Source organism: Urocitellus parryii, chromosome 6 (genome assembly GCF_045843805.1).
Source record: "Urocitellus parryii isolate mUroPar1 chromosome 6, mUroPar1.hap1, whole genome shotgun sequence".
Lineage (NCBI taxonomy): Eukaryota > Metazoa > Chordata > Mammalia > Rodentia > Sciuridae > Urocitellus > Urocitellus parryii.
Window position 1 is genome coordinate 186,784,878 of NC_135536.1, and position 138,961 is coordinate 186,923,838.

General features: G+C 57.9%; 3 protein-coding genes across 3 annotated transcripts in view; 2 read left to right on the forward strand and 1 right to left on the reverse strand.

Annotated features, from left to right (window-relative positions):
• Positions 1-23,825: 23,825 nt before the first annotated feature.
• Positions 23,826-71,982, forward strand: Pmepa1 (prostate transmembrane protein, androgen induced 1). Its single transcript, XM_026406797.1, has 4 exons — positions 23,826-23,962; positions 64,661-64,812; positions 70,999-71,052; positions 71,309-71,982. The coding sequence occupies exons 1-4, from the start codon at positions 23,854-23,856 to the stop codon at positions 71,834-71,836; spliced, it is 843 nt and encodes a 280-aa protein (XP_026262582.1). The 5' UTR covers positions 23,826-23,853; the 3' UTR covers positions 71,837-71,982.
• A 24,193-nt stretch (positions 71,983-96,175) lies between these two features.
• Zbp1 (Z-DNA binding protein 1) lies at positions 96,176-105,770 on the forward strand. Its single transcript, XM_026406790.2, has 8 exons — positions 96,176-96,325; positions 98,733-98,957; positions 99,404-99,469; positions 99,845-100,018; positions 101,088-101,255; positions 102,210-102,413; positions 103,174-103,416; positions 105,169-105,770. The coding sequence occupies exons 1-8, from the start codon at positions 96,292-96,294 to the stop codon at positions 105,351-105,353; spliced, it is 1,299 nt and encodes a 432-aa protein (XP_026262575.2). The 5' UTR covers positions 96,176-96,291; the 3' UTR covers positions 105,354-105,770.
• Positions 105,771-137,884: 32,114 nt separating this feature from the next.
• Pck1 (phosphoenolpyruvate carboxykinase 1) overlaps positions 137,885-138,961 on the reverse strand; it is a 5,028-nt gene continuing 3,951 nt past the window's right edge. Inside the window, exon 10 of the mRNA XM_026406798.2 lies at positions 137,885-138,939. Within this exon, the coding sequence (XP_026262583.2) occupies positions 138,485-138,939 (455 nt within the window). The 3' untranslated portion in view covers positions 137,885-138,484. The remainder of the gene's footprint in view (positions 138,940-138,961) is intronic.

The window sequence follows — 138,961 nt, forward strand, 5'->3', positions numbered from 1 at the left end:
CAGACTGTGCCTAGCTCCCCCTCTGCTCTAGAAGGTTCCAGGAGGCTCAGGAAAGCTCCATCTGACCTTCCAGAGGATTCCTCACTGCTTCCTGGGACAGAGAACAGGGAAGAAACTTAATGGGGAGCCTCTGTGATAGGCGGGAATGTTCCTGAGGCACTTCAGGGTGATTAGCACCTTTTATGAACCTCATTGTTGAAAAGCCTTAATTATCTCAGCACCATTAAGTCAGCATTAACAACAACCCTGCAACTGCGCTTGGGAATGTCACCATTTGATAACACTCAGGAGCTGCGATGTCTTGGAAGATCTGGGTGGAAGAGGTGAGCTTTCTGCTCCCCGAGAAGGTGCGACCATGAACCCCTCTGGAAAATCACACAGGAGCCCCACACGTCAGAGCGACTCCAAGGAGGCGGGAGGTGGGAGGCGGGAGCACCCTGAGCGTGTGCTCTCTGGGAATCATCCTGTTTTTCTCTGTCCCGCGCCTGTCAGGCTTGCAGACGTCTGTACAGCAAAGCAAGTTTCTCTCTCCCCCTCCATCTACAAAGAGGCCTGGTTTCTAATCCCAGCTCTGCTACTTGAAAGCTGTGTGACTTAGGTAAGTGAATTTCCCTCTCTGTGCCTTCCTTTTCTCATCTGTGAAAAGGGCTCTGTCTTGTAGCATGTAGTGAGAGGATCTGTGTCTGGCCCAGGGTCCAGCACCTACTTAGTGTACAGTAAAGGATGTGGCCTCTGAAGAGTCGAGTGTGTCCTTTCAAATGCTCAGGCGCCTATCAAAGTACGTCCACGCCCACTCCACACTCCCGTGGTAAGCTGAGACCACCTTCCCCTCTCCTCCTGAGAGCTCCCAGGTGGCAGCAGGTCACCGGGAGGCTTCCATCCACCTTGGTATTTATTGATGTCACCAAGGGGTCAGCAACATTTTTCTGAAAAGTATCGAAAAGCAAATGTTTTATCCTTTGGAACCACGTGATTGTCGCAAGTCCTCCTCGTTGGTGGGCACCTGGAAGCAGCCACAAACCCCCGTGAACAGAGGCCAGGCGCAAAAGCAAGGGGTGGACCAGGCGAAGCCTGAGGGCCATTTCTGAGCCCTGCTCTAGTCTGGCCTTGGGGACTGTCCCTGGGTGCCCACTGTGACTCGTCCTGTTGCCTCTCGGTCCCTTGTGGGCGGACATTCGGGCAGTCTCCTGCAGTGAGTTTTCAGACAGTGCTGCCAGATCCATGCCGCTGGGCCCCCCCCCCCGATCACCACACTAGGGTGACACAGCCCACTGGGGTTCCTGGGTGGGGGACGGTGCCCCTGAACATGACCGCGTCCAGGTCTCGCTGCCGGACACACACTGGGCAGGAGAAGGCCGGGAGGGGCAGCCAGAGACCGACGGCTCCACTCTGTCCGTTTCCAGACACAGTGGGGTCCTTCTAGACATGTGCCTTTTTCAGGGCCACCGCAGGAGGTGGTGGGGACAGAGGAGACAGGAACCAAACTTGGGGTGGAAACGCCTCGGGCTGAAAGGCAGGCCCCGCCTCCTGGCCTCTCCCTACCTGCAGCCGACCTACACCCCCACAGGCTGGATGAGGAGACAGAGGTGCAGAGTGCCCTCGGGACACACCGGGTCACTCCCCTGCTGCCTTGGTCCCACAAACAGGGTCACATCTCCACATGAATCATTTTATTTTTAAACTGTCAAAATTTAAATACTAGGGCTTTCCACATAAAAATCAGGATTTGGGCCTCTCTTGAACATCCAGAAGGCTGGGGAGCATGGCTCCCGGCCCTCACTAAAGACGCAGACTCAGCCATCCAGGCCCCTACCCTGGCAGCCCTGCTCCATGTTCACCAGCACCAGGAACCTGGAAAGCTGCTTCTCTCTGTGTGCCTCAGTTTCCCTCCAGTACACGGGATGGCACGAGTGCATACTTCCTCCTCTCTCTGGCTGTGCCTGAGTGGCCCTCCTTCCAGTTTCCCAGACTCACCAAAGTCTCACCCGCCTCAGGGCCTTTGCACCTGCCAGGACACTTGCTGCACCCTGGCTGCCTTCATAGGGTGGTTTCTTCTCTTTTCTTTGTGGTCGCAGCTCAGCGGTCTCATCCCCCCAGACCTGCAAATCCAAAGCACGACCCCTCCCCTCTTATTATGTCCTCTGAGACTTCTAGGTCTAGCCCAACAGCATCACAACCTGCAATTAGCCGACAGGATTGCTCCTTGGCTGCCACCTCCCCCACCCCTGCAGATCACTCTCTCAGCCACTCAACAGCTCACCCCCACCAAGAGGCAGAGCCAGGATTTGAACCTGGGTCCCCAGGGATTCTTTCGCTCCATTCTACTCCCTGGCGTGGTGCTGGAGATGAGGCGATGAAGTCCGAGTCCTGGCTCCTCACCTCCAAGCCTTGACATGAACAACTCAGTGCTTCACCTTTATTGGGAAAGGGGGCCATGGTGCCTACCTCATGGGCTCCTGTAAGGATGGGATGGATCTGGGAAGGGCTCAGGGCCATGCCTGATGCAGGGCTAAGACATGATCAGCTTCCCAGGGCCCCACAGCTCCTTCCCAATCTGCACCCCTGGGTCCATGAGGGCCCGGCTGTCCCTGGGAGCCTCGGGTACTTTCCCCAGCTCAGAGTCCTCCCTCGAGGGGCCCTTCAGCGGATCATCCCTCTGCAGAGTTGAGGAGATGGAGGCCCAACCTGCCTGTGGGACAGCCCCATGGCACGCCCCACACGGAACAGTGGGTGAGAGACCTTGACTCAGAGCCCACCCTCAGCGCAGCCACGCAGACACTGCACCTCCCTTGACACCGCCATGTCACCTGCAGGAATTCGCTGCTGGGCGGAGTCAGGCACCCGCAGCAAGAGCAGCGCACGGGTGTGTCCCCTGGGACCTGTGTGGGCAGTGGCGACAAATCAGAAACAACCCAAAGTCCACCGCAGGGGAACCGCCTCACGAATGTCTGTGGCCAAGCGTGAGTGCCTTGTCACCATGCAAGAGGACGAAAAACCATCGTCATCAGCAAGGAGAGCTGCGGTAGTTAAGTGGAAAAAAAGCCATCCAGCAAGCACATTCGCAGTGGTTCTATTTTTGCTTCAATATATATTAAAACACACACACACACACACACACACACACACACGCCCATGTGTGCAAATATGCATAGAAATGAGACTGGAAGAGAACGCGTCAAAATGTTAAAAGTAGCGTTGCCGGGCAGTGAGCGGCTGGATCCCTTCCACTTTCTTTCTCCTTGTAATTTTCTGTTTTCTCTATTTTTTGCCATGAGCATGTACTGCTTTTATAATTGGGGGCGGGTGAAAACGAAAAATTAAAAAAAAAAAAAACCAATTTAGCTATTTTCATTTTCAAAAATGTGCAACTTGCTTTCTGTCCTGCGGGACAAATCACGGCCCCCTCCAGATCGGAGGGGGAGCTGGCCTGGTTCTGTTATTGCCACGCGACGTCTTAAAGCTCAGAGGTGCCCTCATCTTTTTAGCCGTCCCCTGGTGATAGGCAGCCGAGTTGGGGGGCAAGAACTTTGGGGACAGCTCCCATAGCTAGGCAAGGGGGTGGCATGGGACCACTGGGGGGGGGTGCGGCAGGAGAGAGCAGATGCGTGTGGGAGGCGAGGGCTGGCCGTGGGGCCCAAGTGTGCCAGGCAGGACCCACTGCAGGCAGACCAGGTCTCCTGGGTGCCACCTGCAGCCGCCACAGCCCCAGGGGTGTTTTCCCCACCCCACAGGCAATTCTCAGGCCCCTCAGGGTTGAGCACCGGGGGCTTCAGTGAATGCATGATCCCTGTCCACATTTCGTGGATCAGAGGGGGATCAGAGGACCTCGAGATCTGTTTCTAATCAGACTGTTGGAGAATCCTAATAAAAAACAGCACCCCCCTTGACTCTAAGCCCCCAGGGACCAGAGCCTCAGCAGCACCAGGTCCGAGATGCAGACCAAAGCCTCAGCAGCACCAGGTCCGAGATGCAGACTCTCGGGCCCACGCTGACCTGCTGAGTCAGGGTCCGCAGCTGCCCACGGTGCCGGGGGAGAACATGCGCCCGAGGGAGTTTGGAAAGGTGACTCCAGGCCAAGGCAGGGGATCTCCAGGGTGGCCCCAGACATCAGCCTTGCAAGAAGTCCACAGGAGAATCCCCGCCATCAGCCCGGCGAGACCTCGAGCCCTGCAAATCCTGGATTCACGGTGGTGTCCCATGCGAGGGAGTGCCTAGCACGTAGGAAGACCTTGGCAAGGGCCGACTTTCCCTGCCCACCATCCCTGGTACCAAAAATAAATCCAATTTGAAAAAAATGTTTATATGTGCAGTTAAGAAAATGCACCCAGCACGTGCCTGGGCATGGCTGCCACCTCTCAGCAAGTGACTGCTTCGGTGTGTGTGTGGGGGGGGAATGCTGCTGGGGTCCAGTGATGGCCCTGACCTTGGGGTGTTCCCTCAGTAGCGCCTGGCGCAGGGCTCAGGGCTCCTTGTTCACGGCACCCTCTGCCCGAGATGAGCGCACGGCCTCGGCAGTCTCAGGGACCCACAAGCCATCGTGACAGAGGGGTCCTGCCGTCCTCTCCACTTCACCATGGGGAATCTGAGCCGCAGCTCAGTTAGGCAGCTGCTGAGGGGAGGGGAGAGACACGGCTCGGCAGCCCAACCTGCCTGGGCGCCGTGGGGACCGGGAGATGACCTCTGGGGCCTGCTCAGTAAGAAAGGGCGGTGCTGCTGCCGCCAGGATAACCACGTGGGCACCGGGAAGAGGCAGGAAGGAGAACTCTGCACAGGACAGGGGTCCCTGCTGCCCGCAGTCCTGACCCTGTCCCTGGAGGGCGGTGGCCTGGGACCCACTGCTCAGGAGCCTGGAAGCTGATGGCTCCCAGCCCCACATCTTGATGTCACCTGAGCCCACAGCCCCAGTGCATCTGTGAATCGCACCTGAAGGGCCCCTGAGCTAGAGCGCTCAGCCAGGCCAGGCTGGACTCCCGACCACGGGGCCAGGGAGATGGCGAAGGCTGTTTGAGCTGCGAAGTTCATGGTGGCTTCTAACTGGGCACTAGACCCTGAGTACCAGCCGGTTCCTTCACTCCTTCGACACAGCCCCACTGGACAGGGCAGCCAGGTGCACAGGCAGGTTTGGGTTTCAGTTAAACAATGATTAATTTTTCAGAATAAATATGTCTCCTGCAATATTTGGCTCATGTTTATACTAATACATCACTCATTGTTTATCTGAAAGTGAAATTGAACTCGCCCTGTGTTTCATCTGGCAACCTACTGCCAGACCTCACCGAGAAGATGCCCCAGGAGGTCAGAGCCGGGCATGGGAGCTCCAGCCTGGGAGCACACCAGGGTCCGGGGAGCAATCCTCCTGAGGGCCAGCACACACCTCCTGAAGTTCTCTTCTGTGCCCTGAGCTCAGCGCCACACCACTGCCCCTGCGTGGAAGCCACCCTGCATTTTGGGTCTCCTGGATCAAAACTGTCCTGTTCCAAAGCCTGCAGAGGAGGGTGGGAGCCCCTTCCCGCCTGGTGATCTCCTGGTGACCAAGCCCACCCTGCCTGACAGCCTGGTCCCGCTGTCCCGCCGCTGCTCTTGGCAACATGTTACCAAGGTAGGACACAGTCCTACTCCTCAAGGGCATTATGTCCAGCAGAGGAAAAGGAAGAAAGAAAGCAAAATAAGGCAGAAAAGACAGAGAGGCGGAAGGGAACCGGCAGACCCCGCAGTCTGCTCAGCACCGAGGAAGCGTGGGCACTGGGGGCAGGACATAGGTCCAGCCTGGCAGACGGACAGAAGGCTCCTGGAGGATGGGGTGGGTAGTGTGAGGCCTGCAGAGGGAGGACTCGGCCAGGTTAGTCGTGAGGCGGTTTCCCAGCAGGGGGCACGTGTGTGTGTAAAAGCCCAGGGTAAGAACTTGAAGAGGCCCCAGGTGCCCACAGAGCCTGTCACACACGGCTGAGTTCTGCCCCAGTGGGTCCGTGGGGCAGGGGCCTTTCAGCAAGATCCAACCTGCGCAGGTGCTGGGGCCCCAGCCCACAGCTGCAGGGGGCCTGTGGGTGGGAGCTGCTGGGAGGGCCCCAGGAGGATACTTTGTCACAGGCTTTGGGTGCAGGGGTGACCTGATCTGTGATTCAGAAAGGTGAAGGTGAGATGAAATGACCAGGACCAAACAACTGAAAGAAGCCCTGGGAGGAGGGGAGAGAGGGTCAGCGCCCACCGGCTCCCGCTGCAGCTGAGGAGGACACAGGGCTAGGCGGTCTGCGGGGGAGGAGGCTGAATTTAGAAGCTCTCCCAGGACCATCCAACAGACTTGGCCAGGAGGGAGTGGGGTGGAGGTTTGCGGGCTCCAGAGCTGGTGTGGGCTGGAGAAGTTTGGGGGAGTCACCAATGCGGACAAGCCAAGGTCACAGGGCTCTTTTGCCATTCCGGTAAGAGTCACTGAACGTTCTGGGGGACCCCAGCCCACCACCATCAGCATTCCCAGTCCCTGTGTTAGGGTGGGTGTGGCCAATCACAGTGCTCCATCTCCATAATCGCAGGGATTGGCTCAGAGATGGGCATGTGACACGAGACAGACCAATGAGCACCTACCCTGGAACTTCTGCTCTAACTTCTAGAAAGATGTTTTCTATTGCACTGGGGTGAGAGAGAGCAGGGCGGGAGAGAGAGAGAGAGAGAGAGAGAGAGAGAGAGAGAGAGAGAGAGAGAGATTTGCTTATTGCAGGAAGATAAGCCCCCAGGTGGCCCTAGTGTCAGCCTGCTGCCATGCCCTGTCCTCTGCAGTTCCCAGAATAACTGTAAAGGAGGCCGAGAATGTAAAGACCTGAGATCTGGAAGAACTGACCAAACAGCCCAGGCTGTGTGCTCGTCCCCCCTAGATCAGGGTGGCCTGCAAAACTTGGGTTCAGCAAGCCAGGTGGTGCCCAGGGGCCCCTGAACTGTGTGACAGGCACAGTGAGACTGCATTCGTCCTGAGCCAAGCTCCTGAGCTATGGGGAAGGGCTGCCACGGTCCCAGCTTCTGCTTTCTCGGGCTGCCTGTCCATGAGCTGTATGTGTGGCCTCATCAGACACTCTCCAGTGGCAAGGAAATGTTGCGCTGTCCCAAACTGCCAGGCCTTTGGTTGCTGGTCTCCTGCTCCGTCTCCCGCTGGGAACGCAGAGCTAGCAGGGAGGGAGCTCCCCGTTGCTGACCATGGGAACAAATGTCCAGAGTGTCTCTGAAGTGGGGGTCTCGACTGGGATTCTGTCCCCCAGCCACGAGATCTTGGTGACCAGGTCACCGTGGCTGCGGCTCAGTGCTCACATCTGCACTGTGGGCAGTACAGGGCCACCAGGACTATTCGGGGACAGAGCCGGCTAACACAGGAGCCTGCTGGGAAGAGGAGGAGACCTGGAGCCCCAGAGTCGGGGGGAGTTCAGCCCGTGGGCGAGGGGTCCTCGCAGAACAGGCTCCCTGACCTGGGCCCAGCTTCCCTCCCACAGCACGGCCCGGGAGCAGCACCTGACACGGCAGAGATGCAAGGACGGAAACAGAGGCCACCACAGAGAGAAGACGCTGCCCCTGGGGGTGGAGACAGAGACGGGGCCAGGAAGCCAGCTGCCTCCAGAGAGAAGGGCCAGGGAACCATCCTCCCCCGAGCTCTGGGGGACGCAGCCCCACTCGCCACTAGCCTCCTGAGCTTCAGATGGAAGCTCTCTGCAAGCCACTGTGTGCTGTTCACTACGGGCAGCCTGGCCCAGGAGCCCCGGGCCTGTGGCTTCATCTGGGGGCCTGGATTGAAGCCAGTGTGGAGAGAGGTGACGGAGCAGGGGAGTAATGTAATCCCACATGCCCCCGGGCTTCCGTGCGGAGAAGGCATGGGACAGAGGGGCAGGCAAGGACCCTCTAAAGGCAGTTGAAGGCACCAGATTCTAATGACAGCACCTTGGGCTGGGGTGGTGGTGGGGAGATGGCGAGTGGGTGGGTTCAATTTGAAGGAATTTAAGAAGAATACCTTCTAACGTGTGCAGAGGATAGGGCCGGCAGCCCACTCCTGCCCAGCAGAAATGGCACGCAGCGGCAGCTTTCACGTCCACCAGGATGCTATTCATGATGGCCACACACCGGGCACAGCCTTACCCATGCTGCATTCACCCCCTGGGCTACTACTCAGCACCCAAAAGCAACCAACTCCCTACATACACAACCCTAAGGAGGCCACTCACAGCCAAATTTGAGCAAAGGCAGCTAGATGCAAAAATAAATGAAAGTGTCATGTGATCTATTCATGGAAAGTTCCAGAACCCTCAGCTGGGTCCATGTTAGGGAACAGGGCCAGGGCTACCCTAAAACGGGGGCGAGACAGGATGGGGGTGCTCTGGGGTGCAGTCATGCTGCCTCCTTCCTCCTCTAGGTGCTGGTCAGACCGGGGGGTCCCCTTGGTGGGAAGCCACTCGTCTGGTCACGTGGCTTCATGCACTTTTGTGCTCCATGCACTTTTCTGCATGCGGGTTGTGCCTGGTGAGTAACTGCACTGTAAGAAGAGGGGGCTTATCAACAGGTGCCTGGCGAGCAGGCCAGGTCCACCCGCACAACAGAGCACCGCCACGAGCCATCGACACAGACACAACGGGAGCAAGCCTCAAAATAGTTGTTGTGGAAAGAAGCCAGACCCAGAAAAGTCCACACTGGAGGGTTCCAGCTACAGAAGCCTCCAGGAAACCCAGCCACCTCAAATGACAAGCAGAGCAGCAGCTGCTTGGGGGACAGGAGGCAAGAGAGAGGGACCACTGGGTCATGAGCCTCTGGGGGTGACAGGGACTTGACAGTGATGGTGGCTCATGGGTGTGCACATGAATCAGAGCTTGCCAGATCTTGAACATAGCAGCTTATTATAATCCAGCGATGCCTCAGCAAAGCCACTTAAGAAAGAGAAGCAGAACCAGGACTCACTGGTGGAGGGGGCGGAGTGGGCGAGGGGGGAGGGAGGTCCAAAGGACTCAGATTCGCAGACCCAGGAGCAAGGGGAGGCGAGCCTTCATCACAGGCCTCATTTATTGCTTCTCTGTGGTTACTTAGAATGTCTGTCTCTTTAATTATCAGAGGTTCAAACGTAACTGGAGTTTGTCTTTCATCAAGTAACACAAGCCCAGTGACCCTGTGACCATGTCTGAGGACAGTTTTGGTTGTCATAACTGAGGGTGGGACTTGGGCAAGGTAGGGACAGGGATGCCACTACACATCAGGACAGCCCCCAGGACTGTTACCTGGCCCCAAGTACCAAGAGCACCAGCATGAAGACCACCCAGGGCCAGAGCAGGCGGGGGAGAGGCTGAGAGTGAGGCTGGGGTCTGACGGGGCTGCACTGCCAAGTCACCAGGGCCACCAAGGCAGAACCCACACCCACACCCACACCCCACACTGACACACAACACAGGCATGCACACAGCACACAGCACCGCACACATGCACACAGACAACACACACACCTACGTGCAACACTTGTACACACAGATACCACACACACACACACACACACACACACACTACACCCAACACAGGTACAGCTACCACATGCACAAGCATACACAACACACAAAAAACACACACACAACACACGTACCTGTACAATACACACCACAGACACACAACACATGTGGTATGCACAACTAACAGAAACAAACACATGCACACAAAACATACAAAGCACATATACTTGCACCACAGCATCCATATTCGACACATGACACATAGATACAACACATGTACATAAGTGAGCACACACTCAACGCATGGACACAGAGGCATATATAACACATTCACTTCAACATAAATACATATACACACAACACATACACACAACTACACACACAACACAGCATTCAAAAGGCACACACAGCACATACACACGTGTACAACACATATAAAAAACACAATAGTACATACCAGTCATGTACAAATATACACAACACATACATACCACACAAAATGCACAGAACACACACCCCACAGAAACACAGCACATACACACACCATGCAGATGTGCAACACATCGCACAAAAACATACAGCACATACACATAAACACAACGCTACACACACACACACACACACACACACACACACATCACATACGGCACATATGTGCAGAGATAGACACACACGGCATGTACAGAAGCCTCCAGACCGCATGCCGCAACACGCAAATGCCGTGCGGGAACAGGCACAGGCACAGGCTCGACGGCCCGTGCACGCCCATCTGGGCCGCACTTGTTAGGAGAGTGTAAAATGGTGCACAGGGGTCTAAAATAATTAAATAAATAGCAGGGAGGCAGGGTGGGCCGCCTGGTGGTTTCCGCCTGCAAATTTGGTGGCGCTTGCTCTGAGCATCCGGGTTTCCGTGGATACGCTGGCCACACATTAGCTGTCTCAGGCCAAAAATAAAAGATCTGTGAGAGAGAAGCACAGGACATGCCGCTGCCACTGCTCTGAAGCCTGTCATTTTGGGGACCAGACACACCAGGCTGCCGAGGACATGTCTGGTTCTCTCTCTCTGCTGCAGGACAGCACGGAGCCCAACATGGTGGCCCTGCGCCTGAGAGGCCTGGAGGTGGCCCCCGCCTGCCCTGGCAGACTTTGGTGAGCTCAATACCCAGCCTCCTGGGGCAGAAGGGCACGCAGGGCGGGTGCTCAGCACGTGGGGGCCACACCAGGGACACACAGAGCTGCTGCAGGCCCACCAGGAGTCGCACCCCTGCCCCTGCCTCCTCCCAGGCACCCTGGCTGGGCCGAGGGAGACAGATGACCACGACACAGGCCAGCCCAACTCACCTGCTGCTGTGCCCTCCTTGCCCCGCAAGTCTGAGGGTCTGTGGGGCTGGGCCTGGGGCTCTCTGGGGAGCTCTGATGCCTGGGCATACTTGGGTGGCACTCATGGCAAAAAGGGGGAGTCCCACAGCCAGACAGCACCTACAGTAGCTTTCTCAGCCCTGCTGCCCATCAGAATCTTCTGGGAGCCCTAATGTCCCCAAATTCCAGGTGAGACAGGGACGAACACTGAGTCGCTGCTCTGGGACTGGTGCTGCCCCGAGGTCTCTATCCTATGAAATCACTCATGGCTTTACCCATTTTACAGAAGACTTCACTAAGCCCAGGGAGGTGAAGTGACTTGTCCCAGGGTCCCAGTCTTGAGGACACCATCCCCACTCAGGAGCTGAGCCAATCTGGTTTCAAAGCAAGTGAAACTGCTATGGGACCTAGGGTCCCTCCCAGCAGCCACCACACACTTGGGGCTGGGTTTACCCTTTGGGTCTTTGAAAACCATGGGCTCACTTTGCCTGGCGGGGAGCCACCCCCGAGCCAACCTCAGTGCCCCTGCTAGTCCCCCTGCTCTCAGCACAGGACATTGCTGGCAGGTGGCACAGGCACATCAGCCTCTCCCAGGTCTCCAGTGGCCGCCTCTGAAGCACTGGCTCTCGGCCCCGTCTTCCATCCCGAGGGCCCTCTCGCTGCACAACACCCTGGCTCACCCCCACCTTCAGGGCTCTCCTCTGGGTGGGTCTGTGATGTTTCTGAACCTCCCCCAGAGGCTGGGAGCCTGGGGGTGCACTGCTGAGCCGCATTACCCTGTGCCAGGAAGTGGCATCAAAACCCCTCACGCATCCCAGCTGTTCAGCAAGCGGCTGAGGCCCTTCCTGCAGCAGCCAGGCTCCTGAGGAGTGTGCAGCACTGGTGGGGGGCAGGGCTGACCAGAGCATCTGGACCTGGGTGGTGTGACCTTAGAATTGGCTCCTCTGTGTCCAGGACTCGCCAGAATGTGTGACTAACGCCAACCCCACACCCGTGTTTGCAGAGGGAAGAATAAAGCAAAGTACACAATAACTCTGGACCCAGGGTAGAGACAGGCTCTGAGAGGTAGCCAGGCCCGGGTTAGCATGGGGGGTGGTGGTGGATCTTCTGATTCCGAATCTGAGTTCTTGCATTCACTGGTTGGACCTGTGGTTTTCATTTTTATTCTGTTTTCTGGTTTTCTGCAGGGCAGGGGATAGAACTCAGGGTCTTACACATGCTAGGCAAGCTCTCTAACCATTGAGTAACCCGGCAACCCCCACCCCCCAGCATCCATTTTAAAATCAGCTTGGATTCCAATCCTGACTCCACCCTTGGGCAAGAGATTCACTCTTTCTGGGCATCAGATTCCTAGTCTACAAAATGAGAATGTTGAGAGACACCGCAGAGGGTTCTTCAAAGAACTGTGTGAAATCCTACAGCCAAAGACCTGAGAGCAGTGCTCGGCGCACAGTAGGAACTCAAGCTGAAGTCACGATTGTCACTTCTGCTGCCACTGCTGCTGTTATAACCTGGCTGTCTGATGGCAGGTCCGGGCTGTGTCCATCATGTGGCACAATCTCCATGGATGCCATCTGTCCTTCCCTCTCCCTCCTGTCCAAGTCTATGTGACCAAATGACTTCAGGACCCCCAGTCCAGAGCCACAGGCAGACCTTGGCCATGAGCACAGAGGTGCTGACCGGCCTCATAGGCTGACGTGGTGTTGCTTCAACACACCCCAAAAGGAGCCAGACCCTCCAGGACATAAAGAAACTCTGTCACCTGCCCTAGCAGTGACAAAACAGGCACCCAAAGACAAACCAAGAAAGTACCTGGCTGCCAGCCAGGCCCAGGTCATCGAAGCCTCCCTCTGACAGGAGTGGCCCTTCCCCCCAGAGCCCTTCCAACCCTGTAGGCTGTTTCCCACTTCCCCACACAGACTTCCTGGCCACTTTGCACCCTAGGATGTCACCAAAAGGGACCAAAGGAAATGGTGCTATAAACTTGGGCCTTCGTGCCCCGCCCCGTGGGAGAAAACTGCACATGGGGACAGCCTCCTCAGAGGCCAGTTCCTTCTTTGTGAAGGGAGGTTTGTCCACTGAGCCTTCTCTGTGGCAGGCTGGGAGCTGGGGTGACAAACAAGCAGACAGGTCCCTGTCTTCGCAGGGGTTCAGCTGAGCCAGGCAAAAAACACCAACAGTAAACAAACCCAACTGTTTGTTAGTTAAGTGCAGGCTCCTGCTAGTGACCCAAGGGAAAAAATGGGAGCAGGGGACAATAACGGGAGGTGGTAGAGGCTTCCAAGGCAGGTGACATCTGAGCTGAGCCTGGAATGAGGAGACCATTTCAGGCAGCAGCACCAGCCAGGGCAAAGGCCCTGGGACACATTCAAGGCCATGCAGCAAGGGGCACTGAGCAAGAGGGAAGCAGGGAGACGTAGGCTGGCTGAATAGCTGGTGGGGTCAAGGCCACCCTGAGCCATGGGTAAAGGGTGTGGACAGAGGCAGAATGTAGGGGCTGCAGCTGCTCCTCTTCACCTGGTCACCTGCAGGTGCTTCACTGAAAGGAGGCCTTGTCTGTCACCCAGACGCAGCCAAAGTCAAGCCGGATTCGTTTCTTAGTGGGAAAAGGTGACCTTCTTGTCCGGCGGTCAGCAGGTTCTGGAATCCCAAATTGCTCTGTTAAGCTTTGGGTGAGAAGAAGGGATGAGACGGTTCACTCCAGAGTGGGCATGTGGGGTTTTGTCTGTCTTCCTGACAACTAACTTCCACTTTCAAGGGACAAGGAGAGCATCAGGGGACTCAGAAGACCCTTCTATTCACTGGACCACGTGCTCCAGGAGCAGGAAGAGGTCTGTGCTGCTCATAACCTGGCTGCCAGGGGCCTGAACTCCAAGGAACATTCCTGGCATCCCGTCTGGTGGCGCCAGCGGCTGGGAAATGGAGAGACGTGAGACATTCCCAAGAGGAAAGCTGCACAGCCTGGACAGAGATGAGCCACGACCCACAACAGCCCTGCCCAGGCTGGACAGGAGGGAAAGAGGGAGACCCCAAAGGACACGTGCCACGTGACTCCATCTTTACGAAGCTCACGAGCAGGTGAAACAGATCTACAGCGAAAGAAGTCAAATCGTGCTTACTTGTGCAGCCGTGTCAGAGAGCTAGTAACTGAACTTTCTAGAACATTCTCTATTTTGATCTGGCTGGTGGTTACATAGGTGGTTCAGCATAAAAACCCACGGGTCTTTTGGATTTTTGCACTTTATCCATGTCGTATCAAACAGTAAAATCAATGGAGGAGAGCTGTGTGGAGGTGATGGGACAGGTTCTGTGAACTAGGCTTTCCTCAGGTGGCCTTTCCTGAACCAGCTAAAAACTGTCCTTGCTCTGTCAGGCTGTGGGCAGCTCCAACCCAGTCCCATGTTGATCTGGAAGACCTTGCCAGGCTGTGGACCTCTAGCAGGGCCCGGGAGGTTCATGGGCTGTGAGATGGGGCTCTGATCCAAGAGGGGATGAGCTCTGCTACTCTCATCTTGAAATTCTTAATTTCAAGATTTTGAACAAGCAGCCTGAGGTTTTAGTTTGCACTAGACCCCACAGCAGAGCACACTGTCCGGTAGGAGAGCTCCCAGTACAGTTGGAGGGCATAGGTTGGTACCTCTTGCATAGGAAGCTGTGGTGTTCAGCTTGGTCCTAAATTTCTGGACTGTTCTATGACAGAGAAGCACATGTATGCTACCGGGAGCAAGAAGGTGTGGAAGTTATAAAGCAGACAGACCTCAGCTCCAGCTAAGGGAGAAATTCCTGCCAACAGCCCTAAATGAACAGCTTCCCAAGAAACATAAATGACCCACAAGGGGCACCTATCCCTTGCCAAGTGCTGCTCCTATGTGCCCTTGCTCCTCAGAGCAACCCAGCCAGAAGGGAACCATTGTTAGCCCCATTCTGCAGAAAAGAACTGAGGCTCCGCAGGTTTTGTTACCTCCTCCAGTGACTAACTCAGAGCGGGCACCCACCACTGGGGTTTTCAGATGTGCAAACTGAAGGTCACAAAACCTCGGGGCAGGGGGGCAGTGGAAGATCCCCAGCTGCGGAGGCACAGAGCTCCAGAGCTCCAGAGCTCCTCCAGGTGGAGCAGAAACAGCTGCCAGGTGCAGTCACCTCCTATGTGCCAAGCACTGCGCTAAGAATTGGGTCTTTGAAAGAATCATTCAACAAGTACCGTGGGCAGACCTCCACAAGGTACAGGGTACCTCCCTGCAGTCACGCCCCGGCCCTCATCCCGCAGCTCACGTCCTTACAGAAAAGACAAAGTAGGCGTTCTGATGGGGCTGCCCAGTGGAGAAAGAGGGGGAGGTCACGTTACGCCCTTGCCGGTCACTGCAGAGACAGCAAGAGTGGGATTCACACGCATCTCTGGCGTGCGACCTTTCCTGGCAGGCCCTGCGTGCGTCAGCAGATGCTCCCAGGACGGTGCTCAGTGGATGCAGCCAGGCTCAGCAAGGCTGAGTCACCTGGTCAAGAGGTGCGGAGGAACCGCCCCGCGCCTTGCCCAGCAGCTCTGGGGGCAGCCGCAGCCCCGCCGCACCCGGGTCTTTCAGCGCTGCGCAGCGCAGGACCCCTGGCCACCACGTGGATTTAAAACCCACCGGGCCGCCGGGGTTCTGCCCTCTCCTGCAATTGGCCAAGGGCTCCAGCACTTGTGTCCAATGGAACTGGCGTCTCCCGGAATCCGAACTTGTGATTGGTCAGTCTGCTGTGTCATTTCGGGCTGCCTGTGACGTCAGCGGTGTCTGGCACCCCGCCTCTTAGGTATCTTGACTCCTGTTAAAGGGGCCGCAGGGCTAGAACAGGCTTCTGTTGCTTGGGGGTGTGTTTCAGGTAAGCTTTTGAAGCAATTTAAAATTAAAGTGTATTGTAGAAAATGTAGCAGATGAGGGGCTGGGGTTGTGGCTCAGGGGTAGAGCACTTGCCTTGCATGAGGCACTAGGTTTGATCCTTAGCACCACATAAAAATAAATAAATAAAGATATTGTGTCCATCTACAAATAAAAATATACTTAAAAAAAGAAATATAGCAGATGATATAATAGAACTATACCGCATTTAGTACATTACAGAAAGCTAACCGATAATATTTTGACATAGTTTCTATTTGTACAAAATTGGGTTCTGCGCCTAGTTTTTTATTTTACTTTAAGAGGACTTCTCTGAATCTTCAAATAATCTTTGAAATCCTGATTCTGAACAGTTGTGTTGTCTTTGACCTTCTTTATTTAACCATTGCTTTTTCTTTTCTTCCTTATTTCATTGCATTTTTATTTTTTACAAATAAAGATCAACATTCTTTTTTTTTTTCCAACATTTATTTTTTAGTTATCGGCGAACACAACATCTTTGTTTTGTATGTGGGGTGAGGATCGAACCCGGGCCGCACACATGCCAGGAGAGCACGCTACTGCTTGAGCCACATCCCCAGCCCAAGATCAACATTCTTAACACTTTGTTCAGTTCACTGATGGTTATTTCTTAAGGATGTCCTGGACATGAGATCACTGGGTGAGGATGGACGTATTTTTAAAAAATATTCTATTAGTTTTGATGGATCTTTATTTATTTATATGTGGTGCTGAGAATCAAACCCAGTGCCTCACACATGCTAGGCAAGTGCTCTACCACTGAGCCACAACCTCAGCCCCAGGATAGAAATATTTTAAGGGCCTGATCAACATTGCAAAATGGGTCTCCTTTCATCCATCCAGAGCTATTTATCGAGCATTTACACACACCAGTGAGTGCAGGGAGCTGTGAATGCAGTCAGAGAGGATGTGTGGGCTGTGCCTTCTTCACAAATGCAATGCAAAGCTTCTTTGTCTTTGAAGTTGGTGCTTGGACACTTTCTCCCAAGCCCCACAGCAGAGCACACTGTCCCGCAGGAGAGCTCCCAGTACAGTTGGAGGGCACAGGTTGGTACCTCTGACCTGGCAGGGGGCTGCAGAGGAAAGGGACAGAATGTCTTCCTGTGCCATACACTAGTGGGCACTGTTGGGACCTTGTGGTACCCATTCCTCTGGCTTCTGACAGTGCTCGCATCATTCTGGAGGGAGTTGAGCATCTATTCCTAGGACCAGAAGCCAGGAACACACAGGACAGTTTGGCTAGGGCAAAACACTGAACAAAGCAACTCACAAATTCACTGAAAAAACTGCGATTTGAGATAAAGGGACAACATGGAATCTAGGGTTCATTTGGGACAGGGAGCCTCCAGAGCATACAGTAATGATGATTATCATCGTCTTTCAAGAGTCTTTTCCAAGCCGAGCCCTGTGCTAACTGACCTATGTGAGTCTCCATTTAATCCGTCCAATTATAACAAATACTCTTGAGAGTAGGTGTCTTTCAGATCTTCACTTTAGAAAATGAGGAAACCGAGGCCCAGAGTAGTTACTTTCCCAAACAAGGTCACACAGAAGTGGTGAAGTATCCTTGTGTGCCTCGCAGTGCTGAGGACACAGAATCAGAGTTTGGGGAATGGACCAATGAATGAGAGACTCCCAGAGGACAGGACAGAGCCTGGTGTGCCCTGGTCACTGTGTCCCCAAGGCCTGTGGTAGCACCTGCACATGGTAGGGAACAGTCTCTGTACCTGGCAAGTACCCTGCGGCACCAACGGCACCAACAGGCAGACACCATCCTGGTTTGTCCTCCGTGGCCGGCTCAGTCTTTGTCATCCACTCAGCCTCGCCTCCTGCCTCTCGTGGCAGAGCACCAGGGCCCAGCCTCGCCCAGTGTCCTCCCTGCCATTGAGAATCACAGTTTTACATTGTCAAGGACTCATGATAGCAGTGTGTGTGGTTCATGTGGCCAGAGATGCAGAACATATCTGTTCCAGTATTTCTGGGCCATGAAATGAGCTTGAATAACCAATAGTTATTTTAGGAAGTGCTTTAGGGACAAGTGGAGCATCTGGAATCTTTCTGGCCCTTCCCGGGCTCAGTCTGTGATGGAAAGGTCCCTAAGTGATGTCATTTCAAGTAACTGAAAGCTCTGCAGGACCTGGGCTAGGAGTCAGGAGCTGGGTTTGCCCCCGGCTCCGCCTTTCACGAGCAGGTTCTTACCCACACCCGCCCCTTCTGGGCATCTCCCAGGAGACCTGATTGGATTTACTGCTCCTTTCTGTTCCTCCCAGCTACCTGCCTCCTTCTTCTTGGAAAGCATCTCAGCTGGAAAGGATGCCCTGGGGCAGGGCACGTGTGTCCTGTCCAGCTGAGCTCAGCCCTGGGACATTTGTCCAGCAACTAAGTTCCTGTGTCTGCCTCTAAACACACATGACAGAACCAAGAAGATGCAAAACACACACACACACACACACACACACACACACACCATACAGCATGAATATGCAGATATACACCCACGAACTCACAACACAGATACACACACACATACACACACACACACACACACACACACACACACACGCCACGCATCTTTAGGGTTCAGACTTCTGGTCTGGTTTTGGTTCCAGGCAAGAACTTAAGAACTTGCTGCCCTTGCCTTGGGAGGTGATGGCCCTGGTTTCTGGCTTCCAGATGTTGGTTGGCAGCAGATTCTGGAGGTGGAGGAGGTGACAAGAAGGGAAAGAGGCTGTTAGCTGCCCAAAAAGTGATTTGTATGTTTGTGTGCATAGGTGCCCCTCAGGTGCCCGCTCCACAGAGGTGGATGAGCCCCTCTGCTCACCTGACTGAGACACCAGGACCCAGTGGGGAACAGGCCACAAGGAGGGGGAGGGGCCTGCTCTCCAGGGGCTGCCAGCCCAGGGGAGGGGATAGTGAAGTCACAAGCACACGTGTTTTGATGCCCTGAGCTCTGTTGAGATTGGCCTGTCCACCTCCACTCAGGTGCAGGGGACACAGTCTAGCAAGGCAAAGACCTGCCCAGGTCACCCACATGGGTGCTGGGGCATGTGGCCGGAGGTGCCTCTCACCTCCCAGCGGCCCAGCCTCACACCTCAGCAGGCGACAGTCGCTCCGTGTCTTAGGAGTGAGCTTCGTGAAGGAGAACCACCAAAGACAAGTAGAGGGTCCAGGGGCACGAGGGACTGGTGTGCCTGGTCCCGCAGGGCTGAGCAGGGCTGAGAAGACACAGTAGTTGCTGAGACCAGTGCCGGGGCTTTGGGACACAAATGTCTGCATCCATATCCCAGAGCCACCTTACTCCCGAGCCTGGGTCTCCCTCTCTGTCAAATGGGAACAGTGTTAGCTTGGACCTGCAGGGCTGTGTGGGAACACAACCTGCCAACCCCTGGCCACGGTGGGGTCCTGAGCTGGGCCTGTTGGCCAATCAGGCAGAAGACTATGAAGAGGGAGATCTGGGCAGGGCCACAGCCGCTCCAGTAAACACCAGCTCCTGTTGGTGTTTGAAAGGAAAAGGAAAAACAAAAACAAAACAAAGCCGACCAGGAAGAGTTGGGAGCTGAAGGACTTGGGATGAGAAGTTGGAGACGAGGTCAAGGGTCGTCAAGCTGCCCAGACTGCCCACATCTGCGCTCTGTCCCAGGTCCTAGGACGCCTGCCTGCCTCCTGTCCTCCGCAGGGGACCTTCCACAGTGCCCAGACACCCCTAGCCAGGGGGCACCATCAGGACATTGCCAGCCACCTTGGCCGTGGCCAAAACCCACATTGGCTCCCGCTGAGCCCAGCTGGCAGCCGCTTGGGCCTGGCATCCGAGCTGGACTGCCTACAGAATTTTTGGAGCCCTTTATTAAAAAACTATTAATTATGACAACTTTCAGAACCTCATTAGACCCCAGGGCATTGAACTGGGCCCGGGGCCCTCCTAGTGACGGCCATGTGAGTGCAGGGGTCATAGCCATGGGTGAGGCCAGCAGCACCCACCCACCCACCTGTGCGCTGGAGCAAAAACCCCTCCCCGGCTCACACAGACCTTTCCTCTCTAAATATCCAGCCCACGTCCAGGGCAGGCGGCCACGCATGCTGTCTGGAGTCCCTGAAAGGCCTGTCTCGACAGTCACCCAGGGACACAAACCCATTTCACAATCCAGTGACCGTAGCTGGGTTGGGAAATACGTTCCCAAAGCCACACTTTCTGGGACTTAGCTCCCCTGCCGCCAAGATCTTTGGCCTTGACCGCCTGTTGTCCCTGGCCTGGGACTCCTTCCCCACTATTGCTGTCCCTCATTTCATCAAATATCCGGCTCCCACCTCCCCACAGAGGCCACCCTGACTTCTTGGGCTCAGGTCACTGCTCTTCCTGGTTCTTGTCCTTCTCTGAAGTTGTCCGCCAGATTTCCATGTCTGCACATGGCCACATGGTCCATCTCACCTGGGACAGCATGAGCCCCAGGGGGCGGGAGCTGGCACAGGACCCTCGGTGGTGCTCAGTCACACGGGTAGAAGGAGATGCCATCTCCTCAGAGAAGACCTCCCTGACTTTGCCCCGACCCTGGCCTCTAGCACACAGTCATCATATCTGAAATGACGTGTGCATCTGTGATCCCTTTGGCCCTCCATGATGTCACAGGAGGAGGGAGTCCTGTTTTGTTTTTGTTCTCAGCCCTGTGCCCAGCAGATTGGCACTTAATAGAAGCACAGTAGCTGTAGAATGTTGTAGAATGAACAGACAATTCCTTCCCTGATTTGTGGCCTCTCTCCCAGGAATCTGACTACCCAGTGGTGACCATTCTCTCTCTCTCTCTCTCTCTCTCTCTCTCTCTCTCTCTCTCTCTCTCTCTCTCTCTCACACACACACACACACACACACACACACACTTCCAGAGACTGAGATCTTGCTTGGCCTCAGACAGATGCCCCCAACCCTGGCCCCCTGCAGAATCACAAGGAGTGAGCTCTGCTGCCTGTGCTGGGCCTGACAGCAGCTATGCTCCCTCATGGCTGAATTCCTAACTCCAAAATGCCTGGCATACACAGGGTTATCAGATTTAGCAAATAAAAATGCAAGACATGCGGTTACAATTGAATTTCAGTTAAGTAACATGTACATTTTTAGTATAAGTATATACCAAATATTGCATGGGATATACTTATACTAAACCTTTAGGTTTATCTGAAATTCAAATCTCACGAAGTCTCCTGAGGTTTACAAGACAGCCTTAGGCACCCACATAACCTCCAGAGAGTGCAGACGGTGTAGTCTGGGTTCCTTCCAAAGAAATTTTGTCCTTTCCTAAGACCCAACTCAGCCAGGGCCTCTGCCAGTGGGCAAATCATCAGTGGATCACCCTGCAAAATGGAAAGTGAAGTGACAGCATGTCCCCCCACCCTCAGGGTTGCTGTGAAAGTTGAATTTGGCCTTCTGCCCCTCCTTCCTCACAGTCATGCCATGTGAAGGTGCTGTCAGTGGCCACAATTTGCAGAGGAAGACACTCAGCCAAGGTCACATAGCTGTGCACCACTCATCTTTAGGGACCCAGTTCTTCCTCCCATGCTGGACACCTAGCATTAAGCCCTCCAGGTGGAATCTGTGGAACCAGGGCAGAAGACGGTAAGCCACTCCCACACAACACCTGAGTCAGGAAGTGGGACTGCACTGTAGCACTCTGAAAAGTGACCACTGCTCTTGTCCCAGACAGATCGATGGAGGTCAAGTGCTGTGAGTGGGTTTGTTTTTGTCAATTCAATGAATTAACTGGTTATTTTGCCTTTGGTGTTCTGCTCCATTGTGTAAAAGCTGCCTCATTTCCAAGACAATCAAAGTTTGATTTCTTGCAGCCAGAGGAGCCAGATCACCCAGAGACTTCCTGGAGGGTAGGGGCTCTGTCTGACATTGCTGAATTCTGTGCAGGGCTGCAGTTTGTTGATTGAATGAAGGAAAGGATGACTGGTGGGAGGTGTGCCTAGAAGATGAGTGGAACTGGGGTCATGCCAAGGCCCAACCAAGACTTTCAATGCCCTCCAAGGATGTTTGGGACTCCCCAGCCTGCATTCAAGTTACAGGGGCCATGGTGCAGCAAGACCTTCCCTAGTGAAAGTCCCTCTGGAGAAAAACCTCTTCCCCAAGGCAGAGGCACTGCCTTACTCTTGGGGGCTTGGGTCCTGTCCTAGGGCTGGGTAGTGGCTTTACAACAGTTTCCCTTCTCAAACAGATGGCCTTCGGCAACTGTGAACATCTCTTTAGACTGGACACTTGGGGGCTTCCCCACAAAGCTCTGACCAGCCATCCACTGGTGGCTTGAACCCTTTGGGCTGGTTGCCCAGCCTTCCCAGGAGGGCTGGACAGCATCAGCCTGGGCTTCCCAGCAGGAGCAGCGGAAACCCAGCTGACTTTCTACGAGGGTTGCAGGATGAACTGTTCAGGCCCCCATCATTCTCTCTGCACCACCACCTCCCAAATCGCCCTTCTCCTTCTCTATCCAGTCTATTAAAAATAAAATGACTTGTAAAAGCTTTTTCCCCTCTGAATACAAAAGGAGCTCTTGCTCATTAATAAAACTCCAGGATTTATAGAATACTGCACGTGGATATTTAAAGAACTAGAAATGTGTGGAGGGGCAGATACCCAGGGACCCTGGTAGGAACTCCACCTCTACCACTGTGTGACCACAGGGAACAGCTTTGCCGACCAGCTTTCTGATTCGCAAAATAGAAACAATAATATTTTGCTTCTCCTAGTTGATACGGGGTTCATTTACTATTTGGACCCCTTCTGGCACACAGTAGACGCTCCATAAGTGCTTGTTAAATAAGTGGCGATTTAGGGAAGAGTCTACCAGGCGCCACACCACATTTTTGAGAGGTTAGAGTTGTGCTAGGGAGGGGAGGCCTCTTATGTAATATTTTAATATCTCTTTAAACCAGGAGAATGTGTTCTTGTAGCACTCTTGTAATTAAAACTTAATGAAATAAAAGTACACCCCCACAGACCCCCCCCTTTGAACTTCGGAGCCACGCCCCCCACTCCGGGGGGCCCCTCGGGCAGCAGACAATGGGTGTGGATTCGTCCGAGGCCCAGCCGGCTGGGGCAGCGACAATACACCAGTCCGGGACACGTATTTACATGACAAGGGCCCCCGGGCGTTTCTCAGAGCTGTCCCGGGCGTGTCTACCCGAGTTCCCGTCTTTCCAAATCGACTGCCTCGGGTCGGGTTAAAGTGCTTGGGGGGCCTAGTGGGCTAGGATCCTCTAGGGGCTGCAGAACTGGAGGCGGAGTCCCCTGCGATATCCCGCAATGGGTGACTGATCTGGGGGCTCCTCCCGCTTTCTCTGACTTCTGAGCCCTAAACCCCAGGGACATCATGCTCTCTAGAACCAGCCTACCCCCAAAAGCCTGGGTCAGGGACCTCAGGGGTGAGAGTGGGGGGGAGGGCGCGAGCAACTCCCGCGAGTCTCGCTCGTGGGGACGCCCTCTGTGCGGGACCGGAGATCCGAGCTGACTCCAGTTGGGAGGGCGCACAGTGCCCCTCCTTCACCGCGCGGGTCCCGGGTCTACACCGGCCGCCAAGCTCTGGCCCTTTAAGAGCCCGCCCCGTTTCCCGTCACCCCGCCCCCCGGGCCGGGGAGGGGGTGCGGGGGAACCTCGGCGGGGATTGGCGCAGCGCGCGCCCCCTCCCCGGCCCCCGCGCGGTGGGAACCGGCAGCCCCGTCTAGCGCTGACGTCAGACCGTCTGCCTGCCTCCGACCGCGGTCTCGGAGCGAAACCCGATCTCCTTGGACTTGAATGAGGAGGAGGCGGCGGCGGCGGCGGAGGCGCTCGGCTGGGGGAAGCCAGCGGCAGAGGCTCAGCCCCGGCGGCACCGCGCGCCCCGGCTGCCAGCCCATTTTCCGGACGCCACCCGCGGACACTGCCGACGCCCCCGGGGCTGCCGAGCCGCGGCCGCAGGGCGCGGAGGAGCGCGGCCCGGCGCACTGAGCCCCGAGGCGCCCCGGGAACTTGGCGGCGACCCGAGCCAGGCGAGCCGGGGCGCGCCTCCCCCGCCGCGCGCCTCCTGCATGCGGGGCCCGAGCATCGGGCGCAGGCCGGAGCCCCCCCCGGCCGCCCCCGCGCCCCCTGCGCCCCGCGCCGCGCCGCCGCGCCGTCCATGCACCGCTTGATGGGGGTCAACAGCACCGCCACCGCCGCCGCCGGGCAGCCCAATGTCTCCTGCACGTGCAACTGCAAACGCTCTTTGTTCCAGAGCATGGAGATCAGTGAGTGACCCTGCGCCCCCTCCCCGGAGGCCCCATCAGACTCGGACCGGTGTCGGGGCGCAGCTGCGGGCTGGGGCCCGGGAGGTGCGCGCCCCCTCGGGCAGTGCGCCCGGCGCCCCGGCTGCGCCCGGCGCGTCCCGGGCGCGCCCTCCCGGCTCGCGGCAGCTGGCGTCCGGCCCGGCTTTGTCCCGCGGCGCTGCTAGCCTGGCACGGCCCCCGCTGCCCGCGCCCCGCCCGCCCGGACTCGGACCCGGGGCCCAGCGGCGGCGCGCGGCGCGGGAGGGCTGGGGCGGCCGAATCCGTGAAGTTTAAATTTTATTTCCCTCAGGGGCTGTCGCACTGGCGCAATTAGGCCGGCTCTTTATCAACTTTGGCCGGGGGGTGGGGGCGGCCGTGTGAGACACTGTCTGGTCTGTGAAGTGTCTGGGGCCGCAGTGTGTGTCTGGAGTGTCTGTGGCGCTGCGTCGCGATGTCAGAGAGTGGATTTTGGTGTGTCCATGGGGTGTGCGCTTCGGCGTGTCTCTCTGGGGCTTTGGCGTCTCAGGAGTCTCCGTGCATCTCTGGGTTGTCCGTGGGTCTGAGGGAGTCCCAGGAGTGTGTCTCCTAGTCTCCCTGAGCACCTGTGTCTCTGGGGGGGATCTAGCCATTCTCTTGCCTGTGTGCATCTCCTGGGGTCTGAGATCTGCTGAATCTAAGGACCAATTATGTCCAGGTGTCTGTGGTCCAGGGCTTAGCCACGGTGCCTCTGGCCCAACGTGGATCCCCAGTTCGTGTCATTGTGATTGTCTGTGTCCCGACGCACCTATAAATAGCCTCTGTCTGGACAGCTTGGCTCAGTCTGGCTGGGACCGTGGTTACAAATGAGTCAAAAGTTTGGGACCGCTTGTGGTTGGGACTGCCTTGCCCCAGAAGAGGGCAGTGGATTAGGAGTGGGTGGGGAGCAGGTGTTGAACCCTGGGCTAGTCGCATCCTGTACAACCGGAAGCTGAGCAAACACCCTCTGCTTCCTTCCTCAGTAGCCCACCCAGGTGGATGTTAGGTTGGGTGGGGAGTTGAACCCTTTCTGCTTGGTTCTGACTTCTAATATAGATCCCCTCCCCTGGTCCACTCTTTTGGGGACCCTTTGCCTCCCTAAGCTATAGTTTCCTCCTCTTTGTCCCCTAGCGCCCAGGGTACAGGGACACAGCTTTTCCCTGCTGATGGCAGCCTTCTTCCAGTTGGGACCAGGAGCTCACGGGCAACTGTCATGGAACGAGGGCAGTCACTAGGAATGAGGGCAGTGGCTAGGTGACTCATAAGCCAGTTTCTGCAGGCGGCTGCCACAGTTTGGGGCCCCTGAACCTGTATAGTGAGGTGCAAGAAGTAAAAATAACCCATGACCAGCCTGGCAGGGGCAGAGTGGCCAGGCTTCAGTAATGGGTCCTTCTACCCTTTGACCCACTCCGGCCCATCCTGAAATTGAAAACTGGGCTCTCTACCCACCCTCCCCACCCCACCCCACCTGACCTGTGCAGACCAGGAGGTCCAGGAGAAACTGCCCAGAGCCAGAGTTTGGGGAACTGGCTTACATTAGGCTCCATTGCTTCCCAGAGGCCATTTGTGCACTGGGGGTGGGGGTGGGGGTCATGAAATGCATCATGATGTTATTAAAGTATGTTGGCACCGGTCTGGGGAGAGGCTGGCCCTTGCTCCCGGCTGCTCAGTACCCTTGCTGCTGCCTTATTTTATTACTTCCCCCACTCGGTAAACGTGCCTTGGGGGAGGGAGCTCCCCAACCCGGAGTTCACATCACCTGTCAGCCACATTCCAGGATCTAGGTGTAGTTGAATGTTCTGGTTTTGTCCTCTCTTTACTTCCCGGTCATTCTTTCTGTCCCTTCTCAGGCTTCATGGGCACCGCAGTGTCATGTTGAACCCCTTGCCTGGGCTCTGGGCACTTCCCAAATACACTCTTTGAGGGGAACCCTGGGGGTTAGTGCTTGAAACGGTGGTGACCTATCCCTGGGTGCCCCAATTAGGTCCTCCCTGTGTTTCCGGGAAGAAGGCCTCAAGGCAGGGAGGGAGCACATCTTTAATACGTGGGTATAATGTAACAGTTTGTTGCAAGTGTTAATCAGATTTCCCTGAAAGGCTGGGCTGGGGAGCCTTAAGGCCTCTGGTTCCCTGGAGTTTCTTTACAACAGAAGATAAGAAGGGAGAGAGGGAGGGAAGGATGGAAGGAAGAAGGGAGAAACTAATAAGGGCTGGTGAGTTCCACCTCCTGCGTCTTGGGAGCTACTTGTAGCCCTTGTAGAACTTTGAAGATAGATTTGGAGTTGGGCCTCAGGGCAGTGTCCATGGGGTTCTTTTATTAAAAAAACAACAACAACAAAAAAAACTTTCTGCAAAAGGAGATTGACTTCTGAGGTCCCTTAAGCCATCCTGAGCCTGTGTTCCTCACCTGAAAGATGAGGCCAGGATGGGTGAAATCTAAACTTCTACAGTCTGTCCAGGTTCAGCCTTTGTTCTCCAAGGTCTGGCTCGAGGCTCCCTCCCTACCAGCGGGTTCCCCTGTGTGGCCTTCAGCTGCCCCAGTTTCAGACCTGGGAGGATCCTTGGTGAGCTTGGGGTTTGCACCCTTGGCTTGGAGATGAGGGGAGTCAGCAGTGCAAAGCATTGCCCAAGGCCCCCCTCATCCCGAGTTTGGTCCAGTATTTATGCAGACTGCACCCTCTACCTCCTGAATTGGGGACTTGGGACCCAGAGCAGATGCACCTTGAACCTGGGAGCAGGAGAGTTTTAATTAGGTATTCCTGTGATCCCACTTTTTGGATAATCGAGAGGTAGAATTCACTGTTCCCAAAGCACACAATGAAAAAAAATATACAGTTCTTTTACAGAGCCAGGGGTCCGAGGATTCAAAGCCACCTGCAGGAGTGAAGTGGCCCTAGAGGACTTTCTGGGCACTTTGGAGGAAGCTGTCCTCTGGGCTCACATTTCTGTTGGCACTCTTTTCAGTTCTGTGGAAGCTCTCAGAAGTAACCTGTCTCTCTCCAGCCTGAATCTTGATGGCAGGTAGATGCCAACCACACTTTTAGACAACCCAGACTGTGGGCCACACTGCACTAGCCCCCGGGGAGGGTGCCCCCTGCCCTGGACCTGCCTCTGTGCCGTCACCTACAGTGGCTGTCTTGTTTGTCAGCACCGCTATCTCGCTGGGGCCCTGGATCCTCCGATTTCTCTTCTCCAACCTGTTCCAAAAAATGCTTCAAAACCTTAGAAACTCACGGGACATCAGTTCTCCATTTGGCGGATCTGGTGTGAGCTGCCCAGGTTTTGTCGTGGCCTGAACCCAGGGTCTGTCTGCCTCTCCACTAGGACCTTCTGGGTCAGATAAGTTCTGCTGGGTGACAGAGAAAGGCTGTTCTGCACAGTACGGTGTTAGCAGCACTCGTGGCCCCTTCCTGCTCGGTGCCAATACTCTTCTCAATTGCCAGCCAAAGGTGTCTCCAGACATGGTTGGTGCCCCTGCCCAGCAACCACTGTCTACTTAGCTGTTAGTTCCCCAAGAGTCAGACTGCTGATTGCTAGAGATGGACCTTGATTCCCTTCAGAAATTAGTCCCTGTAAAGGCCTGGGGAAGCTCACTCTCCAAGTTGGCACCTGCCACTTATCCACCCAGCCTTTAGGGAGCACCTGTTGTGTGTGCCAGGAGGGAAGGAGGGGCGCCTCTGAAGATGAAGTTCCGGCTCTCACTGGGACGAGGGGAGATGGGAAGGCATGGGTGTCAGCCAGCTGCTCTGCCCCGGGCCTCTGCGCAGGACTCTTGCCCGCCAGCTTCCTGGCTGCCTGAGTGTGAGGTCATGGTGCAACCAGGGAGTTGAGTGTTGTGGCTGTGCTCTGAGAGCAGACTCCCAGGGGACCTCACTGTCCCAGCCGTGCTGTGCAGAGGGTCAAGGGCCGGTCGGTACTTGTCAAGACGTAGAAGACTGCGTCTGCCCACACACGTACACGTGTGCTTGCACACTCACATACTCAGCTCCCCCCACCCTTCCTGCCTTCTCTGCCAGCTTCAGTTGGGGCTGGAGATGGTTAAAACATCTAGGTATGCAGGGGAGAAAGAGGAAAGAGAGGGTGCCTCCCCAGGAAGCCCTGCAGAGCTGTGCGCTCCACCTTCAGAAGAGGAGGAGAGTGAGGGGGCTGTCCCCCAAGAGCCGCCGGCTCAGTGGTGCTCAGACTGCAGGACCAGAGTGTTGAGATGTCCATGATGTGGTCAGTCAAAGTAAGGAGATGTCCAGGCACCGGGTGGGGTATAGGGCCCAAGCCAGAGGACCTGCGAGGCCTCATCTCCTCGGGAGTTGCACTCCACAGAGCTGGGCACCTGGAATCCTGCCCACAGGGAAGCAACTCCTACAGATTGAACTTTGAAGGCTGTCGTCTGGCCAGCCCCAGGCTCCTGTAGGATGCACAGGCTGAGAGGGGATCAAAGCTAAGGCTCCTCTTTGCTTTTAAAAGGTGTTGTGTAACGCAGGCATGGTGGGGACACGTGTAGGACCGAGTGTCTGCGGCGCCTGCTTTCACGGAGCAATGAGGGTGGCACCGCGCTGGTCAGGGCTGCCCGAGGCTGGAGGGCAGGGTTCCGGGGAAACTCAGTTGCCTTTGAGGTGCACCTCAGGGAGCTGGGGTGAGTCTTGTCTAAAGGGGTTCCTGCAGGCTGGGGGACCAGCACTCTGGTACAACACTTGCCTGACATGGGCAAGGTCCTGGTTCCATCCCCACTATTGCAAAAATTAAATTAAATAGAATGAAATAAAATAAAGGGGCTCCTGTTTCCACTCAGCTCTTCTTTGCCTGTGGGCCCCATGTGGCCAGGTCTTTCAGCTGCAGGGACCCAGCAGGCTAGATTTTGATGTAAAGCTCCTAGAGTTATTGTGATTATTTAGTGCTTCTTTGCAGTGCTGAGCTGGGAACCCAGGGTGTTGGCACACTCTAGGCAAGTGCTCTGCCACTGAGCTGCACCCCAAGCCCCCTAAACTTCTGGGTTTTAAATAGTGACAGTTCCTTTTTTTCCTCCTCCCTGAGAGGAGGCCCTACGAAACCTGCCCGCAACGTGGGTATGGTGGTGCACGCCTGTCAGCCCAGCTCCTCGGGAGGCTGAGCAGGAGGATCGCAAGTTGAGGCTGGCCTGGGCAACGAGCAAGATGCGTGTTGAAATGAAAAATGAAAAATGAAAATGGTGCCCTGGCTCAGTGGTGGAGCAGTGCTGCACTCAATCCCTAGGACTGCCAAAAAAACAAACAAAAAACAAAAAAACTGCTCACAGACCCGGTCTGCCCTGTCTAGTGGCTTGTCCTGCAGTGTGACCAAGGGTCAGAAGGATGGACATCCTGAACTTGCCGTCACTGGGCATGGCTGTGCGGTGTGGTCCCAGTGATGCCGCGTGCATGCTGTTTCTGGTGTTCAGAGATCCTCCCCAGGGCTGTGGCCCTGCTGAGAGTTCATTGGTGGAGGATGGCAGTGGATTAGACTCCACTGGCCATTCTGCCTGGTCCTTGGAGGCCACCCTCTGGAACACTGCCTAATGAGACCACTCTCACCAGGAAAAGGGTTGCCCATCTTGGGACCAGCTGGGAACGCTAGAACCAGCGGCCCACCTGGAGACCCCGACATTGAATGTGGAGGTCGTTGGATGTTCGTGTCACATTCCCCATCTTCCCAGGCCCGCCGCAGACTGAGCTGCCAAAACCCCAACTGCCCACCCCGGTGCAGGAGGCCTTGGGGCTGTCCTGGGCACCTCCATACCAGCAGCCTTGGTGCCCAGGGGCTGGGAGGGGAGCCAGAAGCACAGAGCTAGGGTGGTGCCATCAGCACCACCCCACGTTCAGGTACTTCGCTGCTCCAGTCCACAAAGCAACCAGGAACAGAAAGCCCAGAAACCTGTGATGGTTGGAGATTCCCAGTTTTGGGGTCACTTTCAGGTTTTCAGAAGTGAGCGTCCATGCAGAGCAAACCGTCTCCGCCAGGACCTGGTCTCTGCAGCCACCCTCAGCTCCTCCCTGAGCGCTGCTGCTGCCTCCTCCCCCAGGTGGGCTGCACCCTGCGGGAAGCCATGGCAACACCCAGCCAGCAGCCAGCCTCCTTTCCCATCGGGTGACACTACAAAGCCAAACCCTGACACTTCTGGGGTCTCTTCGGGGTCTTGTCAGTCACTGGCAGAAGCGTCTGTCACCAAGCTGGGAAAAAAATCACAGAACGGCTGGCTGATGGGGGCAGGGGCTTCAGCACTGCCGGGTGAGCCTGGGAAAGTTTGGAACATCTCTGCACTCTCTGAGAGTCAGAGTGGCTTCTCTTCCGTTCCCAAGTGCCTGGTAGACTTTTCCTTCTCCTGCTTTCCCTAGCTGGATGTGGAGACATTAGTTAGTATGTGCCAGGCACTAGTGACCAATTTTTCTCAATCTTCAAAGCAACTCTGTGAGCAAAGCCATTGCTGTCACCAACTGCAAATATAGGCCCAGAGAGTGTAAGACGCTTGCTCCAGGTCACAGAGCCAGGAACTGGTGAGAGGCTGAACTCACACTCAGGCTCCCTGGCCCCATAGCCCGTACTTGTGCACTACCTCATGCACACCACGCCCAGCCCCTGCGCCCCGGGCTGCTTTGCAAGCCTCACCATTGCAGTGGTATTTTAGGTCTTGTCCATCTTGGCCCGTCCATTAGGGAAGAATGCTGACAGCTCTGTCACCCCGGAGCAGGCAGCTGGGTCCACTCCAGAAGGCACTGGCTGGCGTTCCTTGGAAATGTGCGTGTCAGTCTGCGTAAGGAGCCAGAGTCTACCTCCAGCGCCTGGGCACATCCGGACACCAGCATCAACAGATGTCTCGGTGGTTGCTGGGTGCATGGCTGGTATACACCCCACCCCTGGAGGGGCCAAATCGAGGCCTGATGGGGACATCGTGGGACACAGAGCATCTTTCGGTGCTCGAGTGTTGGGTAGCATTTGTCGTATGCCTGCTGGTGTGATTCAGATGAACTTGACCCCTCTGAGACATCAAGGACGTGCCAGTCCATTTCAGGGAGGGAGTGGAGAGGAGTGCGTGCAGGGAGGTCCCCCCACTGGTCTCCCTGTTGGTGTCCAGGAGCTCCTGGTGGCTCTCCTGGTCACACTGTCCTGGCAGTAGCTGCGAGTCCATGTAGACAGTTGTGCTGCGTCTGTCTATTTCCTTCCAGTCGCCAAGCCCCTGCCCCAAGCCCCTGCCTCCTGCCTCATGTGCATCTGGTGAGGTAAAGAAATAGGCAGGGTGGGCAGGCGGGCAGGCAGGCTCCTAGATGCTCCCAGCAGGGCAGGACATGGATGAGGTACGGACTTTGACAACCATCAGTCCCTCTCACGCCTGCACTTGCTCTTCTGAAGTGGGGGGAGGGGTTGGCACCCACCGTGAAGAGTTGTCAGGACATTCGCTGAAGCGATGACAAGCCCCCCTGGCACCAAGTATTATTTTTAATGCGCTGAAGAAGTTTCTACCATCAGCGGCAGGAAGCTGTGCCTTCGCCTCCTACCCACCAGCTCCGAGACAGCCAAACCCAGCTCAGGGCGGGTGCAGAAGAGGATGCAGGCCTGTGCCTTCCCACTTCCGCCCGGAGGGGCGGGGGCATCAGGACCACAAAATGCATTGCCAGGGCCTGCCCCGAGAGAGGGTTTCCAGGGTGACTCTTCCTGCGCACATCACTGCGGACCTGAGCAGTGTTGGCTACTCTCCTTCCCCAAAGGGTTTGGCAGCCTCGAGTGGAGCTTGCCTTTGCTCAGATGTGACCTTGAGAGGCCGCACGTGACTCACGTGCCTTCGGATCTTCCTGTAATTTCTAATATGTGTGTTTGTTTTAGAAGACGGCAGCTCAGAGTGGCCTGCAGTGACGTGGGAGGGTGTCCAGCGCTGGGAAATGCGGCGACTGCTTTGCTTTTCCTTCTCGTGGATTTTGACGAAGACCATTTGTCATTGTACCCGTGGGCTTGGAAAGTGGCTCTGATGGTAGAAGAGAGACCTTTAGTTATTTGGTCACAAGTTTCATATCCCCCTTGGCTCTGGCATCTGGGTACCGGGAGCTGGCTTGCATTTGGTCTCCTTGAGGTGACCCTTGGAGTTCCACTGTCCTCTAGAACTGACACCTCCTGCTGCTTCTTGGTGGCAGTGCTGGGCTGCCCCCAGCGCTCTGAACAGTCAAGCAGTTCAAGTTTTGAGAAAGTGTCCCCTGTAGTCTGCCCCTGACACGGGTGCCGGGGGTGGCAGGAGGCTGTGTGGGTCCTGGCTGGGCTGTTAGCATGGCCTTCTTGGGGCAGCGCGGAGGCATGTGGTCCTCCTCAGCTGCTGGGGGTGTGGGTGTTGGTGGGTAAAGTGCGGTTTCTGGTGGGGTCTGTCAGAGATGGCCTCTGTTGTCACTGATAGGTTGTCATTGATTTCATTGATCAGAGATGGAAGAGTGTCTGTGGGTCCCTAAGGTCACCAGGATGTGACGTGTCCACTCTTGGCTTTGAGAGCTTGGAGTGAAAGTGACAAATCCCACTATCATTTGTTAGGGTGTCAGTGCCTGAGAATGTAAAAATGTTCTGTGACATCTGAAATGGCATCTTCACGTGTGTACAGCGTGCCTGTGTTTTAGGACACGTGTGCACACACGTGTACTAGCTGGGGATGTGTGACTGTCCACCGGGGCCTGAGGCCCCAGTGCTCCTGCCTCCTCCCAGCCTCACCCTGAGTCCCACTGGCAGGTGAGGTCAGTTTCCCAGGCTCTGTCCTTGGCAGAAGGGCAGTGGGCAGTCATTTCCCAGAAGATTTGGCAAAGTGAACCACCCTGTCCCCAGGGTTTTCCAGCCAAGTGGTCTGAGCCGCCTGATTGCCCGCTGCTCCCTGGGCTCAATGTTGAGGGAACGTGGTGCCCCCCACTTGCCTCCCCTGGCCCAGGGGACAGTCCTGTGGGGCAGAAGGCTGTGTTGCCGGGTCCTGGGTTGAGGCTTTAAAAGCTATGAGGTCTTCAGGAAGGGACTCCTCCCTGAACTTAGCTTCCATGCATGTTCCTGAGCCAGGGTTCAGAATTCCTGCACTGAGGTGAGGAAAGAAGTCATCTGTCCTGCCCCAGCACGGGCTCCGTGCCAGTGGCGCTCAGTACGCCATGGGGGGTGACGGGCGCTGGCAGGCAAGTCAGGTGTCAGCTGGGTCTCATCCCCTCCTGCACCAGGCTGCCCACTAGATTGGGACACCCTGGGCCCAGGGGCAAACTTGGCAGCAGAGTTCCATGTGATTCAGGTGCTTGGGCAAGTTGGTGCGTTGAGTGCTTCAGGATCCCAGGAGACAGGCTCTCCCTGCCGTCTCGGCTGCCTCGTGTCAGGAACTCTGAGTCCCTGCAGAGAGCGGCTGAGCGCAGGTGCTCAAGTCCTGATCACCTTTGCCGGCTCAGGCAGCTGTGCCTGGGAAGGACTGATGGGGGTCTTGAGTGACCCTCCAGAAGTGGGTAGAAGTGAAAGGGAGAGGGTCCAATCAGGCCTGAGAACCCCACAAGAGTTTGGGACCTGCCCCACTCCTGTCCCACTGACCCAGGAGTCCCAGGGGCAGCACTGCCCCTGGCCGAGGCACTGGTGGCCTTCCTCACAGCAACTCGGTTGCTGATGATTCTGTAAACCTCTGAATCAACTTTGCGCAAACACCCTGAGTAATTTCTTTGTTCTTTCTCTTTCTCCTTTGTAATTGGTGTCTGTAAAAGCCAAAGGTTTGGTCTTGCGGAAGGTGTGATTCATTTATTGGTGTCTGTGCCGCCTCGCTACCCTGCAGTCAGTTTAGAATGCCGCTGCGGTGAGCCAGGGTGATTCACTGGGGCTGAGCTGAGCAGCCTATGGGGTCATGGCCACGGGAGGAAACTGTTTTTCTAATCTATTTATGGTGTGGGAGAAAGAGGTGGGCATATGGAGAGGGTGGAGGAGAGGGTGTTGATTACACTGTTGAAATGACTGGTTAAATGCCACCAGCCCCTTTAGATGCCACTCTTGAACACAGATCCAGCAAATGCACCTCCTGTCCAGGTGTGTGTCTCCCCAGGCTTGTGGGTGGTGGTCTCTGGGCAGGCTGGCACTAAGGGCTCTCCCTAGGACCTGGAGGGGAATCTGAAGGGAGTCACAAGTGCAGAGACCGTGGCCTTTTTGACAATCTAGTGTTGAGTGGATCCACCATGGAATCATCTGGTCGTCTAGGCTTAAGTATACAGGGCCACCCCCACCTCCTGTCTCTCTAACAAAGACAGTCGTTAGGTCTTTGCAAAATTCTGTAGGGTGTATGAACTTACGTGCCATGCTACTGATTTTCCATAATTTTATGAGTTGCTTTGGGCCCCAAATAAAATTGTCACTGTCCTCCCATCTAGAGGGTAATTAGAGTTGCTTGCCCCATGCCCAGAGGTGTGATTATAGGTCCAGCTTCCACTTGTCCAAATAAACCCAGGCTCTGCCTGTCAGTGCCTGGCCTCAGTTGCCTGAGTTTAGTTGAGGGTGTTTCCTTGGGATTTCTTTCCTGGAGTCCCTCCTCAGCTTGGTCCTCTGGCCCAGCTTCCCTGCATCCCCTACTTTGCACACTGAATGAAAACCTGGCTTGGGTATTTTTGTATCTACATCTCCTAGGTCAGAGCTTGGCTGTCCAGGTACTGGCTGTGAGGAAGTTCACTGGAAGAGAAATGTGCTGGTAACCCTGTAGTTAGAGGAGGATCCAATCAGGGTTTATCAAGCTGCTTTGAGGCTTCCAGAGTATAGATCGGGGTGTTGAGTGCACGGCATTTGACCCGGCACTGTGATTGCTGCCCGTGGCAGACATTGCTAATCAATTGCAACATCCATCCTGGCTGGGCTCAGATCTTTACAGAGGTGGTGCTCTGGGTGTTCTGTGGGCTTGAGTGATGAAATCTATTGGCCATCCAGGATGTAGACAGGCCTCACAGGAAAACTAGAAGTTGTTTGCACAGAGAAATGGCTGAGAGAACAACAGAGGCTGAAGACACACTGGCAGGAGGAGGAATTGTCCCTGCGTGCAGAATCTAGGACCTCCTCCCTCCTGCTGCTCCTGTCCCTGTGGAGTCCCTCTGGGCTGCTTTCAAGCCAGGGCAATCCTCCCGTGATCCCGAGGCTGCTCCTCCTCCATCCCCTGCAGATGACCTAGCCCTACGGCCAGTGCTCAGGCTGGGATCCCCCTCCAAGCATGTATCAGAGACCCCGCAGCCCTCTGGTAAGGTAGCCTCCAGTGCAATGGAGAGCAAAGATCTTGCTAGATCACGGTTAGATATGGAGTGAGATCTAACCACTCTGCGATTTCTCAGTCCCCTGAGCCTTCACTTTAAAACCAGGGTCACAGACCCAGCTGTGCACGATGCCTCTACCTCCTCGCCTGCCTCTTTCTGCAAAGGTCTGGAGTCCTCCCTAAGCATGGTGCAGCAGCCCTTTCCACTCCAGTGAGAGTGAGCCCTGGGGTCTCCCCAGAATAGACTCAGGTGAGTGGGGGTGGGTTAGGAAATCTGGGAGACTGTCAGGATTTAGAGAACAAACCCCACGCCCTGCAGCTGCGTATACTTGAAGGCTTTTCTCAGTGCTCACCACCTCCAAGGTGCTCTCTCAACCCTCGCCATTCCTGTGGAAGTTAGCAGGTACCCACAAGGCACATTGCAGGCCCGCTCTGATCCTCAGAGCAGCCCCTTCCACCTGAGGAGGTGGAGCTAAGTCCCTTGCCAGAGCTCACTCGGCACCCAGCAGCAGAGCCTTGAAACTTGGGCTGTGGGACTCCAAAGCCTGTGCTCCGCCTGTCCATGCGGGGATGGCCCCACCTCCCTCTGGGCCTCAGAACACCTGTCACTGGGCTTAAAGGAGGCTGCACTTGGCCTCCCCACGCCTCTGCCCTCTTGGACTTTCCCAGCTGGGCCCATGTCCTGTTCAGCTGGCTGAGCACCTGCCCCTCCTCCACACAGTCCCTTCTTGGAAGGGTCACCAGGCTGTGATCCCTGAGGCTCAGAGCAGGAGGCAGCAGGAATCCTCCAGTGTCAGGTTGCAGCTGAAGGGAGAAGGGTCACCGTGACCCACAGGGCACTGGACGCTAGGTGGACTGAGAATCACAGCGAAGCTGGGACAGGAGCTGGAGCCCCGGGTCCAAGGGGAACATTCTATAACCTGAGGATTTTCTGTCCCCAGAGCCCAGAGGAGCCCTGGCTGGCCTCCATCTCCCTTCCCTCTCCCCAGGAGCCCTGGTGTGTGTGGAGGGGAAGTTCAGGGCCCACGGTGCGCCCTCCTGAGCATCTGGGCAGCTGTGTGCACAGCCAGGGCCCAGATCCAGGTGTGAGGCCTCTGCCCAACTCTGCACCTGCCCCCAGAGACCCTGAGGAGCCTGGGCCCCTCACTAGAGAGGATGTTTTCATTGGCAGATTCTGCACAGGGAGCTGCACTGCGTGTGCTTTGGTCTGGTCTCTTGGGGACTTTGATCCCCCCCACCCCCGCCCAGTGGCTGCACGTATCAGCAGGGGCTTCTGTTGGTGGAGCATGGCATTGTAACCATTTTAAACAGGGCAGAGGGCTGTGGACAGGCAAAGCTGGGCCCGTGGTGGGATCCAGGTGCCTCTGAGGGAAAACACTTTGTAACTGAATCTGAGTCCCATGAACAGGTGCCCAGGGCTGGGCACACATCCCAGCCCCGGCGGGTGGGGGGGGGCACTCAGGGTGGTGGCACAGCCTCAAAGTCACAGCAGCTCCAGCACTTCTGGGGCTCTGCAGCCCGACAGCTGCCGGTGCCAGCCTGGAGCTACGGCCCTCCCCTCTCACCTGGCCCACATTCCTGTGCAGGGAACGAGGATGTGGGTGACCCCAGACAGGTATGAGTCATGTCTTCGGAGGTGTTACTCAGAGGTGGTGAGGGCTGAGGCTGCCTTCCTCCAGACAGCGTGGACCGCAGAATGGAGCGGCATTCTGGGGGTTGGGGCCCGCCACTGATGTGTGCACGCACGGGGCCCAGAGTTAGGTGGCCCTTCAGAGTCGGGGCTCCAGCCCTGTGGCTCCCAGGCCCTGGTTCTTCCTCTGTGAAACCGCCGTGCCACAGGCAGCCCTGACCTCTGGGACTTCACCACTGTGAGCCACCGAGGGCCTGCTGGGTGCACGAGTAGTGCCACGTGCCCTCCTGCGGCACCCACCAAACCCCCTGTGCAGGTGGAGAGGCTGAGGCTCCGAGGACAGAAGGCATGGGACTGTCTGGCCCACCTGCCACACACACCCTACTAGGTCCGCAAGCTCAGAGCAGACTGGCCGCCCAGGAGAGGGTGTCGGTGGCAAGTGGACGGGCTTTAACCCTTGTGTGCATGGGTCAGTGCGTGTTAACTCTGCACTAGGGGGGCAGAGCAGGACTTCACGAGAGGTGTTGAGACGGGCTAAGCAGAAAAAGTGAACCAGCCGAGTGTGTGTTTCAGTTGGAAAGAAAGACATTGAGACTTTTAAATTCTTTTCATGGAGTATTTGGAGATGGCAAAGGTCAGGGAGACAGAGAGTGACGTTGGGAACTGTGTCCCGGGAACCTTCTGGGCCTTTAACGAGCAATTGCAGACCTGGGGCTTGGCTTTCAGAATGGAAGCACTTGGCCCTTTCACCCTCTGAGGTGACCCAACCATTTGAAGGTCAGGGTCAGCTGGATTCTAATGAGATCAAGGTCACTGGGTCACATCCTGAGGGAATGAGGGGCCACTGTGGCCTAGGCAGGGTCCTACCAGGGGGCAGGGGAGGGGAGAGGCGGATCAGGCGGGGCCTCCTGTCCTCACCTGCTGAGGGGCAGCTCAGAGATGCTTCTGGCAGGTGCTCTCTCCACCTTGACCTGAGGATCTCTCTCGGATGATGGAGAAGCCAGCCGGTCACTGGGTGCTTCCTGGGAGCTCTGCCATGCCCCGCTGGACCCTCCCAGTGCCCTCACGATATGCGGCTGCCCCAGGGCAGAGCTGCACACATCCTCCTGGCTCTGTTTTTAGCCAACTTCTCCATGTTCTGTTTTTGTTTGGAAAAAAATCTTAACTTAATTATTGCAATGCTTGAAGTGCTGTATGTTCCACAGAACAGGCCTGTGACCTCCCTGCCTTGGCGGCCCTCCAGCTCTGGGGAAGGTGGGCTAGAAGGCAAGGCAGGAGGACGCGAGGGCCCTGGGTGGCCGGGCGCCTGCCTGACCCCGAGGCCTCCCTCCCCCTTGCCCGGTGGGTGAGGTGCTGGCGCCGCTGCTGCAGCTTGGCTGGGTTTGGCAGACCTCCCCAGCCCCCTGGGTCCCGGGTCCAGGTTCATCTTGTTAGCTGAACCACGGCAGGGAGGCAAGGACCCGGGCAAGGCAAGGCACCCTCCCCCCTGCTCATCCTGCTGCCTGCCTCTGACCTGACTACCTGTCTAGGAATTTTTATTGCAGCCCACAGGGGCATTGCAGGGGGTGGAATGCAGAAGCTCCTGGCCCTGGGAAGCGCGGGGTGGGCGGGCTTCAGACAGACAGCTCCTGGCACTGGGCAGGAGCCCAGGCTGTGGCCCCCGCTGTTCGCAGGCTGGGTCCGCAGCTTCGGGCCTGCCGGGGTTCCCGACGTACGTTTGTGCTTCGTCTGCTAATTTATTCTGATCTGATTTGGCTTGACCACTTCCTGGGAGACCTTGACCGAGGGCAGGGACTGAGTTAAACAGCCATCCTGATGAGGTGTGACAGCCAGGACCCCAGTCTTGACCGCGGCTGGGCCCACGCTGCCCCTCGACGACTGTGGGAGCTGGCTGGTCTGACCCGTAGCTCAGCACCGCTGCACTGCTACAGTGGACGCTGCAGCCGGGCAGTGCTGTCCCAGCCTCCGGTGGGCTGGCAGCAGGCTCTGGCCCTCTGCTCCAGCTCTCCCTGATGGCTCAAGCATCGGCTGTGTGCTCAGCCAAGGGACAGTTTTGGCCCCTCCTGGATCTGGTCAGCATTGCTGGTCAGCTCCCATCTGAAGGGCAGCAACACCGGGCTTGATCACGGGCTGTCACTCTGGTCCCTGAGGGCTAACTGACCTGCCTGTTCCCCATCTGGCAGCCTTGGCCTTGGAAATTCCTCCAGGGCCCAGAGTGGCCATGCTCGTCCCCAGCTGGCCATAGGCCTGGTGCAAGTTCGGTTCTCAAGGAGCAGCAGCCTGAGCAGGGAGGGGTTTGGTGGGAAGGCCAGGCCTGGGGACCTCCACCCTCTCTCAGTGCCCCCTGGCTTCCTGCCTCCTTTGCCCACAACAGCCCTGTTGTCCAGCCCCTGCCCCACCCTCATGATTCCACCTGCTCACCAGCTCTGAGCCCAGCAGGCTGCACCCTCCAGTGAGGACAGGAGTCGGGAGCCATGGTCAGTCCTGGGAAGGAGGAGGCAGTGGCTCAGGTGTCCATACTGTGTCACGTAGCAAGAGCCTCTGTGGGCTGCTTCCCTTCTCTGAGCCTCTTTTCTCCCACGGGTAAAATGGGGTCTATAATCCTCACCCCATGCAATAGAGCATGAGAATCAAATGAGATAATATGGGGAGAGTGCTTAGCCCAGTGCTGGGCACGTCTGCAGCTGGAGGAATGTACCTATTCTGTTTCTGAGACACGGTGCAGACAGGAGGAGAGATGGCTACGGGAATCCCAGCACCTTCGAGTGGAAAGGGAGAGGAGAGGGCCTGGGAGCCCCTGGCTCCAGGGGAAGAGCTGGGAGTCTTCTGGCGGGGAGACACTGGAAGGGTGCTGAGGTGGGAGTAGGAGTCCTGCCCAGGGAGAGGTAGATGTCCGTGAGCTCCAGGATGCCTGTCCCCGTCACATCCAGGATTCTTGTCTCTCCATTCCGCAGAGAGAGGCACATTTGTCCAAGGCCACACAGTAGGGGTGGCAAGGAATGGATACTCTCTGTGTTCCATGGTGGGTCTGAGCCACAGGGATGGGCTTTTCCTTGTCATTACTCCCTACCCAATGCTGGGCAACAACCATTTACACAGCGCTTACCTTGTGTTGGGTCTTAAAAGTCATCTAGAGAGGCTCAGTGTGGCAGGTTTGTTGCCGGGCTGTGGCTGTATTTCCAGTGGCCCTGACCCTTTGGAACCTGCAGGGGTGTTTACTCCACCCCTTCTGATTGTAAACCGGGATGTGTGCTCCTTCTTTAACCAAAAATTCTAAGAATTTGATAAATGTTAAAGACCCAAGTCAGCGTGCCTGGAGTCCAGCCCTGGGGCTTGACTTGCTCAGCTGATGTGGTTCCAGATGCATTTGCCCTGGGGGCTGAAAATGGGCTGGCTGGGAGGTGGGTGCAGCACTGCCCCTGGGCAGATGTTGGGAGGGGCCAGGAAAGGTCCCCACTAGATTGTCAGTACCCGGTCCCTGTGGCCAGCACTCTGGCAGTTGAGTGGGCTGGGGCTCCAGGGTGAGGCCCCGGGAGGCCTGGGTGGCTGCAGGGCGATGCAGCCTCTTCCCTGGGGTCCAGGCAGTCAGACCTTAGCTAAAAACCAAAGGCGTCTGTGGTTAAACTAGCCTGAAAACGGTAATCTGACCTGAGCCTCTGTTTCCAGAGAGGGGTCCCTGAGACCCCGAGAGGGGCATGCAGCCGTCAGTTCCCAAGTTCACCCACGTTTCCAGGCTTCAGCACAAACCCTCGTCCCTGAGGTGGGGTGCTGCTCCTCCTTCCCCAGGGTGCTGGTCTGAGTGGGAAACAGGCCCCAGGCCCCCAGTTCTGGGGCTTCTCCTGGACACCATGGGAGTGGGGTTCAGGAATGGCTGGGGCCTTCCCCCGCTTGGAACAAGGTGGTTTCTGAGCCAGATGCCGGAAGACCCTGGTCTCCTTGCCACCCTGACCTGGGCTGCATGGGACACTTCCAGTTGACGATGACAGGCAGCTGAGGTGGTTGGGTGGCTCCCGGGTGCAGGCACATTTTGAGGACGTCCCTCCAGCTACCCTTTAGTTAGACAGGGAGGAGTCCCCGGGTTCCCTCTAGTAGTGACCCAGGGCCAATTCGCTGTGCTGGGCTCCAGCAGCGCCCCTGACCCAGAGGGGTGGTGTGTGGGGACCCAGAGGTGGTGAGCGGCTGCTGCCTCCCTGCTCCCGATCCACCCTTGTGCCTGGGAGGCCAGGCTCTGTCCCTGCCACAGGATCTCGGCTCCCATTCAGACCAGCTGTCTAGACGCCCTTGCTGTCTTTTGTTCCAAAGGACCATGGGCTGGGGGAGGGCCCAGGAAGAGGGACTTGGGCCAAGATGAAGAAAGGCAGTGGCTGGTGAGCGAGGGGAAGCTGGCTGCAGAGGAGGCAGGGTGGGTGACCAACTCCACCGTCAGGAGGTGCACTGACTAAGGACCATCGTAGCTGCTCCTGGGCGGAAACCCAGGCATTCAGAAGCCCAGTCCAGTGGACGCCCCCTTGGGCCTAGGCTCCCCGAGCCGCTTAGCTGACACCGTCTAAATAAAACCCCACATCCCGAGCCAGGAAGTCTGGGGCGGGCTGCCAGCAGGAACCAAGGCCCAGAGGCAGTGTCAAGCCAGGTCTGAGCCAAAGAAACCCCCGTGGGGAGTCAGGCAGCTAGCCACACAGAGCTGGCCTTCACCTGCCCAGGGGGCCGCCAGGCCTAGGTGCTCCAGAAGGGTAGCACAGGCAGGCTAGTCCCCAAGGAGGAAGGAACCCCAAAGCCACCTTGTTGCCGTGGCAGTTGGTAACAGGAAGGTCCCCTGTGTGCTGCCCCAGAGCTGCTGCTGGCCTGAGAGAGGAGACATCTGCAGCGTGATGCTGTAGAACCAGGTTCTAGACCTGGGCCCTAATGAGCAGGGTCTGTGCCTCCTTGATCCCTGGTCGCTTTAATCTCAGCCGCGTTCCCTGCTTGGCACAGAGTGTGGCCGCTTGGTGTTGGTGACTGATGGCAGATGTTCAACTCTTCCTGTGGTTCTCAGCCACTGCCAGTGTCTGGAGACATTTCTGGCTGTCAAAACTGGGGGGTGTCAAGGAGGGTGCTGGTGGCATTCATTGTGTCCAGGCTGGGGGTGCAGCCCAACCTCCCACAGTGCCCAGGACAGCCTTCCAAGGTGTCCACTCCCTAAGGACCATTGTGCTCAGGGGGAGGAACTCGGCTGTAACCCAGTCCACGCCCCAGAGACCCCTCCCCACCAGGATCCCAGCTTAATTATTCAAATGAGGCTGGCGAGAACCTTGGTGGCTCTGACCTGGGTGGGAAGATGGAGAGCCCTTGGCATGGGGAGAATCCTACCTCCCCAGGAATTCCAGGCCACTGGGGCAGTGCAGAGGCCACTGCCAGGTGGCCAGGCGGCTGGTCAGAAGGACAAGGGCCCAGAGTGGAGAAAGCTGCTGGGGACAGGAGCATCTGTGGACGCTGGTGGCCGGCACCGAGCACAGGAGTCAGGCCCAGTGGGACTCAGCCCTGACCCTGTCTGCTTGGCCAGTCACTTGCCCTCTCTGAATGACCTGAGCCCACCCGAAGGCCCCGTGCTGCTCTCACGCCCAGGAGACACCCCAGAGGTTTGCACCAAGGCCGGAAAAACCACAGGGCACCTTCGCAACCTCAGAGCTGCAGTGGTGGAGCTGACAGGCCACAGCAGGAACACTTAGGGACAGGGACAGTCAGGCAGACCTGATCCTGCAGGGTCTTAGAGAACTTGGGAGTAACTTGGGGTATGGGAGCCCTGTGGAGGTTTGGAGCAGAGGAGGTTGGCAGGGTCAGTCGATGTCATCTTCAGCCATCGATGCAGAATGGACTGGAAGTGGGTGAGGGGAGGGGTGGTCCAGAGCACTAGGAGGGAGGCTGGGCTGGAGGAAGGGCCAGTTCCAGGTGATGGTGAAGGCAGAGATTGCAGACCTGGGTCGCCCTCTGTGACCTTGCGATGTTCAGAGAGGGGAAGAGGGACTCACCCTCGGGAGTCCCTGGGGACTTGCGTGCTGGAAGGGGCAGCTGGCAGGATCAGGAAGGCAGGCAGAGCAGGGCCTGGCATGGGCAGGGGTGCCAACGCTGAACTCCCCTGGGTATTTGAGGTGGTTCCCAGTGTCGAGTCGAGATGCTTTGGTTTGTCCCCAGGGACCCTGATCTTGACCTGTTGGGTTTCTCAGACTTCCCCTGAATATTTTATTATTTCCTTAAGGTCAAAGATCCCTGTGACTATATTTGGGGAAGAGTTGGCCAGAAAAGTTTGCTTTGCCTAATGGATACAGGGACCCAGGGACCCAGGGGAGAGGAGGTTCCCAGGGCCAGGGCTCGGCTCTTTGAAAAAGGTGCAACGTTGGATTAGTAGTGTCTGCCCTAGAACCGCACCAGGGGCGTCATTAAGTGTATGTAGGGGAAAATCACAAATACAAAGAGTCCCCAGGTTCTCCGCCTGCCCTGGGTCATCCTGGGCAAGTCACAGCATCTCTGTCTGTGGGGTCTGTGAAATAGCAGGGCTGGCCGAATCACCTGGCATCTCCTGCTCTGACATGCTGTCATTGAGCCCTGGCCCCGCTCTAGGACCAGGAGACCATCTGGAGGACGAGGAGGTTGCTCCACTGAGCCCCTTAACAAAAGAGAACGAGTCCCACGTCCTGCTCTGGCTCCTCTGGGTCAGCAGGTGTCTTCCAGAACCCGCACACCTGTGTCTGGGTAGCAGAGCCCTGGGCCATTTGAGCAGCTTGGAGAAGCAGTCGTTGGAAAGAAGTGTCCCCCGCCCTGTAGCCCCTGGCCCTGCCCGCTCCGTGGCTGCTGTCTGGACCCTTAGGTGAGGTTCTCCAGGGCTCGTGTGGCCTGCCCACTGCCCTCCCATGCAGTCCACCCCTCCAGGCCGGGACCCCAAGCCTGATGATGGCCGTGTCTATGGCATCCTCAGTGGTCCTGCTTCCTGAACACCTGCTTCTGTCCTTGTCATTGTATGAACAAGGCAGGTCCTCACAGGTGCCACTAGCCAGGCAGAGTGTGGGCCTGCCAGGGCCTCACTGTGGAAAGAGGCCCGCAGGCTGCTGGGCAGGGGCACTTCCTCTCTGCAGCCCTCAGGTCACGCAGCTGGGCCCCAGTTTCACACTTGGGGACACCGAGGCTCAGGGAGGTGACTGGACCTTGCTGGGCTCTGATCTCTGTCTGGCTCCATTGTCTGGACTCTAGAACATTTGAAAGAAAGGAAGGGAGTGGGGAGGAAGGGAGGGCAGAGAAGGTCCAGAGGCAGCAGCTGGAGGAAGCACATTCAGGGAAGTGGCCACTGGCCGGCAGCTGGCAGAGCTGGGGCAGAGTTTGGAGAGATTGGCCCTCGCTGGGCACCTGGCAGACCCCGGGCTTTGCTTTAGAGGCTAGTGACCCCAGGGGAAAACACCAGGGACCCTATCTGGGGCCCACCCTGGAGCCTGGTGGAGAGGTCAGCAGAGTCTGTCGAGGCCCCAGGAGTCCTGCCTGTGGGTCCTTTGGAGCCCAATCCTGCCAAGAGCATGTGCCCCAGTTCCCCCCTGGAGCTGCCCACCTCCGGTTCCGTCCTCTCCTGGTAAGGAAGGATGACTGTTTTGACAGTGTGACCCTTTGCACAACTAGGAGCAAGGACCCCCGGCTGCACAGTTAGAGGTGACAGCAGATTTGTCCTTCCCGTGTACACTTGGCAGTGTCCCCAGAGGCAGGTGGAGAGACTCTCAAACACCCCACCTTTACATGAAGGGTGCCCCAACGGGACCGCTGCTCCTAGGTGTCAGAGGCATCCTCACCGAGGCTTCTCAGGAGGCAGAGCAAGAGTTATTGGCTATCCAGCCCGCAGAGCAACCAGGGGGCAGCCTGATCGCCTGATTGGAGATAACGTTCTGTTTCTCTCCAGCCTGCAGCCCCCTCCCCCTCCCCATCCACCAGCAGACCCCAAACCAGACCAATAACTTCGCATTTTCATTTGAGTCCATCTGACAAATCGTTTTAGACGGAGAAAGCAATACTGCGTCTTTAAATGGCTACTTTGTCAGCGCGTCTCTGCGCTGTAAAAAGTCCTTTGTTATATGTGTCTAGACAGCACGCCAGCGGAATATTTGGTCTGCGTGAGGGGAGGGAGACCTGACAAGGTTGGATTCATTTACCGGCTTGTTTCAAGTGGGATTTCAAAACACTCGCCCGGCTGCCCGGCTGCCCGGTCGCAGGCCTCCTCCACACTGGCTTTTCTTGTTTTTATGATTTTTCGCCTGTTGGGGCAGTTGGTGGGAGGCGGCCCGTCCCCTGGCGGGGAGAGTGGCTGCGGCTTGCAGCTTTTCTTCTTGTTCTAATTGTCCTCCTCACGACCGTCTAGACGTCCTGCAGATGTGTGTTCTCGGGGGAACCGGCTTTTCCCTCTGGTTACACTAAGTGGGAGCTCGCAGGCGCCTCCCCCTCCCTCCAGGACTCTTCCTGAGCAGCTCTGCCCTCCCTGAAATCAAGGCGCTCTGCCTCCTGGCAGGGTCTTTGTGTTTGTAACACATTTGCTTGACTGTGCTAATTTTACACCACCTCCAAAAAAAAAAAAAAAGGAGAGAGAGAGAGAGAGACAGGGTCCAGACGCCAGGTTCCTCCTCCAGGTTCCTCCTCCGGCAGCGCCTTCTCCCATCTCTCTCTCTCCTCTTTTATTTTGGGTGGGGGGGACATAGACTATACAGTAAAGCACCAGGGTTGGCATTTTAAGGGTGAACGAACCAAGGCTCCCTGGTGTGAGGTCTCAGATCTCAGATGGGTACACCGATCAGCCTCACTGCCACAGTGGCTAGGTAGGTCCCTGTGGCCAGAGGAAAGGGGACAGGTGTGGGGCAGAGCATCTCCCGGCCCCCAGCCACTCACCTCCCATCCCCCAGGACAGGCAGAGAGGTGGGCCCCCCTGGCTCCCCTAGACTCAGCAGTTGACCTTACCTTGCCCTGCTCCCTGCCAGACCCCGAGGTCCCCTCCCTTGAAAACTCTTGTCATTGTTGTTGACCCGGCTCCAAAGCCGTAAATTTCCACCCAGGACGGCCACCCTCATTAATCTGCCCTCTGGTTTTTACATAGTTGGGGGCACAAAAGGTGGGGAGGGAAGCTAGGGTGTGCCGTGACCAGATGTCTCCTGGGACCCCTGAGTTGCATCCCTGAATTGCATCTCGTTTCTGCCAGACGAAGCGAATCTAGCACATTGTGGGGAGGGGGTTGCACGTGTCATTGCAGGAGCCGGGATGAGGACATCCTACACCCTGAATGTCTGAATGTCGTGGCCTGGTCCTTTTATTTTTACCCCAAAACAGACAGCCCCTGGGGGCAGCCTGTAAACACTCCTCTCTGGGTGGGGTGGGGGGTGCAGGGTGCGGGCTCCTTCTGGGCTCTGGGCAGGGCTCAGGGTGCAGGAAGCTCCTCCTCTTCCTTGCCGCTGGCCTGGGAGCCTGTGAATTCCTGGGGAGGGGAGAAGTCGGGCCACGGGGTTTGTCATATTTTAAATTATACAGTCACTGAGGTTTCCCTCCTTGCTCCCTGTGATTATATCTGTAAGAAGAAAAATCAAAAAATGAAATATTTCGAGGGGGAAGGAAGGGACTTTTAAAAAGAAGAACCCGAGGCCAAGTCCAGCCTCCCGCCCCAGGTCTGGACAGTGTGCCCAGGAGGCCGGCCCTGCTCCGGGCACGGCCTCCCAGTCAGGGTGCTGCTGAGGCAGGGTGGGCTGTCCAGGGCCGGGTCTTGGACGGGCAGATGCGTCTGCTCTGTAATTGGGTCTGTCCTGGAGTAATTAAAGGAGCATGTTCACCCGGCCACCAAGCCCGCGTGGCAGGAGGAACCAGCCCCATCAGCTCTGAGGTTCCCTTCCCAAGACCGGCCCTTCCCAACACTCAAAACCACGCTCTCTGCTGGAGTTGGGGGGTCTACTTGGCAGGCTCCTTAACGATCAGACGTCCCCATTTTTGCTCTTTTAAGAAACAGGGATCCCCATTCTCTCCAGTGGGCACAGCTCCGGCCTTCTCGGGGAGATCTGAGCTGATGCGGGGTCAGACTCCCCGAGAGAGCCAGCCGCCCAGGAGGTGAGGTGGGCAGGTCTGGGTGGCCCTGGGCACTCTTCCTTTCTCTTCTGGAGAGTGGGAGAAGCCAGAGTTCCGAGACAGTCTTGTGTACCGCCTCATTTAGGAGGCGAATTGCTGCTCATTTGTCAGGCAAAACAGATGTGGCGGGGAGACAACATCTATTTTCATAATTCGAAACAAATCTGGCGCGCCGCCTTCCTTTCAGCGGGGCCTGCTCATGCAGAAAGCCCAGCTCCGCAGCAGTTAGCAGAAGTATTTATAGCTCGCCCATTGAACTCTCCTTCCTCTGGGGAAAGCGGGTTTCTGCCGGCACTGGGGACGGCAATGGGGACGCAGGCTCCCTGGGTGGGGAGTGGGTGCTGCTGGACTTTCTAACGTCAGAGAAAGGGGACATGCGGCCATGGCAGCTGCGCTGTGGTGGGACTCGCCGGCCACCAGCGGCTCTTTCCATCTTCCAGCTTTGAGTGTTGGCCAAGTGGGGGGCAGCTGGAGGACGACCTTGGGAACACTCCTGGACACTCCAGGAAAAGCAGGGCCTGAGTCCTCACCGTGCAGGGACTGTGTGCTGAGGTTGGTGGGGCGCTGGGCTGTCACCCCCCACTTTCTATGCGGGAACACCCCGGCTCCGAGAGGGCGGCCTGCCTCCGTGCCCTTCAGATCCACTCAGGGCTTCCTTCCCACCTGGAGCCTCTGCCACTCTGCCCTCCAAGTAAGCATGGCTCTGTGTGTCCGAGTACCGAGGTGGGGACAGAGGGTGGGCCCCTGGGGGACCGGCCACGGCCAGCTTAGTTGTCAAGTAGTTGAGCTCCAGCTCATTTGTCCAGTAGTTGAGCTCCTACTTTGTGCCCCCAAAGGAGCTGCAGACGGGAGGTGGCCAGGAAAGAGACCTTGCACCTGCCCCACCCAGAGCTCAACGGGGGGCGGGACAGGAAATCCTCTCAGAGGCTGGGAATGCCTAGGAGGAAACCCAGGTCCTGGAGCTGCCTGGGCTACTACCCTGGGGCAGGGTCTGCAGCCTCCCAGGACTGAGGCTTGAGGGATGAGGAGCCAGCAGTGGAGAGGACCAGAGAGAATCTCGGAGGGAAGAAGCCCAGAGGGAGGGGGTCTGTTAAAGGACTTTCAGTGACCACACCCCGTCTCAGCCCGCCCTGTCACCTTGACAGGGACTGGCCAGATCTCAGTACCCTCATCTGAGAACTGAGGAGCTAGTCCTCATTGTGCAGGACTCACTCCAATAGCACAGAAGTTTCTGATTCATCTCGGAAAGCTAGAAATTATAGTTTTGCAAGACCCCACCATTGGGGCAGCCTGGGTGGGGGGCACCTGGGATCAATTACTCACAACTGCATGTGAATCCACAGGTGTCCCGGGAAGCTGAGGGAGGGCGCAGCAGGGCTCCGATCACCTCCCTGTGGGGCCTGCCCTGGGACCAGGCGACACTGCAGCCTCAAGCTGTCTTCATGGGCTGGGACTTTCTCCCACATTCACCCACAGACTGCAGCCGTGAGCTTGCACACCACCCCTTGCTGCCCAGGGTAGGGCTTCCTCTCTATCGGATGAGGTCCGTGCTGAGGTCAGGGTGTCTCAGGACCTCAGTCGGGTGACTGGTTTGGGGACAGGGTACATCCCAGTGGCAGCGATGGAGGCTGGGTTTGCTCATAACACCTGCAGCAGCACCGTGAGGGGACCCAGCACCCAGGAGGAGCCTTACCTGCCTGACACCTGCCCGGCTACACTCAGGGAGGATACCGATGGTCAGTCACAGCGTGCTCTGTGGCTGGGCCCAGCCCCCAGCCCCTTCCCACCTGACTCCAGGCAGGATGCTTGGTGTGGGAGGCCGTCTGCCTGTTCCTGGTAGCACCCAGGGCAGTGTGTGCCCCAGACCCAGGGGGTCTGGCAGGCAGGACAGCCGGTCCCTTGGTACCCTTGGTGCCCTCAGGACACTCAGGTCCCTTCTGTAGGACACTGTATGGGTACAGAACCCACGTGGTCCTCCTGAACCCTTGTGTCCTCTCTGGGTGACTTAGAATACCTACTGCCAAGTGACGGCTGTGATGGTCATTGTGCCGTATAGTGTAGGAAACGATGACCAGAAAGGAAGGACCGTCCGCGTTCAGCAAGGACACAGCCTGTTTTTTCAGTATTTCTTCCCTGTGGTTGGTGGGCCCGGAGGAGGTGGAACTCACAGCTGGGGAGGCCGGCTGTGCTTGGTGTCCTCGAGGCCCCTGGACGGCCTGAGGTTTCAGGGCCCTCGCTGCAAGTCCAGCTCAGCTTCCCCCTTCAGGAGGGCTGGGTCTCCCTTCCCTGTGGCCTGGGCCCCTGGGTTTCCATTCCCCATCCTCCTAGAAGGGCCTGTGAGGGAGGGCTCACGTGCCCAAGAGACTGCTGCCCACACCTTCCCGCGCCCACCGATCTGCTTCCCGAGCACTTAGGAGGCACCAGCAGGGTGCCTGGCTTGGGTGCTTTCTGGGTGACAGGGTAGCTGCAGCTCCGCCCTCAGGAACGAGAATCCGGGTTTCCAGTCGGCAAGCCCCTTGGCCCAGCTTCTTTGAGGTCACGCTCCTAGACGAGGTGTGGGTCCCCTGCTGGCTCGCTGTGTGTGATGAGTCCTCTGCCTCCTTCACTCCCTGCCTGGCTGGCGTGGGCTGGACCGGCTGTGGGCCGGACACTGTGCTTCAGATGTGACCTGCTGTCTTGTTCACCCGGAGTTTCTCAGTACTGTTGACATTTGCGGTGGGGGGGGTCCCTGGGCATTGCAGAACGTCCCTCAGCCCACAGATGCCTGTAGCACTCCCTCCCCGGGTTCTCCCATGTTGCCAGATGTCCCCAGGGGGCTACGGCACTCGGGAGGAACCACTGCCGTTCCTACCAGCTGCTTGAGGTGGCCACGTGGGTGCCTCGTCTCTTCATCTGTCCTATGTGACGAAGACGTGGCCGGTGGGGACTTGAGTGTGGGTGAGGTGTAGCTCTTTGCAGCCAGGCTGAGCTGTGTCCCCCAAGCTCTCCCCTGAAGGGTGAGTGACAGATAAAGCCACCCTGACCGTGGGAGCTGGGGCCTGTGCTGAGTCGGAGTCCTGCCTCACGGTGACGGGCAGGGTCCTGGTCAGTGTGGCTCTTCCCCAGATGTGGGTTCCAGTTCCTGTACCCAGGGACTGGAGGACACAGGCTCCGCTCTTCCCAGCTTTGCGGGGATTGCCGTGACTTTGGGAAACCCCCTGCCCCTCTCTGGTTTCTTCCTGTTCTCGTCTGACCCATTTCAGGGGCTCCCATCCCTTCAGTCTCAAGAGACTCAGCATCTACGAGGCTCGGCTTTGCAGTGCTTTCCCCTGGGTCCTCTGTTGTCACAGTCGTCCCTGGGACCCAGCGCCACTCGATGCCAGGTGACCACAGCCAGCTTGAATATCAGCCTCTGGCATCTTCATGGACAACCTGAGGTGTCAACTTAAGGTGACTGAATGTTCCTCCAGTCAAGGAGTGACAGCCCCAGAGAGTGTAAACGCTGCAGCTCCTGCACCTGACCCCAGAGGTGGAGTTACATGTGAACCATCTTCAAACTCTCAACTCTGTGCCCATGGCCACCCCCGGGGAGTCCTAATGCAAGTTTGCCCAGCCCTGAAACATCCACTTTCTTGAATGTGACGGATGCTCTACCTCAGGGCCTTTGCACTTCAGACTCCGTGTCTGTCTAGGGGAATTTTTCTCTAGCTCTCCTCATCTTTCAGGTTTCAGCTTAAAGGCCATCTCCTCAGAGAGGCCATCCCTGACTGCCCCATCTAAGGAAGTCCTCCCTCCTGGGCACTCGTTGTCACAGACATCTCCAGCTGGGATCAGGCCTCCTGGGACAACAGAGGGCCCTTCTCTTCAAAGATACCCATGGTGCTTGGAACCCTGCAGGCCTGACTCCAGGGCCTCAAGTGGCCCCTTGTGTGGAGTGTGCAGTGACCTCATCATGAGGGACACGTCCACATTTTATAGGGGCGCTTGGCCTGGAGGTGCTAGGGTGATGGGGAATTGTTGGAGCTCTCTGGCACTTTGATGCACCGTATGGAGCTATTTGTGCTGGGGATCACAGCCCTGCTTCCGGGGCCGGCGCTGGTGCTCTGACACAGCTGCTCTGGAGGTTTGCTGGCTTTGGGGGTGCAGGGATGGGCTGCGGGGGGAAGCCTGCGGGGCCGCTCCCCCCCCCCAGGAAGGAGGCTGGGGACTTTGCTGCTTGCCGCTGGGCAGACACCAGGAGCCATTGCTCGAGGTTACTTAAAATCTTCCTTCCTCCTTTGGAAAATTTAAATGACATGTTTAGAATTTAATCTTCCAACCTGGGAGCCAGACTCCCAAGTTTTGCGAGATGACAGCCGAGCTGTGGTTTCGTTTGGCTGGCTGCAGCGGCAGGTGGCGGATGCTGCGGGGAGGGGAGGGGGCTGGGGCAGGGGAAGGGCTTCCGCTCGGCTCCCTCCCGCCCTTGCAGGGAGCCATGCCCCAAAGCTGGCCCCAGGATGGCTGCAGGCTGCAGGCTGCCGAGCTGTCTTCCCCAGTGTGATCCTAGGGAGACCAAGGCCTGGGGACCTCCCGGACGTTCATTTTAAAAAAAGAAGAAAAAAACCCAACGACCTTGCTATTTGGGGATAGTTGCTGACGGGGGGCAGTCGTAGGAAGTAGACCTGGAGATGGCATGTCCCCAGGCCCAGCTTCCCAGCTGTCAAATCCCACGTAACGCAGTCCAGAGCGAGCGGCTGGTTCGACCTTGTGAGCTTATGTGGATTGGGGGGTGTGTGTGTGTGTGTGTGTGTGTGTGCGCGCGCGCGCGGTTTGATCACATGTAGATTACACAGAGTCCCACCTGAGGACTCCTCCTTCCACTGTTCATGGCCACAGTCCCTCCTTCACTCCCGGCTGTTCTCCGTCTCTACAGTTGTCATTTCAAGAATGTCACATGAAGGGAATCACGCGGCTGACCTTTTGAGATTGCTTTTTTCACTCTGTATAATTCTTTGAAGGTCTGTCCCTTTGCCGTGTGTCTCGCAGTTGTTCCTTTTCGGTGCTGAGTGGTATTCCTGGGTATGAGTGCACTGTGCCTGGCTTGGCCGCCACTCCTGCAGGGCGCCGGGGCTGCCCCCATTCCGGGCTCTGACGGCACAGCTGCAAGAAGACTCCTGCACGCCTTCTCCTCCCGTGAACTTGAGCCTTGGCTGGCGGGCTTCGAGGCCCAGGAGTGCAGCTGCTGGGCCCTGTGGTAGCTGCATGTTGGGTTCTGAGAGACCCTGCGCCGGTGTTGCCCCTGCCCTCTGGCCTCGGGGAAAGAGTCCTGGTGAAGGATGTGGACGTAGATTCTGTCCTCCTTCAAATATTAGTCAAGGGCAGCTGTTGGGGCATGGCATGAGCTGCCAGGGACTTTGGCAGGAAGGACGAGGAGCAAGCGGCGTCCCCAGGAGTGTTCTTGCTGCTGAGGTCAAAGGAATGATGACAGGCAAGCCAGCACCCACACAGCACAGGTCGCTTCTCATGGTGGCTGACGCAGTGCTTCCTATGAGCCAGCTGCTTTCTGGGCATTTTACAGGCATCACACAACAACCCCGTGAGGTTGGTTGTCTTTCAGACAAGAAAGCAGAAAAGCTACAGGGTCCAGGATCAAGAGCCACAGAGAATAATCCAAGCAGGCCCCTCCTGGCAGTGTCTGGCCATTGGGAAACACACAGAGCAAGAGTTGAGAGGACATTTGTGAAGAGCCACCTAAGGAGAGTGCTTCTGGCAGACAAAATGCCTGTGCAAAGGCCCTGGGGTAGGGACAGGGAAAAGGCCAGTGTGTCTGGAGTGTGTGTGAACCAGGGAAGGAGATGGAAAGTGTGGCAGTGGGGTGGGGGCCTCCTAGTGGTCTAAGGTGAACGTGATGGGGCAGCTGAGACTCATGATGCTTTTGAACTTGCTGTGGCTGCTGGGTAGGGTACAGCCTGGGTCAGTGTGCACAGGAGGACATGGAAGTGAGTCTTCCACCCTTAAGGGATGACCCTCGAGTCCCCCCAAGCCTCGGCCGGCCTGCAGGGGCTCCCATGTTGGTGGCTAGAAGTACGGGCCGGCTCCCGCAGCTGGGCGCACCTCTGGGCAGTTCACACGCTGCTCTGCCCCGAGGGCAGAGGGGTGACTACAGCAGGTGCCCTTAGGAGCTTCTGCAGCCGGAGCCTGGGCGCTGACCGCCTGATCCGATGGGTTTCCTGGTTCTCGCCCTTTCTCTCTGCCCCCCTCTGTCCTTGTTGATTGTTACCTGTAAACAGGTCACCTGCTCAGTGTCCGTCACTCCAGGTCACGAGACGCCCGGCTAGACACCCGTGCCACACCCGTGGTGCCTGATCCCCCCAGGTCTGCACCGTCGGGCCTCCTCGGGCCTGGCCTCCTGGGCCCCGGCCCACGGCAGCCTCCCCTGAGCCTGGGTCTGTCTGCTCTGTCATCTAATGATGGTCTCCGTTTATTGTGCACTTCCTGGTGCCAGCTCGTGTCGGCGAGCTGGTGCACAGGTGCTGGCCCAGGTGGTCCGTGGGCATCCCGAGAGGCTGACCCGAAGGTGGAGGGCAGGGCCCGAGGTCTCAGACAGCCAGGGACTGCATCTGCTCAAACGCAGACCTGGGCCACCCGCCTTCATGGCTTTCTGTGTCGTGCCACGGAGCTCCAGGGAAAGGCCTCGGAGACGGTGGCTCGGAGCCTCTGTCTTTCCCTCAGCTGGGAGTTGGTGCTTCTGAGACTCACTGTTTCAACAGGAAGTGGCCCAGACAGCTGCCGGCTGCTTCCCTGGTGAGCACCACTGTGGGCAGGTGCTGGGGAGAGACTGGCAAAGGGGATGCTCTTCCTGGTCCCTGGGAACTCCCAGGCGGTGGCTTGGGTGGGTGCTCCTGTTGGCAGGAGGAGGAGGAGGTGGAGGCTGCTGTGGGGCAGCCAGCCCTGGGTTTTGAGGGCTGAAGAGGAGTCTGCCAGTTACAGACAGGACAGAAGGGCCCTGCTTTCCGGGCTCCTGCCAGCTCGGAGGAGACTGCAGGGGAGGCTCGCGCCTGGTGGAGCCGCTCGGCGGACACAGACCCACCCAGCATGCTAAGTCGATCGTGAGTTACACATTTTCTTAGAAGTCACAGCAGATGTCCCGTGTGGTATTTACAAAATAACCGCCACATGGGAGAGTTTAGAACTGCCAGGGAAATCCAGAGAAGGACGTGGCTGCCCAGGCTGGGCAGTTGGGAACGGGGCTCGCAGCAGGAGAGCGAGCGTCCCAAGCAGATGGCCCGGCCTGTCACAGGGGCAGCGCTCGGGCAGCTGCAGCCGCTGGGAGCCAGGGTGCTGGCAGCTTCAGGCACGCAGGCTCTGGAGGGAGCTGGGGATTGGAGGAGGGATGGGGCCCAGCAGGTAGCCCTCGTGGATGACAGCTGAAGTCTGCTGCCCACGTCGCACACCAGGCCCAGGGCCTCGCACCTGGTGTGTGCTCACCACCCTCGGCTCCTCCCCACGGCAGCACTTTCCAGATGAGGAAACTGAGGCACACGGGAGAAAATAACTCCCCGATGCCACGTTGGGCCCCTGGGAGGCCTGGGGTTCGGAGGCCGGCAGGCCACTTCCAGAGAGCCCCCTGCTCCTGGCCAGCACTGGGTGAATCCAGTCCCGCCAGGCCCTGCCCACCTCCTCCGCCCTCCCTGCTGTCTGACCCTGGCCATCCGTCCACCTCCCACCTCTGCCCGGGGCCAGACCCAGAATCGCTGGGCCCCTCTTGCTCTTGAAAGGCAGGGCCACCTCCAGGTCAGCGCCGAGGCCCCTCCAGACGGTGCCCGTCGCAGGCTGACCCGGGGCGGCTCTCCAGCACGCGCGCATCAATGAGGCCCCTCGGGTTGAATGAGGCGCTATTGAGAGGCTGCTGAATGCCGCCCTTCCTGCCGCCTGTTCAGAGCGGCACTTTGTGTCCAAGAGGCTTGGAAACAGGGCCCCCCGCTCACGTCCCTTCTCCCGGGTGCTGAAGTCCCGGCTCATGTCAGGAAACACCAGGCTCTTGAAAGTCAGTGATTGAGAGAAACATCTGCTGGTTTCCAAGGAGCCCCAGGACGGCGCTCGGAAACGCACCCCGGCGCACGTGCGGGGCTGTAGGGGCGTGTCAGGATTTTTAAAACTGAAATCCCTGGTGCGCGTTGAAAAATGCACACAGCGTGGAAATACATAAGAGGAGAGTCTCCCCCTTCCAAACGTAGCCGTCTTCATTTTGATTTTTTTTTCCCTCTTTTTCCCTACAAAAATGGGTCCCTGTTATATTCTGTTCCAGTGTCATCGATGCTGCCCTGGGACAGTCACCCATGACCGCTCATCGTGAGACCCGTGGACTGGTGGTCCTCAGCCAGGAGTGACTGGCCCCCAAGGACATTTGTAGTGGCTGGGAACGCTTCTGGCCGAAATGGGGAGGTGACCGTGTTTCTGGCGTCTGGTGGGTAGAAGTTAGGACCCTGCTGTGTCTGCTTCCTGGTCCCACTGTGTCCCATGAGGTGACCCCTCAGGGCCGGTGGGTGGCACTTAGGTAGTCTCTGGTTGTTGGCTTTGGAAGCACCCCTCGCCCTCAGGATGTCCTTGAGCGCCTGTCCTGGAGGTGCGGGGACCTTCTGTGCATTTTTCTGGTGAAATGATCCGAAGTTCAAGGTGCTGAGTTGAAAGGTGACGTGCCTATCTATGACGGTACCACCGTAGTGGCCCCCCCATGTGCAGCCGACAGGACCCCTGGCCACAGACCCGCTGACCCACCCACTCCCCATTTGTTCTCTGCGTGCCTCGATGAACAAAGCACATCTGGCCCATTTTAAGAAACTTTCTGTCACACGGCAGCGTGTCCATCGACGGAAGCCACTCCCGCCGTGAATTCACTCCATCCTGCCAATAACTCTCCAGAGGCGATTGATGTTTTGCTGACAGTGGGTGTTTAAAGATGTTCGATGTCGGTGACAATAGGAAAAAAAAATCCCATTAGTTCTTCCATTTGGATAATAGCAAGAAAGATAAAACGCGCGGCTTTGTCTTTCCTATTGAAGGAGCGTTTAATCAGGAGGGTCCGCGATGGCGCCAGGGCCCCTGTGCTTTCCCAGGGTCCTGACTTCCCCACCCTGGTCCCCAGGCCCGCTCAGACTCAGCATGCACTGTGGCCATGGCCACAGCCTCCTGCGTGGCCACTTCCTCCAAGATGACCTTGGGATGCAGGGGCAAGGCCCGTCGGTCACTCAGGGGAGAGGGGCTCTGTGAGCTTCTGCCCCCGGGGTGAAGGGAGCAGCCTGCCCGCCCCTGGACCCTCCCGACTAGCACGAGGTGCCCTCAGAGGCGAACACCCAGCAGGCCATGTGGTCAGCTCCATTTATGCTCCTGGGCTGCGGCTCCCCCAGGGCCCCCTGGGCTCCTGCCTCCTGGGGAGACCAGCGTGGAGCCCTCTCTGCCCAGCCCTCTTCTGGGCCCTGGCTGGGGAGACTCCGAGCTGAGGCAGGCCCCGCGGCCCTCCAGTGGAGCCCAGAGGGGACAGAAGCCTCCACCTGGAGAGCCCAGCCCAGCAGGGAGGGGTGTGCACCCCATGTCCTGAGGTGGGGGCTAGGGTCAGGAATGTCAGGTGTGGCCCCAGCTCCAAGCAGGGAGGGAGGGAGGGAGAGAGAGGGTAGCCGCGTGCTGGGCGGTTGGCACAGGCTCAGAAGCAGAGAGAAAGGAGCCCAGGTTCAGTGCTGTGAAGCTGACGTGACCACACCCCCTGAACCTTCTGCCCATCCCTATTTGCTCCACAGTAACATGGAGGCCCAGAGAGGAGGCTTTCCTCGCTGGAGAGGCCCAGTGTTAGGGAGAGGCCATTGTATACTTGCCACAGAGATCTGCACATGATCACATGGACCATGGCCCCCTCCAGGTTACTGGAGGGACGTCCCTTGGGAGGAAATGAGACATGGTCAGGTGTCTGGATGTCACCTGGGGCTGCTCAGCCAGGAGCACATGGAGGGGTGGCCTCTCCCGCCCCGTGAGGGCACTCAGGCAGTGTTGCCAGGGCCAGCGGAGGCCACCTGACTTCTGGGGTTCGTGGGGAGCAGCTCGGTCTGGGGTGCTGGGTGGTTCTTACGTGGCATCCTTTGACCGCTGTGTGTCCGGGTAGAGGATGCAGCATCGCTAGGTGCCAGGGGCCTGGGGTGGCAGCTTTGTGTGCACCTGCCCTCCCCCACCCCCAGCCTGGGCAGACACAGATCACCCGTAAAAATAGGTGTCATTTTGAGATTTCAACGTTATTTTTAAAAACGAGCATCTGGAAAAATTCTCAAACCGAATGGGCTCATTCTCCTTGGTGATGTCCTGTCTGCACACACTGATCCACTGGCGCCGGCACTCCCTGGGTCGGATCAGCCCTGCCGGGGACATTGACATGGCCCCCGTTGACGCTGGCCTCTGTGTGGGCCTCCAGGGGGGTCTCCTCGATGCTCACCTTTGCCCAGGAGAAGAGATGTGCTCGTGCCCGGCACATCTGTCGTGTGCTCGCTTGGGGGAAGGCTGTGGTCTGGGTGCTTGGGAACAGACAGTAACTCTGAGTGCAGCCTGGAGAGGCCTGGAGAGGAGGGACGTGAACTGCTGGGTCATGTTCAGCTTGGAGGTGACTGCTACAGGGAAAAAAGGACCACTGGAGAGTGAGGTCCCTGGGCGTGGGGAGGAGAGCGGCCCCTGGGCAGGGTCTTTGGAGCAGAGACCAGAAGGCAATGAAGGGAACAAGCCGTGGGCGTGGGGAAGATCAGTCCTGGCCATCAGAGTAGCACATGCAAGGGTCCTGAGGTGAGGTGTGCTTGGGCCCCCACAGAGCTGGCAGGTTAAGGAGGGGTCCCAGCAGAGGGTGGGGGTTGACTTGCCTGTCAGAGGCTCACACTTGAAGATTGGGGGTGGCTGTCTTCACCCCACAGAGGTGCTCTACGGGACAGGTGCCTGAACTCCGGTGCCAGCAGAGGGGACACACCTTGGTGAGCTTCTCCTGCTGCTGCCCCGGTGTGTGTGAGGAGGGGGGCCGAGCACAGGAACCAGGCCCAGGGCCTGGAGTTCACTCCCAGAATCCCCTGGAAGTGGACAAGTCCCTCTTGCTCCGACCACAGGACGTGGGGACTGGGTCCCTCTGTCTCTCCCCAGGTGAGGACGCTGAGTGCTTCGCCAGAGGCCACAGGGAGTGGCAGGGCTGGAGCCGGAGCCCAGGCTCCAACCAGAACCTCAGGTTCCACCCAGAACAGCAGAGCCAGGAGCCACAGCCCATGACCAACATGGGACTCGACCCGCAGCTTCGGCTACCTCCCGGCACCGGGCAGGATCTTAGGGTCACCTGTCCAGAGGCCGGCCGCCCCGCTGCACCTGGGAGTCCTTCAAAACCAGGGCAGCCCATTTCTAAAACGGAGGAAACGGCCGGCTCACCGCCTGCCTCCAGCCTTCAGGGGAAAAGCAGGGTTAACTCACAGAAGTTCCAGCCCCAAGAAATAAATGTGCCGTTGGGGGGTATTTGAACCGGCACCAAGAGCGATCAGAAAGTTATTCCTTTGACATCTGGTTCAATTTTACTTGAAATGCGAGGCGGGGAGCTGGCTTCTTATTCAAATGCCAGGCGGCTGGGTGGGGAGGAGGGGCGTTAAATGAAGTGGCTGGAACCCCATCAGGCCCGGCTCCGCGGAATGACAATGAGGCCCGCCCTGCCCGTCTCATCCAGGCAGGCCTAACCAGATGAGATTTTCATAAATTTCAGCGCCAATTCCTAATTCCCGGGTGTGTGGCCAGGAGGCCAGACAGGGCCCCCGTGCAGGGCCAGGAAGGGCGCCGCTGCCCTCCCCAGGGACAGATAAGGGGCTAGGCGTGGGCGGAGTGGGTGGGTCCGTCTGGTCTGGAAACCCCCAGGGTTGGACTGGCAGGAGGGTGGACTCTGCCCAGCCCTCCAGCCCAGGAAGGACTGAGCTCCAGCTCCTGGTCCCCAGGATGAGGAAAAGCCACACCCACGTGGGGGGCCCCAGGCCAGCCAGGTTCCTCACACACTTTAACAGGGTCTCCGCAGCCCCCCTCATCTGCACCTGGGAAGTCCCCAGCAGGGACAGGGATGAGCTGAGGCTGCCTCTCCCGGAGCTCCAGTCTGCCACCCAGGTGGAGGCCAAAACCTCCAAGGGAAAAAGAATGGCCTCAGCCTGGAGCTGAAATGTAAGGTCTCAGGGCCACAGACACAGGCACCAGCCCCGGTGTGGGCCTCCAGGGGAAACCACGGGCCGCCCTCCCCCATGCTGGTGGCTCTCACAGGCCCCAAGACTTCTAACCGGGTGGCATTGGACCTGTGCGAAGTCCGATCTAAAGCCACTGTATTCCGTGTTACACGGACGTGACGCCGTGGATCCTTCCTTTATCAAAACTGAGGCTCGGAGCTTGACAGCTGTATTGCAATTGGCTTTTTTTAACCCAGTAACACCCCCAGCCGCGGCCACAGTGGGCAGGCGGAGCAGGGCGTACCCGGCCGGGTGGACGCTGGCCCTGTCTGGCCTCCGAGCCGCACACTCAGGAATTAGGAGCTGGCGCTGTCTGAAATTTATGAAAATCTGATCCTGCCTGGCTCAGCCCCCACCAGCCACAGGGCTGTAGCCACACTGCAGGTTGGAGAAGCCAGAGGGGACTTGGTCCTCGCCACCAGGCCCCGTGCTTGTCGTACAGGAAGTGAGAGGAACATCTGTCAGTACTTTCTCTCGTCCCTGGCAAGTGCCCCGAACTCCTGGTGCCTGGTTCTGTCCTGACCCCCCAGGATTTTACTGTGCATCTGTAGGGCATTGGCCCGCCCCTTGATGATGCTCCTGGCATTCAACTCCACCTGGCCCCCAGGCACCTTCATTACCAGCCCTTGACTGGTGCCACCATCCTGCCCAGGATGCTGGCCCGGGGCAGTGGGTCTAGCCACGAAAGCTCGGGCCTTCCTTGGGTGGGAGCTCGGCTGTGTGGTCTCTGACCAGCCGCCCACCCCTCAGAGTCTGTCTGTCTCCTCTGTGGAGCAGGGTGGCACATTAGTACCCGCCTCCCGGAGTGAGGGTGCGAGTCAGCGAGACGCTGTGAGCAGGGCCGGGCACCGTGCCTGCCCCTGGCCATTCTTGGCACTTGGTGCGTCCTCTCACATGCCAGCCCAGCCGGGAAGGAGCCAGAGGGGGCACCCACCCCGCGGCCTCTGCAGGGGAGCACCAAAGGGAGGGCAGGCCGCGCCGGGGAGGCCTGTGAACTTGGAGCCACTCACGAGGGAAGAGGGTGCCAAGTGAGAGGGACCTCACTGTGCCACAGGAGACGGGCTCGGTCACTCCTGAGGGACGGCCGTGGGCACCACCACCCCCAGGGGAGACTTAACGGAGGGGAGTAGCAGGAGCCGCTCCATGTCCCCATGATGAGGACAGGTGTGACACTGGACTCCGTGAGAGAAATGCTGGTTCTCTCCCAGGGCCCTGTCCCTTGGTGCCCCTGAGACCCTGAGCTCAAACTCTGGGCCCTGGGGACAGAGGCCAGGCAGAGGCTTTGGCTCTGCAGCTCGGCACACTTGCTGAGTGTCAGCGGGGGGTGTCAGCAGGGACAAGGGATGCTTTTGTCCCTAAAAGGGTGTTTGTGACAGAGTGGGACTCTCTTCCTGCCCTGTTCTGAGCTCTGGCTTCCGTTGCCTGCACATTGCAGGCGGGGGCTTGGCTCACAGGGGTAGATGTGCCCTGGGTCACAGGGCTCAGCAGGCACACGTAAGGGGACAGGGCGGCGCTGGTCAGACTGCACCTCGAGGTGTCATTGGGACCCGGGGCTGGCAGATGCGTTGGGAGAATAAGACCCCAGCCCTGTTGTTCCTAGCTGTGTGACCTGGGGCACCTGATCCCCAAGCTTCCTGTGTTTACCTGAGAATGCTCATGGTGAGTGGTGTCCGTGAATTTGGACTGTGGATAGCACCGCCTACCGTCCTGCCTCATCCCTCTTATCTGTGACCAATGGCCATGAGTCCTGTGGTCACAGCTCAGTGACAGCCTTGGTCTGAAGGGAATGGTAGGACCCACCCATGGTTGTCACAAAGTGGGCATTGACTTAGGACGTCTGTGCTTCACATCCAGGTAAAGGGGTGCAGGCTGTCATATTAGGGAAACTGAGGCAGGATCAGGTGGTTCCATATGTGACATTAGTAGCTGAGTGACATGCAGCCTAGGTATCTGGTTTTGGCTTGAAACTCTTGAATGACTGCCGGGTCTCAAGGGCGAGTGTGACACTGGTGGCCTTTAGGTTCTTTGGAGGGTTCAAGGATGTGGCCACACCTGGACCTGCCCCCACGTGGTTCCCACTCCTTTGCCGGGGCCATGAGGCAGCTGCCCAGCTCTCCAGCCTCCCAGCCCCGTCCTCCCAGGCCGGCCTCCCTGTGTCTTGTGAAACAAACAAAGGGCTCAGAGGACTTCTGGGCGTCGCGGTGGAGGGATGTGCGCCTCCTCGTGCTGTTTCGAGTCCACCCCGAGGCCCTGGAGGCGGGGGAGTGCTTCTCTTCCCCCGTGGGCCTCTGCTGAGCCACTAGAGAGCGGTTCAGAGGAGCGCGGGGACTGGTGGAGGAAGAGGCTCCTTCTGCACTCTGTGGCCTGCCGTGGGCACAGGCACGAGCCCTGGAGGCAGCGAGGTCCAACTCGGGGTGTTGGCAGGGAGCAGGCAGATTAAGACAGGGTGTGGTCCGTGCCGGCTTTGTGGGGCCAGGGCCAGGGGCCAGCACCAGACCGTGTGGGTGGACACCCACAGCTCCTTTTGTTTGATGCCAAACAGGAACATAGTTGAGGCCAGGGACTGTGGAAACGGAGGGCATCCAGCCACCAGTTGGCGGCCTCGACCAGCGGGTGCTTGTCACATGGTGCACTTCCTGAGGAGGTGGCTCCGGTGTCTGAAGGCGAGGCAGGTGTCTCCCAGGTGTGCAAGTGCAGCAGAGGGGTGGGGGCCACAGCCCCCCGGCCCACAGCCAAGGGTTGACTTAGTGGACCCAGCCGAGGGCCCTACGCTGCTGGAGTGGGATCTGGGTCTGAGGCTGACCTGCCTCCATGCTCACTGTGTGGGAGAGCGGGTTCAGCCAGACTTGGAGGAGAGTTGGGGCCCCATCCCGTACCCATGACACCTCCACGTCGGTGTCTACCCGGGGGTCCTGCCTCCAGCTTCTGCCAGGAACCCTCCTCTATCCCCTGGGCCTCTCCCTGTGACTTCCACGCCAGGGGGCTGCGTGCTTGGGCCCACCTTCCAGGAAGTCTCCCTCCACCTTCCTGGGATGCTCCTTTCTGTTTCCAGAGCATCTCCGCGGGCTGCTGGGGGGTCCCTGTGTGCCAAACGTGTCCTGCACACGGCTCTGCCTCTCCTGCGGGTCCCCTACCCTCTGCCTCAGCTGCCACGCTGACCTGGTCCCTGCGCCAGCCTCGGGAATTCCCGTGACCCTCTCTCCCCTCTGGGCCTGGATCCGGGCTGTCAGCTTGCAGATGTAGCCCGGTGGCTGGTCAGTTTCTCTTTTTGGATAACTGTCCCCTCTGCCTCCCTTATGTGAGTTTTCTGGGTCTGTGCCCTAATGGGGTCGGTGGCCCAGGGACCCAGTAGCCACGTTGTGCTTGTTTCTGGGAGTGATCCGCCACTCTGGACGGGTGCCCATTTTGTCCACCCCACCAGGCCTACATGGGTCTTGGTCCATGTGCTGCCACCCACTGCCACCTGGGCCCCAGACCACCCCAGGAGAGGGCAGCAGCCCAATCTGGGTCCCACAGCTTCCAGGGCCTGGGACAGGAACAAAGCAGGCCACACCACCCTCCCTCCAGGCCCAGCGTGGGCAGAGGCCTGGAGACAACAGAGGGGGTGTCCCTGGCCGGGGTGAAGAGTGCATGGGCTTCAGGGGCACTGCAGGTCCTTCTGGGGTGTGGGTGTTGCACAGAGCAGACCCTGTGTGTCCCTGAATGCACGGCTTTGTCCTGGACCTAGCAGACCAGCCCGAGCTCTGCAGAATCAGGTCAGGATGCCCAGGCTCTGGACACGCCTCGCCGAGGGAGATGGGCAGGGTGACCACAGTGACCAGCCCAGCCCAGCCTCTGCCCTCCCTGTGGAACCCAGGCAGCCCGGGAGCTTCCCGCCAGGAGGAGCCCCGCCTCCTCAGGGTCTGCTCTGCTCACCTGAGCCCTGGGTGCTGCGTTCCCTCGCCTGGGTCCTCCAGGGTCAGATGGGGCAGCATCTAGCCAGGAGCCGTGGCCAAGCTCGGGGGGGAGGGCCTGCCAGCTCTGGGCTCTTGGACTTGGGGATCCCACCCCGCACCTCTGCGTCTGCAGGGGCATCGCCCTTGGGGCCTGACCAGCCCTCAGTCCTCACCGTGCAGGTCTGGCGGGGCCAGCTGAACCCGGATGGAGAGCTGGGGTGTCCCCCGACCAGGGGGGTGACAGAAGCACTCGTGTTTAGGACGTGCCTGGCACGGGGCTCCAGGGGCTATTCTTTGGCTGGGGTAGTGTGGCTGCCCAGTGGGATCCTTGGCCCACTCCAGACACCATCTGACTCCCAGCTGTGATATCATAAGTGTCTCCAGACACTCTTCTGTGTCCCTTGGGGACACTTACCCCAGTCAGAGGCACTTCCTCGATGGCATGATGTCCCATGGAACCAGGGAGCGGTGGTGCACGTGTGTTCTGACGACCTTGAGGGACACGGTGGCGGGAGGTCAGGGCTCAGGAAGTGGTCTTGGGGAGAAGCTTCTCTGACATGTCCCCTAGAAGGGGACGCTCTTGCCTGAAGCTCTAGGGAAGCCGGGGCTGGTGGCAGGAGAGTCCCCGCGGGGTCTGGAGCCTGGGCCCGGTGGTGACGTTCAGTCCCCTGCGTCCCCTTGCCCATCTCGGAGCAGAGCTGAGGCAGTGGCCTTGTGTTGCACCTGTGGCTCGGAGCCGGGCTAACTGCTGCGAGGCCCGCACAGCACCAGAACCTTCTCCCGCCAGGTCTGGGGGAGGCACATTCCTGCGCCGTGGGCCTCCTGGGCCAGCTGCTGCCCCTCTGCCAGTGTCACTTCCCAGGCACCCGGCATCCTGCCCGTTGCTGGGGGCTCTGCTGGCACCAACTGCAGCCAGCTGCCGAGGCCCAGACCCGCCTGAGTCAGCAGAAGCTGCCCGGCTTGGGCAGGATCAAAATAACCTCCTTCCTTTTCCAGCACTTGAGGGTTTTTCCGCCCTCCAGGGGAAAACACGCCCCCTGCCAAAAAAAAAAAAAAAATCTAAAAAATGAGAATTGTCACATCTGAGCCATCTGGAAGGTGTTTTCTGAGGCCTCTTGGTCAGGGGGGGGGTGCTCACAGCCCTGGCCTGTTCATCTGTGTGTGTTGGGGCGTGTGTGGGGGTGTGAGGACATGGGGTGAGCTCCGGTGTGAGCACGCCCGTCTCTCTGTTCTGCCTGTTTCTCCCACACCCAGTCCCAGGTTCCCCGTAGAGGGGAAGGGGCCCCACCTTTTGCTACAGGGGGCTGAGAACCTAGGGCAGTGAGTCCTTCCCCAACCGCGCCGTCCCCACCCCCCACCCCCGCCATTGCACGCGGGTCTCACCACAGCCCTGGGCACAGGCTTTGAGCTGCGTCCCAGGCACACAGGACAGGGTGTCTCAAGATCCCACCGTCCTGAGTCTTCCGGCCTTCCCAGGCCACAGGGGCTGTGGGCATGCAGGGCCCTGCGCCGGCAGCCTGGGTGGCCTGGTCTCACGTGTCCCTTGTCCCCACAGCGGAGCTGGAGTTCGTCCAGATCCTCATCATCGTGGTGGTGATGATGGTGATGGTGGTGGTGATCACCTGTCTGCTGAGCCACTACAGACTGTCCGCGCGCTCCTTCATCAGCCGGCACAGCCAGGGCAGGCGGAGAGAGGACGGGCTCTCGGTAAGTGTAGCCTCGGTGGCATCCCGGGCCCCCTTGGCAGTAGGAGGCCCTGGTGAAATGCCCTCTGTGTCCCCACCATGGTGCTGGAAGGAACCGAACTTCAGGGACAGAGGACAGGGCTTGGTCCCCTCCTAGCCTCCGCTCCCTCCTGTTTATAGGAGTGAAGACACCTGCCTGGGCACAGCCCTGAGTGCCGAGGGCCTGGGAGACATGGGGAGCAGGTAGAGGCAGGGCTGGGAGACCCCCTTGCTTCTTGAGCCTCTGCCATGTGCCACAGGTGGGACGTCGCAAGGGCCAGGGTGGGAGCAGCGCCATGAGGTCCATCTTCCCGTCTGTCCCCACTGTGGTCCAGGATGTTGTGCAGGGACAGGCCTGCAGGGGGAGCCAAGAGCAGGAGGCCACTGGGGCAGGTGATGGCAGGACAGGTGTTCGAGGGACATTCAGAGACCAGAAGGGACAAGCAGCTGGCATTTGACTCTGCCCAACAGGATTGGGTGGCAGGAAAGGTGGGTGCAGTCCTACAGCCATGACCCAGACTGAAGGGGTGGGTCACAGGCCAGTTCCTGCCAGCGTGTGGTCACAGTGCCCTGGGGAGGCAAAAGGACCCTGGGATCGACCCTTCTGAAGCCTGAGTCTCAGCCCAGCTTCACCAGTCCCAGCTGGGCACTTTGGCCAGTTCCTGATGCAGAAAGCGGGGCCCTGGCTCCCTTGGTGTGAAAAGGGTCACGACGCCCACCCCCGGGACGCAGGTCTTCCCCACCCCCAGGACTCAGGTCTCTGTCCTTAGTGGCTGGAAAGCACTTTACCCATTCAGTCCCTCAGCCGACGACCTGTACCCAGTGTGCGCTGTGCACCTGGAGTCCCCCTGGCCTGGAGGAGAGCACGGGGGCCAGTGTCCCGCAGCTGCTGCTGGTGGCCACGCACCAAGACAGGGAACTCTCAAGCTCTGCGGAACCAAGGTGGCCATACTGGGAACCCCAGGGCAAGCCAGTCTACGGCCAGGTTGCTGGGGACAGAGGGGGATTGTGGGGGTGGGAGAAAGACAGCACGGCCCCTCCGCACCCTCAGACTGAACCAGCCTCAGATCAGAGATAGCTCGGGAAGAGTGTGTGTCTGTCCTGGACACAGCCGGTGGCTTTCCCTCTGACATCCCCTGCAGCTGAGCAACCACTTGCTCAGTTGTTGATTAGGCCACCTGGAGGTGACATGGGGAAGGTGTGGGGGTCCAGGCCAGTGCCACGCCATTGTCGGTGCCCAGGGGTACTCGGGGCCAACTGCGCTGCACAGGAGAGCGCTTGCTCTTCGTCATCATCCTCTCTCTGACGCTGGAGCTGTGAGCACCGCTGGGCCTTCTGAAAACCCGGGCAGTGTCCCCTTCGGACTCAAAGCCTAGCCTGAGGGGGGAGCCCCCAGAGTAGGAGCACCCAGCTCCCTGGGGTCTGTCCTGCTGTGGGGGTGCTTTAGCAGGGGCAGGCTTGTGCAGCGTGTGCCTGGGACGCAGAACTGAACACCGTGGGTGGGAAGCAGCTGTCTGAAAGGCAGGCTGGAAGTGACAGGGAGGAGGCAGCATGTGACAGTTCCAGGGCAGTGGCCTGTCCCCAAGCTGGTGTTCGCAGGTGCCTGGAGGGTGGTGACAGTCTAGGCAGTGGTGGGCAGGGCTCCCCAGTTCCCAGGGACTCCTGGGGCTGGCAGTGGCACCCAGAGTCTGGGCTGAGCCAAGTTGGTGTTGGCCGAGGCCCAAGCCAGCAGGTGTGGACATCTCTGCTCACGTCAGGCCCAGCCTCAGTGCGTCACCGGGTTGTCAGGGCAAGAGCAGTGGCTCTGGCACTTCTGACGGGGACACCGGGCACCCCGGGGCCCAGCGTAAGTCAGGAGGCCGACCACGTCTTCTCTGAACCTGCCGCCTCCGCTGCCCGGGGCTCTTGGTGTTTATTTGCTGTCGTCACCCTAGCAACGGCAGCTGCTCTCTGTGGAGCTGTGGAGACCTGGAGCTCACCCTGCTATGCAGAGGAGAAACCGAGGCTCAGAGAGGTGGAACACTTGCCCCGGGCCACACAGCCTGTCCGTGGCTGTGTGAAGAGCCCTGGCCACTTGGAGAGGATGGAGTTAGCTGAGCTGTGGGAGGAGCAGCACCGAGGCTCTGGGTGTGGGGACTTCGATGCCATCATCAGGAGGCACGCAGCCCTGCAGCGGCACCTGGGGCTTGCTGGAGGGACAGCAGGATCCTGGCCATTGCTTCCCAGACACCTGGGCTAGGAGTCTCCCCAGGGAACCTCATGGGGTAAACAGGAGCCCGTTCAGCCTGAAGCAGGAGGCGGCACCTCCCCTGGGGACCCCCTGCCAGACAGGGCGCGTCTGAGGAGTCTCTGGGCCCTTGACCTCCAGGGAGCCCTGAGCCTGCCTGGGGCTGGGCCTGCCTCTCCCCTGCCCACCCTGACCTAGTCCCTGGCAGAGCTTCTGGCCATGGTCCCTTTTCAGGTGACCCGGGAGTCCCCTCCTACCAGCAGCTCTCCTCGCCTTCCTGCCTCATGGACAGGTCATCTCTGCTGTCCCGGGATTTGAGGGCCCCCCCCCTCTTGCTGTCCTTTGGTGGCTGTTTCCTCACGTGTCACACAGGGCAAGACAAGTGGTCAGGGTGAGGCCGGAGTGCCGGCCGCAGCTGGCCGGGGAAACCAGGACGGACGCATCGCTGGATACAGTGACATCCAGCCACAGTGACACAGACCTGGGTCAGAAGGGCTTGTCCAGCTGGACAAGAAAGTTCGTAGGCAGCGTTTTCACCTCCTGACGAGAACAATGTTAGAGGAGGAAAACCTTATTGGGGGCCCACGGCTTCACAGGTCTCCGTCCATAGACAGCCGACGCCATTCCCTGGGGCTCTCGGAACCCAGTCACCCCACCTCCACACTTTCTTGCCTTGACTCTGGTGAGCTCTGGGGGGACTCCTCCCACCTGCATCATAACAGGAGGGGATTCACCCATAAAGGCAGTCAAGGTCTCACCTGGGAACAGGTGTCACCGGGTGGAGACCTGTCGGGGAGGAGGCGCCCTCCTGCCTGTTTCTGAACATCCCCGAGCCTTGCCCTCGGGCGCCAGTTGGGCAGGTGGGCCCTGCTCTGGGTCTCCTTTCCTGCTCTTGTTCAGTCTTCATCCCCCCCGCGAGCAGCCATGCCCGCCCAGCCGAGGTCCCCGCGGAAAACCTGTGCAGAAGGCCGTCTAGGACCCAGAGCTCAGCCAGGGCCTGGGATGGAGCCACCCTTTGTCCTCTTTGTCCCCCAATCAAGCCACAGCCTGATCTGCTCTCTATGGGGGCCTGCCTGCCAAGGTCCAGTTTCCCAGGGGCAGGGGCAGGGTGCAGCCAGGCGGGGTGGCAAGCAGCCAGCCGGGAGAGGGAGCCAGGCCCGGGGAGGCCGCCGTCCCAGAGCCAGGCCCGGTGCTGGCCAGAGGCATCTTCTTTCAGTCTGTAACAGCCCCCGCTGTGCACCTGCCAGGTGTTTGGCCTGCAGAGACTGTTACTGGAGAGGTGTCAGAAGTGCTCCCCCCGACCATGTGGCACTGAGGGCCCCTGGGAGTCTGCCGAGCAGCCTGTGGCTCTCGGTCTGGAACTGAAGGCAGGTGGGGGTCATCAGGAGCCTAAACTGGCCCTGAGGGCCAACCGCCTGCTTGGTTTTTCTGGATTTTTCGTGGTGATGGTTTTGTTTTGGGGGCTTCTTGTGGGGTTTTTTGGTAGTGGGGATGGAACCCCGAGGTGCTGACGACTGACCCACATCCCCAGCCATTTTTATTTCTTATTTTGAGACAGGGTCTTGCTAAGTGGTTTAGGGCCTTGCTGGGTTGCTGAGGCTGGCCCCGAACTTGCCACCCCCCATGTTTGGCACGTGTTTGGCACCAGCAGAAGAGCTGAGTGGTGACAGACCAGCAGGCCCATAAAGCAGAAAACCTCTTCCTCTAGCTCTTTGCAGAAGTGATTGGCGGGTCCCCTGTCTGATGGGGTCTAGATGGGGCAGCTGTGGGCAGTCTGGATGTGTCCATTTACAGAGAGTGTTTGGGGAGCAGAGCACACAGGAGCCACAGGTGTTGGGGAGGAGGGGCAAGAGGAGACTGCAGGGGAGCAGGTGGGAGGGGAAAGCAATTCTGTAGGGGAGCCGCTGGGGCCTGTCAGTGGCTGGGCTTGGGGTGGTCAGAGGGAGCTGCAAGAGTAGCCCCCCCCCCCCGCTTCCCACCCCTGACTGCCAGAAACCATCAGGGATGAGGTTCCAGAGAATTCTGAAACTTGTGTCTCTTCTGTACCCCAGGTCACACTTGGACCTGGTTCTACCCAGCAGCTTATGCACTCAGATGGTAACCTGAGCACCTGCTGTATACCATCTGGATGCTGGGCACTGGGGACAGGCAGTTATGGGCCTGGTGGGGCTAAAGGGGAATGGGGAGAGGGCTTGCGTGGCAAGTGCTGACACCAGCCTGCTATAGCGACAGGAAGACCTGCTGGGGAGCCACTTAGGGTACAGCAGGGCTCTGCAGGGGTGTGGGGTGTGGGGTGTGGGTCCCAGGGAGGAGGTGGAAATTTGGAGGCAGCAGGAAGCCCAAGGTTTTCAGCAGAGAGGTGGTGGGTAGAGGTGGGTTGAAGGAGGTGACCCCAGCTTCTGTGAGTAGGAAGGGCCCTGGGAGTGGGGGAGTAGGAAGGGCCCTGGGGTTGGGGGAGTAGGAAGGGCCCTGGGGGTGGGGGAGTAGGAAGGAGGCAGAGCCAGCCGAAGCAGCAGCCCTTCTGCATATCTTCAGGGACCTCACAGACCAGAGCACCTGCAGCCTCTGGGCCTCTGGGAGCTGTTAGACAGGCGTCATCCCTCCTGGCCCCGGGGTGGAATCTGCATTGTACTAGGTCTCAATGGGCTTGTCTTTGGGGTCCAGTCTGGAGGTTCTGGTTTAGGTCTTCCCTGTCTCCCAGATGCCAGGGACGGGGCTGGGGGGACACAGCACTCTCTGTATATTGGAGGAGGAATCGGGAGGTGGGTGAGATGAGTATGGCCAAGGAGGAGGGTCAGGCATGGCCTGGGGTCTGCCTTGTGCAGCCTGCAGGTGCCGTCCATGTGCTAGATCACAGGCCAGGATGAGACCTGACCTCTGGTTAAGTGCATTCCTGCAGGGACAGTTGTGACAGCCAGCGCCCCCAGTGGCCTACAGGAGATTGCGGCCTTCTTTCCCGTCGTCGTCGTCCCCCCCCCCCCCCCAGGCTGCCCATGAGGCAGGTGAGGGACCTACAGGAATCACGGCTCCAGCAAACCTGAGGCCATACAGGAGCTCATGATCTTGGTTGTGACGTCGGTTCTTGGTGTAGATGTTTGCCCAAACTTAGCTCATTGTGTGCTTTGACTATACAAGTCGAGTGCACATCAGTCACATCTTCGTGAAGCCCCTCAGTGCCATCTGGGGCAACTTACACAAACTGCTCCTGGCAGTTCCACTTTCCTGAGAGGAGCTGCTGCTGGCCCAGAATCCCAAAGCAGGGGACGGAAGCTTCTGGGCCCAGCACTTGGCACCATGTCTACATGGTGGATGATGATGTTGAAACCTGTGGAGACGCTGGAACTGGTAGTCAAAGGAGTTGGGCACACAGTGGGCAACCAGTACAAAGGCCCTGTGGTGTGTCCAGTGTGTTATGGCATGGCAGACCTGTCTGTGTGTCTCCAGGGAGTGCGGTGGTGGCACCCAGCACTTCTGCACACTCCTGGAGAGCACACAGGCTCCAGTGGCTTTTATGTGCAACTTGTTAAATTCTTTAGCAACTCCACACGGCAAGTATTATCATTATCCTCATTTCCAGACACACAAAGTGTGGCCTGGAAGTTAAGTACTTTTCTAAGGCCCCACAGTGAGCGAGTGGGCCGGAGGGGAGGAGGCAGGAAGGCATAGCACCCTGGGCTTCTTTCTGAGCCATTAAGGATTTATTTTAAGGTCTGCAGAGCTGCAGGGGAAAGGGACCAGTCAGATGCATATTCTGGAATTTTGAAAAGCAGGAGATTGACGGGGACAGCAGTGTGAGCTGAGAGGGGTGGGTGAGGAGTCCACTGTGGCTGTGTCCTCCAGAAATCTCCAGGGTGGAGGCTGTCGGGCCCACCCTCTCGTTCCAGAGCCCAGTCGGTGGGCCCTCCAGCCTCTGACTCTGCCTGTCCATCTCTGCCCCTGCAGGAAGGATGCCTCTGGCCCTCGGAGAGCACCGTGTCCAGCGGTGGAATCCCAGAGGTGAGTCCCAGCGCTGCCTCCCCTCCGACACCCCTAGCACTCCAGCTTCCCCCGCTGCCACAGAAAGGGTGTCACTGCATAAGGCCCATCCCTGGGCCCTGCTCTATAGATTGCCCCTGGGTGGCCCGGACCCCTGCCCCAGGGAGAGCCTTTTCCCACGTGAAGTGGTGCTGCCCACGGGCGAGGCCGGTGGACCCCAGCGGAGACCCCACCCCGACCTTGTCCCCCCGCCCCTGACCCGTCGCCCGCCCCCCAGCCGCAGGTCTACGCCCCTCCTCGGCCCTCGGACCGCCTGCCTGTGCCGCCCTTCGCCCAGCGGGACCGCTTCCACCGCTTCCAGCCCACCTACCCCTACCTGCAGCACGAGATCGACCTGCCCCCCACCATCTCGCTGTCTGACGGGGAGGAGCCCCCGCCCTACCAGGGCCCCTGCACCCTCCAGCTGCGGGACCCCGAGCAGCAGCTGGAGCTCAACCGAGAGTCAGTGCGCGCGCCCCCCAACAGAACCATCTTCGACAGTGACCTGATGGACAGCGCCATGCTGGGCGGCCCCTGTCCCCCTAGCAGTAACTCGGGCATCAGCGCCACGTGCTACGGCAGCGGCGGGCGCATGGAGGGGCCGCCCCCGACCTACAGCGAGGTCATCGGTCACTACCCGGGGTCCTCCTACCAGCACCAGCAGAGCACCGGGCCGACCTCCCTGCTGGAGGGGACCCGGCTCCAGCACCCGCACCTCGCCCCGCTGGAGAGCAAAGAGGATAAACAGAAAGGACACCCCCTCTAGGAGCCGGGGGCCAGGCCGGGGCAGCGTGGCTTAAGGCAAAACACTCGGCACTTCCTAAAGGAGAAGAGAGGAGGGCAGGGTGACACACCCCCTCCGTGTATAAATATTTACATGTTATGTCTGGTCTGAATGCACAAGCTCAGAAAGCTTGCAAAAACAAAACAAAACAAAACAAAAAAAACACGTTTCTTTGTTGAGCTGTCTTGAAGGCAAAAGAGAAAAAAAAAAATTCTGCAGTAGTCTTTTGTTCCCAGTTGAGCTGCGTCGTGAATGCTTAATTTTCTTTTGTTTATGATGATTTCACTTAACTTTAAAGACATATTTGCACAAAACTTTTGTTTAAAGATCTGCAATATTATATATATAAATATATATAAAATAAGAGAAACTGTATGTGCGAGGGCAGGAGTATTTTTGTATTAGAAGAGGCCTATTGAAAAAGTTGTTTTCTGAACTAGAAGAGGAAAAAAAAAATGGCAATTTTTGATGCCAACTCAGAAAGTGTGTATTACCTTGTAAAGAAAAAAAAACCTACAAAGCAGGGGCTTAGAGTTATTTATATAAATGTTGAGATTTTGCACTATTTTTTAATATAAATATGTCAGTGCTTGTTTGATGGAAACTTCTATCATGTTTGTTGAGACTTGGAGGAAGACAGGTCAGAGCTTCAGAGTGGACCTCAGGCAGAGGGGTGCCCTGGGGTCTGGAGAGGCCCACCAGGGTTCTGCAGCGCACATGCTTCTGTCTCGATAGGTTGTTGCCACATTATACATTCCCTACCGAAGGGGACACATTTCTTCCTTCTGGGCCAGAATAGCCTTTGGATGGCAGGGGAATCAGGAAAGTTCCCCCGGAGGCGCCAGGTTCCAGCTGGTGGATTTTGCCTTTCCCAAAATGAAAATAAACTGCTAACGAAGGAATTTTAGTTTTTCTTCCTCTTTCTTAAACTGCAAAGGTCCCATGGGAAGGGCAGGGTGCTGCTGGCAAGCTGGGGCTGCCCGCTGTGCGTGCTGCTAGGGATGCTCTCGAGGGGCCCTACCCGGCTTGCTCCTGCAGAGTGCTTTGGTGATTCAGCTGGCCCCAGCGTTTGCAGGCCAAGGTCAGTGCCAAGGTCAGTGCAGCGCACTGACTCCTAGGAAAGGCCTCAAGCGTGGCATTTGGCGTCCTCCCCATGGGCTCTGATTCACGTATCAATTTTGACCTAAGGGGCCAATAAACAGACCACCTGAGGTGACAGGTGACAGCCAGGTGTCTCCCTGGCATATAAAAGGGTTAAATTGGGATGATGGTCAGACCAACAGAAAGCCTGCTCCAGGCTTTAGAATTCCTTACCTCCCTCCCCACGTTTGCATTCCCTTCCCCATGGAAACAGCCACTGCCGAGGGCTATCTGTGTCCTCACCTGCCTCTTTCTCTGGTCAGCTTTGTCCAGCAAGTCCTTACTGCACAGACTGGGACTGGCCGGACCCTTGATGAGGAGTAGGATTGGGCACAGGTGAATAGAGGTGACAGGAGACAAGAGGGGCCCCCGGGGTCCAGCAGGGGCTGTGGCGGGAGCTCGGGGTCTTCTCACAGTGGACTTGCTACACAGGAGGGACCCCGACCCCTGCGGATAGGGCAGGCTCCCACACTGCCGTCCCCTCTGGGCCTGGGAGATGTCCCCTCGTTTGGGGCAAATGCTACCCAGTCAACTGACCTAAGAGAAGGATCTAGGAGGCGGGGGACATAAGCCACTTTGTACCTGAAAACGGCTCAGAAGTTCTGACCGCTGGGCCTCTGTTTCGAGGGGTATTTTAAGAATGTGATGACCCCAGAACCCGGGCCCGAGCTTTCCGCAGAAAGTCCCCATACCTCAGTAGCGGAACCTGCCTCTGTGGGGCCTTGAAGAGGATTCTTCTCAAGGTCGGGCGGAGAAGTCAGTATAGCTTGCCCTGAAGGGTCCAGGGACACCCAGATATTCCAGCGAAACCTTCCTTGACGGGAAGCGTCTCTGGTGCCTTAGTAAGGAAGCAACCCCCCTCTCGTCCCCTGGCGGGACGTTCCTGGACAGTGCCTCACTCCCCGGGACTGGCATCCTCTCCCTTGGTTCACAAAGGGCTCCCCGTCACCCTCTGGCGTCTTCACCCCTCTGTCCTGGACGGGCCCACTCGGCGAGGCACCGGCCTCCTATCCCTGTGGTCTTCTGGGTCCAGGACTGTGCGTAACTCCCATCTGGGTCAAAAACCTAGGAAAGTGGGCTTCATTTGTACCTGTGTCCTCAGCCACAGCCAGGGGAACCGTCCTGCTGTCCCTCTTGGGACAGGCTGTCTGAATCTTGTTGCTTCGTGGGGTGGCCTGTGCTGTAGTGAAGAGGGAGGGCGAGAGCGTGGCTTTGACCTCAGCTGGCCTGAGGGCAGGGCCCATCCCCACCCCTCTGGTTCCAACCAGTGTAGAAGTCCAGGGTCCCTGGCCTTCATGCCCATGGATGACTGTTGCCTAACTTCAGGGAGAAGGGGGTTGGCAGGGCAGTGAACACCCGGAAATCCGATGGGGGGTGTCCATCTGGAAACCAGTGCTGGAGAAGCTCCCCGCTTCCCCGCGGGCCCCCACAGCTCTGGGCACACTCTGCTCGCGGTGTTGGTGGTCACCTCATTATCTTTGAAGCACCCCTAGGAGACCACCCTTTTCCAGTGGGAGGTTAGGTGGGGTCCTGGGAATGGCTGGTTTGAGGGGGACCAGTTGGTTTTGGGGTGCTGCTTCCTTCACCCCCCCCCATGCCCATGGGCGACCCCGATGTTTCCTTCAGAGAAATACTTTCTTCTCTGCAGAGCCGGGGTCTGTGCATGGACCTCCAGAGTGCACCAGGAGCCCCCATCTTTTCAAAAGATGTTTTTTGCAAAGAGTAAGCGGCCCCTTTCCCCTCATGTAACAAAAACCAGGGCAGGCCAGAACCGGGTCCGTCCCCTGTCCTATCCGCTGTCCCCGTGAATTGTACGTTTCAGATAATTTTTTCCCCCGTGTGCAACACAGCTTCCAGAACCTCAAAACGTCCGATGATATGGAAGGAAATGTGTCTGTTTTGTTTTGTTGCTTTGTTTTTTCTGGAAGCTGTGCTGGGAACCTCGCTGGGCCCTGGAGCTCAGAGGCCACGCGACTTCCCGCTGCCCGTCGCCCGCCATGCTTGCACGTTGCCTTCTGCCGTTGACCGCTTCCTTTGCAGCTGTTTCCCGCGTTCTGTTAAGTGAAACTCCTGTAAGCTCTCCTTGCACGCCGGGTGCAGCCCAAGTGGCTGCTGCCTAAGACTCTGTATCTGGACGCCCATCCACAGGCCTGGAGAAGCTGCTTGTTGTGTATCAGTGATCATTAGTGGCAATGATGACACTCTGAAAGCTGCAATACTTAGACAATAAATTTTACAATTCTTTGGAGCAAGGCTTCTCAACTTCTTTGGGTGTATTGCTCTTCTCCCTTCCAAACTCCCACCCCCTGCCACCTTCTAGAAGAACCCCAGGGTGCATTTAGTGGAGAGAGAGAGAGAGAGAGAGAGAGAGAGAGAGAGAGAGATATCTCAGCACTGCTTTGCAACTTTTAGTTGAGTGGCTCAACCTTTCTGTTTTAGCTCAGGAAGCCCAGTGAAAACACCTACTCCAACATTGTTCCAATAAAAAAAAAAAAAGGGTGGCTACTGGGGTTAATAGTTTCCAAAACATTGTATGCTTTTCCTCCCTCTGGGGAGATCATTATTTACCAATGCATGATGAAAATTCAGACAAGGTCTGAGAGCAAGGAAGTATCTTAAGTGGGTTTCTTCCAGAAGAACCGTGAGACGTGGCCTCTTGTGCAAGGGATGGATGGATTTAGGATGTGTCCTCCTGGGTTCAGGGGGTTGACTAAGGGAGGTCAGAGGGGGAAGAAAAGTGAGGGAAGGAGGTGGTTTTAGGTCAAGCCCCAGCTCAGCCTGTCCCTCTGGGGCCTGTGGGTCTCTGGGGTAGCTGCGCCAGGAGAGGTGGACACCCAGGCCCTCTGACCTCATGCATAAGTTGGAGCAAAGAGGTCCCAGAGTGGCCCACCCACTCGCCAGCCCTCAGCAATGCATGCGGAGTCTGGAGGAGGGGTGTGCAGACCCCTATAAAGGTTTCCAGGGATCCTGAGTGGGACCCCACAGTAGAACCCCACAGTATCCACTATAGAAACTGCACTACAGAAACTGTCTTAAATAGAGTCATCTTCAAAGTCCCATGAAGCCAGTTCAGAGGTGGGGGCCAGGATGACTGCTATCTGGCCTCAGCCAGGTCGGAGCTTCTGGACCTCGCGCCGTGGGAGAACGCAGCCCACTGGACCAGGGCAGCACTCAGCACCCTTCTGCCTTGGCTTTCCTGTTCCCTCTTCCTGGTGGGAGAGGAGCTCAGAGATGAGGATCTGGGGAGAAGCCAGACCTCCATCTCTAAGCACTGAGCCAGGGCCATGGGCGGTCCCTTCTAGCTTTGGAGTCTGAGTCACTCTGAGCTGCGAAGGTCACCCTGTCTGTGGACTAGGGTTGATGGCGTACCATGAGATGCTTGCCCTTGTGTCCACAGGTAAGGCCTGCAAGTGCCCAGCGGGGGAGGCACCAGCACACGGGCGTCAGCTGCTCTTTCCAGGAACTCGGGCTCTGCGTAGGGTTCCTATGCTATGAGCAAAGGCTCCCTGAGCCTCCTGGACCAGTTTGCAGGCCTTTCTTCCAGGAGTCAGGACGGACCAGGGAGCCTTTTCCAGCCATGGAGGGGAGTCTCGGGCTCCAGCCAGGCGGGACCCCTCCCAGAAGGACAGCTGGAGCAGTCAGCGCTCAGCTCCAAACTGGCAGTGAGGGCAGCTGAGACAGCACGGGCAGGGAGCTCCGGCAAGGAGCTCAGGCAGGGAGCAGGGACACGCCACCCTTCCCAAAGCTGGCGGCTCCACATTCCCAACAGCTCGCCTTTCACTTCCCTGGGTTTTTTGTTTGTTTCTATTTTTTTTTAACACTCTGGATGCCAGGCTGGCCGCAGGGAGGGCCCGTGCCACAGACCCCCAGGCTTTGTGCTGGTGTTAGAGATGGCGGCACCTCTGCCAGCAGGAGAGCGGCCACAGGAGCCAGTGGGTGGCCCATGGAGCTGCATTCCAAGCTGGGAGATGGTGCTCCCCCACCCAGGGTGGGGGTTACCTCCAGATAAACCCGGGTAAGCTGAAAATACTGTAAGCGTCTGGTGCCTTCTGAGAAACTTCTGGGGTCTGGTCGGAGCAATGAGCAATGAGCTTGTCCATCTGGCCAGAGCCCTGTCCCCCATCACTGCCTCTGACGTCCCTCTCCCTTTCCTGGATGTGGGTGGGGAGCACCTCCTAATCAGCAGGGGCCCCTCCTCGCCTCCACCATTCGGCCTGGGGCCAGACTGACACCCCCACAGGGGTACCCCAATCTGGTGGGGGTTTGGAACCCCCGCGGTTCCTTGGAGGAAGCCTCAGGAGGATGCTGACACTCAGGAGCCCACAGATGCCCCAGGAGAAAGCAAATGGGGTGCACCTCTGGGCTTTCTTACCACATGCCTGTGTCACCACTGCCCTCCTGCCCAGAGGCCCTTCACTCAGCCCCTTGGCTGTCCTGACCTCCTCCCAGCATGGGGACCCACTCAGCCAGCACCTCCTCCAGGAAGCCTCCAGGATGCCCAGGCTTCTCCACGCCATCGCCACTGGCACTTGCTGCATGTGGCATCCATGGCCCCCCAGGATGCTGAGCTGCCTGAGGCCAGCCCCAGACTCCCAGCCATCATCCAGAGGGGACACACCCCCGGGCAAGCAGGCCTGCACTCCCCAGCTGCCTCCATCCTCCCACCGCCCCATCTCCACCCAGGAAACCAAGGGCAGAGCACTCAGCCGCCTGCCTCACCAGCTTCCAAGAGTTGGGTGCACTATCCCAGCGTCCCATGCTGCCCCCCCCCCCCCCCCCCCCCGCACTTCCTCAAAGTCTCCACGTGTCAGTCAGGCCAGCAGGCGTGCACTGCACAGCTGCCCCACCCTGTGAGCCCTCTCACATTCACCCTGGGGGCCAGGAACAGCTCTCTTAAGCTTTGTCCAGGGCTGGAGGCTTCTGGCTGCAAATGATGGAAAATAAGCGTCCAGTGGTGTGAGCCCCAAGGAAATGCGCTAGTTTCAAAGGGAGTGCACGGCCTGCTGGACCCTGCTGTGTGCATCTGCCCTCTAGAACAGGGGCCAGCACACTGCAGCCTAGACACCAACCCTCCAGCTGCCCACTGCCAGCCTTTTAAATAAAGTTTTATTGGATACTAGCCACAACAGTTTAATGATTCAATGTTTACGGCTGCCTTTGTGTTTCAAGGACGGAGTTGAGTAGTTAACTACAGATACCACGTGGCCCAGAGAGCCTGAAGTATTTGCCAAGTAGCCCTTTGCTTTAGACTCCCACATGGCTGCAAGCTGGCTGCTACTGCCCCAGACATCACGCTCAGACACACAAAAGGGGGCATTCTTTCTTCTCGGCAACATTTTAAAGAAAGTTTAAAGACATATTTTATTTTCAAAACAGGGTTCATATTTAACAGAAAAATTGAGACGATAAGGTGTCCCTATATCCAGTTTTACATATGATCAACACCTGGAACCAGCGTGGTATATCTGTCACAATTAACAAATCAATATCAAGATGACCTCGAACTAAAGCCCCGACTTTATGCAGAGTTCCTTAGTTCTTCCCCTTCTGTGTTCGAGGGTCCCATCTAGAAGTTTCCACTGTGGTTAGTTCTGTGTCAACCTCCAACCTCCTCCCGCTCCTCTGGACTGTGACAGCCTCCCAGCTGTCCCCTGTGTTTGAGGACCTAAGTCCCTCTTGGCACTGCTTGGCACCCCGCGGAAGCCCCTGACTGTCTCTTTACCTTGGGGTCATGGTCTGGGGAGGAGCCAGAGAGGGGGACACCTTATCAATGTGCCCAGGACACACGGCGTCCATGTGGCCTGTCACTGCGGAGGTCGGCCCTGTTCCCCTGAAGGAAGCGTCATCTGCCGAGGTCGTCACCTTCCCACTGCACTCTTAGGAAGGGAGTCACGGAGCCCTGCTCACTAGGAAGGAGCGGAGGGCGGATCCCCACCTCCTGGGACGAGGAATCTGCACAAATCGTTGGAGATTCTTCATAAGCCACTCTGCAATCACTCCTACCCGGGTGGACGCAGCGATGCTCATTCTGTTCCTCTAGTTGGAGCCCAACGTCTTCATTCTGCTGCTCTGATCACTCCAGCTTTGGCCAGTCGGCCCCTCTGTCCCGGTGACCCCAGTCCACCTCGTGAGCTGAGTCGTCCAGGCCAGGTGCTGTGCTCAGTGAGCACCCTGACTGTGGGGCATCCTCCCGTGCCCCAGTGTCGCCTTGACCACAGTTTCCCCAAGGGCTCCTTTGACAGGGACATGGTGTTGGGAACCGAGGTCCAGGTCCTGGGTGTGCTTGTGGCAACCGAGGCACCTTGACTTCCAGGCCCCCTCAGGTGCTGGGGCCAGGAGACACGGGTGCGTCTGCTGACCTGGGTTGGCCCCCCGGTTGGCTTGTCTGCACCCTCCCCGCCACGGTGGAAGGCCATTCTCGGCTGATGGGACTGCTCAAGACTGTTAGTAGCATCCTTGACCCCCAGGGAAAGCACGTGGACCGCCAGAGCCAGAGCTGTCCGGCAGGCAGGGCTCTTGCCTTCGCCCTGGCAGACTTCACTCATGTCTGAAGTCACTTAGGTTGGTAGCTGTCCCCTTTCCGTGAGGCTGTTTTGTACGCTTGGCAAATTCTGCCTTCATCATGGGATCCCCCAACATCCTGGTTAAAAAAAAAAAAATTAAAAAGGTTTACATACATTTAATTTCATTCTTTTTAAATTTTTCTCTTTTAGTTATAGATGGACACAACATATTTATTTTGCTTATTCATTTTTGTGTGGTGCTGAGGATGGAGCCCAGTGTCTCACACATGCGAGGCGGGCGCTCTGCCACTGAGCCCCAGCCCAGCTCTCAGTTTCCTTCTCTGTGTTGTAAAGATCTACAGGTTTTGGTAAACACGTAGGGTCATTTATCTACCACTACAGGGTCATTACGGAATAGTGAACTGCCCTTTAAAAGATCCCTTTCACGTCACCCATTTAACCCTCTCCCCCCCAGGACCCTGTTCTCAGTGTCATTGTAGTTCCACGTTTCAGAGAATGCCACGTCCCTAGAGTTATATGGTACGTGACCTGTTCCCACCAGCTTCTTTCATTTAATAATATGCATTTTAGATCCATCCGTCTCCTTGTCATGGCTTAGCAGTTTGTTTCCTTTCATGGCCAACAGCATTCCATATGTGCCCTATTTGATTTATCCCTTCACCTGTTGAAGGACATTTTTTTTGTTGCCACTTTCTAACGAGGACCAGAGCTGCTAGGACCCTCCCACGCAGAGTTCTGTGGGCACAGGTATCAAGCCAGCTAGGTCGGTCCCAGCTACATGACCTCCGGATCATACCATCTGTTATGGTGGACGCTACCATGTCTGCTTGTTCCAGCACTCTCTCTCCTACATCGAGCCACCCTGATCCTTTGTCCAAAATCAGTTGCTGGTATGGGTCTTTCTCTAAGCCTTTATTCTGTTCCACTGATCAATTTGTCAATTCTTAGGATTCCTATCGCTTCCTAGTAAGTCTTCAGCTCAGATGCCCCCGACTGTTCTTGTTCTCTTCGGTGCTGCGGGTCTATTGCTTTCAATATCTGTTAAATAGTTCTCTGCGATGGAGATTGCACTGAGTTGATGGGTTGAGCTGGGAATCCCTGTCTTCTTCAGGACCTGGGATTCTGGAATCTCCTGATCCATGAACACAGGCTGCCCATTTACTTCGATCTTCTCGGATCTTCCATCAGAGTTCCACAGTGTTAGGCATAGCCGCCTCACACACACTTCATTTCTCTTACAGATGGGGCTATTGTTTCTTCATTTCCAACCCCAGCTGGTCACGGTAGGCGTGTGGGAAAGCCGCTGCCTTTTGTACGTTTTGCTTGAGTTCTGAAACATGCTTACTATCACCTGTGGGTTCTGCGAGGTTTTATTTTTGCCATTGTCATTTCTTTGGGATTTTCTACACAGATCCTCCTGTCAGCTATGAGCAGAAGCAGTTTTATTTTTTCCTTTGCTATCTCTTTCTTTGTTTTTTCTTTCTTTCTTTTTTTTTTTTTTTTTTGTTTCTGGTTTGGGTCTTATCACGCTGCCTGAGGCTTCCAGTGCAGTATGGAGCAGAGTGGAGTGGGGGGGGGGGCGCGGCAGCCTTGCCTTGATCCTGATCTGGGGAGCAGTTTTTCACCACTAAGCATCATGTGAGCTTACAGCTTTTGTGTAAATGTTCTATGTCAGCTCGAAGTGCTTCTTTTCTCGTCACTGGGCTGCTTTTACAAAATACCACAGGCTGGGGGCTTATAATCAACACATTTATTTCTCATAGTTCTGGAGGCTGGAATTCCAAGACCAAGGTGCCAGCAGATTTTGTGCCTGGGGAGAGCTCTTCTTGGTTTACAGACCGCTCTCATTTTTCCATGTCCTCTCAAGAGGGAAGGGTCAGGGAACCATTTTTCCAGGATCCTCAGATTTCTTATAAGGGTAATGCCAATCTTGGGAGCTTGGTCTTTATGAGCCAGTCACCTTCCATGGACTCCACCTCCTAAAACCACCACCTTGGGGATGAAGGTCAACATATTAATTCAAGGGCCACAAGCATTCGGTCCATCAGACCTTCGATCCTACCACCTTTTATCAAAGATGAGTGATGGGTGTTGCCAGATGCCTTTCCTGTGTCCCTGGTGTCTTCCTGTGGTTCTTACCTTTCGTCTGTTGATGTGAATGCTGTGGTTAGAACTGACCTTGCATACCTGCAGTACATCTCTCTGGGTTGTGGTGAATACTGTTTTTATACGTTGCTGAATTTGATTTATTTTTGTTTGGCTGAAAAGCTCTGCTTCTATCTTCATTAAAGATTTGGGTCTGTAGTCTTTGTTTAGGGTAATCATTTCCTATTTCTGTTTAGGATATTGGCAATAGGAGAACGGTAGCCTCATAGAAGGAGTTAGCTAACTACTTTCTGGAAGAGATTGTGGGAAATTGGTATTTCTTCCTTAAATGTCTGGCAGAATTCACCAAATAACCCATTGGGGCCGGGGTAATTGGTTATAAATTAATTAGGTTATTAATTATAAATTAATTAATTTATTTATCAATATAGGCATTCAGGTTAGAGAGGTAATATATAGGTATTCCATCCAAGTTACCAAGCATGTAGAGATAGGTATTCCTCTGTACAGGAGATTAGTAATGATGACACTTCTTTTTTTCTCTGACATTGGTAGTCCATGCCTCCTCTCTTCTCCTTGGTTAGCTTAGCTAAAGGTTTGTCAGTTTTGTTGATATTTTTAATGAACCGCTTTTTGGTTTTGCTGATTTTCTTTATCGCTCTCCTATTTTTATTTCCCATGGTCTCTGCTCTTGTTTTTCTTGTTTCTCTCCTCTCTGTGCCTTAGGCTGACCCTGATCTCCTTTGCATAGTTTCCTGAGGTGTTAGCCTAGACTATGAATTTGAGACCTTCCTTCTGTTCTGATCTATACATTTGAGTGCTATGAATATCCCTGAAGGCACTGCTTTAGCTGTATCCCTTACATTTTAGCTTATATTTATTTTCATTCATCTCGAATTATTTTCTAACTTTCCTTACATTTTTTTTCCTTCATGCATTAGTTATTTAGGAGTTGTATAGTATCTAATTATATGGGGATTTTCCAACAATCTTCTGTTACTGGTTTCTAGACTAATTCCATTGTCATCTAAGAACCCACCTTGCATGATTTCTATTTTTTTCAATGTGCTTAGATGCATTGCATGGCCCAGACGTGGTCCAGCCTGGTGAATGTTCCAGGAAAGCCTGAGAAGAATTCATTATTGGCTGTTGGATGGAGAATTCTACAAAATGCCAATTATATCAAGGTGATTGGTAGTTGTACCTATCAACTGTACAATTGTTGGTTTTCTGCTTTCTTGATTAATCAGTTATTAAAGAGAGGTACTAAGAGTCCTACTATAATAGTTTATTTCTAGTTCTTACTTCATTTATCTCAGTTTTTGACCTACATATTTTGATATCCTATGTTAGGTGCATGCATCTTGGGAAATTATCCCTTTAACTGCTATGTAATGACCCTGAAAACCTACCCTGTTCTGAAGTCTATGTTTTTGAAATGAATATGCCTATTCCAGCTTTCTTTCAACCAGTGTTCATGTAATATATATTTGTCTATTCATTTACTCTTCGACTGAGGCTTATGCTTCAAGTGAGTTTCTATGGACAACATATAATATTTTTTAAGTTTATCCTGGCATTGTTTGTCTTTTAATTGATTTATTTAAACCATTCATATTTAAAGTGATTATTTATATATTTGAACTGTTATCTACCATGGTGTAATTATTTTCTCATTGCTGTACTTATTCCTTATGTCTTTTTTAGTCTTTCCCCTTTTTTGACTTCTCTGGTTGTAATTGATAATTACGAAAGATTTCATTTCCCTTAATATATTAACAACCCTTTATTTAAGAAAAAAATAGCAATTGTCCTAGAGTTCATGATATACAACTATCCTCAGTCCAATTTCTGAAAATGCTATACCACATTTTTAGAAAATGTGGTTCTTCATCTGCCTGGGCTGCCATAATAAAAAGTCAGAGATGGGAATAAACAGTAGAAATTTACTTTCTTGGATTCCAGAAACTAGGAAGCCCACGACCAAGATGCTGACCGGCAGGGCTCCTGGCCCGGGCTCTCTCTTTGGGTTGCAGATGGTTGACCCCTTGCTATGTCCTTACATCTGCCTCGATCATCTCACAGGTCAAAGAAAAGTTGCTGATGACCAGTTTGCTCTACTTTCTCTTATTGGAAAGACAACAGGGATCACATCCAAGTTGTTCACACGTCAGAGCTAAAAACACAAGCTCCCCTGCATCTCTCTCTTAACTTTTCATTTAAACCATTAAGATATAAGTCACATACCATAAAAATCACGTTTCATAAACATGCAATTCAACAGTTTTTAGTATATTTACAAAGCTGTGCAGTCATACCCCCTAGTTCCAGAACTTTCTCAACATGAACTGCCCCCCCCCCCCAGGGCAGTGCCCCCTCTCTTCCCTCTCCCAGCCCCTGGCAGCCAGGAGTCTACTTTCCATCTCCCCGTATTTACTTATTCTGGATATTTATAAAAGTGGAGACATGCACGATATGGTGCCTTGTGTCTGGTTTCTTTCACTTAGTGAAATATTTTCAAGCTTTGTTCATGTGGTCCAGTGAAACAGCTCTTTATTTTTGGTTGTTGTTGAATAGTTTTCTGTTTACCATATTCTGTCTGTCTGTCCATTCATCAGTTGGTGGGCATGTGGGCAGTTTCCACTTTGGGGCTGTCTTATAAATAATGCTGCTATGAACATTTATGGAGAGTGTGCCCATGACAGATGCTGCCTTGCTCTTGGACGCAGACCCGTGAGCAGACTCCGTGGATCACACGTTGATGTTGCGTGCAGCGTCCAGCAGCCCCGTTCACAGCCCACCAGTGAAGCCAGATTTAAAGTTAGGTGGTCAGTGTAGTTAGGTAAATCGGGTCTAATATCGAGTGAAATCTAAAATGGAGGCCATGCTGGGAATGACTCAGGGAAAACAGGACAACTCATGGAATGTTAATAAAGTTCCGAAAAGGCCCTAGGCCAAAGTCCACCTGGAAGAAATGTTAATGAACAGCCCCCAACAGATTTGAAGACAGCCCATCCCAAAGAAATGTTAATGAAGCCCAGGATACAGCCCCCAACAGATTTGGAGATAGCCCATCCCAAAGAAATGTTAATGAACAGCAAACTTGACTGGGAAATGCCCAGATTACTTCTTTGGCCCACCTGTGTCCCAACCCTTCCCACCTACATTCCATCACCAAACCTATAAAAGGGGAACACATTGCCCGCTAACTGGATTCCACCTTTTGGGTCCCCTTCTTCCTCCGGGAGAAGTCTTTTCTTCTGTCCTTTAATAAATTTCTAATCTCTACTCTGGCCTGGCCTCGGCGTGCTTCTTTGGTGTTATTCTTCAGCATCGGGGAGCAAGAACTCGTCACCGGTCAACAGCGGTAACACCAGCAGGGAGTAAGGAGTCCAGCTTCTCCACATCCTGGCCAGCATTTGCTCTCTCCCCTTTCTTCTTAGATGGCCATCCGAGAGGCTGTGGCATTTCAGTGACATTTGGGTCTGCGTTTCCCTAATGACCAATGGTGCTCTGAATCTTCTCACATGCCCCTTTGATCTTTTATACATTTTTGTAGAAAAGTCTCTTCAACGCTTTGCCCACTTGGACAGTTTGTCTTTTATTGAGTTATTTGCATACTCTGCGTGGAGCTCCCTGGTGCAGGGGACAGGGCCACAATCAGCACAACCGAGGCTTTGATGGGCCTTGGCTCTGGAGAAAGGGTCTCAAAGTCCACCCACACAGGACATGTAAAACATCAACCGGAAGTGATCAAGAGAGCCGTGTGGGCAAGCTAATGCTACCTAAGAAGCCACCTCGGGACTCGGTGGCTTCAGCAGCCCTCACACTGCAGAGGCAGTTCTGCTGACCGGAGCCCGTGCGCCCTCTCCTCCAGGCTCAGTTGTCCTCCTGGTCAGCTCTGGGATGGTGGGTGCTACTGTTCCAAGCGGGCCTCAGCACTGCCTCTGCTCCAGTGGTCCCTGGCCCTCCAGCGGGCCTTTCACATGGCATCTGGGCAAGGATCCCACAGACAGCAGAAGCTCACAAGTCCCCCTGATGTCTAGCTGAGACCCAGGACATTCTGTTTGCCAAGGAAGCCCCAGGCTGGCCCAGGTCTGAGGGAAGGGAACACAAGCCACTTAATGATGGAGGCTCTATAAGGTCCTCTTGCTGAGGGCACAGGGTGGGGGTGTTGCTGCCCTCTCCTCTCGGGAACCAGCACTTTCCATGTCAGTGCAGCCCTGTACCAGACCCAGGGTTCGCTGACCCCTCCTGGTAACTGGCAGGCAGTACTGGCATCACCCACAGTGTCCAGGTCAGGTCAGGAATCCTTGGCCCAAAGAGCTGCTCAGTCTGTGCTCTGAAGCCCAGGGGGAGGTGCTACCATTCTGATTTTGACTGTCCCCAAATGCCCACATGTTAAATGCCTGGTCCCCAGAGTGGTGCCGCTGGGAGGCACCAGGGAACTTGGGAGGTGGAACTTGATGCAAGGTCCTTTAGTCCTTGGGGTGTGCCTCAAAGGGAGCTGCGGGACCCCATCCCTTCCTGTTCTCTTTGTCCTTTGCCTTGTGACAGAAGTTTTGCTTTCCCAGTCCCACCCACACACTGCCACCCAGCCCCCCACCCAAGGGCAAAGCAATAGCCCTGCTGATCTTAGACGGAAACTTTAGAACCGCGAGCTGGATAAACAGTTAGTCTTTCTAAACTAGTTGTCTCAGGGGTTTTGTCACAGTGTCAAGAAGCCAGCACAGGAGGCTTCTGATTCCGGGCCCATAATGGTGTCGTAGCTCACTTCCTCTGCCATTTCCTCTGAATTGGTGTCACACTGAGCACTTTCCTGGAGTAGCACGTAGCCCTCACCCCCTAGGAGGCAGAGATGCCACTGCCTTCAATTTTTAGATGAGGAAACTGAGGTTCAGTGTTGAGAGCCACAGCCAAGTTGGGATGGCGCCTAGCATTTTGCCAATACTTTGGAGTTCTCGCAGAGTTCCCGTTGAGTTCCGGTTGAGCTCTCGCGGGGATTCCTGGAGAGTTCGGGGGAGTTTGGAAATAAAGTTTGTTCCTGCTTGAGTGGCTCGTGATTTGTGCCCAGCCAGACTGCGGCAGTTCAGGGAGGCGAGTCTCCTTGAGCATGATCAGGTGAGACAGAAGACAGGATGGGGACCCGAGACAGCCTGAGCCTGACCCTGGCACTCTCCCCTCCACCAGGTTCCAGGGCACACCCAGGTGGCAGACAGAGCTCTGGCCACCTCCCTGTGGTGAGCTGGGTGTCCTCTGCAGTCTGAGTCCTGGCTTCCATGGGCCTGGCAGGCACATCTGTCCAGTTGTTCCCCCAGGGAGTGCCACACAAGGACCCTCGTCCCTCCCAGATGCAGGGGCCATGCGGAATTCTGCTTTGCAATTAGTTTTATGAAGGTAAAGCATCAGGTGCCCAGCTGCCCCCAGGCCCGTGCTTCATTCTCAAGGAGGTCCTGCTTCCCCACCTCTGAGGGCTGCCACTTCCTCTTCAAATAACAGAGTCCCTCCAGCTGTGGCTCATCAGCTGGTGCCTTCCTGCTTAAACAGAGGGGGGTGGGCAGCCCTGCACCCGCCCTGCTTCCCAGCACAGACCCACCCTCCCTTGGGATTCCTTTTGTGATTACCTTTGGGACTCCATCTGCATCTCTATTTTTGACTCCACATGTGGTGGGAAGGTGACTGGACTCCCTGCAGTGACCTGGCCTGGCCTTGGCTCACCAGGGCCACCACCTGCCTCACTTCCTGTCCACCTCAGTCCAGCTCCTGGGAACCAGTGGTGATCAGATTCAACCCTGCAGTGTGGTTGAGTCACCTGTGGCTCTCCAGGGCTTGTCCCAGCTGTGTAAATGACCAAGTTCAGGCAATATCATTATCACACAGGGCTGTGGACTGGATCGCATCCCCCAGATAAGTTCAGATGTCAAAACTCAATCCCACGGTGATGGCATCTGATGATGGGGTCTTCGGGAGGTGACTAGGTGAGGATGGGAGATAGGCCCTCCTATCAGGTCAGCACCCTAATCAATACAGACACCAGATTCTTCCCCATCACTTGAGCACTCACCAAGAAGGTGGCCATCTGCAGGTCAGGAAGAGCACCCTCATCAGACCACCCATGCAAGCACCCTGATCCCAGACTTCCGTTCTCTAACACAGTGAGAAAATAAATTTCTATTGTCTAAGCTACCCAGTCTAAGCACTTTGTTATAGCTGCCTGAGCTTTACTACGCACACAGGTAATCCATGTTTATTGTAGAAAGAAATTAGGAAGTACAGAATACAAATCACTGAAAGGTGATTCACACTCTTCTGTGATACATAATCACAAATATCTTAAAATGGAAGTATATTTTCCCTCAAAGCACTGTGAATACCTCTCCACACCAATAAACACAGTTCTACATTCAGTTTTCTTATAGCTCAGAGCATTTCATTAGGAATGAATTCTATTCATTAGGAATAGATTTCCTAATTTGGTACCTGATCCCCCTAGGTTGGGTATCTAGGTTATTTGTATTTCCTCCTTCATCTTTATAAACACACCTGTGATGGAGAGCTGGTGTACACCTCTCAGGATGCACACAGTATTTTCTCCTTAAGAAACTCCCGGTATTAATACTGCCATGTAACTCCTAGTGGAGCAGCCCATGCCTAAGGGTGAACAAGTAGAAGCTACAACGAAGCATGTGACAGAGGACTCTGGACTGACTATATTCTCTCAAAACTACTTCCGGCCCTAGATGTTCCCCAGTGATCCTGAACCAGCTAAGGCAGCCTTTTGGTTTCTTGTCTGATAAAATAAGTTTCTATACCATTTTGAATTAACGGTAACTTATTAATCAATTCTTTCTGAAATTGATGACCAAACCCAATTATCCTTGGTTTTAGCAGAAAAGGGAACTAAAAGCAGCATGCCAAAGTTGAGCTAGATCCTAAGCTGCCAGGCCCATAAGTACACAGGGCTACACAGGTGACTGTGTCCACCATCCAAGTCCCGCCCTCTGGTGATTTCCGGTTTGCCTCCTTACTCTGAACTCCAGGGGAAGGAATTGGTCAATCCCCCCAAGCAACAGTCCCAGAATCCAATCTCATTGGCCCGGCTTGGGGCGTGTGCACCTCCCTGAGCCAATCACCGCAGAGGAGAGAATGGAGTGTTCTGATTGGCCAGGCCCTGACCAATCAGAACCCTGACCAGGCTCCTGGAGGAGCGCGCTGAGAAGGCAGAGCCGTCTCCGGCTCCGCGAGGAAGGTACCAGGCAGCTCGCCCGGCGGACCGCACCATCCTGGGCGCGATGCATCCCGTGGGAGCGAAGCGCTTGTCCTTGTCCCGCCGCCACGCCGCTCTCGCCCGCGCAGACCGGTCCCCAGGGTCTGCTGCTCTTCCGCGGAGCTCGCGAGGATCGCGCGCCGGCTTCCCCGCGCAGTAGGGGCCCGGGCGGAACGTCCCGTGGGAGAAGAACGTGCCAGCCAACGAGTGAGACGGAGCACGCGGGCGCCCGTGCCAGATCCCGCAGTGTTTGCTCAAGCGCTTTGTACAGTTGCTTGGAAGAAGAGAACTTCTAAAAATAAAACCTCCCGAAAGCTTCGCGATCGGTTTGGAGCAAGTGATGGGTTTCAGTGTGCAAATAAATTCAAACAGACACATCTATACGTGCACACACATGAGCCACTGCGTGTGTGCATGTTTCTGCGTGTGCACATCTGTGTGTGTGTACATCAGTGAATGTGTGCATGAGTTTCTGTAGCCGTGGAGTGCAGCACCTGTGTCTCTGTGTGTGCATGCCTGTGCACACACACTGTGCACCTTCCCCTCTGGTTCTTCTTCCCCCTCTTGCCCTCCCTGGTGGCCCCTCCTTGCCGTGCCTGACAACTCTGAGAGCAGAGGCTGGAATCATGTTCAACTTATTAAAAAGCTTTTATTGAGCTCAAAATAGTTGTTTATCTTTAAAAGCATCTAACCTGGTTGAGTTTTAAATGATTTTTTTTTTTTAACTTCTGGAGAAAGATTCCTTCCTCCCTGACCTTTACAGGAGTCATCCAAGCATGGGGTTGGGGACTGTGGCTCTGTGGTCATTTGGTCTGGATTCAAATCCTCCCTACTGCCTGACGCACCCAGCTTTCACTCCAGGGCGTTAACCACTCAAGGCCTAAATTCCAAGAGGAGTAATTGTTCATGATAAGAACTGTGACAAATACCATCCGTGCCCATCCTTTCCCCTTGGCCTTTTCAGTTTCTGTCCTTGTGGGACAACTTCCCACTGAGATCACCTGTGTCTTGCTGCCTGGGGCCCCTCTGGCCTCAGGATCTTCCTCTGCCTATCACACATCAGACCAGAAGGGCCTCATTTGCCCAGTCCCTTTGCTCTTGTGGGTCACCCAGGGGTATTCTCTGAACCGTCTGGCAGTCTTGAGTAGGACTGAGCTCTGGCTGCCCACAAGGTGGCCAGCTGACCATACCCTGTATTGGTCTGGCCCTGCCCTCTCCCTCACCTCCCTCTGACCTCTCAGCCTTGTCTGGGGCCGCCTCCCAAACAACCCAGTTCACTCAGATGGGTGCCCAGCCCCTTCAATGAACAGGAAAGGGAGGGAGAAAACCTGGCTGAGAAAGGGCTCCCGGAGAGGCACCGAGAGGGTCGTGCAGACGTGCAGTCTCCATGTTCCCATTTTTTTAAACATGAATGATGTTTTCATGTGACCCAATATATCCCAAATACCATTCCAACATGAAACCAGTATAAAAACTTATTAGGAGAAAATTCTTAAATACCCCCTCTCTTCTAACTGGTCAGTTATCTACACTTCCACAGCCTGGGGCTGTGCTCCTGGGCATGCTTGGCCCGGGCATCTTCCAACAGTGAGGACTACAGCACCCTCCTGATGGGCCTCAGGTCCTGCCAGGGAGCAGGGTGGTCCAGCCCAGGAAGCCCGCTCTGCATCTGTGCAGAACTGTGACCACACCCACATTCCATGCTGGACCCTGCCCAGAGGCCTAGCCTTGGACTTCATCTTTGTCACCCACCAGCTCTGTCATGTCAACCAGTTCCCTTGGCAAACTCTCCCGGCTCCTGTTTTCTCATCTATAAAATGCAGACCCGCTCCGCTGGTCAGGGTCACTCTGAGACTTTGGTAAAATCAGGAGAGGCCAGGGGAGCAGGCATGGACAAGCTCCAGGTGGAGACACGTTCTGTCCTTTACCAAGTCTCTCAGGGAACACCTTGTGTCAGATTTCTGAGCAGGAGACCCACTTTACACGGAAAGCCACCTGTGAACATGCGGAAGTGCTCACAACGGCAGCACCAACCCCGCCCTCAGTCTGGAGAAACCAGGGCCCTGCTCCATTTCTCCATCTTACCTCCAGGCATGGAAGTCAGAACACCAGGCCCACATGAGGGTCCCCCAGAAGCTCGTGTGTGGGACCATGAAGAAGGCTTGGAGGTGGCGTGATTGGATTATGAGAGCCTTAACCTGGTCGGTGAACTGGGTGGTAACCGCAGGCAGGTGGGCTGTGGCTGGAGGAGGTGGGCACTGGGGGCGTGCCTTTGGGTTTATACCTGTCCCTGGTGAACAGAGCCGGTTCTCTCTTCTTGGTGGCCATGCGTTCTCTGCCCTGCACTTCGGCATCTCCTCAGGCACAGAGCAAGGCAGGCGGCCATCGGGGCTCTGAACCTCTGAACCCTGAGCACCGGAGCTTCTCCTCCTCTAACTGTTCTTGCCGGGTCTTTTGGTCACAGTGATGAAACCGGCTGCTGAAACAGAGGGACCGTCGGAACCTCAGGCCCCCTGATGCTTCACGAGCCCTGGAAAATGTCTGAGCTCCGAAATAGAAAGAGAAAAGGAAAACCATCACAGAATCGGAATCAGTCGATGTCTGATTAAACATGTAGAAAACCTAACCATGAGTCAAGTCCATTAATTGTTCCATTTAGTCAGGGAAAAAATCTCACAGCACTCCATGGTAGTTGAAGAGAATTTACAGGAGAGATTTTATCCTTTGCTAAGAATTTCCAAGAAGAATGCTCAGTGGAGAGATTGTGCCAGTGGAATTAAACGAATTTCTTTAGACAAATAATTTGGAAAGCAAAATTATTTTTAAAAAAATCAATTTTAAAATAAAAGTTTTCAAATAAAATTTAAGATAAAAGCTTTGAGTTTATTTCCTCACAGTCATTGTAAAAAGAAAAGGGGAGAAGGAGGTGGCTGTGAAGACTGTCCCTCCATGGGACACCACCTCCTGCCACCTGCTCCCCCAGCATCCAGGGCCACCTCTCTGATCCCCAGCTTGCCCTTTCTTTGCCCCAGGTGATCTCCAGCTCTTCTCAGGCCTTCAGGGCCCTGGCCTGTCCACCCCCAACCTCACACTCACCTGCGGCAGGTACTAAAGGTGCCCACCTGGGTCTCACTTACCAGCCAGTGCTGCTGGGGTGGCAGAGCCCTCGGGCTTCAGCGGGTCACACTGTTTATCCCAGGAGGTGGGCCACGTGGCCTCTTCTGCAGCCAGAGTGGGCAGGAGCCAGGAGCCAGCCGAGGAGCCGCTCTCCCGCCCTGCAGGGTTCAGCAAGTGGCCTGATTAAAACAAATAAGTAAATAAAAAGGCCCAGGAACTATCTTGTGAGTGAGGAAATAGACAAATGAGATGCTTTGTCACCACAGAGGAGGACAGGCTGGGGTGGCACACAACAATAGGGCCAGCTCTTGTCTACTGAGCAGGGCTGTGTGCTCTGTGCACCATAGGCCCTCCCACGGGGACTTGCAAGGACCCCACGGGCAGGCACCACAGCGAAGCCACTTCCAAAGGGAGCCTCTGAGGCCCAGGAAGAGCAGAGACTTGCCAAGGCACAGAGCTAAAAAGTGGGGGGCCCAGGACCAGAAACTCAGGTCCATCAGACTCCAGTGGACTCGGGATGCTGGAGTCCCCACCCACAGCTCTGCCGTGACGGACAGAGAGCAGAGCCAGGGCCACTCCTTTGGGGACTGCCAACTTGCCAGTCTTTGTTCCTTGTTCTCCAGGAGAGCCAGAGGCCTTGGACAACCCAGGCCCCCCTCAGGTCCTGGCGCTCCGACCTTTGCCCCTGATCATGACCCTCTGCTGTCCACACTCGGTGCCTTTCCTCCTCCTCCCCTAGCCGAATTCACAGAGGAATCTCAAGATAACTCCCCGCTGCCCGGTAGAGGGTTGGGTTTTGCCAACACAATGTGAAGTAAAAATATCTCTCTTTTAAAAAAGAGTCGGAGAAAAACTCAAAGACTAGAGATGGGTAACATGTAATTATCATCTGGTTTGGGCGGAGAGTTCTAATAGCTTCCAGAAAAACACCAGCCATGGAAAAGGAGCACACTTTCCAAGCAGAGAGAGGCCCGCTCAGCAACAGCAGTGCCATCTTGAAGTCTGGACTTGCAGGCGCTCTCCAGGTGGCGAGGAGGAGGGGCCGCCCTGCCTGCTCCTGTCCTCTCTGGCCACCCACATGGGAAGGGAGTCTCTGAGCAGGAAAATGCTGCCTTGAACTCAGCCTCCCTGGGCCTCCATGGGCACAGAGCAGATTTGCAGAAGAGCCTGAAACACCAGGAACAGCCAGGCCTCTGCCAATAGCTGCTGTCCCCTATTTGAATGTCATAGAATCCCAGTTTTAGCTGGGCACATGGTGGCCCAGAATACAGACCATCTATCCCAGCATCCCTTGCAGGTAAGGATCACAGAACTAGTCTCTGACCAACGGGATTATTAGTGGAAGTATGGGCAATTTGCAATGTGTGTTCCAAAAAGGGAGATACCTGCCCTTCTTTTACTCCTTCCTGCTGGAAGGAATGCAGATGAGAGGTTTGGAGCTCCAACAGCCATTCTTGAACTTAAGGCAAACCTGGGAATGGAGGTTGCGAAATGTTGAGAAACACAGGGAGCACACCACTCGTGGACTGCCCTCTAGACTGCGAGAGGAAAAAGAACGACATCTGTGCTGTTGAAGCCACTGCTATCTAGGCTTGAAGACAACTCTCATGGTCAAAATTAGCTCCCAATTTTCTTAAATTGAGAGGAGGAACACAAGCTAATTCAAATCTTTAAAAGTGAGCATCCCACTCAGTGTCGTAGACGCTCCCAGCAGATTCATGGCTTTAGCTGCAGATGTGCGAGGAAGGCAAAGGTGGAACCCGCCCACATTAAGTTGTTTTTGTTCTCTTTCTTGCTTCTTGCCTGTTTGTGGCAGGGCCTATAATTGTGTTATGGAGCTGCATCACATACATTTCCAAATTTGGGCAAATTTTATGAGCACACAGTAAAGGCTGATGGAAATGTTTTTCTTATTTGTTATCTCTACTTAATAGCTAAAGAAACTGGGGCTCAGAGAGGTAGCCACCCACTACCCGGGAACAGCAGAGTTGCAGCTCAAAACTGCTCTGGAGAAGAGGGTGAGTGAGACAGGATCTTTGTCCCCAGGGCACCTCCCCAGGCGCTTGGCCTTCCTGGCACAGTGACTCATTTCTGGCTTCTAGGAACAACTGGGAGAGGCAGGGAAGAGGCTCCATGTGGCCGTCCAAGCTGTCCAGACGGGCCACGATGGGCCCTGGCCTCCTCCACTGAGTTTAGGTGACCTTCCTAGCAGCCAGGCTGACTCTCGGGATGGCGCTCAAGTCCCTCGGCTTGGCCGGGAGCCCACCAGAGACCTGAGCTCCACCACCGGCCTGGGACCCCACCCTAACCTTAACCCTAAGCCTAATCCCTTCTCTCTGAATCCCAGTCTCTCCTTTGATCTGGAAGAGGTCACGGCGAACCGGCCAGGAGGCAGAGGGGCATTGGGAGGAACGGGGCGGCCCTGGAGGCGGATGGAGGGAGGGTCTCTCCTGGCGGAGGTGGGTTGTGCAAAGGCTGAGGACGGAACCGACCACAGGGTCAGCCAGAGAACCACCGGGGCGCTGGCTCCCAGGGCAGACGAGACAAGCAGCGGCGGTGGGATTCAAGGAGGGCGCAAGAAGGCGAAGGGGTGAAGCCCTGGGCCCGGAGGCCACGAGGGCGGGGGGTGTGTCCCGCGGCCGGGCCCCGGGCGGAGGGCGCGCGCCCCCTGCTGGCCGTCCCCCGCCCGCGCCGCGCCGCGCAGGGCCGTCCGGGGGCTCCGCGGGGAGCGCGCCGCCGAGGCTCCGGCGGAGGGACCTGGTCACCTCCGGCGGCCTTGCACATGCCTTCAGTTCTGCAGGACAGGGCAGTGAGGGCCCCTGGGGCGTGCTGTCCTGACGGACCTGCCCGGCAGCGCTGGCTCTGCACCCGGAAGCAGAAGCGGTCACCTGGAACTGAAAACGTCCCCCGCTTGGCCGCACGAGGTCGCATTTGATTGGCCTCCGCGGTCCGGCGCTGGGACTTCCTTGAGTCCCCAACTTGCGTCCGGCTGAGGAGGAAGCGCCCGCTCGGTGCTTGCTGTGCAGGCAGTGTCCAGGCAAACCCCGGCCGCCTGCTGCTTCGCAGCTGGGCGCAGAACCTCGGGGCGAGGGGTGGGGAGGGGGCGTGGGGACCGGCACGCCCCCCAGCCCTCGGCCGCGGGCCACCAAGTAGGAACCTGCTGCACCCCAAACCCAGAGACTCCAGGGCCCAGTCCTCCGCAGCCCTTCTCCTCTCTGAACCCCAGTCTCTTCTTTGATCTGAAGAGAACCGAGCTCTGAACTGCTTTGGGGTCACTGGCCCCTTTGGAAAATTGTGGAAGCCATGGGTCCTTCTCCAGAAGCACATGTGCGGTGCCCAAGTGCTCTCGTACCTGTAGATGACGCCAGGGGCTCTGGCCAGACTGCTGGATCACCCCCTTGGTTCTCACCAGCACCCCAATGAAGTGGTGCTCTCAGGACCCCGTTTTACAAATGAGGAAACAGGATAAATAAGTTGCCCGAGGTTACACAGCTAGTACGTGGTAGGGCTGTTTGAACCCAAAATCCTGGCCTCTGCTGGGAGTCCCTAACTGCTGAGCAGCGCTGTCCCAGGTGCCACCCTGTGGCCGGTGGGAAGTTGGTGCAGGAAGGCAGTCATCCCACCCACAATTCTGAAATTATGGAGCATCTTCCCATGAGCGTGGGGCCTCAGTTTGGTGTGTGGGCTGGGGGTTCACCATGCCTGACTTCTGGGTATCACAGATCAAATCCCTCAGTTTCCTCTCTGAAGAAAGAAGGCAGCCCTCCTCTGTAGCAAAGCTGGGGAGGCCAATGCATTGGAATTCACATACTAGGTGCTTCTTAAAGTGGGGCCCCTGGATAGGCAGGAACAAATGCAGAGAACCCACCCACCGAAGCATCCTGTCCTCCATGTGGGGCCTGGCAGTCAGCACTGGGTGCTGGGAGGGGAAGGAGGCCATCTCAGAGGCGCCCAGCCTTGCCAATCCCAGCTGCTTCCTGGCCACATCATGCTGGGGTCCACCCTCTCTCCCTCATGGGTCCGGCTTTCGATTCTGTTTCTTTCTGAGAAAAACCACACACAGTTTCATTTTCTCTTTCTCCTGATGGGGTGGGGCGGACTGGGCGTTTGTCTTTGGAGTGTGAGTCCTGACAGCTGTGGGTCGAAGCTGACAGCTTCCCTGTGGGTTCAGAGGTTCCCCGAGTGGGGGCTCAGATGCCCAGCCTCCTGCGGCTCACACCCGCAAGGCCACGGCACAGCCACCTGCTCCCAGGTCCACTGGGCCCCTTGCCTCTGCTGTGAGCATGGCCGAGGCTCCTGCTGACCCAAGCAAGAGAGGTAAGGCTCTTCCTCCTCCAGGGAGCACGCGTAATTCCTGGGGCTGGGGGCGGGTTCCTCCTTCTTTCCAGAGGTTGCTTGGCCCAGGTAACAGCAGTGGGTTGGAGAACAGGAGTGGGCCAGGGAGCCGAGCCATCCCTCCAAAGGCTCCTGTGTCTAGGTGCATGAAATGCCGCCAGCATCAAGAGCAGTGCTGTCCCATTTCCTAGATGGCACAACCGGGGCCCTGCATCGTGAAGTCCCCGGCTGTCACAGCCGCCAAGCACCAGTGGCTCTGCACAGTCATCCTGAGAACCAAAGCTTGGTGCTTGGAAAAGAGGCACATGCTCCTGTTTTCTGTGGGTTATATTCTTTCCTTGGTGACCATCTTCCTCCGGAGGCCACCAGGGAGAACTCCTCAGCCAGCATGGAGGACCGCTCCTTTCTAGGGGCCCCGCTAAGCGCCTGCGCACATGGGTGGTTTTCATTTTTTTCTCTCTCTTGTTCTGTGTTTTGCTGAATCCCTAAAGTCGCTGCTGTTGCCTCAGTTCCACCTGTGGGGAAACTGAGGCACGGGGCATGTGCAGCAGGGGCTCAGTTCACCAGAGATTAAAAAGGAGAAGTGAGCGCTGGGGAGGACTGATGGCGGCCGGCTGTGACCCAGGAGCACTGGCCATGACTAGTGCCCGCTCTTCCTGGTAGGACCCTGTAGGCACCGGGCAAGGAGGTTCTGCCTCCCCGAGCGACTTCCCTTGTTGCTGGGCTTGTCCCCTGCCCCTGCTCTGGTCCACAACCTCCCACTGTCAGACCCAGAGGCTCTCAGGCTGGCTCTTCATTCACCTCCCTGACCCCACCTGTCCTTTGGGGTCTGGGTGGCCCCGCAGCGCTCAGGGTGGGCTCCCCAAGAACTTACACTTTTTGCAAGACAAGGCAAAGCCAGGTGCAGAGTTGGTTGGGTGCCCCTCCCCTGGGTAAACTTGGTGGGTGAAGGAGGAGTGGGTGAGCCTGATCCTCTCATTGCTCTCCACCTGCTCCCAGCAGGGTAGCAACATTCTGATCACAAGAACAAGCCCCAGCCCCAACTGTGGGGTCACAAGCTCATTACTCTGCCCCACAAGGGCCTCTGCTGGGGCCAGGGCCAGCTGACTGTCTGCTGATCAGGAAAGAAACCCCAGATGCAGAGGAAGGGACCCAGGCAGTCCCAAGGAGAACCCTCCTCTCACCACCTGCAGTATTCTTAGGGGCAGAAACTTCCTGGTGACAGGCCAGGCCACCACCCATGTGGCTCTCCCAGCTGCTCTTTCCTGGGCGTCACCTGCACCTGTACACAGCGTCTGTGTCATGCTGTCAGCTGGCAGCGCCCTGGGGTTTTTGTTTTTGTGTTAATGATGGGAGGTGATGGCTCTGATTTCCAGGCCTTGCCCTAGGAGGAGTAGGGGCTGTTTGCAAAGTTCCTCCTTGAGTCCCCACAAGGCTTAGGGCTCCTTGTGCTGAGACCAGGAAGCAACATGCCAGTTGCCCTGGGCCAACTGGGCAGTGTCTGTCCAAGCAGAGGACAAAGCATTCACTCATTCACTCACTCATTCATTCAACTTCCATTCCATGAGCACCTACTGTGTGCCTGGTCCTGGGCAAGACATCAAAGGTCTGACAGGGAACCAGGCAAACAACAGGGACCTTGTGGGGATGATCTGCAGGGGACCCAGCGGCAGCCAACACCAGCAAGCGCAGGGAGGAGGCTTCCCAGAGGAGACGGCTCTGAGCAGGGGTCGAGGAGATGCTGGACGGGTCTGAGAGGGTCTTTCTGAGTAGGGCCACATGCAGGCAAGTGGACTGGGAGGAGCACAGGGGCCCTTGGAGAGAAGCTGGGGTCAGGTGCAGAGGAGACCCCCGGGGAAATGGCTGCATTTGGTGGACCCCACCATCCTGGAGATGGTGGTGGGGGCAGAGAAATGGGGAAGCCCAGGACTCAAGAGAGACCTGAGTGTGGCATTTCAGGACTCCGTGATTGGGCACCCGAGGAAAGACCTGCTTCCGAATGTCTGTGGGGCTTGTGGCTCGGATCATCACGGCACCACTGAGGTTGACGACAGCAGGGGCATCAGAAGCACCGATGGCAAAGGCCCTGGGCCAGACGTGCCTGCCCCCCCCCTCCACCCCCTGCTCCTGGGACGTGGCGAGCTGAGCGTTCCCACCTGCCCTGGTGCCACGCCTGGGAGGGCACATGGAGAGGGTGTGCACCGCCTCTGTCCCCGTCACCCTCCAGCCCACGTGCTTGTCTCTCCACACACAGGCTCTACTTGCTGCCATGGATGGTTTCTGCCCTGGACCCTACTCAAGAGGGGGCCTCCCTGGCCTCCTGGAGTCTTTGGCCCTCTCCACCCAGGGGACCTGGGGCTCAGTTCTCTCTGCCTTCCCCTCCTCCCAGGCCTCCTTGAGCAGAAGATCCTGCAGGTGTTGGGAGATGCCAGCTCCCCTCTGAAGTCCTACCAGCTGGTGAAGGAATGCCAAGTGCCCAAGAAGGAGCTCAACTCAGTCCTCTACCGAATGGCCAAGGAGGGGACAGTCTCCCAAGTTGCCCCTGCAACATGGCGCTTGGGCACAGGTGATCCCGGAGGTGTGGATCCCACCCAGCCTGCCCAGGACAGCCATGGTAAACTGCGTTCCTGGGTGGGTTGGGCCCACGGGAGAGATCTGGGCAATAGACAAGCACAGATTTGGGCCTGGGTTTGAATCCAGTCTCTGCCACTTGGGGACATCTAATGTCCCTTGATTTTTTACTTTTTCTGGTCGATGGTGATGACAGTAGGGCCATTTCGTAAGAGCTGCTGGGATGACTAGGTGCAGAGAGCCCAGTATCAGCAGAATAGGTCACAGCAAAGCCCACGAGGTAAGAAAAATAATGATGGCAACATCACAGTGACCATGATGGTGGCCGAGCACACCCAAGGACACCTGAGCCCAGTTCTGGCCCCAGAGCCCACGGACACCAAGCCTGACACTCAGTGGGCTCCTACGCTCACCTGGCCTCACACACCCCAGAGCTGGAGCCTGCTCTCCCAGCCCGTGCCCAGCCCCGACCCGCCTGTCTTCCTCCAGCCCAGAAGCCCCAGGAAGAAGCACCTGCCGCGGCAGAGAGTCCTGGCCTTCAGCTCAGCGAGCTGGGTAAGCACAGCCTCTGCTTCGTCCAGCCCTGCCTCCCCCACCCCAAGCCCTCCCAGAGGTACAAGGTGTCACCAGTGCTGAGTCCAGTCCTACCCAAAGGGCTCCTACCAAGGGTCCTGAGGCCAGAGTTGGTCTTTGTGGCAGCCCAAGAATCTAAATGGCCAAGAAATTGTTTCTCTGCCACTTCTGTGCACCTGCCAGGCGCAGGGCTGCGGCACCAGGCACACATCCTAGGTCACAGCTGCCCGCGGGGTATCCCTGCTGCTCCACCCAGGTCGCGGGCCCCTGTCCCCAGATACACAGCCAGCGAGCAGCGGGGCAGACCCACACTTGGGAGCAGGGTCTCCTTAACCACCTAGTCGCCCTGCCTCCCAGAGGAAAGGATCCTCGGGTTTCTGAAAGCCAGCGGGCCCTGCAAGGCCCTGAGCATCGCCCAGGCCCTGGGAATGAAGACAGCGAAGGACGTGAACCCAACCTTGTACAAGATGAAAAGCAAGCGCCTTCTGGACCAGGACCAGAAGCTGCAAGTGTGGCGCGTCTCTGCACCAGGTAGGCCTCCCCCGCTGTCCACTCCCACGCACGCAGCACCCAAGAGAAGCCATCGCGCCCAGCACCCAGTCCTTGGCGAGGGCCCTTCTGAGCACTTTGCCTGCTCCCCTTCATTAGAACCTGCCAGAAGCTTCTAGAGGTGGCACTGACCATCCCCTGGAAAGGGTTCCGGGAGAGAAAGTGCTGGCGGGCTGAGCCGCAATCTTGGGATTTTAAAGTTGGCCAAGAGAAGGTGAGGCAAGGCTCAGGCCCCTCAAGTGTGGCATCCAGGGCCACCTGGCCTCAGGCACCCAGGGCCTAGAGCCTCGGTCACCCCAGAGGCTGCAAAGATGTTTCCATTTTGATTTTTTTTAAGTCAGAAGAAAACCAAACATTTTAACAATAACGGGCATCTGGGAATGAACGCAGCCTGGATGGTTTTGTCTTCCTACAACGCAGTCATAAAGTGTAATTTGATTTTATTTCCATATGGATGAAAGAGCCCACCCACAAAGACACCACCACGGCCCAGGGTCTTGGAGGTGGGGTGGTGGCTGGTGGGTCCGCAGAGCTGGGGAGGGAGCCTCCCCACACCCCCACAGTGCCCCTGTGGGGTCAGCAACGTGGGGAAGGATCGATGAGGTGGGACAGCAGCTGGAGTTCAAATCAGTGACAAGTTCAAATCCATGTCACTAGTCAGAGGGGGCATCTGAGTGTTTGATCCAGGGGACAGGCCCCTGGGGTTCAGGGCCTGGAGCTGTGGGTGCCTCCCAAGGAGGGGGACAGAGGGTAGGGAGAGAGGACATGGGTCCTGCAGTCCTCCCAGGAGCCATCCTGGGCCTGGGTGGCGGGGCAGCAAGACACCAGGAGGGCCACCTGCCATCTTGACCCTGAGCTCCCTCTGTGACACCCGAGCAGCTGTCCACCATGCAAGGCTGGAGTCACCCAGGCAGGTTCCCAGGTTCCCAGATGGGGTGCCTGGGAACCCTTCTCACAAACTCTCCAGGGAAGTTTGGTGCTGCCAACTGGCATCTGGAGCCTCAGACCCCTATCGAGGGGCAAAGGGAGAGAGTGGAATATTATTTTGCAGAAGATTCTGAAGAAAGAAATCCATCTGCTGTAGCAGTGCACCAGCAGACTCCAGTCTACATGATCTGCCAGAGTGGACCCAACTGCCACATCACCATCACAAACTCCGAAGGCATCCAGATCGGACACGGGAACGTCTTAATGAAGCAGAAAGTCTTTGAGGGCAGCAGTAAGTCATCTGACAGGTACCCAGGAGGGCTTGTGGGGCACTCAGTCCTCCAAGGAGGAAGGACAGCTTCCTAATGTCCACGGCCCTCCTTTATAGCTGTTGTGAGAATGAGGGAGCCTGGATCAAACCTCTCCTGCTATCCCTTCACTCCAATACCTTTTGCTCTTTTTAATGGAATGTAGTATTTTGAGAAATAATTCAAATTCTTCTTTGTCAGCAGAACATCACACGTGCACTGTGGAGATATTTCATTTTCTCTGGACACACTTCTTTCCCCACAGCAGCATGTGTTGGAGGTTGGGGTACAGGTCAGCAGAGACATGCTCATTTTGTTGAAATGCAGAGCTGCAGGCTGAACATGCTCCATGCCAGGCACTGGGGCACAAGGGTGCCAGCCTCTTTCAGTCTAGCCCGGCACCCCGTGTGAGAACACCAGCCCCAAATTCAGATGCATCCTGTAACCTTGGGAGAGCCTGGCTCTACCCTGGGCCTCAGTCTCCCAGATGTGAGATGAGGAACTTTGTTCCGACGTCTTGATGATCATCTCCCCAGTGTGAATCCTCCCACGTCACCTCCTCGATTTTGGCTACGTCCCTGTTTGTTTAATCAGGGCTGTTGAGTGGTTCACTCCCCACCCCCGACTTGAATATATTTTAAAATAAAAATTTTAGCTTTCCCCTGAGTTGAAAGCCATGAAGTTCACCATGAAGGTAAATGTCCAGGAGATGAAATGACGTGTTGAGAACACGCTTACACCAAGGAAGGGTCTCCTGATGGGATCAGAAGGCTGAGAAGGACCAGGAAGCAGGCAACGGGTGACTACTGAGACTGCAGGTGTCCCCATGGGACCCTGGGCAGGGCCCCACTCGGGACATCCTGGCTGCAGCTCCTTGGCTACCTGCTCTCCAGTCCAGACATCCTGATGCCCCTCCTAACACTGTGTCACTGTTCTAGGTCCCACAGCTCCCAACCAGCTGCCCCCAGCTGCCCCAGGTGATTCCTCGGCTCAGGGACCCCTGGCAGGTGGCTGGGGGTCCCAGGAAATCCACATGGAGCGGTCCCTGCTCAGACGGGTGCAGGTGGGACACAGCAACGAGATGAGCTTGCACAGCGACCTGCCGGAAGGCCCTGCCCACGGGCTGTCAACCAGCCCCCCAGGTAACTGGCGTCCTGTGGCCACGTTCTCCCCCGCCCCACTCAGTTCCTGGTGGGGAGGGACAGGAGCCAGAGTCTTTTCAGGGGGTCTTTTCCTTCCAAGAGACTGAACCACTCTGTGGCACAGGTGGGGTATTTAGAGATGGCACTGACCAGCCGGAGACCGGTTTCCCCATCTGTAAGACCAGCACGTCCTCCCTGAGAAGCCGAGGCTGGCCAGCTGAAGCAGGGTCAGCACAGTGACCAGAGGCCCTGAGCCAGGGCCTCCCAGGCAGGGACAGACGGGATGGGAGGGGCACCGCAGGGGCCCAGGAGCAGGGGCCCAGCTGGGGGAGAGGTCAGCCAGGGGAAGAGTGTGGGGTTCTGCCAGCAAGGGTCGGAGGTCGGGAGGGAGGCCAGGCTGAGCGTGGACAGCTCTTTCCAGAAGTCTGGGTGGAGGAGCCAGATGGCAGGAGCTGGGGCTGGGCATGAGCAAGACCAAAGGTGGAGACCTGACCCAGCCCTGCCAGGAAGCAGAGAGATGAGATGAGGAAGGAATCACTGGGGTCCAGAGAAAGGCTGAGGTGCCAGGTCCTCTGGGGGCTCTGGAGGGCAGGAGGAGTGGCTGCCTGGTGGTGAACAGGGCATGGACCTCGGCTGTTGACCGAGCCAGGTGGCCACTGGTGAAGTCAGCAAGGAGGACTTGGAGCCAGGCTGGGAGCTGGGCTCTGGGGCCACCGTCCAGCTGCCCACTCCTCTGGGCGTCTCTTGGGCTGGTCCGCAGTCTCAGCCACGGCCGGTGACTCGGAAACTTCATTTGAAACGCGAACGCCCCAGCCAGACCCTCACCCCAAGGCGGACGCAGTCCAGAGAGTCCACATCAAGTCCTGCTTCCTCGAATACACCAGCATCGGCAACAGCAACAGGATGACCGTCCTCCCGGCAGGCCCAGGGGCCACCAGCCCAGGCTCAGCCGCGGGGCCTGGAGATGGCCAGCAGGACCCCGGGGAGCTGAAGGAGGGCGCAGGTGGGCTGGTCCCCTCCCCTGGCCCCCAGCCGCCCATTTCCCAGGGCTGGGAGGCAGGGTGGGTGATGGCGAGGACAGGCGGAGTGGCAACTGAGGTCACCTCTTCCAGCCCAGGGCCTCAGTGACCCCCGCAGGCCTCCTGAGGAGGGGATTGGATGAGCAGGTGAAGCGCTCAGCTGCCTGCCCAGCCCAGGGCACGATCAGCAGCAGGAGGTGCAGCTGTTAATGTGGCCTTGAGAGGCGCTGGACACCACAGCCAGCGAGACTTTTGGGGGGTGGGCGGCCCTGCAGCAGCCACAAGGCCCTGGGCATGAGTGTCACCTGCCCAGAGCTCAGGCCTCTCTCTCAGGACCTGCTGGGGTCCCGGTTGGGTTGTCCTCGAGGACATCTACTGACCTGAGTCCTTCTCTGCTGATGCTCAGCTGTCCCAGGACTCTGTCCTGACTGTGGGGGTGAAACCGCCGTCAGCCGGGAGAGGGAGGAGTGGTCACGGAGCGCTGGCCACCCCCTGGGAGGGAGCTCACCTCCCTCTTCTGCACCCACTCCAGGGGCCTGCCTGTGGCCCCAAGGTGGGCTGGGCAGCCTGGGCCCAGCTGAGTGTCAGCAGAGGGGTCCTTCTGCCACAAGAAGAGAAAGGACGTGCGCAGTTAGCAATCCTGCATGTTCTGCCCCTCGGGACTTGACCCTCTGGCTCAGAGCCGGGGGTTCCACTGTGCAGAAGAAGAGGGTGCCAGGGCTGAGGGGACCGCCCGAGGTGGGCACAGGGTGGGGAGGGCGTACCTGCTGGGCAGAACAGCGCAGGCAACAGCCTAGAGGCCAGGACGAGCGGGTGGGGGTGTGCGTGCGCCAGAGCCCAGCTCCGGCTGCAGGGGGGGTGCTGGAGTCGCCCTGAGGCCGTGGGAGCCAGAGAAGGACCTGGAGGGGGGGGGGCGGCCGAGGTGCTGCCTTCAGTGTGGAGAAGGCGGTGCGGGGGGATTCAGCCCCCAGGCTTCCAGGACCTGGGACAAAATCTCACCAGTGGTCACAAAACCAGATTGGCAGACTCTAGTGGACAGGCCAGCCTCCATCCGCCAGCCTCTGCAGTCGAGGGTCATAGATCCCAGGTCCTGAGGGTCCAGCCTTTAAGCCCCAGCCCAGTGAGGAGACCCAGGCCTCACCCCCACCTTCCCACTTGTCTCCAGGACCCTTGGGCGTCCCGGGGATGAGTGAGACCACGTCGGGCACGGGGGAGGGGCAAGTTCCGGGGCCAGGCAGGGAGCCTCCTGCAGATGCAGAGGGGCAGTTGGGGAGGCCAGGGGGCGGTGACTGAGAAGCTCCTGCCCAGCAGAGACCTGGGAAAGCCCTGGGCTGGGGACCAGGGTGGTCGGCTGGTGACCGGGCAGAGGCTAGGGAGCAAGAGGGCTGACCCCCCTGGGCCCAGGGCCGTGGCTGTGACAGGGGCAGCTGAGGCTGGAGGCCCAGGTGAAAGCCACATCTTGTTTGGAGTGAGCAGGGGGGCAGCCGCTGGGCGAGCAGGGACCGTGGTGAGGCCCGGGATTTTACCGCCCCACTGGAGGCCATCTGGGCAAAGCCAAGGGCCTGAGGGGAGCTGGGAGCTGCCGCAGTGTTCAGAAAGGGCCGGGCCTGGGAGCGAGGACGCTCAGGTGTCCACTGGGCCAGCAGGGGACCATGGCCTCAGTCCCCAGTTCTCTGGATGGCCTTGGTTACTCCAGGGGCCTCGTGCTCCTTCGATGATGTCTTCTCCTCCCACAGATCCCACTTCTGAAGCCGAGCCGTCCACAAGCGAGGTCCCCGAAGATGGGGGCCAGGAAGCCCCGGGCAATCCTGCGCAGCTCACCCCCAAGCTGAGGGAGATGACTCTTGGAAACGGCAGTCTCCCGCCTGCAGAGCACAGTGTCCCTGTGGGTGGACGCAGGGAGCTGGAGGGGGGCGAGTAGCAGGGACCTGGGGCTGCACTTGGGAGGCGGCAGGTGCCGGGGAACCTGGGCAGGGTGCCTTGTCTCATGGACTCTGGACCTGCCCGCTGCCCACATCTGGCCAGCAGGAGCCAGCTTTCAGGGTGGGGAAGGGCTCAGGCTGAAGACTGACCAGAAACAGCCTTGGTGCCGCCAGGAGGGCTGGCTGGGTGGGCTCTCTGTTTTCTCTGGGGCCGGGGCAGGTCCTGCCTCCTGGCCTTCCGCCTTGGCTGCCTGCGCGGGACGTCACCAACTCACATCTAAGTCCCCCAGAGCCGCAGCAGTGGGGGGGCCTGGAAACAACAGACCCCCATCAGAATGGGCGCCCTTACAGGAGGCTGAGGGAGCTGGTTTCTCCCCTTGGCACACAGCTTCCCTCCCTGGGAGGAACAGCAACAAGTGCCGTCTTCAAAACAGAGCAGCCCTCGGCACACGGAGCTGTGGCACCTTGGTGTCTGCCTTCCCCCCTGAGCTGTGAGCATTAAACCTCTGGTGTTTATAAAGTGCCCAGTCAGAGGTGTTTTGTTACAGCAGCCGGATGCACTGAGACACCGACCCACACTCTTCTCTTCCCTGAAGTCCTGCCTTCAAGCCCTGTCATGCCTACCTGACCTTCTAGAATCTTCCCTTCTCTAGAATCGATCTAGGATTTCTTAGTTGAACTCTCAGAGAGCAAATTGCTCCCTGACCTCCTGCAGTCCCAAGCAAGTCTTTGGCTGGCCCAGGGGTCAGGTGACCTTCGCTGACCCATCAGCAGGGACTGGCCAATCTGAGTCACAGGGCTGACCCTTGGAACAAGGAGGCCGTCAGCGGGTCCCCCTGACTCAGCCTTCGTGGGACCGCTGGATTGGCAAGAACCTCAGAAGTCCCTTGCACAACCTCAGGGGTCCCCTCCAAGGCTGGGGACTTTATGGGGCTCTGTGGCCCTGTCTGTCCACTTTCACACCTCCAGGGACAGCGACTGTGGGACAAAGCTCCTTGCCGGCCACCTGCTGCAAGCCGAGCCCTGCTTGGGGCTGCAGATGGGGAGCAGAACCATCCTCACGGTGGACCACAGTCAGGAGCCGTGACCGTCACAGGAGACACGGGACAGTGAGGCACACAGCCCAGGAGGCCTCTCAGGGAGCAGAGAGCCCTGGAGCCCTGTCTGCCAGGCCACACAGAGGGGCAGTTGGTGGGACGGGAATGGTGCTCCAGGCAGGGACAGCCCTGGCCGAGGCGTGGAGGCCCGACGGGCGACTTACGCAGAGAACCACAGAAGAGCAGGGTGGCCGGGAGCCCTCAGCCAGGAAAGCGCGGGGAGGCTGAGGGCCAGGGACGGCACCAGGCCACTCCCAGGAACCAAGGGAAGCCAGAGACCACCCTGCGGCCGAGAACCCAGCGGCTCTGAGCCTGGGGCAGCTGGGGTCATCACGGGAGCAGGGCTCCTGTCCCCTGAGCTGGACGGCACAGCCCTGCTGGGCAAAAGTCACCGCAGCCGCGCCGTGGGCTGGAGCCTCCAGATCGCGTCCTGGGGGGGAAGCCCGTCTCAAATACCAGCCACCCAGGCGGAGGGCTTCCAACTGCCTTCCGCAGGAGCTGGGGACCCGGAGCCAGCCTCAGCGCGTTCCTGAGGGCGCAGGTCCCCCGGGCTGTGGGAGGCGGGAACACCACGGCTCCCACTCCAGCCCGGACCGGAGCATCCATTTTCCCTCCGAGACCTGCCCTCTCTGCATGATTGATTTGTCATCGACACTCTGGCGAAGCCTTACTGGCAGCTGATGGGGGCTGGAGGTGAAGGTCTGCGCTGGTCTCTTCGGGAAGGAAATTGACTAGTCACTAGTAAAAGCAGAGAAGGAGCAGGTTGTCCGTCCCGCCCTCGTTCTCCCTGTCTGCCTGTCTGTCCGCCCTCCCTCCAGGGGGACACCTGCAGAGGAATCCTGCAGCCCCGAGAGGGACGGGAACTTGTTCCGAGAACCGGAAATGCTTCTCCAGACCCACAGGACCTGCTCAGAGGACGATCCTGCGTCTCCTCCCAGCCCTGCTCCCTCTCAGGGGGACCTCCCACCTGTGTGTCAGAAGACAGCTGGGACCAGAGGCCTAAAGCAGGAAGAGCCCAGGGAGGAGTTAAGGAGCACTTTGGTTCATGTGACAGAAGCCTCGATTACCCAAGCGTAAACCAGAACTTATTTGCTCATGCCACTGGGAAGTCAAGGGACTCCGAGGTTCAGGAATGGCTGGATCCAGGGGCTCAGTCCTATGCTCAGGCTTCTTTCTTGCCATCTCTCTAGAGACTCTCGATGTGGCTCGGCTGCAGCACCCAAGCTTTAGGCCACCAGCTTAGCGACCCCAGCAGAAAGAGCCGTCATCAAATCAAACACTGTCTGTCATGTCCCAAGGAAGATCCTGATTGGTAACTCTAGGTCACATGCCACCCTTTGAGCCAATGAAGAATGGAGTGCTCAGCTTGGTTACTGGGGTCACCTGTGCTCCCCAAGGTTGTGGGGGAGTCACCCTGTGGGCTATGTCCCCAGGAAAGAGAGGCTCTGTTACGAGAAAGGGGAGGAGGAGCCAACTAGCAAAACCCAGGCCACTGTAGCCCTGGATGAGGGTGTTTCTCCCAGAGTCCCCCTGCCCAGCAGCTGGCTTTACTGGAGGGACGACTGGGAGGTGGCTCACTCTGTGGACCCGTGTGGCCTTTCCACGGGTCCCTGTGAGGGAGGGGGCGGCAGGCTCCCGCCCTTCCTGGGCCTGAGGCTGGATGCACAGGGGGACGGAGGCCTTACCCAGAGGTGGCAGATGCCATTGATGGCACAGGACAGGGACTAGGTTCTGTCAGTGCTGCCCAGCCTTCCTTGTGACCCTCCTGCTCCTCTGTCCCCACTAGGGCAGCACCGAGAATCCTCTTTGTCCCCTTCACAGACGCTCTGTGGGACCAGAGTGGTCATATGGGGCTTTCTTTCCGTCTTCAGGGCTGGACATGGAAACCAGGGCCACGGGCATGGGACCCAGCACGGGGCGCCATCCCCAGCCCCCGCCCCCCAGGCGGCTTTAAACTGGGCAGTATGCACGGTGGGATGGGTGGGGCGGGGGTCGGTGGTGACCCTCCTCATGCCCTCAGCAGCGCGGGAGGACAGGCGCTGCCCCCTCGGGGCAGGGATGGCCGCTCCCAGGGGAAGCTCAGGGGGAGGAGGAGAAGTGTTATACGGACACGGAAAGGCTTTAGGCAGTCGAAGGACTAGAAGAAAAAGCCGAGAGGAGGCTTCCAGGGAGCGGGTGAAGGTGTCTGGTGGGACGGACAGTTCCAGGGGAGGGGGTTTGTGGGGTGGACGGAGGAAGCCCTGAGTCTCAGAGGCCGAAAGCGCAGGGAGAGTGGGGGTGGGAATGATGCAGAGGACCGTGACTTTGTGGAGGGAAGGACGCTCTGGTGCTTGGTCCAGGAGCCAGGCCCTGGGAGGGTGAGGCTTCAGAAAACCAGGGGCAGGTTCCAGACAAGTCCAGAGGTGAAAGGAGCGAGGTCACTTGCAAAGGACAAAGGAAGAAGGAAACCCGGAGTCCAAGGGGTACAGGGCCCCACGCAGCCACGTGGCCAGTGGCGGGGAGGGTGGACCCCAGAAGATCTGCCCGGGAGGGAGGGGGGCTGGGGGTGTTCCTTGCTGAAGCTGCTCAGTGACTTTTCTCCCAGGCTGCTTTGTCAGGAAGAGATGGTGGTGCTCCGTCCCCATCCAGGGGCACGTGGAGAGGGACCACTTAGGGAGGGACCCCGTGCGGGGCGGGGTGAGAAGCTGGGGGCCTGACCCTGCCAGGAAACTGTAAAGCGCCCGGGGCCGGCCCAGTCTGGAGGCTGGCGATTGTTTAGAAATTCATCTATAAACGTGGTGGGATACTGCACGTCTATCGGCAGTTTTGAACGAAAACAAAAAGCAGGACTTGCAAACCCACAGAGCTCAGGTCGGGCCTCACCCAGCAGCTCAAGACCAGGTGGTCAAGCACGTGCTGTCCCTCATCTCTGGCTCCCTCAGACTCAGCTGTCTCAGGTTCCAGATGGAGATGCTCCAGCCACAAAGAGTTCTGCCCTGCTGGTGTCAAAGTGGCTGCCACGGTTCCAGACTTCACACTCCCAGCAAAGACCAGAGTGGCTTCTAAACCACTCCAGGACTGACAGTCTCCTCCTGGCCACGTGGATGAGAGTCATTAGCTGTAGCCAGTCTGGACCTAATTCTGAACTTGGGGGAGCTTGAATACATATGATCTGTGCATTTTCAGAGTACCTTTATTCCCCCTCTTAGAAGCTGAGGAAATTGGGTCTGGGGTGGTGGGGAGTGGCTTGGCCAAGGTCACACGGCTACTAAGTGAAGCTGCCAATTCCAACCTTTGAGTTCACAATCAGACTTCCCTAGCCCCGATGGTCAGCCCACCACCCCAGACCAGCCCTCCCACCTACCAGTTCTGCTGAGGACAGCACAACAGGGCCAGCCCATGGACAGCCAGGCTGTGTCCAACGGGGGGGCAGCAGGACTGGCATCTTGTCCTCTGTGAGACACTCCTCCCACAAGAGGCCATGGAATAGGGGTTCCCTGACAGGCAGGCTGTGCAGGGTGGGTGGTTCTCAGGGATCCACTGCCCAAGGGGTAAACCGAGGCTCATGGAGTCAGAGCCATGGTCCAAGGGACAGAGACCGGTCTGGAACCCAGGCAAGTTCTGAGGATCTGGAAGGACAGGGCCAAGGCCGCAGCCTGGCTCTGCCCACCTGCCCCCACCTTTGTGGTCAGCTCTGCCCCTGTGTCTCGCTGGCTCCTGCACGCGAGGAGGCTCCTGCCCCACCCCCACCAGGATCCCCCGAGTGGCCTCCATCAGTTCTGTGTCCACCAACCCCTGGAGAAGCTGCCCAGCAGGAGAGGGTGACAGCCCTGGGAGCAGGAGGGTCAGAGGGCAATGGCTGCCCAGCTGAGGCTTCAGAGGTGCCTCTGGGAAGGCCGTGCCCACCCAGCTCCCATGGCCTCGGCTGGCAGGTCGAGGCGGCAAACCTGCTCCTGCACCCCCTGAGGCCCCCAGCAGCCCAGGTGAGGGCTCCGGCCTCCTGCCTCCCTCCCCAGGGACCCTCCTGACAGGCGGCCTTGGGTGTCCCAGGTGATCCACTGCCCCCCTGGGTTTCTCCACCAAGGGGACCTCGGGGCAGCCTTGGGGACTAGGACACAAGTGTCGTGGGAGGGTGCCCAGTGCACAGCAGAAAGAAGGCTCCACCCCAAACGCCAGCCCCAGACCGAGGACGCGGGTGGCTGGTGGTATGGCGGGTTGCAGTGGGTGGGCATGGTATCACGCTGCAGGGGCACGTCACTGAGCATGACCACATCAAGTGCCGTCCCCTCTGACCCTCAGCTTCCTCCTCTAGGAGGAAGAAAAGCACCTTCTGCGAGGTCAGATCAGAGGGTCTCTTGTAGGGATCCCAGGTCACCCTCCAGCTACTGACTGACAAAGGTCTCCCGGTGGGGGCCCAGGCAGGGCTTCCTCAATGTGCCTCGCCTCCCCAGGTGGGGACCTCTGTGCCTGCCACTAACTGGCACACCAAGCCTCAGCGGTGACCCTCAGCAGCTCTTGCTGGGTCCCAGAGAAGGCGTGAGGCAGAGCCGCTTGCCACCCAGCGCCACCTTCTGGCGACTCCATGGCAGTAGGCGGCTGGAGGCGGGGAGACCTGCTGCCACCCGCCTGGCCAAGCACCACGGCGCCAGCATTTCCACAGCCTTGGGCCGAGCGCCACCTGCTGGCCGTTGGCTCCCCGACCGCCACACACCAGGCTGAACTCGGAAACTTTGAAAACCAGGGTCAGGGAGGGGCTCCGGGACCCCTTCTGCTCCTTCCCTAGCAGTGGCCAGACACACGCCATGTCCCCATGGCTTTGGGGTGTTGCACACCCCCAAAGTGGGCACAGAGCCCTGGCCAAGCTCCGGTGTCGCTCTCCCACTGGCCCCTCCAGCAGTGCCAGAGCCCAAAGCCCAGGAAGGGTCCCAACCCAGAGCCACTCTAGGGTGGTTTTCTTCCTTCCTGGGGACACTCCTGCCACCTGCCCGGCTCCCGGGGAGCCTCCACCACAGCTCCTGCAGGAACCACGAGGAGCTCACCGCAAACTCACTGGCAGCCTGGCGGCTCCCCCAACCCTTCCTTCCACCAGCTCTGCAGGAAAGGTTTCTTCACCCCCTTCACCTGGTGCAAAAAGTGAAACAGAGAGGTCGAGCCACTTGCAAGGGTCACACAAGCAGAGTCGAGCGCACTGGGATCAAATCCAGGACACGGGAGTGAAGACGGCTGTGGTGGGGAGAGCCCCGCATCCTGCTCCAAGATGCCTCTTCTGGGTGGTGAGGAAGTGGAGCTGGGGGTCCCCGCTGAACCCCAAGGGCACCTGATCAGCCCATGCTCTCCCTTCGGCTCAGCACACAGGGGGACATTCCCCGTCCACACAACAGCGCAGGGACACGGAGGACAAAAATGGGGCCACCCCAGGTCCAAAGTCCAGAACTAGCCTCCCCCAGCTGGATGGCCTTGGGCAGGCACCTAGTCTGTCCTGGGTCTCCCCGTGTGTGACCTGGGGTGATCGCCACCCTCTTTCTGTGATTGTCTTGGGAGGGAGGGAACGGTGGCCACTTGGAGTGTAGCAGGGGGCAGTGAGGTGGAGGTGTCTTCATCCCCTGCCACCTCGAGCTGCCCCACCTCAGCACCCCTGGTCACTGCCTTCCCAGCACTGGTCCTCCTCCTTGGCTCCTGCTCAGCCCCGGTTTCTTCCCGCCTTGGGCTCAGGATGGAGCAGCGGCCGCCCGGTCCTGCTGAGCCCTGGTGACGCAGCGGCTTCACTCTCTGGGCTCTGGTGGGGCTGAGTGACCCCCCACGCACCTCTCACCATGTCATGGCCATGTACTCTGCTGACCACCATCGCCTCCCACCCCGCCCAGAGGTCATGGGGTCACTGACACAGAGGCCACCCCTCGACAGACCTGCCCAAGTGGCAGCCAGGCCCAGGGCTGGAGCTCAGCCCCTTCCTGCCCACTGTTGGGTGTCCACCGCTGGCCGAGTGGCCTCTGGCAACAAGTCCCCCTGAGCCTGAGTGTCCTCATCTGCAAAATAGGGGCTTCAGAGAGCCCACCCATGGAGAGCCCTCGAGCGGTGCCCGTGGGTGGCCGTGTGCCTGTGGTCCCCGGCACAGCCACAGCCCAGGCAGCACACAGCACATCGACTGGGGGCAACTGAGCCACATCCTGTTGGTCAGACCCCTCCGTAACCTCAAGGTGCCTGGGCCCTTCTACAGGTGGAGAGGACAGGCCAGTGGGCTTGGAGGGCTTCAGTCAGTGAAGTGGACACAGGCCTCAGCTCCCATCAACCCTCCAGGGGTGGCAAAGGCTGATGCTGACGAGGACTGACCCCACGCCCTCCAGGCACAGGGGTTTGCAGAGCCACCTGCTGAGCCCCCCGAACAGCCCACCTCCATACAGCCCATGAACTGGGCCAACTGCCTGTGCCCCCCGGGGGGGACTGGGGACCCTCTCTGCTCCGACTGGCCAGCCACCCACACCTCCTGTGTCTTCTGCAGGCAGTTGGGACCTCCAGAGCCAGAGGGCCCCGGGCAGGCCACAGGTCATTGTCCGGCCTCTCTGGGCTCCCCACCGCAACTCAGGGGGACAGGGTGGGCTCATTCCCCAGCACCATGGTGTCTGTCCCCAGCGTGCCCTTGTCAGAATCCCCTTCCCGTCCCAGTGCAGAGGACTTTCAAACCCCGGGCTTCCTCCAGGGAAGCAAACCAAGAACGGAAAACTCACCCTGCTCCTAGTCAACGCCACCTGCGGGGGTCGCACGTCGAGGGCGTGTGCAGCTGCTGAGAAAGAATCCTCCCCGACACGGAAAAATCCACCCTCCAGTGGTGCGTGGGAGCCAGCCCGGCAGACTCCCTGTGGGGTATGAATCACTTTGTAAATTTAAAAGTATCTGGGTGCGTGGAGAAAGATCTAGAAGGAAACCTGAGCGCAGGTGAAGCGGAGCCTTCCCCCGGTGCGGGATTCCCACCGAGGGGGTTCTTTAGGGCTTAATGGGTCTTCTGCCAGGCCCATGGGGCAGGTGGGTGGGCATGAGCATCTACCAGAGGAGCAGAGTCCTGCTGGGACAGACCCCTGGAGCCCGGGACAAGGTGGACCCTGGCCTGGACCTAGCTGGCCATGGCCGAGACTCTGACCACCAGGTGGCGCCCCTGGTCTTTTTTTGCAGCGGAGCCCAAACTTGAATCCACTGGGCAGAAGGGCAGGGGTCAGTCTCCACTCAGCCCAGCACCCCTGGGTGGGACTGACCCCCGAGGCGCGTCCCTGTGGACCACCCCCCTCGAGTTAGGCGGTTCCCTGGCCTAGCGTGGGTGGTCACTCCACGTATGTGTCCCCCCTGCCCAGGTGTGTAGCCTCAAGGTACTTACCTTCAGCTTACGTCGGAGCAGGGGCCACCGGGGGGTCCATCCGTTCAGGCCACCTCCAGCCGTCTCTGAGACTCCTGCTCCCCGGGGGCTCCTGCCCTGTTGTGCCCTCCCCGCCACACCGGGGTCTGCTCTGCCACCCTGACAGCTTTTGCCTTTCTACCCTACCCCACAGGATGACATCTCATTGTCCAGCAATGTCCTAGACAGATGCCCAGGCCCTGGCCCTGCAGATCTCAACCCAGCAGGTCTCTGTGGGACCCACGAATCTGTATTTCATGTAAATACCTCACTGGAGACCCTCTGAGATGAGCTCTGCTCCTCCTGGGCTGCCGTGCAGGACTGGCCTGACCCCTCTGGTCCCTCAGCTGCCCCTCCTGACCTCATTCAGCCTCCCTCCCTGCCCCGGCGTCACCCACGCCCTCCTGCCCCAGGACCCCTGCACGTGCTCCACCTGTGCTTCTTCCTCTCTGCATTTCCTGGCTCATCTTCAGGGTGTCAAGAGACCCTCCCTGTCCCCCCAGCCACTCTCTCCCAGGGCCAGGCATGTCTCATCCCCAGTGGAGACTCTGGGTGCTGGGCCTGTCACACGGGGCTGACCCACAGCTCAGACTCAGCCCTGACGTGGTGGGATCGGTCCCCGGGGCGTCCGGTCTCCCCCTGGACTTGAGCCTGTCAGTTCCTACTCCCAGGACAGACCTGCTCCAGTCGGGGCAGCCCCTTCTCCTGTGCTCTGCGGCTGGACCCTGCCTCCCCTTCTGCATGGGCTTCTGGGCCTCCCTCAGTAGAGCCTCGTCTCTGTCCCATGGACTGTGTCCCACACTCACTGGGCCCTGGTGATCCCCCCAGGGACTCGCAGTGTCGACCACGGGGCTGGGCAAGCCCGCATTGGTGGGCAGTCCTCAGACCCCAGGGGGTCGCACCTGCCGGTGGAGCACGTGCAGGGGTCCTGGGGCAGGAGGGCGTGGGTGACGCCGGGGCAGCTGTCCCCAGGAGGCCTGGTACAGGCCAGCCTCGGGGCTCACATGCCACTCAGCCCAGGGCCAGTGCAGACGGGGCTGGGGTGACACTAAGAACGGAGAAGATCTGACCTTGGCCTTTGGAGGACTGAGAGCTGCACCCTAGATGCCGGCCCCCTGGTCTGTCTGGCCCTGCAGCTGCCTTGGTGGCTCAGCCTGACCCCAGGCTGTGTGGCCTTGGGCAAGCACCCGCCCTCTCTGTGCCTGGTGTCCCTTGGGCATTGACTGTCAGGATTGCTGTGGACATGTTTGGACGGGCCTGGCACAGTGAGGCTGAGGGAAGGAAAGGGTCAGTGGGGAGTAGAGGCCCTTGAAGAACCCCCGCCTCCTCTGGCCAGCAGCAGGTGCACAGTGCAGGCCCCCTGGCTCCCGTCCCCCTCTGCCACCTGCTGCTCTCTCAGCCTCGGTCCCCTCACCTGTAGGGGTCCCCACCCATCCAACCTCATGGCTCACATGGCCCAAGGACTGACACTCAGGTCCCTTCCCCAGGGCAGTGGCCCTACCTGGCACCTTTGTGCCCTCATCCAGGGCCCTGGGACCTTGTCCCTGCCCCTCCCTCCTCTGATCCTTGGACAGCCAGGATGTCCTGTCCCCTGGCCCGCTGTGATCCCTGGACAGGAGCCAAAATGCACCTGAGACTCCTCAGGGCTGTGGCCAGGCCCAGGAGGACGGGGCTCGGCTGGACCCCCGTGTGGAGCCCCTCTCATCCATGAGCACCCTGGTGCAGAGCCGGGTGGGCTCCAGGCCTCAGCTTGGGGACTCCGGGCAAGGACTGCAGTCGAGTGGGTGTTTCCGGAGACCGAGGTCCAGGTCCCCTGCTGACGTGCCGAGGGCCCTGTTGGAGTCGCCGGGTTAAGCATTGATTTTTCTGGATGGTTCCAGTTTGGGACAGCAGTCACCCAAGTCCACAGATCACCCGGGACTTTCTGCCTGCGATGATGGGGGGGGGGGTGACGGCCACCCTGCTGACATTCAAGGCCCAGACCAAGCTGCCCTTGGCCCTGGACGTCCCCAGCCCCAGCCCCAGCCCACAGCCCCTCTTGATGCCCCACCCCCGGCCCACCCCATCTCCCCACTAGCTGGGGACGGCTGGGCAGGGAGACCCCCACCTCCTCACCCTGCCCTGGCTCTGAGGGGCGCCTGCCTCCCCTTTGCCGAGACGGGAGGTCTCAGGCCTCTGGGTGCTGAGCTGCTCCTGGTCTCCCAGAAGCAGGAAGGGGCCGGGCCTGGCGGTTCTGGGTGTCCTCGACCCCGGCTCACGGTGCCTCCCTGGGACTAGGCAGACCCTCTCTGTCCTGGGGAGCCTCCCTGGGCAGGTGCTCCTCAAATCTGGAGCCACCCCTTCTCCCTCTCGCTGCCTGTGCCCGGCCAGGTGAGCGACGTCTCCCTTCCCTGCAGCAGCCCCCAGCCTCTCGTCCCTCTGCCCACACTCTGCCCAGCACCCAGGGGACATCGGGGCCAGCCCTATCCTGTCACTCCCTTGCCCCCACCCCAGGATCAGGCCTCGACCTCCTGCCCGCTCCACCCACTCCGCTGCCCTCCCTGCCCGACCCCTCACCTGGCCGTCCACTCTGCTGAGGTGGCCCTGCCAGGACATGAGCCTGGGGCAGGGGCTGGGGCATCCCCCTGAGAGGGGCAGAGCAGGGCAGCAGGGAGAGCTACTCAGGCACGGTCCCTGCCAAGTCCCCGGGAAGAGCGCACCTCCATGTCCACCACCCGCTGACCCTGCATCTGGCTCAGGAGGCCGAGGGGCTCCCTTCAGCCCCTGGAGCCAGACCCTGGGACAGCCCACCCTGTTTCCCTCCTCATGTCCCCCCTGGGAGGGGACATCATAGGAGTTTGTGGGGAAGGCTGGCCAGGCAGGGGTGGGGTGGCCAGCGCGTGTGCCTGGTGTGTAGCAGAGGCTCAGTGGACACGATTCCTAACCCCCACCTGCCTCCCCAGCTGCTCAGCCTCTGTTGGCAGGCAAATGGCCTTGTCCTCTTGGGTCCACAGAGACTGACCTCTCAGGGGGCTGCAGGGGTCATCACCGGGCGGCCCAGGTTCAGTTGGCCCCTCTGACCCCTCCCAGCCCACCAGGTCTGAAGGGGTGTGAGGATGTTGGGGCAACTTGGGCCCCAGGGAGTCCCCTTGAATGCTGGACAGCGCCACCTCTTGGCCATGGCCCCTTGCGTGGCAGCTTCCTCTGCAGCTGGTCCCTGGACGGTCACCAGAACGCCCCGCAGTGTCCACGAGCGGTCTTCGTGCTGCCCCCTTGGCCTTGTGACGTGAATCCTCGTCCCAGCACCGTTCAGAGCCGCAGGGAATGATTAACAGACCCGGTGGGGTGGACCTCCTGCAGGGAACTCCGGATCCCAGGGACTCCGGCTTCCGGTCAGCCGCTTCACCCCGCTCCAGCTCCTGGCTGCTCCGGAACACGGGGCCTTGTAAGCCACCCAGGGAGCAGGCGATAGCCAAGAGGACACGGGCAGACACCCACCAGGACAGCAGAGCCCCACACCAGTGGCTCCCAGGTGGCTGCTGGCCCAGGGTTACATCTAGAGGCGTCCAGGGGAGGGGGCTGCTCAGAGGCCAGGAGCCCCATGGACCCAGGGCTCCCGTGGGAGATCAGCTCCCCCCGCCCAGACCTCTGCCCTCCACCCCTCCAGCTTCTCCTGCCCAGGAGCCCAGGGATGTGGACAGACAGGGTCAGGATGGCGCAAAGCAAGAGCGGGGCTGCGAGGGACCCCCTGTGGGCCCCGCTGGGCAGGAAGCCATGTGCCTTGACCTGCTGGGCCAAGGGGCAGGGAGCTGGGAGGAGCCAACCAGCAGGGCACAGGCAGGGGACCGGCAGGGCAGAGCCCCGACCAGACCAGCGGGCTGGGCCAGCAGGACCAGGGAAGCTGGCCTCAGCTTGGGGACACCAGCCCTGTCACACAGCTGGAGAGCCACACAGCGGCAGGGGAGCTGGCAGCTAGGCTGGAGTGGGGTCCCCACGTTTCCCCATGGCCTCCTCCCCCTCCAGCAGCCCCTCCCACTGACGTGGCCTCAGCGCAGCCACCTCCAGGCGTGTCGCGGTGTGGGAATGACAGAGGGTGGCCTTTGGGACCCCGCTGTGACGTACCACTGCCTTTCTGCCTGTGGCCAGGGAGCACTGACATTTTGCCGTTAGAGACCTGCATTCGAATCCTGCCTCCCCGTGAGGCCGCAGGAGGGTCTCCTGTCCCTGAGTCTCGGTGCCCTCGTCTGCACATCAGGACAAGGTTGTTCGACCCTCTTTAACGGGGCGTGCTCAGAAAGCGACTCTGCGAGGCAGCCCCCACAGCTGCTCTCCTCGCCAGCACCCTGTGCTGACCACCATGTGGACCTCATCTCCGGGCAGCGCTCGGGAACTGCGTGCAGGGTCGCTAACCAGGGTCCACTCCACCTGGAGCCCTGGGTCGGGGCTCAGGAGACCCCCTTCCAGCCCAGCCCCTTTTCCTCTCTGGCCTCTGTTTCCCCGTCTGTAAAAGGGGTCCGTGGGGACTGTCCTGCTCCACCGGCTTCTGAGCCCTGCACACACCGTACCTCATTAATTCCCACCACAGACCCGGGAGCCTCCCCCAGTGTGGGGTGCTGGCCGCCCCTAGGGCCACTGTGGATGGTTGGGACTTACTGGTGAGGGGCTGGGATCCCTGACCTGGCGAGCACTGTCGCTGCCCCGAAGACAGTGGGGACTGGATCTGCGAAGACCCCCCAAGCCTCCCCAGGACACAGTGGGGTCTGCAGGGCCAGCCGAGGGTCTGGGCTGACAGGTGGGTGCCCCATCCTGACATCCACTTGATGTCCGGCAGCATCCGGGGCACTGGGCTGAGACCCCAGAGGCCACTGCCCAAGTCTAGGTCTGCTGTGGGCAGCAGAGGAGGTCAGCAGGGTTCCAGCCCCCAAGCAGGAACCCTGGGCCCCAATAAGAGCTGCTTTGCTCTGTGTGTCGTGGGGGGCGCCTGCGAGTGTCTCCTGGGACCTGGACCCAGCACTTCGGGGCCCAGAGCGGCCAGCTGCTGTGGGCCCCTTGAGACAGAGCTTCCCCACAGCTGGTGGAAGAGAGGAAGGACACACAGAGTGGGGGGGGGGGGGTCCCTGTCCATGGTCCTGGCGGGAGGTGGGGCCGGGCAGCCGCGAGGTGGCGGCTGGGCAGTGGAGTCGGGCAAGCCTCTCTGGTTGGAGCCGCAGCTCTGTGCTGGTCACAGCACCCAGGCTGTGTTGGTATTTGAAAGTCCCTTCTGGTCCCCTGTGGCACGAAGCTGTGACTCACATACCCCCAGGGCATCTGGAAGGCACCAGGTGAGAAAGGCCCACTGAGGAGTCCGCAGCGTTCCCAGCCTCAGTGCCCTGGACATGGGATGAGAACAGAGCCCCCTGGGGAGAGGGGCATGTGTCACAGGAAGTCTGATTGCTTTTTGCAGTGAGGCCTCCCGCAGGGGAGGCTGAGGAGGACCAGCCACGTGCCCAAGGGCTCTGATCCCTGCCCAGCAGTTTGGCCTTGAGCAGAATCGGCCGAATCCTGACCCCTGCCTCCTCCGTTGTCTGAATTCACCCCACGTCTCCTGTGAACACAAGACCTGGGCTTAGGGACACCGGGGGGGTCTTCTGGGGCCCTCTGTCCTCTGCCAGCCCCTGATCCAGCTCCGAGATGAGCACCCCCCCCCTCTGCTCAGGGAGCTTGGGGGGAGGTTCCACGGTTAAAGCCCCAGCAGCAGCAAAAGCACATCTCTTCCTTCCAGAAGAATCCACAGGGCGGCTGCCAGCTCCCTGCGGCTGAGGACTCACCCCAGCTGCCCAGGGGCATCAGGAGCCCTGGGGCGCTGCAACCTGTTCCCCAGGAGCCCCGCGGCAGGTGGTCAGGACTCACCCTGGCTACAAGTGGGTCTCCTCCCGTCTCTGGACCTCCACGACCCCCGGGGACGGTCCCTCAGCCCTTTCCTCCAGGCCAGGGACGGCTCCCCCTCTGCCCCCTCCTCTCCGTGTGTGCAGGGGGCTGTTGGCCCCAATTAACAGAGTCAGAGCCACCGCCCCAGGGGACTGTCTCTTCTCCTTGCTGTCCATCCTGAGGCCTCCTCTGCCAGTGCTCCCAGTCTGACTGCCCTGGCCACCCAGCTGGCCCCGGGCCTCTCCACTGAGCTCGCAGGCAGCTGCCGGGTGAAGACCAGACCCAGGCCCCGATCCCTCCAGGCCCCGCTGCCGTGACCTCCCGCTGGCTGCCGGGGGCACCCTCTGACCCTCACTCTCTCCCAGGTCTCCCCTTCATTCCAGATCTCTGCCAGCCCTGGACGTCCCCTTCTTCCCGGGCTCCCTCGGCCTCCTGTGGTTCCCGGGGACCGTTCCCCCAGGGTCTGAGCACTGCACGAGTCAACAGCAGAATCATTTTATTGACAAGGATCCCCTGTGGTTGAACCAGTCACGGGTAGGAGAATAACCCCGTCCTCCAACACGGATGTTGGGGGCAAGGCTGCTGGCCCCCCAGTCCTGCTGGCCCCCCTCCAGGGACAGCCAGGACGCCCCCTCCCTGGGGATGGCCAGGAGGCGGCCTTCCTCAGGCCCCCTGTTGGGTGGACAGCCATGGCGCACAGAGGTTGAAACTCAGCCATCGGATGGCCCCCAGCACCAGGCACTCGGGGTGTCATGGAGGAGGGAGGTCAGGGGTGGGGCATCCCCAGCGTGACCATCTCTGTGGCAGCAGAGGTTCCCTGGGCCGGGTGGCCCCCACACTGCCCCCCACAGGCCGGGAGCCATCCTCCCAGGCAGCCCTGGCTCCAGGGTCCGGATCACGCAGCCACCTCTTGCTCAGCCAGCTGGAGAGCCTGGGCTGGGAGACACGGGGCCAGAGAGGGGCACAGGGAGGTGGCACGGTGGCAGCCCCTGTCCCCCTGTCCCCTACCCGTGCATGGGGCCTGAACTGGCTCCCTTTGTCCCCCCCCACTGCCCCTCCCTCCTCAAAGCCCTCCTCCCACCATCCCCTTCTCCATTGGCGGGGGGGGGGGGCTTCTACAACCGGATGGGATCCTGTCTACACTAGGGGTCCTCAGAGCTGAGTGTGCTGGACAGTGTCCGGGAGACGGTGGCCCCACGAGCCTGGATCAGCAGGTGGGAGGCGCATCTCCCTCCCTGACAGCGGCCAGGGCAGCTGCAGCTGCTGTTCCAACGGTGTCCACTAGAGGGCCGTCGGCGCGGAGCCCGGCTGACTCAGATCTGGAACCTACTGGAAAGGGGCCGCGGGCAGGGGGCGAGCAGACGGGGGCCGGGGGCTGTCTGCGGCTCAGGCCGGTCCTGAGCCAGGGCTGGGCCTCTCTGGACCCATCGGGTTTTTTTTTCTTTTTTCAGCTGTAGGTGGACAGGATACCTTCACTTTACTGGGTTTTATGAGGTGCTGAGGATCGAACCCAGGGCCTCAGCCGTGCTGGGCGAGCCCCACCACCAGCCCAGCCCCCGCCCCGCAGCTGGGTTCCTTCTCTGTAAACTGGGAGCAAGGGGGTCCCTCCTTCCTAGGGTCACTGCGAGTCTTAAATGTTCTGTTCTGTGATTCTGGCTGGAAAGTCCCGGAGAAACCAGGGGACAAGGAAACGCAGGATCCCAGAGAGGCCAGCAGAGGGAGGGGGCGTGGGGGGGCGAGGGGGGAGGGGGAGCCGGAGGGGCAGGCGGGAGCCAGCCGGGGGCCTGTCCTGCTTGGACTCTCCTGGACAGCCAGCGGGAGACGCGCCATCAGTAACCTCAAGCTCAAGGCTCCTCCAGACTGATCCGCTGTCCTTGGCTGTCCTTGGCTGGACGCTGCTCCTGGGGTGGGCAGTGGGAACAGCTCCAGAAGGCCCCCAGCCCAGGGAGCCCCCGGCCTGTGCTACTGGCCCCAGGAGGCAGGGGGTGGGGGGAAGTACTGGCCACCGAGGCCATGCAGGCTTGGCCTGGCCCAGCAGGTCTCCTCCCAGGCTGGTCCGCCCTCCCTGGTCCCTTATTGCCAGCAGCTCTGCATGGCCACAGCCTCAGCCTGGAGCCCCCAGCCCACTCCTCAGGCCTCCGCCCTTCCTGTGTCTCCTGAGCCAAGCCCCGACTCTGTCCCTCCTCTCGTTCCCCAGGTCCCCTCCACCTAGTGTGTCTGCTTCCCTCTCTGCTGGTTCGTGGTCTGTTTTGCCTCAAGACTCCAAACGCAGTTGGGTTTGTACCCTGAACCCAGCCTGAAGAACAGAGTGGGCACTGGCTGGCTGGATGGGTGGACAGAGGGACAGATGGACAGGTGCAGGGAAGCACATGGCTGAGAGTCAGGAAGGTGCTCTGCCACCTAGGTGATGCTGATTCATGAACTTGAATTCCAGCCTGCTCCTTGCCCCGTGACCATCCTCTGAACCTCAGCCCTACAAGTGGGACCATGAGTGACCCCAGGATTTAGGCAACTGACCTTGACAGTGGAGGTGGGAGTTCCTTCTAACCAAAAAGACCCAGGGGAGTCACTGATCTGAGAATAGCTCCCTCTTCATCCTGGGCAGGCCCTGCAGCCTAGAACACTGATCAGAGTTCAGTGTGGAGCATCGAACAGAGACTCAGGGGAGGAGTAAGTAACTTCAGTGAAACAGTAGATTATCTCACTTGTAAGTGATAAAAGACCAGAGGAAGGAAGCTCAGGGTGAGTTAGGTACCTTCTAGAATTCACCAAAGATCAGATTCTTTCTGTCTTGGCTGCCTCTCCCTGCTTAGCACAGAGCTCCTACCTCATGGACCAGGTTGGCTGCTTGTGCTCCAGCCATCAAGTCTCCTTCCCAGTCATTGGGATTTTTTTTTTCTCCCTATAAGGACACTTCCTAGAAGGCATCACATAGACTTCCACTTACGTCTCACTGGCCAGCCCTAGCTCCCACATCCGTGTGCTCAGGAGCTAAAAATGGAAGAGCTCTTTCCTAAAGAACATAGGGAGGGAGGATGGGTGGCGTGGGGCAGCTGGCAGTGCTGCCCGGGAGCTGGGCTGTTTTTCCCTGATTTCATCTGCTGTGTGCCCGGGGCGGTGCAAACAGCAGGCAGCAAGCTTGGGAAGGCCCGCCCTGTGGGCCCTCATTCCAGGGGCGGGGCAGACGGGAACCCTGCCGCACCACCCAGGTCTGTGGGGACCGCAGGAGAGTGAGGAGGAGAGCAGAGACCAGGGGGACGAGAGGCTACCCCAGCCCAGGAGACTGGAGCCCTCCGAGGAGGGCACATTCACACGGGGGCTCAAGGCGGGAGGAGCCCAGGTCAGTGCCAAGGCCACACAGGGGCAGTCCACCCCTGGGCAAGTCACTGGACCTCTCTGAGCCCCAGTTTCCCACCCACGACGTGTGGACAGCAGCTGCCCCCTCCCCAGGTGGTGGGGTGGAAGTCCTGCTCACAGAATGGGGTCTCCGTGGAGGACTGAGGTCCCGAGAGCCTGAGGACCCTGCCCCACCCCAGTGGGTCTCAAGTGGAGGAGACACCCAAGTGCGTCAGGGTCTGGAGCTGTCTGTGGTGGGGACAGCTGGGGAGGGGGCTGCTGCTGGCATCTGTGGGTAGAGACCAGAGATGCTGCTCAGCATCCTGCAGTGCCCAGCACAGCAACCACAGCAGAGAAGCACCCATCCCCAAGGTCAACGGTTTGGGGGGACAAAGGCAGGACCCCCAACCCCAAAGCCCACTCCTCATCTCCTGGCGTGGCTCAGAATCCCCAGGCCGGGCCAGCAGCCCAGGCTGAGGATCGAGACGTCTGGTTTTTGACAGACATCCACGATGACTCACACATTCAGTGAAGTTTCAGAAAACTAAACTTCTTTGTGCTTATAAAGTGCCAGGCACGTAGTAGCCACCCCCCCACACAAAAATCCATTACAAGTTTAAAGTACAGCTATTATTTTTACAGCATTGCTTAGAAATGGCTTGCAATCTCTAATTTGCTAAATTGATGTGTATATTGACTAAATAAATATTCGGCACGAAGCCCAAGTCCCCCTCCACACTTATTAATCCTCAGGAAATGGAAACACAAGACAGAAACGAGCTTTTGCTCAGAGCTGCAGACAGGAATACATTATGTTGTTTTTCAAGCGTTCGGGGACTTGACTCTGCAGCAGAGAACGCCCAATCACCGGCTCCCAAGTTTTCCATGACGCACGCGTCTGCCCGGGAGACGTGCTTGTGTTGCTAAGGTGCTTTCTCAGACTTTAGAGTCTGGGATGAGAAACTTTTACCTCCACAGGGGGACATCTGGGGTGACTGCTTTGGGGGTGGGTGACTCGGGGTGTTGTTGGTGGCACCCATATGGATAAGGGAAATCAGGGCTGCTGGCAGGACCCCCAAGACCCCCGGGGCTGTTCTCTTTGTTCAAGGATGGGTGCTGTAGGGCTCAGCTCTGGGGGACAGGGCAGGCTGCTTGGGTGGGGAGCGGGGTCTTCGATCAGCAGCCCCCAGGACGGAGCCCCGTGCCGCGCACAGCTCCTCGGGGTGTCTGCTCTGGGTCTCACCAGGGCTTTGTCCTCTGGGCTCCTGGGGGGCCTGGGGGCTGGCCTGCACCCGGATGCAGAGGCGGCTCCCGACAGGTGGGGACGGGGTGGGGAACAGGTGGTCTCAAGAGACTGCAAAAGCCCCTGACCCTGGGGAGGTTTGCCCAGCGGCCAGCCCGGGGCTGGGAAAGAGGCTGGCCTCTGAGTTAGGAAATGGGAGGCCTCCAGCAGAGGAGAGGCCAGGGCTTGCCTTTGCCCCACTGGAGGGGGGCTCGGGAGCCAGGGGCACTGCGCATGGACTTGCCTCTGCCCAGACCAGAAGCTCCCTTAGGAGGCGAGATGCCGTTCACCCCAAGGAGGACAGGACACAGAAGCCTCCAGGCTTAGGCAGGTCTGCTCTCTGCCCCAGCCATGGTGCACCCTGGGTAGCTGGTGCCCTTGCTGAGCCTCAGTTTCCTGGAGTGTAAGGTGGAGTGTGTGACGGTCCCTGTGGTGACTGCTCCCAGCCCCTAACCCAGAGCGAGCTTGTCACTATGGAAGGAATCAGAGCTCCTCCCACCTGGATGCCATCTAGCAACAGAAGGGCTGGAGGATGGGGTCCAGGTGGGGGCCACAGCCAGTGCAAGGGTCCTGGGGTACAACCAGACTCCACACCAGTGGGCCAGAATGTGGTTGATTAGCAGGTGGGACGTGGGCTCCAGATGAGGGCAGAGGGGCAGCCAGGGTCAGATCCCACGGGGCCCTGTGGCCAGAGGAGGACTGTGGATTGTACCCCCAGTGCAGTGGCAGCCATGGGAGGTTTTTAGGAGCATATCTGAGTCTCAGTCCTGGTGCTCCAGAACAAGTTTCAGCCCCGTTCGGCAGCAGCTCCCAGGAACTCAGCCCCAAAGATGCAGGTGTCCAGGTCAGCTCAGGGGGTGAGGGCAAGGCCAGTCCCCTCCAGGGCCTGCAGAGACGTGGTGAGCGACACAAGGGGGTGGTCTCAGGGTGAGACCCGCGGCACGCACACCTGCCTGGTGCAGAGGGACAGGCCAGCTGAGCGCTGGTGGAGGTGTGAGTGGGGAGTGGGAGGTGCCGGGCCACGCTGCCCCCTGCTGGCTGCTTCTGACGGGCCCAGCCCACAAGTGCTCCGTGACCCCGTGGGCGAAACCCAGAACAGCCGGGTGGCCCTACAGAGGGGTGGGCTCGTGCCACAGCAGCAGCACCACCAGGGGGCCACCTCAGTGCAGCCCCCCAGGAGGCCACTCGGCTCCCTGAGGAGGGTCCAGGCCACCACTAGCCACCTGCAGGCACAGAAAGAGGAGTGGATCCTGGGGCTCAGGGGGCTGGGGGCTGATAGGGCCAGGCACAGGGAGCTTTCCAAGGAATGTTCTAGAACTGGATCTGGGTGGTGTCCACCCCCCCCCCCATGTTCCTCTAAAGACCTGTGCGTGGTTCTGCGGGGAACTGCGCTTCACGTGGGGTCTGAGCGGGTCTGGGGGCTGCAGCCCCTCGCCCCCCACCTCTCTCCAGCTGCCCAAGTTTCCGGGGCTGCAGAAGTTGGGGGTGGGTGCCTCCGAGCTCTGGGAGGGCTTCTGAGGCCACCGCTCCCCGCCTATCCATCCTGATCACCGAACGGGGATGGCTCGGGGCGGAATCTTGAATATTCATCTGATTTACAGCCGCTGCCCACAGCTTTATGAATCCGCCCACCCGTACCTGCAGCCGGTCATCAATCTTCCCCGAGACTGTGCTTCTGCCAGGAACTCAGGAATTAAAGAGGCCCCGCGGCCCCTCGCCTCGCCGCCCTCCCCCGCGTCGCGCCGGGCTGGAGGAGGACCTGACCAGCAGTCAGAACATTGTTGTCGTCTTGCCGCCGCCGCGGCTCGGCGACCTTGGATGACTCCTGCAGACAGTCTGCAGTGAGCCCGAGAAACTCAGGGGGGCTTAGGTCCGCCTCTCCCAGCCTCAGTTTCCCCACCCGGGAGGCCTGGGGGGTCTCGGCCGCAGGCTCGCTCTCGCTGCTGCCCGTGTCGCCGGGCTCCGAGGGGCTGGGAGGGAGGGGTGCTGCTCCGGCAAGTGCCCCTCAGATTCTCCCCAGCAGCCTGGGGACGAGGTCAGCCTCCCCGAGGGCTTGCAGGAGAGACCCCATCCCCGGGGAGCCCCGTAGAGAGTGGGTCCTGCACAGGGGAAGAGCCGTCGCTGTGGGCTGGGGCGGGGGGCACCCCTACAGCGTCTGTCTGGCCAACTCTGGACAGAGACCCCGGACAGCAAGCTGCTGCACGAGGCCCGGGGGGGAGTCCAGCAGCCGGGAGACCCCCACCCCGGCCAAGGAGCTGGCCCTAGAAAAAGCTCTGGGTTGAGCATCCTGGGCCCCCCAGGCAGGAGGAGAGGGGCGGGCCAGCCCTGGGCCAGTACCAGGACAGGAGCTGCATCTTGGAAACTGGGCCTCAGGTTCCCTGTGCTCTGCCAGCAGGACACTGGGGCCCGGTGGCCTGGGAGAGGAGACTGGGGACCCTGAGAGAGGTCTGCTATGGCCCCTCCTCCAACACACGGGAACCTCAGGAGGGCCAGCTCCCAGCCCTGTCACCAAGCATCCGTGGGGCGCTGGGCAGCAGAGTGGGGTCATAGTACAGACAGCCCGTCCCTCAGGGGCCACCGGGCACTGCTCCTTCATCCCTTTGGGTCACAAAGACCTCATAACCCCTGTCCCCTGGGCTGGGGCAGTTGGGACATGCTGAGGGGAGCCCCCTCCCCAGGTCCCTGCTCCCAGCGGTCCCTCTGCAAGGCGGCTGCCTCCCGGGACCACATTTGCCGCCAAGACCAAGAAGCTGCCAGCCTTCGGGGTGCCCTTCCCGGATCTGAGTGACAGCGATCGGTCCTCATCGCCCGGCTCTCCAGCCTCTGCGGTGGGGCTGCCGCAGGGAGCCTGCTCTCAACCACAGGGCTCCGTGTCCAGCAGACTTTCTGCGAGAACTCTGGGGCACAAAGAAGCAGCGGCCATAGAGCCGACATCTGTTGAGCACTTGCTGTGTGCTGAGGGCATTCAGGGCACTTGGTGTGTACCCCTTCTTTGAGCCCTCCCTTTGGGTCTCTTTTTTATCCCCTCTCACAGAAGAGGAAGCTGAGGCACAGAGAGGTTGAGTGACTCCCTCAAGGTCACACAGCTCAGCAGCAGCTGAGGACCATGCCACCCACACTCACCCCATATGCCACTGTCGTCAGCCTTCAGCCACTGCATGCTGATCTATTGGGGTTCAAGCTGACACTCTGCTCCTTGCAAGTAACTGTGTGACCTTGTGAGGGTCCTTCGCCATCATGAACCTTGGCCTCCTCCTCTGCAAAAGCAGAACAGTGCACCCTGTCCCCACTGAGATGCTGACGGGACTGGAGCCTATGGCCTCCAGGCTGGGCCCCTGGGCCTCCACCAGCACTTGAGAGCAGCCTCCTCCTGCTGGGACACAGACTCAGCCTGCAGTAGGCCAGAGCCAGGGCATCGAGGGGCCCAAGCCACCAGCCCAGCTCTGGGAGGCGAGGGGCCTTGGAAGTAGGTGAAAGTTGACAATCAGGAATGAGCGTTTCCCTAAACCGGGTCAGAGGAAAGAGGCCAAAGCTCACGGGTAGCAAGGCCTCTGCTTCTGGGAACAACAGCCGGAGGCTCCTGACCCATGGACTTTCACCCTGGCACGGGCTCCTGACCACGCTGGCACTGTTTACCCTGTGGGAAGGGAAGGGGTGGGGACAGGCAGGTGGGGCTGGGCGGGTGCCCTGGGGCAGAAGTTCAAGTCGGGCAACCGAGAGCCCCAGGATCCTGGAGTCTGACTCTCAGGGCCGACACGGAGAGGTGGACGGTGACAAGACCCACTGCCCCCTCTCTGCAGACAGGGTTAAAATCCAAGCTCTTGCCCTCGCCAGCAACAAGACCTCCCTCCCACCACCTCTGCGGGCTAGGGGTGGTGGCCACACAAGGGACGGCCTTGGGAGCAGCCCTGACGAGGCTCCCAGCAAGCTCGCAGGAAGTGTGGCTACTGTCGGTACAATACAGGGTCACCACTGTCACCGGTTAGACGGAGAGAGGGCAGATGCATAGATGGGGGATGTTGGAAGGATGGACATGTAGGTGAATGGGTGCCTGAATGGAAAGATGGAGGCGGTGTGCACACCCACGATCCACACTTATCCTCTCTCCATCCTCCATCCATCCATCCATCCATCCTCCATCCATCCTCCATCCTCCATCCATCCATTCATCCATCCATCCATCCATCCTCCATCCTCCATCCATCCTCCATCCTCCATCCATCATCCATCCATTCATCCATCCATCCATCATCCATCCATCCTCCATCCATCCATCCATCCATCATCCATCCTCCATCATCCATCCATCCATCCTCCATCCTCCATCCATCCATCCTCCATCCTCCATCCATCATCCATCCATTCATCCATCCATCCTCCATCCTCCATCCATCCTCCATCCTCCATCCATCCATTCATCCATCCATCCTCCATCATCCATCCATCCTCCATCCTCCATCCATCCATTCATCCATCCATCCTCCATCCTCCATCCATCCATCCATCCTCCATCCATCCTCCATCCTCCATCCATCCATTCATCCATCCATCCATCCATCCTCCATCCTCCATCCATCCATCCATCCTCCATCCATCCTCCATCCATCCATTCATCCATCCATCCTCCATCCTCCATCCATCCATCCATCCTCCATCCATCCTCCATCCTCCATCCATCCATCCATCATCCATCCTCCATCATCCATCCATCCATTCATCCATCCTCCATCATCCCTCCATCCATCCTCCATCCTCCATCCATCCTCCATCCTCCATCCATCCATCCATCCTCCATCCATCCTCCATCCTCCATCCATCCATCCATCCTCCATCCATCCATCCATCCTCCATCCATCCTCCATCCATCCATTCATCCATCCATCCATCATCCATCCTCCATCCTCCATCCATCCATCATCCATCCTCCATCATCCCTCCATCCATCCTTCCTTCCAAGCATCCAAACACCCCCTGCCCCTCCCCTCCTCCATCCACATGCCCATCTTCCCACTGTGAGTGTGTGTGTGTGTGTTTGCACACGCGTGGGTGGGGTGTGGCAGGTGGAGCTGTGCCGACAGGTAGATGGATGGGTGAATGCATAAGTCAGTGAGTAGGTGCTGGCTTCGTGCGCGCCTGGATGACGGATGGCCAGATGCTCCGACGGACAGCTAGATGAATGGACAGATGGAGGGAGAGATGAATGGACAGATGGGTCGCTGAACGGCTGGGACCATGAGCTACATGCTAAATTGCCTCCCTCCCAGAGGTGGCAGATCACAGTTGCTCCAGCTCTGCCTGATGCCCCCGGTGAGCCCGCCTCAGGGGGCCACCACTGTGCCCACACAGTCTGCCCCTCAGCCCACACTCCGCTTTCACCCCTCTCCAAACCCCCCGGGCAGCAGCCTGACACTCAGGACCTCCTGGAGGCAGGGCTTTGGTCCTTCCGGAAGAGGCCTGGGGGCTGTGGTTCGCCCTCCCCAGGAAGGGCCCAGCCTCCCCGAACTAGAAGGCCCTGTGCCCCCGAGGCCCCGGCCCTCCCCACTGCGCCACCTCCCTGCGGCAGTGCTGACAATTACCTTAATTACCCTTCAGTTAGGGGCTTAATTTATAATGTGGTGGCAAGGAAGTGCTGGCGAGTCTCCCTGGCAACCGGGTTTTCAGACACAAGATTCTCGGTGTTTCCAAAGCTACTTTTCATCTAATTTCCCCCCTGAAAATCAACTTGGAACTTTTCAGATGCCGGAAATTTTAGCCTAACAGCAGGCAAGCACTTACGTCTGAGACCATCAAAGACCTTGATTTCTCCCCTGCCAGAGAGACGTGGGAAGTTGTTTGGTTTTCTCTGCCCCTTTGTTCCAAAATGGCCATTATGAAATGGCCAAGGCAGTTAGTCAACCTCCGACAAAAGCCTGTCTTCCAAGCTGAGGTCATCCAAGTTCACTGTGGCTGGAGTTTCAGATGTGAGCCCGAGAGGGGACCTGGGACAGCCAGGTGGTCCGGGCCTAGACCCAGTGGCACCCACAGCCCCACCGCCCCAGCTGGAGAGCAGCCCTGCCACCACCCCCAGAGCAGGGGACGCCATCTCAGGCGGCTCTCCATGAGGGCTCACTCCCAGACACCCCAGGGTTACCCAGCTTCTGCACCTCCTGCCTCACCAAAGGTCCAGCTCGGAGGTATGGCCTGCTGGTCCATTGTCTGCCCCTTGGGGGAGACGGGCCACACTACCTTTCTGGTCTCCTGTATCCGTTAGTCCAGCCAAAGCACACACCTGCTCTCCCAGTGCCCCACCCTCTGTGTTGGTGTCTCCCTCCAGTGACCCCTGTCCTCCCAGCCACGCACCACCCTGACCCACCCTGAGCCCCACTCCCACCACGGAATCCACCTGGGATTCCTATGTTTTTCCTTTAGATCATGACTTTGCAGATTCCTTATGGAATCCTCCGGACACTACTCAAATGCTTCCTTTGAGGACGTTTCCTGACCCTCCCAAGGCACCCAGCTGGCATGCTCTGATTTAGCAGTTATTTTGTGGACTGAAGGAACATGGGGAAAGGAGGCTGGTTCTCAGTGACAAGATGGGGGGCTGTCCGAGACTGGAGGCAGGGGGTATGCTTGATGGACAGGCGAAGGCCAGATGAGGACTGAGTGGAGGCCGTGGGTGAGTGGACCAGTGGAAAGGTGGATGGAGGGCATCTAGAGGCTTAGGTGATGGGAAGATGAAAAATGCCTACTTAAATAGAAGGGTGACGTGTTGGGTCTGTGGCTAAAAGGATGGATGGATGAAGGGGTGGCTGGGTGGATAGATGGAGGAGTAGGTGCGTGGGTGGGTGAGTGGGTGGATAGATGGATGGATGAGTAGATGGGTAGGTGAGTGGGTGGATGGATGGGTGGATGAGTGGGTGGGTGGGTGGATGGATGGATGAGTGGGTGGGTGGGTGGATGGGTGGATGGATGGGTGAGTGGGTGCTGAGTAGGTGGATGGATGGATGGATAGATGAGTAGGTGGGTGGATGGGTGGATGAGTAGGTGGGTGGGTAGATGGATGGATGAGTAGGTGGGTGGGTGGATGGATGGATGAGTAGGTGGGTGGGTGGATGGATGGATGGATGAGTGGGTGGGTGAGTGGGCGGCTGGGTGGGTAGATGAAGTGTAGTACTAATGCACCATCTCTCCAGCTGCCCAGGCAGAACTGTAAACTCGGGGGGCAGCACCAGGGGCTGACCTCCAGAATTCTGACTGCAGCAGAAAAGTGAACCTGTGGATTCTTGCCCACAGGAAATATTGCTCCTGATATCTTGAGGCTCAAAGTTTTTCAGTGACCCTGGGAAAAGGACAGGGCCTCCTGTGGGACCAATTCATTAGGAAAGACAGTCCTGATCAGCTCATCTAAGCACTTGGGCTGACTCTAAGTACCAGGCAGTAGGACGACATCCAATAACTATTCATTGGAAAGTGATGGATGGGTCTTGGAGCCCGGCCATCATGGGGAGGACTGGTCGGCTGGGGACACTGCAGACACTTCGATCCTCAGAGCACGTCCTCACATCCCCAGCCACAGGGACGTTGACCCCGCTGTGACCAGAGTGGACCCCCACGGGGTGCAGTGACTGTCCCCCACTGTTAGAGGGGTCCCAGAGGACGTGTCTCTTCTGCTGGAATTGACACTCAGGAACCCAGGAGAGTCGACCCTTCTGGCCCACCTTGGTGCAGGGTGGGACGGACTGAAGCTCCCCAAGCTGACTCAGGGAACTTGGGTGGGACCCCAGGTCCTGTGGGTCTGTGTCCACAAAGCCAGGGAGACCCAGTGGCCAGAGTGCCTGAGCCGGGGTGGGCCAGGCGGTACTGCAGCTCTGTTCTACACCAAGTTAGGAGGACATCGGACCCTGTCCCTTTCCAGGATTAGGTTAGGGTTGGGGTTTCGGTTGATTCTCAGATTCCAAAGGCCTCTCGAGCCCCAGAGCCCCTGTCCAACCTTCACCGTCTCTTTTAACTTAGAAGAGGTTCCCAGTAGGACTTGTGCTTATTACAGTTCCTCCGGGGCGGGGAGCGGGGGTGACTTGCTCAGACCCTTGGTCACATACCAGGAGTCAGGCTGGGTCGTCACCCCGGGGGGCTCTGAGACCCCAGCCTCCCTGGTATCCGTCTGAAGGACTAGTGCAACTTCCCAGCATGACTCAGCTCTCCCTTTGTGCTGCTCCTAAAAACTTCAGCTCCCAGCTTCTCCCTCCAGACTCCCTCCCCAGCCACAACGCAGACGGGGATGGAGAGGGGAGAAGACAAATGGACCTCTTCCTTATCTACAAAGTGCTTAGCTGACTGCCAGGCACATAATAAGTGCTCAATAAATAACCATTATTAGGGGAAGCTGTGATGGAAGAAATCGGACAGATCAAAATTTAATTCTGCCACCCAGATTGATTGTGCTTCTGCCCAAGGAGAAAGACAGAAAGTGGATCTCCATCTCTTCTCTCCCAGACCGACATTGCAGCAGTGTCCTCCCGTCCCCTTAGCCTGCAGCCTGTGGAAAAAAATAAAAAAGCAAAGCCGATCCGGCATGGTTGGCTGAGCCCTGCCCCTCCTGTCTCAGCTCCCCCGACTTCATGTTTAATTTCCCTGGGCTGAGAAGACGCATTCTGGTGATCTGAGTTAATCCAAAATGTACATCTCATCTCCTACCGGCTAATGGCTCCGAGTTCCGCTTTACATAATGGGGGAGCAGCTGCCGCATGAGTCACCGGTGCCTCTGGCTCCCTAGGCTCTGTCCTTCATGGTGATGAAGCCCTGGCCTCGCTTCAGAGGGACCCGCGACCTCCACGCCCACCGAGGCCAGCCCCGAGTTCACCTCGGAGGGCAGTGTTCCATTAACCAGCGGGACGTGGGGCAGGGGTTTGTGCCAACTCTGGGGGGCTGTGCTCAGCCTGGGAGGCTCCAACCAGACCAGACCAGTGCCCTGCAGCCAGTTCTGGGCGGCCCAGGCCCACTCCACTAGACCCAGAACTTCAGCCTTGGCAGGGGACTTCCCGGCCACCCAGGCTGGACGCCCCTGGGTTCAGGGAGCCGCCTTCCTGCAGCCCAGGCAGGCTGCCCGGCTCACGGGGGCCCTGGCAACAGGCAGCCCAGGTCTTCCTGATGGGGAAGCGGGCAGAACAGGCCCCCTTCCGCCTCCCTACGAGATGCTAAGGGCTTTCTTAAAGCTAGTCCAGTGTCCTGTGGCGGGAGTCAACTGTCACTCAAGCCCCTGAAGACAGAGGGGCAGCAGGCTGGGGCCCATGTGTCCTCTGCAGGCCGTGGGCCAGGGTGGAAGGTCTGGGGCACTTAGAGTGTGCCCATGAGGGTGTTGCCCCCATGTCCTGGGCCTGGGACTGAAAGATCTCGGCTGTCCCTGGGGAGCAGATGGTGTCATAAAAGGGGGGAGCCATGGGGGCAGCGGTGGGGTTTCAGGAGTGGTGCTAAGTGCCATGGAATTTCAGCGTGCAAAGTGCCTTGGCTGTCGCGTCTCCATGAAGTCAGGCTCTGCCTGGTCTCTGATGAGGGCTCACTCACCTCCAGTTCCTCTTCTTCCTCTTTTATTTTATTCTGACAGTGCTGAGGATGGAACCCAGAGCTGCTCCCATCATAGGCAACCACTCCCCACCGAGCTATACTCCCGCCCCCGAATCCTAGACCTCAGAGCCCCTCCAAAAAGCCAAGTGACTCTCCCCTTCTGGGAAGGAAAGACTTCTGAGAAGCAGGACAGAGCACTTGTGCAGCCAGGGAAGCTGAGGCTCAGGGACAGGCAAGGCGCCCAGAGCACTTTAGGAGTCTCAGGCTGCAGTGAGTTCCTCCATCACTGGACTCTGCTACCAGGGACGGGGAGGAGGAAATGGGACCCTGGCGCCACTGATGGACCCCGAGTCCAGGACCCTGCCCTGTGCCTAGACCTTTCCTCCTGCTGTGATGTGAGCCAGACCCTCCCCTCTGATGCCCGTGCCAACCTAGGGGGGCTTCCTGGCGGCTGGCGGGGCTGGGTGAGCTTCCCGCTCTCCTGACTCCAGAGTTCTTCCCTCTGTCGAGCACCCATCTGGGGTCACAGCCATGGCTCAAGATCAATGCCATCAGGATGGAGATGGAGGCTCCTGAGGGTCCCAGCTCTGCCACCTGCTGGTCAAGTGGCTTTTGCAGCCTCCGTCTCCTACAGCCTCAGTTTCCCCTCTGGTCATCGATGAGGTGACGTGGGCAGCGCTCGGGATCCAGGAGGCTCCCTGGCCTGGCAGTAAAGTGGCGGTGGACCTGAATGAAGAAGTCTGTGCCCCTCGGTTCTCTGCTGCGCCTGCTTCTTCCTTCCTCCCTCCCTCCCTGCTTCACACGGCCCTGGAAGGACACTGGTTTCTAATAAGTGAACTTTTGTTGTTGTTGTATTTTTTTTCCTCTTTTTTTTTTTTTAGCAATTTTATGGAGCAATAATTCACATTCCATAAAACTTGCCCATTTAAAAATGCATAATTCAATGACTTTTAATAAATTCACAGGATTGTGGAAACTTCACTACGATCTAACTTTAGGGCATTTCCATCACCCCCAAATAAACCCTGTCCCCGTTAGCATCCCTCCCTCCCAGTTTCTCCCCAGCCCCTGGCAACCTCTGACCTGCCTTCGGTCCCAGCTGGGGACATTTCCCATGAACAGGGCACATGGCACCTGTGCCCTCTGTGCCCTCTGTGCCCAGCTTCTTCACTTGGGACTGGACTTGGGCGGCTACGTTAGCAAGGGGTGGGGTGGGGGTGGTTCTGGGTGTTGATTGGCAGTTCTGATGCAGTTTTCTTAAAGCAAATGTCTAAATAAAGAGATAAAAGCAGGCGTCTCTCAGCCTACCCCTCCTCTCCCCCTCACCTGGGTTCATCACCTGCTCAAGTCGCCCCTGTCTGTGGGAGGTGGGGCGTGCATGGGACATTTGGAAACTGCTAAATCCTGCCTGAGGGTCTGGATGCCCCCCCACCCGCCGCTGGTCCTCTGAGTAGGTGGCCTCTTCTGCTCCCTCCACACTTCAACACCCCTTGCATTTTCCTCCGCCCTCCCTGTCTGTTCTCAAAGTTGCCCATGGAAAGCCAGGCCCCAGCGCAGCCTGTGAAGAGCAGCCGGTCCCTCCAGTCAGGGAGCTCGCAGGGACAGCTGTGGGCTCAGTTCTTCTCCCCCCATCGTTTTGTCCGGAAGCAGCATCTACCACGAGTTTAATTATGCAATTAAAGTCATTTTCCTGGGCTGAACAAATATTTACAGCATATTTTGCTGTAAATTGCCTCGCCTGGAGAAGAGTCCTGCCATTCCGCCTGGCAAAGGCGCACGCGTCTGCATATCCCATTACCCAGGGGCTCCCAGCCCAGACGGTCTGCGGCGTGGGCCGCGCACCCCCAGGAAGCAGCCTCAACCCACAGACGCTGGCAGGTGTCCGCGAGGCAAACGCGTTCCTGGCCCCACTCCGGTGCTACTGTGGACCGAATGACGTCCGCCACTCCTCTGCGGCGGCCCTAAGTCCCAGCTCTGAGCCTCAGAGAAACCTCTGAGCTTTGTCCTGCTGCAGAGAGGCCCAGATGGCCGAGAGAACATGGCGGGCGGCGAGGGCTCTGCTGTAATCATGGGCCCCACATGGGCTGTGCGCTGGCGGCTCTTCCTGTAATCCAGGTGACCGTCCTAGGGGGGCCTCCACAAGAGCCTCTCCCCAGGTCCCCACTGTGCTGAGCTCCTGTGCCAACATGAGCAGGAAAAAAACCCAGGACCGTGGCAAAATCACTCTGCTCCACTTGAAAACAAGTTTCTGTCCCAAGTCCCCGGGCTCCCCATGGACGAGACCTGATGGCTGTCCAGGGAGGTTGAGCCAGGGTCTTCTCAGTGTAGGGCACGCCCCTGGCCCTGCCAAGCTGCCTGGTTTGCCGCAGAGTCCTGGGGGGCACTTGTAGGGCACAGGGGAGGGCTGTTGGGGCCACCTAGGGACGACTCCCGAGCAGGGTGGGAGGCCCTAGCTTCCTGGTTATTGAAACTAGAAATCTCAGCCTAAAAACCAGGACCTGGAGACACATGGAGGGCTCAGAGGTGTGCTTAGGGAAACTGAGTCAGCGGCCAATGACAAGGGGTAAGTGGCAAGTCCTTTGTGTCCCCAAATCTCTTATTGTGTCTGAGTCACCTCCTAAGCTGCCCCCGACGTCCAGGGCCTGGTGGCAATATGGTCACCCTGGAGGCCAGGCAGGCCATGCTGTGTAGAAGCACTAGCAGTTCGGGATCGGCCAGCTTTGCCCCCAGAGCCAGTGGAGACGGCCGAGGGGCCAGGATAGGATGCCAGGGCAGGGCACGCACTGCAACAAACTGCACCTGTTTTTCAGGGCTCAAGAAATGGGCCCAAAGGCCCCCAGGGGGTGGCTGTGGGGCCTGGTGCCCACTCCGGCCAGCCTCGGGCCAGCCGCCTCCTCTTCTCTCTCCTTCACACATTCGGTGTTGGAGTCGGAGAGCACGTCCAGAGAGAGTTCCGGAAGCGGGATGAGGGATGGAGTCTGCAGCCACTGATCCAAATTAGCACCGCAGAGAGCATTTCATTCCATTAAGTGGTTTTTCCCCATCACTGGTTTTGGTCTTACAAAGTGCCAATTTATCTGAGGAGCCAGATCCAGTCAAGCATCCCTTAAAGGGGCAGGACTGTGTCCAGCCCTGGAGGACCCCTCTGGATCTGTTTCCCCACCTGCAAACCTGGGGTGATCTCGGCTTCGCTGTCCAAGTGGAGCCTTTGGGATGACCACCAGGAAGGAGCACGTTGGGGGGGCGGACCTGAGAACAGGCCTGGGGTGTGGTGCAGGGTGAAGGCAGAACCCTGCCCACCCCAGAGGGAAGAACAGCCAAGGGGAGTAGTGTTTATCTGCAGACAAATGCGATATAAAGTTTATGGTTTGTTTGGAGTGTTCTGGAACAGCCAATAAACCCCAGGAGCAGAGGAGACCAGGCCAGGTCTCCAGGCCCACCTGGGGCCAACCCATGCCACCTCCCTTCTCAGGCAGCCCAGTGTGCAGCCACAGTCCACAGTATGCAGAAGGAGCTTAACCAGTGCTCTCAAAGCAGAGCTCTCCTTGGCCTTTCCTTCTGAAAGGCATTTCTCTTCCACGGATGACACAGTGGGAAAGTATTGCTTAAAAAAAAAAAAGAGTCAAAAGAAAAGAGGCTTTGAAATTGTCCACAATGCCATTCTTAGGGACAGCTGAGTCCCCAGACCAAATTTTTTTTTTTCAAAAAGTTCACATTAAACACTTCAAGTACAGCCCTGAAGCAGCACTGCTATTCCTAGCCATAGGGCGCCAACTAGTGGCGCCAGCAGATCCTGCAAGCAAAGCACAGCCTCGTTCCCATCCTCTATGCTCCCTCCTCCCACCACCTCCTCCCTGGTCTCCTCCCTGGTCTCCTCCTGGTCTGCAGTTCACCTGCTTCTCAAAGTGGTTCTGTGCGCCCCCACCTTCCTGGGCATGGAGGTGAGATTGATTAAGAAGGATTCAATCGGAGCTCTCTCTTTGGATGGTTTAGGTGAGAGAAACCAAGCAAGTCGAATCCATCTTTCCTATAAAAGTTTATTGTGTAATCTTTTCCGAGAAGTGGTAAGGGTGCTGATTACAATTACATAAAGGTAAGGAACAACAGTATACAAAAATAATTTAGACACACACATTAGTAACAAAGCAACATTTCTTTCCACTAACAACTAGGAGGTAATCTTGCCTGAGATTTTTCGAAAGGTATTAAATATGTTTTAGATAACAGTACAAATACACAATGCACAAATACACAATGCTCACACACACACATGTACACATATATACAGCTCAAGTGTTTTCTACTGTGCATTCCAGCTAACTGGTATAGCTAACGTGGAAAAACTTAACAACTAGATGCCCAGGTGACCTTAAAGTTGAACAAAACATGCATCGGATGCAATTTTTGGAGACTTGCTAAGATTTCTCCCCCAATCTCCCTGATTCCTAGCCTGGTCTCTGTGTTTTTCATCTGAACAATTAAATGTGCCTTTCTGATCTGCTCAACAGTGTGCTCATTGTGCTGTGGCTGGTGCCGATTTGGGAAGACTCGCTTTCTCTTGCCCTGAGTGCATCCTATGGAATGGAAAGGGAAGGTTCTAAAGCTAAAGCCCTTAGCTTCTGATTACATCTGGCTTATTCGTTGTTTTAGTGCAAGGACCTGTCTGGTGATCTCGGAGGGGAGGTCAGCATTGACTTGGTCTTCCAAGTATCTCTCGATGTCTTCCACTTCCTCCTCCCAGAACTCCTTGGAGATGTCGAAGAGCTCCTCCAGGTCGATGTCCCCCAGGCCTTGCAGGTTCAGGGCATCCTTCTTGGGGATGTAGCCGATGGGTGTGAGCTGGGCGCTGTCTTCCCCATTGATCCGGTTGAACATCCACTCGAGCACCCTGGAGTTCTCCCCAAAGCCTGGCCAGAGGAACTTGCCTTCCTTGTTCTTCCGGAACCAGTTAACGTGGAAGATCTTGGGCAACTTGGCTGCTGGGCGCTGGGCCATGCTCAGCCAGTGATCCAGGTATTTGCCAAAGTTGTAGCCAAAAAAGGGCCTCATGGCAAAAGGGTCGTGCATGATTACTTTGCCTATTAAAGAGAGGGGTCCTTT

Coding starts and splice junctions, on each gene's coding strand:
- Pmepa1 (XM_026406797.1), top strand. CDS start 23,854: ATGCACCGCTTGATGGGGGTCAACAGCACCGCCACCGCCGCCGCCGGG. Junction 64,813..70,998: donor GGAGAGAGGACGGGCTCTCG/GTAAGTGTAGCC, acceptor CTGCCCCTGCAG/GAAGGATGCCTCTGGCCCTC. Junction 71,053..71,308: donor CCAGCGGTGGAATCCCAGAG/GTGAGTCCCAGC, acceptor CCCGCCCCCCAG/CCGCAGGTCTACGCCCCTCC.
- Zbp1 (XM_026406790.2), top strand. CDS start 96,292: ATGGCCGAGGCTCCTGCTGACCCAAGCAAGAGAG. Junction 96,326..98,732: donor TGCTGACCCAAGCAAGAGAG/GTAAGGCTCTTC, acceptor CCCTCCTCCCAG/GCCTCCTTGAGCAGAAGATC. Junction 98,958..99,403: donor GCCTGCCCAGGACAGCCATG/GTAAACTGCGTT, acceptor GTCTTCCTCCAG/CCCAGAAGCCCCAGGAAGAA.